Raw genomic sequence first — 107,015 nt, 5'->3', positions numbered from 1 at the left:
ACGTGAAGGACGCCCAGGACCTGCTCGGTGTTAGGCTTCCTGTCAGGGTCCAGTGTGTGGAGTGGTGAGCCAAGCCCCGATGGGACCGAGCACACAGGCTCCCTGCTGGCAGGGACTCAGTGCTGTCAGAGTTCCTGCCAGCTCAGCAAGTGGAGCCCCCAGGCTGTCTTGGAACTGGGGCTCAGCCAAGGTCTCCTTCACTTTGGCTGAGGGGCACGTGGCCTATAGGCAGGTGAGGACAACGCTGGCAGCAGAAGCAGTCCCAGCAGCTACCCTGCAAGAGCTAATTCAGGAAGAGCCCCACACGGGGGCCGTTTGCTGTGCTCTGGAGCCAGGCTCCACAGAGTGCCAGAGCCTGGTCACTGACCCGTGAGGGCAGTGCCCCTCTTAGTTACCCAGGAGGTGGGTGCGCAGCCCGCCCTGCACCTGTGCCCGCCTTCCCCCCTCCATCTCTCGCTCTCTCCCTGGGGCTCTAGCCGGCTGGGTCCTAGCTGAGATCTCCCTTCCTGTTCCTCTCTCTGGGCCGCCCCCCATCACACTTATTCTAAGTGTGTCTCAGTTCAGGGCTCAGTCTGTGGACCTTGGCAGCTCTCTGAGTCTCCTCTCTCACATCAGAGTCTACATCACCCCGGGGGATCCTTCTAGTGGCTGGCCAAATTACCTAGGTCGCTTAGCTGTGGCCCCACGTTTATCCTGGAGTCTTTAGATGAGCCCTGTTTGGAAGGGACAGCCTTTGCTGATCTCTGCTGATGGGTCTTCCCCGGGGGAGGGCGCTCTGCCCGCCCTCTTCAGAGCCTCCACCTCCGTGGCCAGTCAAGAAAGAATCGGCATCACCTGGTGCAGCAGTCCCGCATAGTCTTAGAACAGAGATGCCCAAAACTGAACATGCTTGAGAATTACCTGGATGGCTTGTTAAAACCAGGGTTTCAGGGCCCAGAGTTTCTGATTCAGTTGGTCTATGGGGGAGCTAAAAAATGTGCATTTCTAATAAGTTCCCAGGTGATGTTTATGCTGCTGGTCCAGGTACGTCACTGAGAACCCACTGCTCCATAAAATTCTCTGTTAGATTAGCTGCATGTTGGAATCATCTAAGCAGATTTAAAAATTACTATCTGGTTCATATCCTCGAAAATTCAGATTTCATTCATTTAGGGTAAGCCCTGAGTGTCTGGCTTTTTTTTTTTTCCAAGCCACCCAGGTGATTCTAATTGCAGCTGAGTTTGAGAACCACTGATCTGAATCCTTGCTACTCAAAAGTGCCAAGTGTGGACCATCAGCATCACGTGGAAACTTGTCAAAACCCAGAATCTGGGATCTCCTGAACCAGAATCTGCATTTTAGCAAGTCTTCAAATGGTTCCCAAGACCTCTGAGAGGCCCTGCTCCATCCAAGGGCCACACTTTGAAGAGCGAAGCTCTTGATGAATGACTCTCAAACCCCAGTAAGCATGGAATCACCCAGGGAAGTGTGTAAAAGCGCAGATCTCTAGGCTTCACTCCTCAGGTCCGTGTGGGCCTAAGACCACTGCATTTTTAGTCATCTCCCCTTGTCAGATGATTCAGATGCAGCTCTTAATTGCATCTTCCTTGGGTTTATCTTTCTTATGTATTGACTATGTGACCCGGAGCAAATACCTCGTGGGTGGTTCGGGTACCACTGCCTACCGAGTCGTCAACCACACTTCATCCTTCGTATTCATTCAGCAAACAAGTCACTGTACTTCTGCGAATGCAAACCCCGGAAGGGCAAACTGGATTATCGTGGAAACGACGGTAGAAGTGCAAAAGTGGATCCTGCACACGAGGTCGGCAAGTCTTCGCCGCTGGAGCGCAGAGCAGAGAGCGGGAGAGGACGGGGTAGCCCCCTCTGTCCCTTCTGCAGCGTACCCACAACACCGAGGAAGCGGGCTGCGGAGGACAGTGCCCCCACGGTAACCGCACAACTAGGCCGAGGCAGGACAGAACCGCCATGCCCCTGCCATGGGTATGCGAGGTGCCAGTGATTTGGGGCACTGGCCACTGCTTCCTTCCCTCCGTTCACCGTACAGAGACTCAGAGATATGCCCAACAGACACTTGCAGGAAGACGACGCAGCTGGGACACAAGGGATGCGGAAGGATGTGTCCAGGAGCCGACGCTGCCTGCTACGCCCCGTTTCACACGCCTCAGGGGCGGGTACCAACCCCCTCGCGGCGTTGCAGGATACGCTGGGGCGAATGGCAACGGCCAGGCCCAACGAGGGGAAGGGGGTGGGCCCTCTTGCCCAGCTCCTCCCCGGTGGCCCCAGGGCTGTTTTGAGTGGCAGACGACTCCAGCTCGGCCCCTGCTTGAAGGTACCTGTCTCTCTCTCATTAGGTGCTCGGCCTTTAACGCCCACGCTCCATGCCTTCCTCCGCTTTCCCCGCCCACTTCCAGAGCCAACCAATGGCTGCGGGGTAGAATATGCCCTCAGAACCAATTAAAAATGGCTCTAAACTTGACGGACGACTTCCCGCCCCTGATCAGCCTAGCTCCTCCCCCCGACCAATTAGTTTAGGAGAGGGGGGCGGGTGTATCCAATCAGCACGCCAATGGTCTCTTGATTGACGCACGGGCCCTCGCGCTGGCGTGTTGTGCCCTGAGGCGGGGAGGAGGAGGAGCGGGGAAGAAAACCAGAGCCAATCCTAGCAGTCTGCGCGGGAGGCCAATCGAACGCCGCGCCTTGGAGCGATTGCCCATTCGGCAAGAGGGGGCCGGCTGCATCCCTGCTAAGAGCCAATAGAGCGCGTCCGAGGGGCAAGAGCGACGTGCCGCAGGAGCAATCATAGGCCTCCGTTCGGGGCTCGGGGGCGGGTCGGCGCCAGAGACGAGAAGAGAGGAGGGAGGCCTCCTCCGCCGCCGCCATCTTGGACCGGCCCGGTCAGCTTCCGCGGAGCCATCGGCAGACGCCGCGGCCTCCCTTGAGCCCCGACCCCGTCGTCAGAACAACCCCGGGCCCACTTCCCCCCACCCCACTTCCGCTTCGCGCCGCTATCGCGATAGCGCCCGGGCCCGGGGCGCGAGAAAAAGGCGGCGGGCGCTCGCCTCCCCCGCCTGTCGCGATACGCTCCTCAGCGGCGGCGCCAGCTCCTGTGGTGAGAGCGTCAGGCTCGACTGGGCCGGACCCCTTCCCCTCCTCCCCCGGCGCCACCACCGCCCTCCCCGCCGCCTCCCGCCCCGGCGCCACCGCCGCCTGTCGCGACATGGCCGACCCCCCACGGGCCCCCGGCCCCGGCGCGGGCTCCCGACCGGGGCGGCCCCGGCGCCCGCCGGTGCTCGCGCCCCCTCCGCGCCCCGCGGCGGCGCCGGGCTCCTCCGCGGGGGTGCGGGTGCCCGGGGCCGCCCCCTCCGCGTCGGCCTCGGCCCCTCGCCGCGGGGACGGGCGCGCCCCGGCCGCGGGTGCCCGCCCCCCTCGGCCGCAGCCCCTCCTGGGCGAGGCGGCCGCCCTCACGTGGGGGTCGGGCCCCCCAACCCCGAGCCAGGCCCGCGGGCGGGGCGGGGGGCTCCGTTCCCGGGGCCCGGCCCCCTGCGCGCCCCCAAAGTTTCCCCTGCGGCGAGAAGTCTACGGGGGTCAGGGCTGTCCTGAGCGGTACCTGCTCAGGGCGGGCTGCGTGTCCGCCGCTGGTGCTGTGGCCTCGAGCCCCCGGCCTGTGGTGTCACTCCCACTTAGCCTCCTCGCGGCTTGGTGACACCTTCCAAAGCTCCTGCCTTCGCCGGGTTGCAGACGGTGTCCTGCCCCTGGCAGTGCAAGCACCCCTGATTCTAAGCAGTGCCAGCTTCTCCGAGCAGGGCTGTCCCCTCCCCCAGCATTGACGCCCCTGCTGTTTGGGGACTGCCCCCAGCGTGTCCCTTTGCTGCTGCTGCTGCTACGTCTGAGTCTTCTGTCCCCCGTTCACATAAGTCCTTCCAGAAGGCTGGGGTCCCGCCCCCCTTGGTGCTTGTGTTGGGTCCCCTGGCCGCGAGTGTGTGAACTTGATGGGATCCGGGGCTCGCCCTCCCCGCTCCCACACTCGGGGGAATAGCTTCCTAGATGTGAGGTTCCCGTGCTGTGACACGTGGGCTGTGCTGGCTGGGGTTGTGTTCTGTCCTGCGGGGGCTCCAGGGGCAGGAAACTCTCAGCGCTGCCCCCGCCCACCCCCCAGGGTCAAGGTTCCTGCCTCTCAGGTGTTGGTGCACTTGTCGTGGGGTCTGGCTGTGGGGGACCAAGGTTTCTGTTCTCGGCTGAGACGTGATTCCGTGTGGTGGGGGAGAGACCCCGCTGTGGGCAGCTTTCCACAGTGGGGTTCCCAGGCCCCCCCATCCTTGGTGTTGGGCAGATAAGTGCCTCCACCCCAGGGCCTAACACGTCCTTCCTCCACAGTGTCAGGTGCTCGGTGAGGATGGCCCTCCAGCATCACCTCCCAGTGGCCGAGCTCCTGGCTCACTGGGAAGCCTCTGCTTGGGGGCACATGACAGCCCCCAGGGTTAGGGATCCCCCCCCCCCCACATCCCCCGGTGTCAGCTCCCAGGACTAGGCCTTCCACCCCTCCTGTGTGGTCCCTGCCAGGCCTGTGTGTGACTGCATCCTCTTCCCTGAGGTCAGATCTCGGAGGCTCTCCTTCATCAGTTGTGTCCCTCATTTACATGGCTGCTGGCCCCCCTGGGCGTCTGGCACACTGCTCCTCGAGGGGATCTGCTCTCATGGACAGAGACTGGTTCCCAGGTTCCCCCGTCTTGTTGGGGACCCCTCGCCATGAGCATGCAGGCTCTTCGGTGCCTGAGCTGCCCCCTGTCTTGGCCACCTTTTGCTGCGGGGTCTTGCTGGGTCCCCCCAAGAGCAGTGGGGCTCCCAGCCCTTTAAGAATGGAACTTCTCCATGGTGGCACCTCCGCTTCAGGGCCCAGGCTTTCTTTCTCTCTGGTCCTTTGCTGGGGGATCGAAGGTGTCTTGAAGTGGGGTCTCTCTTTAGAGGGAGGGGCTCCTGCCCCCGTTGTATCCGCCCTGTCTAGGGGGTGCAGGTACCCTGGGCCCGTGGCGCCTCCCCCAGACCTGGTGTTGTCTTCTCTGGACCTCAGCTGTTCCCCGCTTGAGGATCTGAGACCTCACCTCCCCAGGCTGGGGCTCCTGTCCCCCTGGCACCTTGCTTCTGACTCCTGCAGGACTTCTTGCTGCCAGTCTGTTCCCCTTTTAGGGGTATCACCTACCCATTGAGCCAGGTGTCCCAGCCCCTCAGTGTGGAGTGCCTCGTGTAGGGATAGAAGGTAGGCGTTCCCTCCCTCTGGACCGGAGGCAGGGGTGCAAACTCCTGTGTTAACGTCCCTGTCCCTGATCCCAGGCGGGAAGAGGCATTTCTGTGTTGGGAGTCCTGGCTCTGTCCTGAGCTCCCAGATCAAAGGCTTTGAGTCCCCTCTGTGCAACTGTCTCCTCCGTCCTTTTTCTGGCTGCCTTGCCCTGGAGCTGGCATTTCTCTGTGTGGGGACTGGGCCCCACCTCAGTGTGGCAGCTGGGCCTGGGCCCGGGGTGTTGTTCTTCTCTTGGTGGGCCCTTCCAGGAGACTGATGCTCCCTCAGGTCTAAGGTGTCACAGCCCCCGCTGTCCACAGTGGGCCCCTGTGGACCATGCTGGTACCAGCTCAGGGCCTCTGGTTCCAGAGCGTGCTCTCTGGTACACCATCCCACCGGGAGCTACCAGCTGTGTGTGATTGAAACAGTTGAAATACAAATGAAAGATTCCACTTGTTCGGTGCACGAGCCACGTTCTCCGTGTCCAGTGGCATGGGCAGCACAGATCCACTGCAGGAAGTGCTGTTGGCCGGGAAGTACTGTTCCTGAGACAAGTCCTTCCCGGTGGGCAGGGACCCTCCTGGTATGGCCTCCCCGTGGTTTGAGGCTCAGTCCTGGGTTTAGTCCAGGCTGCTCTGGGGCCCCCTGCCCTGGGCCTGTAGAGTGGGAGCCCCCCTATCTCAGGGAGCCTTGCTTTTCAGTCAGGCCCCGTTTCTAGGGGGTGATCTCGGGCAGTGCAGGAGACCCCCTGGATCTCCGTTGGTCTTGGTGTCGGGCTCTCAGCTCTGGTTTCCCCCTGGGCCAGAGCTCCTGGTGACTCCTCTTTGAGCTCTGTCTTCCGCGTGTCGTGTACTTTGAGGGTGAAGATAGCCCTATCTCTAGGTACTGGGCACACGTCCTAGAGGTTTGTGTTTCCCGGTGTCTGCGTTACCAGCGCATCCAATATGTACTTGTGTGCGCAGATCGCTGCCTCACAGCGGAGGCCCCTCACCCTTGTCTCTGTGAGACCTCACTCATTTCCGGGCACTCTTGTGGTCTTCTGCTCCCATACGACTAAGTCTCGGCATTGGCGTTGGGTCAGGAGCATCGTCTCCTGCTCTGGAGTAAACTTGGTGCCGTGAGGCCCTCTTCTGCTTGGTCCCAGCCCTGTCACGATTGGGGGGGGGGGGGGGGGCGGGGAGGGTAGCTCTTCCTAATGGGGGGGAAGTAGTTCTTCCTAATGGCAGGCATTTCCCACCCCTGGTGCTTCCCCTCCATCCCTTACAGTTCATGCACAGACGGCATCAGGCTCTTCTTCCTCCTGCAGACTCTCTTCTGACCTGTCTGAGGGGTAGCTTCTCTGGTGTCAGGACTCTAGTCACCCGTGTGCCCTGTCCCGCTGTGGGAGGGTGGCCTCCAGGCCCCGTGCCTTCATCCCCAGCACTCAGCGATGTGCTGCTTGACTTTTTCCTGCCCTAAACCATCTTCTGGAGTGTCACCTGGGGAGAAGGTGTTCTGTGCTTCAGCAATTTTTCACTGCCTGGGTGAGAGTTACACCAAAAGTATGTCTGCTTCCTTGTTTCCACAAACTTCCAGAGTGTTCTGGTGGAACGTTTCTTCCAGAACGTTCATTCAGCCCCCCATGCTGGGCTGTTGAGGCTGCATAAGTGGAACTTGGCCTGGTCTCAGTCGTTACACTGTAAACGCGTCTTCCCTTTACCATCCCCCACGCCCTGCTGTTCCCAGTGTCGTTCATGTCTCTCTGATGGACCAGCCAGAGAATACCTGTGTTCCTTCCTTATCTCTCAGCAGCGTCCGACTCCAGGAGAGTATGAAGAGAGTGCGTCTGTAGGGCAGGGAAGATGGCGGACAAGCGCAAACTCCAAGGTACTGGGTTGACTGCCCACTGCCTGCGTGGCCACGTGCTCGCTGTCCTCACAGCTCCTTGGATGCCTGCTGCCTGGGCAGGATGCTAACAGCCTTCCTTCCTCCCCTGCCAGGTGAGATTGATCGCTGCCTCAAGAAGGTGTCCGAGGGCGTGGAGCAGTTCGAAGACATTTGGCAGAAGGTACAAATCTGGGTCTCCAGGGAGGAGAGCACGGGAAAAGGTTCTGGATCTCTAGGCATGGACCAGGGAGAGGGATTGTGGGTCCAGGTGCTGAGGACCTAAGAAGCAGCTCTGAGATGGCTTAGGGGGTGTCCCCCACAGTCCCCAGCCCTCAGAGACTGGAGCTTTGCCGCTGGAGTGGGCATGAGGACAGCAAGTCCCACACTGACACCTGTGTTCTCTTCATCCCTCAGCTCCACAATGCAGCCAACGCGAACCAGAAAGAGAAGTATGAGGCTGACCTAAAGAAGGAGATTAAGAAGCTTCAAGTGAGGGGACTGGGGACCTGGATTTCTGTGTCCTAAGGGCAGAGGGAACAGGGAGGAGGGGTGGCAGCCTCAGTAACCACGTCCTGAGGCAGTGTGACCATCGCGATTTTTCCCACCTGCAGCGGCTGAGGGACCAGATCAAGACATGGGTAGCGTCCAACGAGATCAAGGACAAGAGGCAGCTCATAGACAACCGCAAGCTCATCGAGACGGTAGGAGCCCAAAGCTGGGTACCTGAGGTGGGGGGGGGAGGTGGCTGGATTCCTGGCTCCCTAGGAGTCCTGGGAAGAGGAGGGTTTCTTGGAACCCCTGCCAACCATGCTCTCCACAGCAAATGGAACGGTTCAAAGTTGTGGAGCGAGAGACCAAGACCAAAGCCTACAGCAAGGAGGGCCTGGGCCTGGCACAGAAGGTGGACCCCGCCCAGAAGGAGAAAGAGGAGGTTGGCCAGTGGCTCACGGTGAGTCCGGGTGGAGAAGTGGCTGCAGGGCCCTGGTCACCGGGCAACTGTGGGGTCTCTGGCTGACCACCTGCCTTTCCACTCCCTCCCCCCATGCAGAATACCATCGACACCCTAAACATGCAGGTGGACCAGTTTGAGAGTGAAGTGGAGTCCCTGTCGGTGCAGACCCGCAAAAAGAAGGGTGACAAGGATGTGAGTGGGGGGACCCTGCGTCCAGAGGGCAGAGAGGGGCTGGCGAATTGGGGAGAGTGGCATGTGGAGGGGAGGCAGCCTCAGGGGTCCCGCCTCCGCAAACAGTGGTGCCATGAAAAGGAGGAGTGGTTTGAGGGAGCACGCGCTGGGTTCTGGGGTCGCAGACCAGGCAAGAGAGTGGATGGACATGCTGGGTGCCGAGGGCCGAGATGGTAGGGGGAGGCAAGGTGGGACGCGGGAGCCGCTCCTTTGGCCCGAGGAGAGCAGTCGAGGACAAAGCCAGATCTAGGGGCCCATATTCACAGACTCCAGATTGTGGGGTGTGGGTTCAGGGGGATGCAAACCATGTGTACTTGTTGGCACGTGAAGTACAGGGAACGGAGAGCTGGGTCCGGGGGTGGGGGGCAGTGGGAGGTGCACCAGATTTGGGTGTCTGGCACTGAGCTGTTTAGGAAGCTGGAGCTTAGGGGGGTGACACAGTAGGTCTTTGTGGAGGTGCTGGGGGATAGAGACCAGAAGCCTGAGGAGGAACTGAGCTGCCAACTCTGGATTCCCTTGGGTGTATGCATAGGGTGGGCAGGTGTGATGACAGACCGTTACAAAGGTGATCATGGTCGCATTCGGCAAGTCCCCCCTAATTGGGCATTGTTATTATCCTTAGAGCGAGATGGGGGGTGTGGGGTATGCTGCATTTGAGAGATCTGGGCTGTCAGGGCCGCATTGTAGGGAAGCACAGGCCTGCCTGGTCTTCTAGAGGTTTCCAGGGATGTTTGGGTGGGAGCTGGCGGTCCCTGCGCCTCTCATACGTCAGAGGGTGGGTGGACTTCACACTGCCTGTGTCAGGAGGGGCTGGAGCAGAGCCTCTGGGTCTCTCCGGGGGTCGGGGACTGAGGACAGGTTCTGTGGGGGCAGGAGGGGCCTGGGCAGGAGCCGTGCAGCCCCTGAGCCTGGCCCTGGGCTCGCCAGCAGAAGCAGGACCGGATCGAGGGCCTGAAGCGGCACATCGAGAAACATCGCTACCACGTGCGCATGCTGGAGACCATCCTGCGCATGCTGGACAATGACTCCATCCTCGTGGATGCCATCCGCAAGATCAAGGACGACGTCGAGTACTATGTTGACTCGTCCCAGGACCCCGACTTCGAGGAGAACGAGTTTCTCTATGACGACCTGGACCTCGAGGACATTCGTGAGGCCCGGGGCTGGCCCGTGGGCACAGGGCAGTGAGGGCCGGGTGGGGGGGCGTCCCAGCTTGTTAAGCACGCCCCCCCCTGCCCCCACAGCACAGGCGCTGGTCGCCACCTCCCCCCCCAGCCACAGTCACATGGAGGATGAGATCTTCAACCAGTCCAGCAGCACACCCACCTCCACCACCTCCAGCTCTCCCATCCCACCCAGCCCGGCCAACTGCACCACAGTGAGGACGCGGGAACACGGCGTGCGGGAGGGGGTGGGGTCCAGATGTCCTGGATCCAGGCCGTAGGGCCATAGAGTGTCAGTGGGGTCCCTGGCCAGCGGTGGAGGCCTGGAAGCAGGGCAGCTTAGGCAGGGATCCAGGGCTGGATTCCCTAAGGAGAGGGGCTCCTGGGTCTGGAAGAGGCTCCCAGGAGACTAGGACCCTGGGTTCCCCAGTGAGGTTAAGGGCACAGGTGCTGGAACGGCCCTGGGAGGGTTGGTTGGGGCCTAGAGGTGACACGGGTTTCCAAGGGCGCCTCCCCTCCTTCAGGAAAACTCTGAGGATGACAAGAAGAGGGGGCGCTCCACGGACAGTGAAGTCAGCCAGGTGGGTGTGACTCTGTCATTGGTTCTCAAGCCCTGAGGAGGGCCAGTGTGAATGTGGACTGAGGGGATGGCATGTGGCACCTGCCCTGTGCGTTAGAGGAGGATGTAGGTTTGTCTGGTGTGGGAAGGGGCAGGTGACACGGGTGAGTCAACACCAAAAGCTTGCAGGTGGCTAGAGGTGGTCCAGCTGGGTCAGGCAGAGGGACCCCCACCTTGTAGAGCCAACAGGCTGGAGAGGCGATAGGTCTGAAATCGAACAGGTTTCCGTGGGCCTCGTCACAAGCCTTGGCTGTGCTATTGACGGGATTTTTGTCCTCCCCGAGTGAGCCCCTCCCCACCCCCCCACCCCCCACCCTGCCAGCACAGGGCCAGAGCACACACTGTAGGAAGCACTGCTCTCATCAGGAGGCGGTCAGGCAGGAGCCTGGTGGCTTGTCACTGATGAGGCTTGTGTAGGACTCGGGGGACCAGGAGGGAGTTGGTCTCAAGACCCCTTGATGTGTGGCATGCGAGGTGCCAGGGCGGCCCACCTGAGGACAGGAGTGCTGGTTGGCCAGTAGCACTTGCCTGGCAAATAGCTTGGCTGCGGGGTGTGCCCTGGGCACTTCATTCCTCTACTTTCTGGGGTGGGGGTCAGCGGTGGCCCCTCAAGTTGCTTTTCTGACCCTTTGGGTGACATTCAGAATTACTGGCCAGTTCTAGGCTGTTTTTCCTCCTTCTCTTGGACTTGTAGTTGGGTCCAGCTGGTCCCATACCGAGTGCATTCGTTAGTTTCTCCCCTGTCATCAGACTTAGTCTGTCAGCGGGTTCGTCTCCCTGATGCGCAGGCTGTGGCAGCCCTGTGGGATGTTGTGCAGAGGCGTCCACACGGGGTGTGGGACGCTGGTGTGGGCTAGAATGCCAGTGTTCTCGGCATGAAGGTGGTGATTGCAGCCTGGAGCGTCAGGCCACAGGAGGGGACAGCTGGGGGCAGCAGGCCCAGCGAGGACCGTGGAGCCCAGCTTGGGGGAGGGCTGTGTGCGGGAGGCCTGGGGGACCTGCCAGCCCACTGGGTCCTGATCCTCTTCTCCCCCACCCACAGTCTCCAGCCAAAAATGGCTCCAAGCCCGTCCACAGCAGCCAGCACCCTCAATCCCCAGCTGTGCCGCCCAGCTACCCGTCTGGCCCCCCGCCCGCCGCCTCCGCCCTGAGCACCGCCCCTGGCAACAACGGGGCCTCCACGCCAGCAGCGCCCTCAAGTGCCCTGGGTCCCAAGGCCAGCCCAGCTCCCAGCCACAATTCAGGCACCCCCGCCCCCTATGCCCAGGCTGTGGCCCCACCGGCCCCCAGTGGGTCCAGCACCACTCAGCCCCGGCCCCCCAGCGTCCAGCCCGGTGGGGGAGGGGGCGGCGGAGGCAGCAGCAACAGCAGCGGAGGGGCAGGCACCGGCAAGCAGAACGGTGCCACCAGTAAGCAGGGGGGCTGTGGGGGGTGGGGTGGCCCGGGGGTGGCCCGTTGTCACTCCCCCTTCCTTCCTTCCTTCCCCCAGGTTACAGCTCGGTGGTGGCAGACAGCCCGGCCGAGGTGGCTCTCGGCAGCAGTGGGGGCAACAATGCCAGCAGCCAGGCCCTGGGCCCCCCGTCTGGCCCCCACAACCCCCCTCCCAGTACCACGTGAGTGTCTAGCTTCTATCCTTGCCCTGGCCTGCCGGGACCTCTTCCACCTACTTGGGTGCCGGTCCCCACGTCCCTCCAACATCAGTCCCCGGGCTGTGCCCTATGCAGCGTTCCAGGCACGCCTTGGGTATTTAGGATTGTTCCTGGAGTCCCCACACAATCCCTTCTCTGTGACCCACACCGGGCCTTCCCGACTCCCCTGAGGGAGCTGTGGCTCCAGTTCTCAGGCCAAACCTTTGCTGTGCGTCCCTGTCTCAGAAGATTGCCCCAGAAAGATTCTGATCTTCGAGGGACGCAGGCAAGACCTGCTCCCTGGGTCTGCTTGACTGCCAGGCTCTAGCCGGGCAGCCCCAAGTGGGGGGCATTCTGTTCCGTGGGTGGAACGCTCCCTGCCCACACCCCCCTCTTCCATGGACCACTGCACAAGACTGTGTGTTTGCTGATGAACCCTCAGCCACACGGCCTGTGTTAGGGCCCCCAAGAATCCAGGCTCCCCAGCTCTGTGGCTCTTAGAGGGGAACTGACCCCCAGGACTGGACGCCCTTATGGGTCCCCACCTTCTGGGCTTCCCCCCCCCCCTTTTTTTTTTTTTGACTCCCTCCCCTGACCATCAGTCTCTCCTATGCCCTGAGTCCTCTCCCCTTCTCCCCTTCCCAGGAAGGAACCCAGTGCGGCAGCCCCAACAGGGGCTGGGGGTGTGGCCCCAGGCTCAGGGAACAACACAGGGGGTCCCAGCCTCCTGGTGCCGCTTCCTGTGAACCCCCCCAGTTCTCCGACACCCAGCTTCAGCGAGGCCAAGGCAGCTGGCGCCCTGCTCAACGGACCCCCACAGTTCAGCACCGCCCCGGAGATCAAGGTGGGCCCCAAGCTTCTGTGTCCTGACGCCGTTGTCTTCCCTGTAGGTGTTCACTGTCCCCTTCCTGCAGGTCTCCCTACCCTGTCCCTCACTCTGTGTAGCTCTGGCTTTCTTTCCCCTTCGCCTGCTTGCTTTTTCTCCGGGTCTTTCCCTGCCCCCTGCACCTTCCCCTTTTCTCGGGGCTCTTCCACCGTCCTGCCCTCAGGGCCTGCCAACTCTCTCTTCTGCTCCTGGTTGTACTTGCGCTTGTGCTCTCTGGCTTCCCCCCAACCATCTCTGTCCCCAGTCCTCCCTCCTTCACACACCCCACCATCTAGCTCACTACCCTCCTTTACTGACATCCGCTCTGGGCCATGCTTCATGCTGGGTGAATGCACCCAGGTCCCACCTTCTGTGCCGGAAGCCTCATGTGACTGTAAGGGGGTGGGGGGGCAGAGGGTGCTGTGGCCCCACATAGGTGTCTCTGACTTGACCTGGGGAAGATACCCCAGCAAGGCCTCGGGGGGCACATCTCTAAGGGGGACAGATCTCCAGGGACCCAGAATGGGAAAGGTTAATGGAGGAAGGAGGGGTTCTCCTGTGCCAGAGTTCTAGGAGGGGCTGACATCAGCACAAAGGCTCCGCAGTAGTGGGGAAAGGAGGCTGGCTGCAAGGCTGTGGTGGCAGGGTGTCCATGGGGAGGGCAGTGGGGTCCTGAGCCCCTAGGTCTGAAATGGGAGCAAGGTACAGAAGTGACTTCCTGGGCTGGTGCATTTAATTAATCTCAGTTCCACAAAGAGTCTAAGTCCCACACTGCCTTGTGCACTTTCATCTGGAGAAACCCCCAACTACGAGGGGGCTCTGAAAGGCTTGGTATCCTACTGAAGCTCTTGGAATGGCTTGTGGCCCAGAGCAAGCACTCTCGCTTCAGACGTACTCTGGCTGGGAAATTCACGGAGTGAGCATCTTTTTGGAGAGAAGGGATCAGTAGCTTTTAGGGTGTTGAAAAAATACACTGGGTTCTGACGAGAGAAGGGACAAAAAGGATGTGGCTAGGAAGGTCCCTCTGGGGCTACTGAGAACAGGATGGAGGGAGGAGGGGGTGGGAGAGGACAGGGACATTCAGGGCCCGCACCCCAGGCCTGGTGACCGGGCAGTGGGGAGGAACAGGCGGACTGCGGGTCAGAACCTGCCCCAGTGTGGCATTGGGCCAGCCTCTTAACCAGCGAGTGAGGAGTGGAGTTTCCAGAGGCAGCAGGAGACTGACCCTGGTCCTACACTGGCCAGAGGCAGGGTGGGTGGGTACAGACCCCGCCCCTCAGCAGCGCCACTTGGGAGTGGGCACACTTGGAGAAGGGCGTGCTGCCGGGTGTCCCTGTGCACAGCAGAGGCCACACTCACTGGGCACTTCTGTTGGTGGATCCCCACCTCAGGGCTAGGGCCGGCGGGGGGCCTTTGCTCGGTGAGCGATCCTCCTGCAGAGTCGGCAAGTGGCGTACCAGCTCTCCCCTCTCCCCAGGCTCCTGAGCCTCTGAGCTCTCTCAAGTCCATGGCAGAGCGGGCAGCCATCAGCTCCGGCATCGAGGACCCTGTGCCAACACTGCACCTAACCGAGCGAGGTGAGGGTCTGGGCGAGGTAGGGGTGGTGTGGTGAGGAAGGGCAGGCCCCACACCGGCCTCACCCTGCCCTCCCCTCCCCTCCCCTCCCCTCCCCACAGACATCATCTTGAGCAGCACGTCCGCGCCTCCAGCCTCAGCCCAACCACCCCTCCAGCTGTCGGAAGTGAACATCCCACTGTCACTGGGGGTGTGTCCACTGGGGCCCGTACCCCTCACCAAGGAGCAGCTGTACCAGCAGGCCATGGAGGAGGCCGCCTGGCATCACATGCCCCACCCCTCAGACTCCGAGCGTATCCGGTGAGGGGCTGGCACCCAGCGCCGAGTGTGAGGGCGGCGGCCATGGTGGGGATCAGGTTCCCCGGTCCTGAGAGGTCAAGTAAAGCTTGCTGGTGGTCCTCCTCACTACTGGGCACCCAACTTGGGGCTGTCCACTGTGGGGGGCAGGGCTGAGGAGTTCACTGTTGGGGTGACCAGGTGCCCAAGAAGCTCCCATTCACCTGAGGTGGGGGGGGGGTCTGGGTTTGCACCCACCCCTGAGACGGCAGGGACTGCTGGGCCCTGCAACTAGTCCTCCTGCTCCTCCACAGGCAGTACCTCCCTCGGAACCCCTGCCCGACGCCCCCCTACCACCACCAGATGCCACCCCCACATTCGGACACCGTGGAGTTCTACCAGCGCCTGTCCACCGAGACCCTCTTCTTCATCTTCTACTATCTGGAGGTACAGCAGGGCCCCCGGGGCAGCCTCGGGCCCCCCGGCTTCGCCGCCACCGCCGCCGTCCCCCCTCGGGCTGGAGGGGTGAGGTGGGTGCCCCTCTGCGGCCCCTGGGACCGCACCCCCTCCCCATCCCTAAGTCCTGTCCCTCCCCGAGGCAAACCTGTCCCCGCTCCCACTGCAGCACAGATATGTCCGCCTTGGGGTGGGGGGCTAGGTTGGGCCACTGCAGGGGGGCCCCCAGTTCAGTCTCCCGGCCTCACACTGCTCCCTGGAGGCCACTTTGCATGACCCCAGGGAGTTGCCATAACCCCCCCTGCATCCCTCCTGGGGGACCTTTCCAGAATGCCTCCTCTCAGCTCTTCACGCATTAGTTTCTCTTCCTTCTCAAAGCCTCTCTGAAAGCCATTTCCTCCTCCTGACCAGCATTGGTATGTTCCGTGCCCCAGCCCATCCCCGTCCGCCCCATCCAGCCCAACTTCGGTCTTCGGCGGGGCCCGGGGTCAGCCCCGATGCTCTGTGCCCCTCGCCCCCACCGGCTTGGGGGCCCCCTGATCCCCGGCTGCACCCTTCCTCCCCCAGGGCACGAAGGCACAGTACCTGGCAGCCAAGGCCCTGAAGAAGCAGTCCTGGCGATTCCACACCAAGTACATGATGTGGTTCCAGAGGCACGAGGAGCCCAAGACCATCACTGATGAGTTTGAGCAGGTGAGGGCCCCTCCCTGTGCCCCACCCTGCCTGCGGGCCGGCCCCCCTCCCACACCCTCACCTGCAGCCAGCTCTGTCCCAGGGGCCCTCACCTCCACCTGGACCACTGTCCTCTTCATCCTGCCTGCCAGTGGCTCGTCACCCCTCAGGGCCCAGCCTAACCGTCTGCCCGGAGGGGAGCCTTTCCCAGCCCCAAGGTCCATGCCTCTGCCGGGCACCTGCTCAGGCACGGTGGCACGTGTGGCTTCTCCCACCTCCGAGCACAGGTCGCTTCACACAGGGCGCTCGACGGTCGGTCTCCTTCCCCTCCTGTCCCCCCACACCGGGCAGAGCGGGGGGCTCACTAGCAAACACGGATGGGGAAACCGTTTTATTTAATGACTTTCCTATGTTCTGATAACTGGAAACCCCCCACTTGCACACCACTGGGGCCAGACTACATGGCTCTAGCTAGGTGACCTTGGGCAAGTCATTTGAACCAGTCTCCATTTCCTTACGTGTAAAAATGGGGTTAACACACCCACGTTACACAGTTGTTACAAGGATTAAATGAGTTAATGACCTGTAAGTACCTAATGGCGCCTGCTCCCTAGTAAGTATCACTGGTGTACTTTGTTTCAAATAACTTAAAGGCCATGTTCCAGTGCTTTCTTCCAAATCTTTGCCTGATGCCAAGTATTGACAGGGTCCTTGTCCTCAGAACTCGGTTCCCCTCCCCCCCTCCCCCCCTCCCCCGGTTCTTTCAGGTTCTTTGAGCAGTTCAGACCTTCATTCAGAACCAGTCCCCTGCTTCCCCCCCCACCCCCAACTGCGTCTCTGACACTGACCAGACTTACTGTCCCATCCTGGTTTGGTCCCAAGTAACCTTCCAAGTACCTTTCAAGGCATCGATCCTTCAGCAATACCCACCCCAGCACTGTCACCAATAAAACGTCTGTCCCGACGGCGTGCCTGGATATGGACTCAGCCTGTTCCATTCTCTAGGACGGGGGAACGGTCGCAGGGTTTTGCGAAGACTAGAGGCTAGGCCAGACTTCGAGCACCAAGCACCAGCTCAGTGCTCAAGCTGCAGCCGTCGTGAGAAGTCCTAGTTCACTTTGTAAACGAGGCCAAGCCTCTAGCGCACGTCCTCTCTGTGCCTCCATTTCTTCTAAAGTGGGCAGGATGACCTTTCCTGCCCAAGAAGAGGTTGGTGAGGGTGGAGGGAGTCAGCTGGTGCATGCAGGGCCCTGGGCCCCGCGCCTGGCCCCTCCTTGGCCCTGAGATCTGTCCCCTAGGTCTGTCGGTCCAGCCCAGGTCCCCAGCCACCTCTGCGTCCACTCACTGACCACCTTCTCCCCTGGCCAGGGCACCTACATCTACTTTGACTACGAGAAGTGGGGCCAGCGGAAGAAGGAAGGCTTCACCTTTGAGTACCGCTACCTGGAGGACCGGGACCTCCAGTGACACCGGCCCCCCCCCTCCACCCTCCCCTCCCCCCCGCATGCTGATCCCCCTGCCCAGGTGAGGGCCTTGCCCTGGGAGACTGGGGGAGGCCCCAGGCCACGGGGCAGCCCTCATCCCCAGGAAGCAGCCCCACCCTGGGGGCCCGGGGGCGAGGGCTGCCCCCTCCTCCCCTCCCCAGTGAGGGACATTTTTTGGTAAACCTATTTTCATTTTGGAAAATATTTATGAATAAATAGTTTTATATGACGGCTGGCAGCTGCGGCCTCTCCTATCCCCCCAGGAGTCCGTAAGCGCTGGGGTCTTGTTGGCAGGGCGCCGGGCCCACTGGGGGTTGAACTGGGAGTTGTACCGCCCCCGCCGTTCGTCCATCTCCACAGGCTGTTCCTCCGGGGGGGCCGTGCCCCTCACTCGGGCCAGCAGGGCCTCTGCCCGAGCACGCTCTGTTGCTTCCCGCCGGAGACGTTCAGCTCGAAGCTGGTCCAGGGATGGGCGTCTGGGGGCACAGGAGTCTGGTTAAAAAGCTCATAGGCCCCAGAGTGCCGCCCCCCCGCCCCGCCAAGGAGGAGCTGCCACCTGGACCCCGTGCCTGCGGGCCAGAAGCTGGCTTCATGCAGTGCGTTAAGACCTCAGCCTCCCCCTGTGTGGGCTCCTACCACCCCCATCTTTAAGAGCAGCGCTCTCGCTCTGGAGGGGCACCCAGCAGCAATCAGCTGTGACGATGAGCACAGCTGGGGCCTCAGTTTCCCCTTCTGTAGAAGACAGGAGACTGTATGCCAGTTCTGCTCAGGGCTTTGTCCTCTTAGGGACACAAACCTGCTCTTAGTGACCCCGTAGTTCTCAAACTGGTCTCAAGGACCCCCGAGAGCTTTGTGTGCCTGTGGGTTTTATCTGTTACTATTTAGCATAGAAGGAGCAAAATCTTGAAAACGAGGCAACATCCCTCGATTTACCACAGCAGTGTCCGGAAGCCACTGCACACTCAAGACTGAAAGTTCGCTGCTCTGCAGACCCCCAGACACGGTGCCCAGGCCACCTCTCTGCCCAGCCAGCCCCCGACGCCGCCCGCCCAGCTTCCTTACGCTTCCGGCCGCTGCTTGTCCGGCCCCTCCTTTCCCTTTCTGCTGTGACCACCATCACCACTGTGCTGCCTCTTCTTCTTCAAGTGCTTCTGCATCTCCCGCAGAGGGTCCAGGCGCTGCTTGATCTTTTCATCTGGACCTGGGCCAGGTGGGGGCGCCCCCCGCCCTGGGGGGAGCTGGTACCAAGGCGGTTGAGTCTGGGCTTCTGCAGCACTCTGGCCCAGGTATGTGAGGATCCCCAGAGCTTTCTCCTGCCTCTCCTGAGAGGACAGAAAATAGGGAGGTGCGGATGTCAAGAATGGCTCTCGCAGGGAGGCCTACAGGGGATACCAGGACGCCCAAGCCTCCCGGGCGAGGCAGAACCAGTTTAGCCAACAGGTGCTGGAGAGAGGTCACGAGCCAGCTCTGCTATGTTCTAGGGACACAAAAGACCAGCACAGGTGAGCCTCCAGCCCTGGGCACAAGTGCAGGTTCAGTAACAAAAAGCACAGAAGGGAAGGACAGGTGGTGTTCCTGTAGGGTTCAAAGGCAGGCATCTTTGAGGATATAATTTGAAGACAAAGCAGCAAGCAAGGCGCAAAGGAGGGAGGCAAGTTCAGAGTTGGGTGGGAATCCCCGAGTAGGCAAGTGACAGGATCCGCTTTACGCCGACAAAGCTCCTGGACACTTCCCAAACCCCAACAGGGCCTGGACGCCAGGCCAATGGGTCTGCAACTAGCAGCCACTTCCAAGTGGCTGCAGGCTTAGAAGTGCTGTTTATTGCCATCTGAGTGCTAGGTTCCGGGACCCCTCTGGGTCCTCTTTATCAGCTCACTTAATCCCCCACCCTGTTAGTCACACGGGAGGACAGACGCCCCCCCCAGCCCCACCCATCACTCATGAGGTGGGAGCCCAACTTACTTTCTCCTGTCGCTTTTCTTCCTCGTACTCTTTGTTGCCTCTGGTCACCCCTTTCCCTTCCTCTAGCAGCTCCCGGAATAGGTCCACAGGGCCGGGAGTCGGGGCTCCTGCCTCTGCTGCTTCCAGCTCAGGTAGTGAGTTCTGACGCCTGGCTTTCTTCCGTAGGAATTCTGTGCGGGCCTGGGGAAGAGTCAGTCACAGGCACAACATTGAGAACCTCGATGTGATTCACATAGGTGTGACGCTGGACCACAGAAAACGCGGTCCTTAGTGCTGGGGGTCCAGAAGAGGCACCTGTCCCAGCCCGCGGAGGGCGTGGGGGAATGCGGGACACCTGGTTTGTAAGTTGCCTCCTTCCCCAACAGTCAACCAGCAGGGTTCCCAATCTCGGGTGGAGACAAACAGCCCAAAGTATGCCAACAGGCGATCTGGATTACAGGCAGGGCTCCATCCACCACGGCGTGCAATCTCTACCAATAGGTTAATTTTAAAAGCCCAGCCCATCTCGAGGTGCAGTCAGCTTTGAGGATCAGATTCACTAAAGAACAAAACTACGTATAAGCAGGAGGTTAGGAGTTACACGGAAAGCCCCTGGAGCGGGGAGGGCAGGGAGAGGGCTCGCCCCACAGCTTCAGAGACTGCAGGTCAAATGCTCTGCACCGGGCGAGCATACAGTAGACGCTCAACAGGGAGGTTGTGCAGGCAAACTAGTCCGAGTTTCCTTGAACTGCTCAGGGGTTCACTTTTCACAGGCCGCTACTCTGTACCAGGCACTCTTCAGCCTCGCGAAAGACACAAGTGGGGGACACCAAGACAAAGCGGAGGCCTAGGCGGGCCCCGCACGGTGGACACAGTCACAGGTGGACACGCGCCTCCAGCGGCGCCCAACCCCTCCTACCTCACGGGATGCACCGCGCCTGCGCGCCACCCCCACTTCCGGCCAATCCCAAAGCGCCTGCGCGATCGGCCCGGGACTCCCCTCCGGCCGCGCTCGGGGCTTACCTCCTGCTGAGCGAGCAGCACTCTCCGCTCACGCTCTTTCTCCTCCTCCCGGGCCTGAGCCTCGTCACGCCGCACACGGGCGACATTGTCTTTGTTCCGGACGTGCCAGCTCTTCTTGGGCAAGATATTCATGGCGTCGTAGCCGGTCACCCACTGGCAGGCCCGCCTCCAACCACTTCCTATTGGCGGGAGAGTGCCCCTCCCTATTGTTCCTGTTTTAGCTACGGATTGGGCCTGGGCTGGTTGCCACGCCCCCAAGTCCGTAAGGAGAGCTGACTAGCTGAGATGCCCGAATTTGGGTTGGTGTAGCCTAGCGACCGCCTCCTACCAGGGTTCTGAGCCAATCACGTGTCCCCGCGCTGAAGCTTACCGGACGCGGCCGCTAATTGGCCGGCTCGTCTGTCAAGTCTTGTCGAGGCCAATTCACTTGATTGGCTTGTGCTCGACTCCTCCCCCGCCCCCGCTGCAGGATGCGATTTACAAACAACTCTCTGCAAGCTGGGCGGGCCATCTTTATTGATAAAAGAGAGACGTTCACTGGAGTCCAAGGGTGGGGGAGCTTCAGAGTCCTGGGAATCCCCGAATCCCAAGGCTGTTAAGGGCATGGGTTTTCTCCACTTCCTCCATTTTACAGATGACGTGCCGGAGGCTTACAAAGGGTCTGGGGGGGCAGGTCTGGGTCAGAAAGTGGGACATCGTTCTGAGCAAGGGTAGGGGAGGTCAAAGAGCCCCGCTGGCCGAGCTCAGTGCCACAGCGCGTTGTGCCAGGAAGACCTTATTCTGCGCCTCCTACGTAAAGGGTAAAGGGAGGTAGAGGTGAGACGCCTCTCCCCACTGTTTCTTTCCATATCCAGGACCCATTCCCAGGAACCCGATCTGGCTCACCGTCTCTATCTGGCGTTTGAGCTCAGAGATGAGACGTCCATATGAGTTAGCCAAGACCAAGGTATACACCATCAGGATGCTGGAGGAGACAGCAATGGAAGCCACACCCGAAACGCTCTTAGACTATCTTCAATGCATGGCCCCTTAGAAACCAGAGACCTGGACCCCCAGCCTCCTCCTTCCTCAGACCCAGGAGTCCGGGACCCCAGCCGCCTCCTCCTCCCTCAGACCCACAAGTCCACGCCCCATCCTCTCCTCCTCAGACTCAGGAATTTGGGTCCCCAGCCCCTTCCTCTCTTAGAAACAGGCAGCGGGGGCCCCAGAATACACGAACTCAGACCTAGGAGTCTGGGCCCGCTCACCTGGAGATTAGTAGAAGAGGCACAGCAAAAGCCTGGGTCCCCAGGAAAAAGAGAAAGTTCTGGGTGATCCGAGGGAGACTGGAAATTGACTCAGGGATCTTGGCCCAGATGGACGACTGACCTCGGAAGGGGCCACACAGCTTAGAAGGTGGGATCCTGAAGAAGTCAGAGACAGTGCTCAAGGATGGTCAAGATTCAGAATCCTGGATGACAGCGAAGGGATGGAGGGAGGAAGAGGCAGGCGCCTCTCACACTTACAAGAAGATGCTATAAAGGACGGGAACAGCAGAGATGGTCAGACCCAGAAGAAGGACCAAGGGGAAAAAGAAGTTCACTGTGGAGGCCCGAAAGGTGCGGGAGGCCGGAGAGCAGGTGGAGAAAAGGGTGAACTGGGGGGAGAAGGGGGAAATCTGAGACACAAGAAGCTGAGCCCTAGCCTGTCCTTTCTCACCATCCAGGAGTCTGGGTCCCTGGTGCCCCCATAAGTCCCTAGACCTTTGCTGCTATCAGACCCAGGAGTCCGCGCCCTTCTTTCCTCGGACCGAAAAGACGCCCTAGACCCCTCCTCCCACATCCAGAAGTCTGTCCTCCAGACCCCTCCTCTCTCAGGATCTAGTGGTTGGGGACCCTCGCAACCCGCCTCCCCCAGGACTCAGAAGTCCATCACACTCCTCACCTTCTTGAAATAGAAAAGTAGCAGGAACTTGACCGTGTTGAGCATAGGTAGTAAAGGGCAGAAAAAACTCCCTACCCAGACCACCGTCTGCGCGTAGATGAGTCCCAGCACCTCGTCGGGCACCTGGAACTCCTGGGTTCCCACCGTGCGTCCCAGCGGCCCGGGACAGAGGCCACAGAGCAGCCTGAGGGGCGGGGCCGGGCCGAGTCAGAGGCGCCTCCACCGCCCCACCCACCAATCAGAAGGGAGCAAGTCTGAGGAGGGGAGGAGCTTTCAAAGTCCCGGAGGGGGTGTGCCCAGAGGCGGGGGCCCAGGGCGGGGTAGGGGCGGGGCCAGAAGGAACTAGGTGACAAGGGGGCGGGGTCTGCGTGTCTGGGCGGGATTGTGAAAGGGGCGGAGCTATCGCGAGGGGCGGGGCTCTCACTTCCGAGGAAACTGGATGAGCAGCATGACAGCCAGTCCAGTCAGCAGATCAAAGATCAGGAGTTTGTACATCTCCTGCCCCAGCCGCGTCTCCCAGCACTGAGGAAAGAAGTCACGTGTCAGAAAGACCTCAGGACCCAGGAAGCTAAGGGCCAAGCATCCAAGTCTCCAAATCGCAAGCCTATGAGATCCTTGCAATCCTTTCTCTGGGGATCCTCAGTTTTCTCGAACATCCCTACCCATGTCCTCAAGAGGAGGGGCGTTCTAGCACTTTAAACCTGGAGTCTGGACCCACCCAGCTCCTCCTCTCCTTCAGGGGGGCCCAGGGTTTGGGGCCCCTCTCTTTCCTTCTCACCGGTAGCTCTTTGTACTTGTAGCCACAGGTTTTGCACTCCTCAGCCTCAGCATTGCCCCCGCAAGTGATCTGATTCCAAAGAGAGAAGAGCAACACCAGCAGGGAGGCCAGGCGGAGAAACACGGTCCTGGCGGAGCCGATGGAGGGAAGGGAGAGGAAGGGGAATCAGCCCTGACTAGTGCTCACCATGTGCTGGGCCCCTCCTGTGCGGGACACACTCACCATTCTCCCCATTTCACAGATGAAGAAATTGAGGCTCTGTAAGAGTCAGGATCTGAATACAGAGCTCACTGGGCCCCATATCCTGGGGACTTCCGTGCCTTATGAACTACAGCCAGCGCCCTTCAGACCAGCCCTGCCATCATCCCCCCACCCACCCTGCAAAGGCTAGAACCTGAGCAGGATAAAAACAATCTGGCGGCTCCTAGTATAGCCTTCCAGCGGGGCGATGAGCTTGAACACAGGTGGCAGCAAGAAGTTGACCCCAGAGATGAAGATGGACGGAAGGTAATCCACCCCAAGCTTCACCAGTGGCATCTGCTGGACAAGGGGCATCTCCTGCGAGAGAAGGTGGACCAAGCAGAGAGGCTCTGGGGTTCTGGAGGAGCGCCCTCCCCCAGCCTCTTCTTCCTTCAGCGCCCCGAAGGCCGAGGTCCGAACATACACCCCCCTCTCCAAGATCGCAGGAACTCTAGACTTCAGGCCCTGCAACCTTGGAAAGGTGAGCCCAGGCCCGCAGGACTCCCCTCCCCCAGGACCCTCCGCACCTGCAGCTTCACAGTGGCCCCTGTAGCCCAGTAGACCCCGTAGAAGGCTGCTCCCAGGAGCGCAATCACCAGCAGATTGAGCAGAACCCGCACCGACCACACCTTGGCTTGCTGGCTCAGGGTCCGCACTGCTGCCTGGCGCCGTACCACGGCCTCCTCCAGCTCCACCTGAAGCCGAGAAAGACGGGCATTTGGGCTCAGTCCCCCCCAGGCCCGGCCGGTGGTCCAGAGCCCCTGCTCAACTTGAACTGATACAGCACCGTCCCTCTGAGGACTGCTGTAATCCTTGTCCCAGCCCCTCCATGGTCCTCTAGGTCACCATTTAGAGCTCCCGGCCCCGCCCCCCCAGAGGCCCACCCAGCACCACGGGCCACGCCCCCAGACTCCCACGCCCCGCCCCTCCGAGGCCCCGCCCCGCGCCCAGTTCCCGGTTGCTGGCCTGGATCTTACCCCGAGGAGCTTCAGGCCCCGCGGCCTTCCTGCTGCTGGCTTTTCCCTGTGCCCTTTGACCTCAGGCATTAATCTTGTGGCCTCTTCCCAGCCCCCTCCTTTCCCAAGGCTCGCCTCCTTAGAAGAAAGCTCCAGCCGGCATCTCTGCGAGCCGCATCCCTGGGCGAGGCCCCGCCCCCTCCGGTCCCTGTGCGGGTGTAGACCCCCACGCGCACCTGCAGCTCGTACAGGATGATGCGATGGCGCAGCCGCACGTGGACGTCCCCACGGAGCCCGAAGTCCCAGGCGCTGAACACGCGGTGGCTGTAGCTGGTCAGGGCCCCGGACTCAGCCAACAACGTCTGTTTCAGTCCTGACACGGAGCTAAGGGGGGGAAGGGCCAGGAGACAGGATGTGGAAGGTCAGCCCCCTCCTATGGGACAAACGGAAGACGAACCCTAGGGCCTCGGGCATCTGGCGAGCTGCTACCTAGCAGAGAAGGAGTCAGAGACCAAGAGAGAGATTCAGGGGCAGACTCGGGAACACAGACACCGGAGAGACAGAGAAAGACAGAAACCCAGTAGAGAGGGACAGAGCTCCAGAGAGAAGGGGACAGGACCCAGAGTGAGACAGAAAAAGACCCTGGGGAGAGACAGAAATTTAGAGGGGACAATGAGACCCCAAAGGGGACAGATTCAGAGGAAGGGGGACAAACAGTGAAACAAGGAAGAGGAAATCTAGAGAAAGGAGTCAGAGACTCAGAAGGACAGATGTCCAGAGAAGAGGGTTGGGGGAGAAAGACCCAGAGAAAGGAGGACAGAGACTCGGAGAAGTGGGGCAAAGACCCAGAGGGGGGACAGACACGCAGAGAAAAGCGGTCCAGGGGGCTCCGTCTCCACATTCACCGGCCTGGCGTGCGTGAGCCCCCAGCTCCCCTTCCATGGACACCTATGGAAGGACTGACACCTGGTCTCTGCCTCCACCCGTGCCCTTTTGAATCCATTCTGTTGTTGTGCCCGTGGAGCCCTCTTTTTATGCAGATGAGACATTACTGCCCTTTAAAACCTATCCGACAGCTTCTCCTTGTTCTGACGTTTAGGCCCCTTCATCGCACAGCCAGCCAGCGCGCACCTGACCCAGCCCCCACCTACTTGTTGAAGCTCAAATCCTGCCCCTCCCCCTCCACTCCCCCCCACCCCTGCCTTTCGAGTCTCAGAACACTCCAAACCTCTTCTCACCACAGGGCCTTTGCCCTTGCAGTTTCCAGTGCCCGGAATGCCCAGGTCTTAGCCGCTCACCTGGCCCACTCCTTCTCATCTTTCTGGGCTCTCTGCACGGGTCGCCTCCTCAGATAGTCCTTAACTGACCGCTCCATTTAACGAGGGTCCCCGCCCGTTCTCTATCACGGGGTGGTGGCGAACTACGGGGCCAGTTTTTGTAAATAAAGCTTTATTGGAACACGGCCACGTGCACTCACTTACTTACTGTCGACAGCTGCTTTAGCCGGACAACAGCGGAGTTTAATTCACACGGAGACTGTGTGGCCGGAAAAGATGAAAAGATTTCCTATCTGGCCTTTATCGAGAAAAAATTGCAGCTCCCTGTCCTATCACCTCGATCATAGCATCCCATCTGGTTTCTAGATGGGGCTCCCAAACTGAAATAGCTGATTGGCTTTTTAAAAATTTTTTAAGTATTTATTTTTGAAAGTGAGAGAGACAGAGTGTGAGCAGGAGAGGGGCAGAGAGAGAGGGAGACACAGAATCGGAAGCAGGCTCCAGGCTCTGAGCTGTCAGCACAGAGCCCGACACGGGGCTTGAACTTACCGTGAGATCGTGACCTGAGCCAAAGTCAGACGCTTAACCGACTGAACCACCCAGGTGCCCCTAGCTGATTTGCTTTTCAGCAGAAAATTGGCTTTTTATTTATCTCGCAGTTTACCTCCCCTCGTGAACTGTGAGCCGCACAAAGGTGGGGGACCTTCATCTGGTATCCCTGGGCCCTGGCACAGTGCCTGGAGTTTAGACGGCACTCCACTTTATTTTCTCCTCCCCTGGGAGAACCCCCAGGCTTGCCTGAATGCCAGCGAGTCCCACGTTTGCGTCTCCAGTGCAGACCGGACTCCAGAGCCCACATGTGACTGCCTAGTCATCATTCCCCTCGTGTGTCCAAAGCCATCTCAGAATCAGCCGGCCGAAACCACACCCCCCGCGGGTGCTGCCCTTTCCACAGCTCGCCCCGTCCGACCACAGCGCTGCCCCTTCCAGAGGCTCAACACCTGGAGTCATTCCTAACTTCCCACCTCCCCCCACCCCCCAACCCACCAGTGGTTGGGAATCCTCTGGGCCCTGCTCAACAGGCATGGAGAACCTCCCTCTTCTATGCTGAACAGGTGAAAGCAGTCCACGGTGTTGACACAAACCATGGTGGGGGGGGGTTGGGGGAGAAACGTGGGAGCTTGAAGAGATCTTCAGGGGCTTCTGGAGGCTGGTCAGGTTCCATTTCTTTTCTTTTTTTTTTCAAGTTAAAAAAACTTTTAATGTTTATTTTTGAGAGAAAGAGAGAGAGTGAGCAGGGGAGGGGCAGAGGGAGAAGGAGACACAGAATCCAAAACACGCTCCAGGCTCGAACCCGATGCGGGGCTCGAACCCACGAACCATGAGATTGTGACCTGAGCCAAAGCCGGACGCTCAACCGACTGAGCCACCCGGGCACCCCATGTTCCATTTCTTGATATTCATGGGAACATACCAAGCCCTACCCTCTGGTTTCTGCATGTTTCTGGATATGTGTGGTATTTTTAAAGTGGAAAATATAGAGGGGTGCCTGGGTGGCTCAGTCGTTTGATCCCCCGACTCTTTTTTTTTTTAATTTTTTTTTCAACGTTTATTTATTTTTGGGACAGAGAGAGACAGAGCATGAACGGGGGAGGGGCAGAGAGAGAGGGAGACACAGAATCGGAAACAGGCTCCAGGCTCTGAGCCATCAGCCCAGAGCCCGACGCGGGGCTCGAACTCCCGGACCGCGAGATCGTGACCTGAGCTGAAGTCGGACGCTTAACCGACTGCACCACCCAGACGCCCCAGATCCCCCGACTCTTGATTTTGGCTCAGGTCATGATCTCATGGTCCGTGGGTTCGAGCCCCACGTTTTCTGTGCTGACAGCTCAGAGCCCCCTTCAGATCCTTCGGCCCCCACCGTCTCTCTGCCTCTGGCCCACTGCGGCCTGCGCGCGCGCACTCTCTCTCAAGATAAATAAATAAAGACGTGATAACGTAAAGACGTGCAGGCGTCACCTGATGCCAGGGTGGGAATCACGTTGCAACACATAAATGTATCAAATCAGCACCTTGAACACCTTAAACTTACGCAGTGTGATTTAGGTCAATGATATCTCAAGAAAGCTGAGGGGGGAGGCTAGAAATTCAATAGGAGGGAAGGAGGGAAGGGAGGGAAGGAAGGAAGGAAGGAAGGAAGGAAGGAAGGAGAGAAAGAGATCCGAAATTGACCCCTGCCACCACCCCAGCCCGGAGCAAACCACCACTGTCTCTTGCCTGGATTATCGCCACAGCCCCGTCACTGTTGCACCTGCTGCTTGCGCATCCCCGACTCTCCTCCCTTCTCTCCTTCTTGCCCCCCCTTCTCCCTCCTCCGTCCACCACAGAGCCAGAGAGGAAGCCTTTTGAAACCTAAATCAGATCGGGGTGATCTGCTCAAGAGCCTGCAGTGAGTCCCCTGGCGCTTGGAGAGCAGCCACGTCGTTTACGGAGTGGGGCGCATCCCCCGTGGCTCTCCCCACCTCCCCGTGCACCCTCCGCCACGCATCCCTGCTCCTGCCTTGCTCTGGCTGTGCTCTCTGCCTGCAGTGCTCATTCCCCGGGTATTTCTCTGACCAGACCCCTCACCCCCTCAACGCCTTTATTTAAACATCTCGTCTCATCCAGGCATCCCTGGGGGACCCCTAAATGCAGCAGCCTGGCGCATTCTCACCGACGGCCCGCCTCACCTGCTGCATCTGTGTCCGGAGCCCCCGTCACCTTCTAACACACCGTGTCGTTGACTCATTTACGGCTTATTACTTATCACCTGTCTCCCCCTGGTAAACTGTCAGCTCCCTCAGGACAGGACTCTGTCTGGTTTCTGTTTGTGTCTAGAACCACGGCGGCCGACACGTAGTAGGTGCTTAATAAACAGCTGTTGCCGGAACGAGTGAATCACCCGTTTGTTTCCTACAAAGCATGCTCCCCTCCAGAAAAGATGTCGTTAAATTTGTGTGGTTAAGATCTTACCTTCCCGCTCTAGACTCTGAAGCCACGGGAAGGAGAAGCTTCCCAATTTGTCACTGGTCTTTAGCACGAATGAAACGTTTTTAAGTGTGATTTCAACTCCAACTGAGAGAAAAGGATCACGGAGGGAGACTCCGGATTCTTGGGGAGGGGTCTGCTAGCACCACGACTCCCTCCCCGGGGTCCCAGGTGTCACTGACCGGTGGAGGATGAGCACCAGGTGCAGAAGGCCAATGACAAAGACGGAGCACAGGTAGGCGACCGCTAGGTGTCGGCGGGGTGGGTAGAACCCATAGAAGAGAGGAGACCATTCTAGAAAACCCTGCCGAGGGAAAGGTCACCGTGGGGCTAGGCAATGGGGGGTGGGGCACCCAGGCTCGGGGGGGTGGTGGGGGGGTCTCCCAGGGACCCAGGCACTCACCACTCCTGAGAGCAAGCTGAAGAGGTGGGTGGGGAAGGTGACTAGGCCTTGGGGGTCGGGGTTGTAGAAGCCGCAGGGTGAGGAGGTGTCAGGGCCAGGGGGACCCGGGGGCGTCCCCTCCAGCCAGGTGGGCAGCAGTGTCATGCAGGCCTTCAGCACGGACGCCAGCACGTTGAGAAGCAGCAGGAAGCGGAGTAGCGAGAAGTAGGACTCGGTGCCGGCGCCAAACTGGCCTGCAGGGGGCGCCACAGAGGCGGGGGGCTGCTTTCTGAGTCTGCAGTCCTGGCCCTCCTCCCTCAGAACCGGGAGTCCTGGCCCCCAGCCCCCTCCTCCCTCAGACCCAGGAGTCCAGACCCCACAGCCCCTCCTCCCTCAGACCCAGGAGTCCAGACTCCCAGCGCCCTCCTCCATCAGTCCCAGGAATCAGGCCCCCAGCCCCCTCCTCCTTCAGACCCAGGAGTCCTGGCCCTCAGCGCCTCCTCCCTCAGACCCAGGATCCTGAACCCCAACCCCCTCCTCCCTCAGACCCAGGAGCCCAGGCCCCCAGCCCCTCCTCCCTCAGACCCAGGAGTCCTGGCCCCCAGCCCCCTCCTCCCTCAGACCCAGGAGCCCAGGCCCCCAGCCCCTCCTCCCTCAGACCCAGGAGTCCTGCCCCCAGCCCCCTCCTCCCTCAGACCCAGGAGTCCTGGTCCCCAGCCCCTCCTCCCTCAGACCCAGGAGTCCTGGCCTCCAGCCCCTCCTCCCTCAGACCCAGGAGTCCTGGCCCCCAGCCCCCTCCTCCATCAGACCCAGGAGTCCTGGCCCCCAGCCCCTCCTCCCTCAGACCCAGGAGTCCTGGCCCCCAGCCCCCTCCTCCCTCAGACCCAGGAGTCCAGACCCCACAGCCCCTCCTCCCTCAGACCCAGGAGTCCAGACTCCCAGCCCCCTCCTCCATCAGACCCAGGAGTCCTGGCCCCCAGCCCCTCCTCCCTCAGACCCAGGTTTCCAGACCCCTAGCCCCTCCTCCCTCGGAGACTAGACTCCCAGCCCCTCCTCCCTCAGACCCAGGAGTCCAGACTCCCAGCTCCCTCCTCCATCAGTCCCAGGAATCAGGCCCCCAGCCCCCTCCTCCTTCAGACCCAGGAGTCCTGGCCCTCAGCGCCTCCTCCCTCAGACCCAGGATCCTGAACCCCAGCCCCCTCCTCCCTCAGACCCAGGAGTCCTGGCCCCCAGCCCCCTCCTCCATCAGACCCAGGAGTCCTGGCCCCCAGCCCCTCCTCCCTCAGACCCAGGAGTCCTGCCCCCAGCCCCCTCCTCCCTCAGACCCAGGAGTCCAGACCCCACAGCCCCTCCTCCCTCAGACCCAGGAGTCCAGACTCCCAGCCCCCTCCTCCATCAGACCCAGGAGTCCTGGCCCCCAGCCCCTCCTCCCTCAGACCCGGGAGTCCAGACTCCCAGCCCCCTCCTCCCTCAGACCCAGGAGTCCAGACCCCACAGCCCCTCCTCCCTCAGACCCAGGAGTCCTGGCCCCCAGCCCCCTCCTCCATCAGACCCAGGAGTCCTGGCCCCCAGCCCCCTCCTCCCTCAGACCCAGAAGTCATGGTCCCCCAGAACCTCCTTCCTCAGACCTAGGAGTCCTGGCCCCCGCCACTCCTCCCTGAGATCCAGGAGTCCTGGCCCCCAGCCCCTGCCCCACACCCAGGGGTCCAGGCCCTTAGCCCCCTCCTTCCTCAGACCCAGAAGTCATGGTCCTCTAAGACCTCCTCCCTCAGACCCAGCAGTCCAGACCCCTCAGCCCCTCCTCCCTCAGACCCAGGAGTCCAGACCTCCGGCCCCTCCCCCCTCAGACCCAGGAGTCCAGATCCTCAGCCCCCTCCTCCCTCAGACCCAGGAGTCCTGGTCCCCAGCCCCTCCTCCCTCAGACCCAGGAGTCCTGGCCCCCAGCCCCCTCCTCCCTCAGACCCAGGAGTCCAGACCCCTCAGCCCCTCTTCCCTCAGACCCAGGAGTGGGCCTGCCCCAGCAGCCTCAGCCCTGCCGCACCCCCGATCCTTTTCAGCGTCCACGCCCAGGGCTGCAAGGTGTGCAGGCGTTCCTGGGTCTTCTCCTTGGACCGCCGAAGCCGTAGGGCCCACTGGGCCACCCTGGAACCCGATCCCTGGGCCACTTTGTCCCTGGCATGGCTCTGCCTGGTACAGAAACAGATTCAGAGACAGAAAATGAAGGGCCTGGCAGCCCCGAGTGGACACCCCCAAACGGCGAAGCACCCCGCCAGTGGGACCGGGCTGGGATGCTCTCCAGCGATAGGAGCAGACACGTAGGAAGCCAGGCGGAAATCAGAGGGTGCAGGGGTCTACTGGGAGTTTCAGAACAAGCACGCTCGCGCCGTGCTCTTTAGGGGTGCGCCCCCGGGAGGAAGGCAGGGAAGTGATCGTCACACAGGTCTGGGAGATCATCACACAGGACCTGTGTGGGGAGAGGGGGGTGACAGGGGCACGTGGGGGTGCTCCCCAGGGCGGAGTCTCCTGCCCCAGGTGCAGCCTGCCCGGGCGCTCGCCGTGGGAGTACTCCCGGGCTGCGCAGGGTGCCTCATGCACTTGTCTGGAGGCAGGTATCATAAAGGAAAAGTGAAAAGGAAAGGTTTGGTTGGGCGTTTGTCCCTGTTCCTGGCGCGGAGCGATAAAAACCCTTGGGAGACCAAGTGAAGAGATCCTGGTGTCGTCTGCAGCGGAAACGAGGTGACTTTTGGACTCCAGGTAAGGGCGGGGGGGGGGGGGGCTTGCCAGGGAAACCACCCGCAGGTGTGGAGGGGGAGGGGCTTGGAACCTGCAGCCCCACCCCCGACCTCCCGGGGGAGCAGCGGGGCTGGAGGCGGGGTTCGATGGCCCTTGGCCCAAGATTTAATCAAGCCCGCCCGCGTAGGGGAACCTCCATAAACACCCGAAAGGAAGGGGTTCAGAGAACAATTTCAGGACGCGGGGCCCCGTCCTCAGACGGCCCTGGCACTTGCTTCTGACGTCGTGCAGCTCGGGGCTAGGAATGCACGACGCTCTCGCGCCTTCCGAAAGTTCCAGCGCCGCACTTTGCTTTGAGGAAAGAGCCACATGGTCTGAGCTTTACGCCAAGCGGGCTTAGGAAAGGTTTCCTGGGAAGGCTGTACTCCGGACAGCGCCGGGAGCCCCTTGTTGGCCAGGCATCATCCCCCAGCCCGGCCAGCTCTGTGGCGGCAGGGAAAGGAGGAGCAGTGACAAGCGTCAGTAGGCAGGAGACAGACACAGAGACACACATCAAGCAGAGAGGAACACACAGAGAGAAAGAGCGAGAGCGGAGACAGAGAACGTGAGCCCGGAGGCTAGAGAAGGGAGTCCCAGGGTCGGGGAGGCAGGACTCCCCGGAGTCAGAGAAGCAGGGACACAGGCAGGGGGAGACGGAGGACACCGCGTAGACTCGGCCCACAGCTGGGTAGGAAGCGGGAGGTGAGCTTCACCTGTGGGCCCGGCGGGCCTGCATGGGCCAGGGGAGTTCCCTGGAGGGGATGGGTTCTCCCAGCTCCTTTTGGGCGCCTTCGGCCATGGCCTGGATGTTGCTCTCTCCATCTTCTTCCTCCTCCCCCGATGCCCCCCAGGGGAGAACCCCGGGTCCTCGGTACCGAAGGGTGGCGGCACTGGGGAGCTCATTCAGCACAGAGGAGAGCGAGGGGCCTGGGGCAGGGGAGCGGGGGCTGGGAGGGTGCAGGACTCGCAGCCCCCAGCCCCTCCTTCCTCAGACCCAGGAGTCCTGACTCCCCCCCAGCCTCTCCTCCCTCAGACCCAGGAGTCCTGACCTCCCCCCCCGCCCCTCCTCCCTCAGACCCAGGAGCCCTGAACCCCATCCCCTCCTCCCTCAGACCCAGGAATCCTGAACTCCACACCCTCCTCTCTCAGACCCTGGAGTCCAGGCCCCCAGGCCCTCCTCCCTCAGACCCAGGAGTCTTGAACCACAGGGCCTCCTCCCTCAGGCCTTGGAGTCTGGGCCCCCCAGCCCCTCCTCCCTCAGATCTGGGAGTGCAGGACCCAGGGCCCCTCTGCAAGCACCCAAATGTGGGCCCCCCAGGGCTGAGGAGCCCATTCTTCAACTTCCTTTTCTCTTATTCAGGAGTTTGCAATCCTCACCCCCCCCCTCCCCCCCGCTCCCCCGAGACTGGAATCTGGACCTCCAGACCCCTCCCCAGGACGCAGGAGTCCCACGCCCTGGTTCCCTTCCCCCACCCAGAAAGCCAGGAACCGAAACCATCCCCCTTCTGCCCTCTGGACCCTGGAGTCCAGGCTTCCATTCCCTGCCTCCCTCAGGACGCCCCCCCCCACTCCCCCCACCTGCTCTGGCCCCCCGGGGTGCCGGCCAGCCTCCGGAGGAGCCCCAGGCCTCCGGTTCCCACGTCGGGCCCGCTTCCATGGCCCCAGGTGCGACTGTTTCCGTCTCTAGCGGCCGGCTGGGCGGGGACTGCCCCAGGTAAGGAAGGGACCCCGGGCAGGTCCTCACCTGGCCACCAGGTGGCGGTGGTGGGAGGACGGCAAGCACTTCGGTGTCAGGGCGGCTGCTGGGAAACGTCCTAGGAACAAGCCCACGGACGCCAGCGTGGTCCCTGGAAGTGCGGCGTCACGAGCCCCACGCCCGTCGATCACCCACAGGCACACGTACGGTCGTTGCGAAACACTTTATTGGCGGAGGCTCACACATTCTGACCGTGTCTCAGGCCAGAGAATGACAGGAGGGTGACAGGTGCGCTGGGACCCTGAGGTGGCTCAGATGGAAGCTGCAAGAACCATGTCCGCAGGCCTGCTCCTCGATGCCTCAGTTTCCCCCTTATGAAACGGGAGGGTTATGTTCCCTTCCGGGTCTGAAATCCTGGTACAAATGGGACGAAAGCCCCAGGGAGGATGTTCCCCACTCCCAGAACCTGCCCCGAAGCTCCTACCCCACACCATGTGCCAGGAAAAGGACGTGTGCCCAAGAAGCCGTGTGCCTGGCGGCCCCTGCTGGCAGGGTCGGGGAGTGCGGCTCTCTCCGGAAGCTGGGGCAGGGACACCTGGGTGGTCGAGGGTTGTCCTGAGCCCTCGGGGCAGAGGGCAGAGGGCGGGGAAGCAGCGAGAGCTGCAGCCCGGCTCCGTCGGACGCAGGGTACGGAGCGGAGACGGGAATCCTCGCCAGGTTCCTGGCCGCTCCAGCAATCTTTCTGGGAAAGGAGACGGCGGCCGGGGTCACAGGATTCCCAAGCAAGAAGCTTGGTGGCCGCGCCAACTGGCAAAGGGTGCCGCGGCAGCCTATTCCTCCCGGAGCTTTTCTGGGGCCAGGCTGGCGGCCGAGGGCGCGGTCTTCCTCCGGCCCGGACCGCCCCCGCCCAAAGCCAGCCCCAGCAGCAGGGCGGCCAAGGCCAGGATGTGGACGCAGAAGTAGATGGAGGCCCAGTACCGGACGGTGTCTCCCAGGGACAGCAGCACGAAGCCCATACACATGTAGTCGTAGGCGCGCATCTTCAGGAACCAGTGCACCCAATCCCAGGCCTTCTGGCCCCCGGGACTGAGCCGCCCCCGCAGGGCCGACTCCAGTCGGCCCTCCGCCGCCAGGCACAGCGGGATGGTCAGGAAGCTTAGGTAGTAGCCAGGGTGGAGGCCGTGCCAGTAGGCGCTCAGCAACATGGTCCAGGCGCTCCTGGGGGAGGGGCTCGGATTCAGGACCCCGGCACCCAGACCCCCAGCCGCGCCTCCGTGAGACCCAGGACCACAGATCCCTGAGACCCAAGAGTCCTGACTCCCCAGGCCCCCCTCCCTCAGATCCAGGAGTCCAGACCCCCAGCCCCTCCTCCCTCAGACCCAGGACCACAGACCCCTGAGACCCAAGAGTCCTGACTCCCCAGCCCCCCCTCCCTCAGATCCAGGAGTCCAGACCCCCAGCCCCCTCCTCCCTCAGACCCAGAAGTCCAGACCCCCAGTCCCCTCCTCCCTCAGACCCAGGAGTCCAGACCCCCAGTCCCCTCCTCTGTCAGACCCAGGAGCCCAGGCCCCCAGCCCCTCCTCCCTCAGACCCAGGAGCCCAGACCCCCAGCCCTGCCTCCGTGAGACCCAGGAGTCCAGGCCCCCATTTCCTTCCTCCCTCAGACCCAGGAGCACAGACCCCTGAGACCCAAGAGTCCTGACTCCCCAGGCCCCCCTCCCTCAGATCCAGGAGTCCAGACCCCCAGCCCCTCCTCCCTCAGACCCAGGAGTCCAGACCCCCAGCCCCCTCCTCCCTCAGACCCAGGAGTCCAGGTCCCCAGTCCCTCCTCCCCCAGACCCAGGAGCCCAGACCCCCAGCCCCGCCTCCGTGAGACCCAGGAGTCCAGGCCCCCATCTCCTTCCTCCCTCAGACCCAGGACCACAGACCCCTGAGACCCAACAGTCCTGACTCCCCAGGCCCCCCTCCCTCAGATCCAGGAGTCCAGACCCCCAGTCCCCTCCTCCCTCAGACCCAGGAGCCCAGACCCCCAGCCCTGCCTCCGTGAGACCCAGGAGTCCAGGCCCCCATTTCCTTCCTCCCTCAGACCCAGGAGCACAGACCCCTGAGACCCAGGAGTCCTGACTCCTCAGGCCCTCCTCCCTCAGACCAAGGAGCCCAGAACCCCAGCCCCTCCTCCCTCAGACCAGGAGTCCTGACCCCCCCAGCCTCTCCTCCCTCAGACCCAGGAGTCCTGAACTCCACTCTCCTCCCTCAGGCCCAGGAATCAGGCCCCCGGCCCCCTCCTCCCTCAGACCCAGGAGTCCAGGCCCCCAGCCCCCTCCTCCCTCAGACTCAGGAATCACGATTCTCTTTTCAGGAACCCAGTTAATGCCCTCTTATCACAACTTCCCTCAAGACCCATGAACCTGAGCCCCTAGCCACTTCGTCTTGGGGATCTAAGAGTGGAATTCCTGATTCATGAAGACTCAGTCATCTCTAGCCATGGTCTCCTCTCTCTCTGGACCCCAAAATGCTATAAATTCAGGCTCCGGTCCCTCCTTCCTCAGAGACACAGAAATCACCACAGAGGACTCCGCCTGGAATGGAGATGTGGGTTCTTCCTTGTCTGTGGGCATCAGCCTTTCCCTGGGGCACATCAGGGTGCTTGAACCTAAGGACACAATAATGCTGCCCCCATCCTTGGAGGCATAGAGTCCGTAAAAAGGCTGAATTTTCACTCTTGCCCAAAAGGGAGACCTTTTCCCCTCTCTCTCTTCTTCAGCCACTTCCACGAAAAAAACATAGTGCTTCAGAAACTTTTCTCCATCCTTCGGATATAGATGGAGACGTTTGGAAAGGCTTGGAAAGAAGCCTTAAGAAAACACAGTCCACGAATGTTTTTCTGGAGGGTGGTGGTACCCAGTCTTTGAACTATAAATGTCATGGGAGTTGGAGCCCCTGTCTCCCCGCCACCGTGGGGGTTCATCCTAGGCACCTGGCATCACGCTACTGCCTGCTGGACACCTAGTTGCATTCTTCCTTCAGGTAGAGACGATCAGCACAGGTGGCTACCCCATTACCAACCGAACTCGGGCAGAACAGGAGACCGTGCATCACCGCAAACAGTCGTGGCTCCTCTTACTCGAGGACAGGTTATCGTTTCTCTCGGGAGCATGCTGTGCAGGGGACTGTGACAGGTGGCTCCGACGACAAGGCGAGCTTTCTTTTCGTTTTGGTAATCTCGTTAGCGGGTTACGTGGTGCACAGCCTGGCTCAATGCTAGCTCTTTAATAACAAAACCGTGTTCTTTCTTTTCTGCCAATGGTGGGGACAGAATTCCCGGGTCGGGAGCATTTCAAGAGACGTTCTCCGACAGGGAGAAACAGGGTGGAAGGGACGCACATAAACGGCCCACCAGGCACCTTGAACTCCACACAGGCACCTGAACTCTGAGCTGTGGTCCCTACCTGCTCTCCCCACCTGCACACTCTCCCAAGCACAGTCCGTGCTCCCCCTCAGCCTTTCCCCGCTTCCGTCCTCCCTGGAACCCACTCCAGCTGGCTCTCACTTCCACCCTCCAAACTGCTCCTGTCAAGGTTGCTGGAGACTCCCCCGCACCCTCCCGTCGCACCCAAGCCCGAGCCTTTGTTGTACTGAAGCTCCTGACATCACCCGACACAAATGATCCCTCTCTGCTTTCCTGCTGAGCTTTTCCTGAGCTCATCGGCTCTGTCTAGGCCGGCTCCTCCTCGTCCCTCGTCTACACCGGGGTTTCTCAATCTCAGCACTACTGACATTTGGGGCCAGATCATTCTGTGCTGGAGCGGGGGCCGTCCCGTGCCGCACAGGGTGTTGAAGAGCGTCTGGGGGCTGTAACCACTGGCTGCCAGTAGCATCTCCCAGTTATGGCACAAAGGGCTCCTAGGCGTTGCCGAATGCCCCCGGGGAGTGTGGCACAGTTGCCCCCAGCCGAGAACCTCTAACCGAAACACTGGAGCGCCCGCTGCTTTGACCTGCTGCTCAGCCCGAGTGTTAGGTACTGCTGCCTGAAGGCACCTGAGCGCCCACTTCTCACACCGTCTCCTCCTTCTGCGCCAGAGTCCCGTAACTGACCGCCTATCCAGTAACCCCAACCAAAACCTGACAGTCACCTGGGAGTCCGTGGGACTCCACCCAAGTTTCACTCCCTCACCCGAGCCACTCCGGAAACTTCCTCCTGCCCAGTCTTCCCATCTCAGTCACTCACAGCCATCACCTGGCATCACGCTTCACTTCCTCACGTTCTCATCCCCACATCCAGGCCGTGCCCAGTCCGGACACCCAGGTAGGTTTAGCTCCTAGCTCTGCAGCTGCGTCCTGACCTCATCTGGTGGCTCTGGGAAGGCGGAGTGACACTCGGCAGGTTACCTAACCTCTCTGAGCCTCAGTTCCCTCATCTTTAAAATGAGGGCGGGGAGCCTGGGTGGCTCAGTCGGTTAAGTGTCTGACTTCGGCTCAGGTCATCATCTCACAAGTTCGAGCCCTGCATCGGGCTCTGTGTGGACAGCTCGGAGCCCGGAGCCTGCTTTGGATTCTGTGTCTTCCTCTCTCTCTGCCCCTCCCCCACTCACACACACTCTCTCTCTCTCTCAAAACAAATAAACATTAAAAAAATTTTTTTTGAAACCAGGGTAGTAAGCTCTACGTCCTAAGGTTGTAAACATAACAATGTCTGGCACACTCGAGTTTCCACTCAAGAAGTATCGGATGAATAATGAATAAAAGCTACTATACGGTGACTACTCACCTGGCGGGCCTCACGTTAGGTATGTTCACATCGCTTAAACCTCTCATCAATCTCTGAAGTAAGTTAACAGCATCACCCCCATTTAAGAGTTGAGGAAACACAGGTCAACTAGCTACTTAAGGTTTCTCTGTGTCTGGCTGGGCCAGGATCCCAGAAAGTCTGGCCAGAGTCCACAGGATTCAGTACACTGCTTCTGTCCGAAGATGTTGACTTTACACAAGTAGAAACTGAGGCCCAGAGAAAGGGAACGATTTACCCCAGAGTAATGCAAATCAGGGGCTGGGAACGGGCTCAAGAAACTACAACTCCCATGACCCTCTGGGGCGGAGGCCCGGCCGGGAGCCCGCAAGCAGCCCCAGGCGCTACTGGGAGGTGTAGTTCCGTGTTTTCCCAGGGCAGGCGCGCTCACCTTAGCACATAGGAGCGAGCAGGTGCGCTCTTGTAGACGTACTGCGCCAGCCACCACTGCACCGTCATGTTCCAGTACCGCATGCCATCCCGCACCCGCACGCAGAAGTCAGTGCCGTAGCAGTCGATGTTGCGGATGGTCTCATAGTCGTACTCCAGGGAGGCCGCCTTCTCCGGACTGGGGGGGGTGGAGGATGAGGGTGGGGGACAGACATGCAGCTCAGCCAGGCCCCCTCCTGACGCTGGCTACTGTCCCAGCCCCGGATGCTAAGGAGGGGATCGCGGCCAGGCCAGAGCTCTGGCTGTCACATTTGCTAGGGCAACCGGAGAGGGTAGCCCAGAGGGAGCCTTTTCCCGGACGAAGACTGGGGGCGGGGGCACAACAGTTCACTGACAAGGGGTCCTCCTTCTCTTGGTCTCAGGGCTACAACAGCAACGAAAAGCCTTGAGGGGCTACAGTTGCTAAGCTACGAGTCCTCAGCAACCTGACCCTTCAGGGGTCTCAGATGCTAGGGGAGGGCAAACAAGCTCGCTGTATTCAGAGCAGCCGCCCAGTGTGGTCCTAAGTTGTCAAGACACTGTGGTTGCTAGGGAAGTAGCATCCCTAACAACGCGGTGGTCTATGATTGTTAGGGAGATGTTTGAGGCCCACGTGACACCTGATGGTCTCTGTTGCTAGGGAAAGGGTATTCCTTAGGAACAAGGCCTAGGATGTTTAGAAACACTTCCAGAAAGGGCCCCTCCTGGCCTTTATGATTATTCAGTTAAGTGTCATCTCCAGCACTACAGTGGCTCCTGGATCACTGGTGCCAACAGTCCCAGTGGCGGCGAACATCTTTCACCCACCCCAGGGTAGGTGGCTTCTGAGAATGGGAGGGGAGCCATCTATTACAAAAGCCCTTCAATTCCTGCTTGCCATTTTCTGGCGGACGCCCTCACTAGTAACCGGAGGTCTACGGATGGTTGCTAGGAACCGGGGATGGGGGAGGGGGGAAGTGGGGGGTGGGGTGGGGAGGTGGAGTCCAGTCCCAGTGGTTAGAAGCATCATTTCCCTAGCAACCTGAGAGCAACACTTCCTTAGCAACAAGATAACCCCTAGTTCCAGGCTAGCAATTCAAGAACGAGGAGGGGGGGTGGCACTAGGAACAAGGTCAGTCCACAGTTACTGGGGTACTTCCTCAGCAGTGGTAGGAAAGCCACCCGCGGTTGCTGGGAGCGGTGTCCTCTCTGCCAGAGGACAGCATGGTCAGGGACGCCATGTCCTCAGAAAGTGCAGGCTGTTCCGTGAGGACATCACATGGTTGGGGGCCTGTGCGCTGGCGTCTAGTAACCAAGGGCAGGTTAGGGGGTGCCATTTACATAGCAATGAAAAGCGAGTCTTGTAGCAGGAAGGGGCAGGTCCTGGTTGCTAGGGAAGCGCCCCCCTACCAAAGAGGGGCAGTCCAGTTGCTAGGTAACCATCTCCCTAGCGACAAAGGGTGGGCCCCATCACAGCCCAAAGATGGTATCCCAAGTAACCAGGAACAACCGGGTTATCGGGGTGACACTTCCATGGCAACAGAGGGGAGGCACGTGGTTGCTAAGATACCACCTTTTCCTAGCAACAGAGAGCAATTCACCATCCCACAAGGTGACAAGCGTTAGCAACAGGGGGCAGTGGCAGGTATGAAGAGTACTGCTCCCTAGGGCAGGGGTAGGTGGGCGGTGGTGGCCAAGGGGCGACATTCCACTGACAGCAGGGGGCGAAGCTGCACCCCCTGCTCCCCCGCTCTCCTCCCTGCTAGGGGCAGGGCCAGCCTGTGCTGACGGGGCCTGCCGGGTCTTGGGAAGCCTCCCTCCCGCCGCCTGACCTGCTGGGGGGTGGGCATTGGAGGGTGGGGCCGCCCCCGGCCCGGGCTTTGGCGGCCACGGGGTAGGCCCCGAAGCCGGCAGCAATGCAGCCGCACTCGGCGGCAATCCAGGCCACGTAGAAGCGCATGCGGAAGGCGAAGAAGACGGGGATCATGTAGAAGAGGCGGGCAGGCAGCGGGCGGGCGTAGAAGGCGTCCTCACGCACGGCCTCCAGCGGGAAGAGGTGTGAGGACAGCAGGAAGAGCAGGCCAAAGAGCGGGGCCGGCCAGGCTCGGCGCAGGAGGGGCCGCAGGCTGGGCACGGCCCCCGGGAAGGGCTGCTCCAGCCAGTCCAGGTACGTGCGGTAGCGGAAGAACGGGCCTGTGGCGGGAGGGAGGGGCAGCCGTCAGAGACTGGTCTGGAGGTGGGGGGGGGGGGCTGAGACTGGGCGCTGAGGAGTGGGGGAGGGGGTGGGGCTAGGTAACCGGGAACAAGAGGAGGGAGACTCTGAGAGAAAGGGACAAGAAACCAGCGAGTCTTAGACTCTTGATCTTGGGGGTCGTGGTTCAAGCCCCACGTGGGGCTTTGGGTGTAGAGATTACTTAAAAATAAAGTAGGGGCGCCTGGGTGGTTCAGTCCTGAAAGTGTTCGACTTCGGCTCAGGTCACGATCCCACAGTTTGTGAGTTCAAGCCCCTCTGTGCTGACAGCTCAGAGCCTGGAGCCTGCTTTGGATTCTGTGTCTCCCTTTCCCTCTGCCCCTCCTCCGCTTGCGGTCTCTTTCTCAAAAATAAATAAACATTAAAAATAAAAGAAAGAAAGAAAGCAAAGAAAGAACCCAGAGAGGGGGAGTTCAAGGGCTCAGAGAAAAAGATAAAGGACAGACCGCTAAGCAGCGAGGAACAAAGAGCTGGAGAGTGGGGGGTATGGAGACAAGTCCCCAAGAAACACAGGGGCAGACAGGCGGGACCCGAGGGGTGGGGGTGGGGGGTGACCTCTGCATGAAGGAGGAAGTAGGGCAGTGCAACTGGAGAGGAACAGAGTGGTTTGAGAAAAGGTCAGAGGGTTGCAGGCAGGGAGGACTCAGGGTTTTGTTCTAAGAGCCAGGAAACCGCTGAAGGCTCTTCCAACAGAGAGGTGCTGGGATGCCATTTACCCTGGCCCCTGAGCAGGGCGGGGGCTGCAGAGGGTCACCGGTGGAAAACAGGAGACAGTGGTAGCGCTGGAGATAAACTGGCGGCCTGGCCCAGGGAGGGAGCAGGTGCGGATTAACGGAAGTGACAGCCTTACGTGTCACAAAGAACAGAGAGAAGAGAGTAGGATTCCATTCATAAGTGACCAGCACCGGGATATCTATAGAGACAGAGAGTCAGTCAGTGGTTCCCAGGGATTGGGGGCAGATGCGGTTTGAGGGACGATGGCTACAGGGTCCAGAGTTTCCTTCGGGGCGATGCAATGTCTACAATGACATGGTGGTGATGGCCGCACAAGTCTGTAACTATGCTAACAACTACTGAGCTGCATGTAGCTTTAAGTGGGTGAACATATCAGTTCCGGTTCCATAAAGCTGTCATAAAAACCTCCTAGGGGCACCCGGGTGGCTCAGTCGGTTGAGCATCCGACTCTTCATTTCAGCGCAGGTCACAATCTCACTTTGTGAGTTTGAGCCCCGCATCAGGCTCTGCGCTGACTACTTGGGATTCTTTCTCTCTCTCTCTGCCTTTCCTCTGCTTGTGCTCTTTTTCTCTCTCAAAGTAAATAAATAAACTTAAAAAAAATCTTAGAAAAAAAGACAGAAAACCTCCTAGGACATCAACATTAATGGAAAATATTTTCGGACGCTAAAAATGGGAGCATAATGTGAATGTATTTGTTCCTTGGGTGATAGAAACATCAGGGTTGCATAGACCTTGCTCCTTTGTCTCCTGATTGCTCCCAAGAAGCCACAAGGAACCACTGAGGCCAAGAACAGTCTGTCTCTGCTCTGGAGGGCCAGCGGGAGAGTCTGATGTAGACCCAGGCAGAGATGCTCGCCCTCAAGAGGAGCACATGCTGGGGCACCTGCATGGCATCTGACTTTGGCTCAGGTCATGATCTCACAGTTTGTGAGTTTGAGCCCCACCTCGAGCTCTGTGCTGACAGCTCGGAGCCCGGAGCCTGCTTCAGATTCTGTGCCTCCCTCTCTCTCTGCCCCTCTCCCACTGGCACTCAGTCTCTCTCTCTCAAAAATAAATAAATATTTAAAAAAAAAAAAAAAAAAAAAGGAGATGTTGGAACAGAGGCAGGATCACAGAACAGGCACCAAAGTCCGGGTGGAGAATGGGGACAGGCAGTGGTGACGAGATGCAGGGAGGCAGGGCTGGGTACGCAGCCACACTCACCTGTCATGATTCCCACGTAGCAGTAGCTGTAGCTGAGCGTCTCCATCAGAGAGGGGACATCAGGCAGAAGCCCCAGGCTGGGCCCCTTGCTGAAGCCCGTGGCCATTTCCTTCCTCTGGGCCAAGTGCAGGTCCTGAACTTCACTGGCGAGACTCACCAGCTGGGAGGAAGGGGCACGGGTGGGGGACAGATCAGACCCCGGGCCTTCCTCACCCTCGCCTTCCTGCAGCCAAGGGAAGCCACCGGGAGGGAGCTGAGGTTCTAGTCCATGGGCGGCTCTCGGCATCCAGAGTCATGAGTCGCAGGGTGGCGGCTTCTGGCCACAGGTGCTCCCTAGCACTGCCTCCTGGGCCTTTCTGTCTCTTCGTTCCCCCTTCTGTGTTCTCCCGCGGGCCGTGGCTTCATACCACACACGCTCTCATGATCTCCAAGCTGTACCCTGTCTGGGCTCCTTCCTCCATCCCCAAAACCATTCAAAGTGCCTCTTGTCAGTAATACAAGCCTACCGCGTTCCTCAAACTCATGGCCTCGAGAGCGGAACACGTTACCGTTCCCCAGAGGTGGTGCTCTCCCCTCCGCAAATGCCACCATCAGGCAATTAACTGCTCAGGCGGGGAACCTTCCTTACTCCCCAAATCTACTGTAGGTCTCTGAGTCTGTAGCTTTTGGCCTCCGTTCTGCTGCCCAGCCCCCAGGCTAAACGTGACGGGCCTGCCCCTGCAGGCCTGTTCTCCACCTTCTCCACAGGCCCAAGGCTGACACGGCAGCCACAGGCCTCAGCCGGCCTTCCGGCTTCCCCCTGGGTTCTGCCAGAAGGGAGCCCCAGGACCAGAGGGGAGAAGGCAGGTGTGAGGGCTGGGCCATGTCCCTTGGTCCATCCTCTCAAGGCAGAGGGAGGACTCCACACAACACTCTCCTTTCTGTTCGACTACCGGCCCCGCTCTCGTCCCCAGGGTTGGTACCGGCTCCCCGTGGCTGGCCCAGGATCCTCACTGTCCCTTCTGGCTCCTCCGCCCCCCGCCCACCCACACTGTTGTCAAGAAGGACTCCTCAAAGTATCCCCAACGCGGCACTTGCTCCTGGGGCTCTGACTGGCCTACCGATGGCCTGGGTCAGGCCACCACTGCTGGTCAGCGGGACTCTGATCAAGGAGGCTGCCCTCATCCCTTCTTGCGCTCCCCGCGGCAACTCTGTGGGCATCCAGGGCGCAGTTCCAAACACGTCAATGTGGTCACCTTACCTCTTCTGGCGACAAACCCCAAAACCGCTTCCGGTGGATCCTGGGCCCCCTGGGAAGCCTAAACCCCTCACCTTGGCCCCACTCCCCTTCCCCTTCCGTCTCTCGATGAACACTCACTGTGGCTGGCGCCCAGTCACCGGGCTCAGCCTGCTCCCTTCCACGTGCTGTTCCTACAGGCCAAAAGGCTCTTCCTCCAACTCTCAGCCAACCAACTCCGGCCTGCCCTTGCATCCCGGGCCACCGAGAACACAAGATGCTCGGGAGACCTGGTTCGCTACCTCACGTGACTGTCCTGTGTCCTGTGTGACATGTCGCTGGAGCCCAGCACACAGGAACTCAGGACTTTTCGGTCTGGGGTGGGGCCTGGGAACCTGCTTTCACCCATCTCCCCAGGTGGTTTCGAGCCAGACACGGGTGTCCTGTTTTTGTGCCCTCAGAGAAGCGCCTTCTCTCCAAAGCTGTTTCCCCCTCCTTCGCTAAATGGCTTGCTACCAAGATGCACTCCTCGAGAACTGGTCTGTAAAGCACTTAGCTCAACCTTTGGCACACGGCAAAGACCAAATGACACCTGCACTACTTGGCCGCGGTTACCTACTTGGCGCGGGGAAAGGAGGGACTACTTCTTCCCCCCCCTCCCCCCCGGGGAACAGTTGAGAGGTGAAGTCCTGCCCCTGGGGGTGCTCCGAGATAAAAATCCCACCTCCCCTACTGCCCCCGAGAGTGGGTGTGGAGGAGGACGAGAAGATGGGCCGTTCCCTGGCACCAAGAGAGGGGTGGAGGGGCGTCTGACCTTCAGTGTCAGCAGCAGCTGGACGGCATTGGTGAAGGGCGTGGGAGTGGGCAGGCCCAGCAGGCTGAGTGCGCGGAAGAACAGGAGGTAGGAGAAGGTCCAGGCGAGGGCCAGGGCGTGGCAGGAGCTGGGGCAGAGCAGGAGGACGAGCGTGCTGGGTACAGGGACCTCGACTCCGCCTCCCCCAGATTCTAGCTACAAGCCCTCCCTCACCCCCCCCAACAGACAAGGGGGGGAAGGACGGGAGGAGCCAGACTGAACCAGTGCAAGAGGGGGCTCAGCCCCACAGAAATGCGCCACAACGGAGAAGAGAATGAGGAGGGGTTACGATAAGCTTTAGGGTGAAAACCCTTCAGGCCTCCATTTTTTCCGAGGGAGGCGAGAAACACGGAGAAAGAAAGGGAGACGTAGTACAAATATGAATGGTGGCAGGGCCGGCCCACCGGTCCCCGTTCTCCCGAATACATGATACGGATATGAAGAACCAGGACAAACACGCAGGGACAAGACCCAGAAAAAAGGGCCGGACAGGAAGAAACACAGACCAAACCACACGGAGAATCCAGAGATAAAAAGAGACACCCAGAGACAAAGGCAGAAAGGGAGATAGACCCAAAAAGGAAACAGGTTGCTTCCTCCCCCTCTGTTCTCCCTCCACACCGCCCCCCCCCCCCAATCCTCACCAGGGCTGCGCCTGAATGAGGGCCCAGGTCCCAAGGATGGTGATCAGAGAATGCAAAGTGTGGGGGCCACAGGTGAACAAGGTGAGCCCCAGGCCCACAGCTGCTGCCCCCCATCTCTTCAGCCCAGGTCCTGCGGGGAGAAGGGACAGCATAAGCCTGGACCCTTCCAGGGAGTCCCCTGCCAGGTGCCCCCCACCCCCCAATTTTCCACTAGGGAGGGAACCTGACTCACCAGCTTTCTTAAAGAGGAAGCCGATGGGGATGGAGATAAGAAGAACCACTAGATAAGTCCATTCTTCAGGCGACATGGTCTGGGGGAGGGGCAGAGGGTTTGTGAGAACCCAGGGATCCTGGCCATCAGCCCCTCACCCTTACAGGATTCAGGAACCCACCCCCTCTAGTCCCCAGTGTGGAGGATCGTGGAGCCCTACCCTCAGCCCCTCTCCTCTGAGAACAGAGGAATCCGGACCTCCAGGACCTTCCTCCTTCAAGGATGAAGCAATACACCCCCAGCCCCGCTTTTTGGAGAACCCAGGAATCCAGACCTCTCAGCCCCTCCTCCGAGGATTCAGGAATCCGGCCCCTCCCCCTGCGATCGCAGAAATCGAAGCTAATCCCCCAACCCCCATTGGGGACCCACGGATTCAGTCATCGCTCGGTGAGAACCCAGCAACAACCCTTGTCCCAGGCCTTTCCCTTGCAGAGCCCAGGATTCCAGAGCTCCCAGCCCCTTCCTCCTGGAAGGATCCAGGGACTCGGGCCCTCCCTCTCTGAGAACCCAGACTCCAGCCTCCACCTCCATCCAAGGTGCAGACGTTTCTTCCACCTAAAGCCTGGAGGGCGCCCCCCACCCCGTACGTCCCCACTCCCCCAGCGCAGGTCAGACCGGCTCCGGCAGAGCCACAGGCGGTTACACCACCCCCTGCTCGGCCGCGCTCCCGGCGCCGAGTCCGCCCCCGTCCGCCGGCCGGTCCGCAGCCCCCGCCTCACCCCAGGTCGCCCGTGCCCCCGCCCACCTGGGCCTGGCTCCGCGCCGCCCGCCGGGCGGGAGGCGGCCAAGCGGTCCGGGCCCACGGGCGCCCCGGCTGTGGCCACGCCTCCCCGGCCCAGCGCGCGCTGCTCTGTCGTGGTCCCGGGCCGGATGTGCTGCCCCGTCAGGCTGCGGGCCGGGCAGGGAAGCGGCCGGCAACCGGCACCCGACAGCTCCAGCCCGTGGCTGCACCTTTACGCCTCGGCAGCCGAGCCCAGTGCACGTAAAGAGGCGGGGCCCGGAGCTTCGGGCTCGGACGGGAGCCCGGGGAGAAGCCGGGGTCTCCGCTTCGGGTTCCTTCGGGCAGAATCGGCGGCAGTTTGGAGGCGGGGCCACAAGCTTCGGTCCCCGTTCGGAGGTCTCCGTTCGGATGTAGGCGGGGCCAAGAGCCTCGGCCGGATGTGGGCGGGGTCATATCGTTGGTTTCCTTCGAGCATAGTTGGGTACCAGTGACCCAGGTTAGGAGATAGGCGAAGTCTCGTTCTTTGAGAAGGAGGCGGGGCCACAGACTTAGGCAACACGAAGGAGGCAGCGATCTGGAACATTTCAAGGGGCGGAACGAACAGCATCCCGGCTGGAGGGGGCGGGGCCTGTGGATGACGTCACCAAAGGGCGGGGCCAGGGTAATAAGCCACACTTTCTCTAGTGGCGGAACCCTAGCGGCGGGGACGTTCCCCTCGCGAGGGCGGGGCCAAGGTGTTCCACTCTACGAGGAAGGCGGGGCTACGGCGCCGCTGGGGGCGGATCCTAGACTTCCCGCTTCGCTGAGGTGGCGGTGTGACGAAATTGACGCAGGGGGTCGGGATGCGGAGGGGTGGAGGAAGCAGCGCGTGGCGCGCTACGTAGGGGGTGGCTCCGCCGGGACTGCGAGTTGGTGTTTACGAGGTGACTAACTGGTTCTGTCAGAGGACGGTGCCGCATTCTGAGGGGAGCGCTCACGAGGGGGTGAGCCCGCCCGGACGGAGAACGGACCGTGGTGCCCAGGGGGAGGGGCTTCCGGCCGCGGGGTTCGCTCAGTGGGGCGGGTACTCCCCAACTGGGAGTGCTTGAGGCCGGAGGGGGCGGGGCCTGGCCGCGGGGTTGACGGGAGCCGAGGATGCCCGATCGCGGGACCGCTGCGTTCGGGAGGGGGCGGGGCTGCGAGTTCGGCCGCGTCGAGGCGGTCCGAATGCCCGAAATCTGGCGCCGGGCGGGGGCGGGCCTTCTGTCGTGGGCGTCCGACCCAGTGCGAGGGGGCCCGGAGGCCGCGCCTCGGGGCTTCGGAAGGGGGCGGGCCCGAGTTCCGAGCCACCCGAAGGGGGCGTGGCCCTGCACTAGCGGAGGCTTGTCTCGGAGCCAGAAGGCGAGATGGCCGGGACGCCGACCGCGGGGTCCTGGGGGCCCCAGCGATTCGGCGGAGGGCGGGGTCTTGTCTCGGCGGCCCCGGGGCCTGGCGGGATCGCTGAGGGGGCGGGGCTCGGCCTGGAGACTCAGCAGGTGGCAAAGGCTGCCTTGACGAGGCCCCACCCCCGGGGCTCAGGGGCGGGGCCCCGCTGAACCCCCGCCCCCTCACTCCCCACCCCTAAGCGGTGGGAGCGCTAAGTCGGTGACCTTTGTGTCCCCCTGGCTCCCGCAGGAGGATGCTGGTGGTGGAGGTGGCGAACGGCCGCTCCCTGGTATGGGGGGCCGAAGCGGTGCAGGCACTGCGGGAGCGTCTGGGAGTGGGGGGCCGCACGGTGGGCGCCCTGCCCCGCGGGCCCCGCCAGAACTCGCGCCTGGGCCTCCCGCTGCTGCTGATGCCCGAGGAGGCGCGGCTCCTGGCCGAGATCGGTGCCGTGACCCTGGTCAGCGCCCCGCGCCCGGATCCACGCCAACACAGCCTGGTAAGGGGCGGGCCGGGGGCGCGAACGCCCTGGACCTGCGGAAGTACAGGCAGGACACCTGGACTGCGCGGGTTCGGTCCCTAAGGTGGGAGGGATCAGGGCGTCCTCGATTCTGGAAGAATGTGGGTGCAGGAGATTGGCATCTCCGAGTTCGGGCTTTGAGGTTGGGAGGGGTCAGGGGGTCAGGATACCTGGCTTTCTAAAGCGGGATATACTTGGATCCTGGGATTCTCGCCGATTTACTTGTCAGGCTCTGGCATCCTTCAAACGCCAGCAAGAGCAAGACTTCCAGGAGCAAAGCGCCCTGGCAGCCGAGGCCCGTGAGACTCGTCGTCAGGAGCTCCTAGAGAAGATTGCGGAGGGCCAGGCTGCGAAGAAGCAGAGGCTGGAACAGGAATCAGGGAGCAGCGGGAGCCAGGAGGCCGGTGGGAGCCAGGAGCCGGGTGGGAACCAGGCTCCCCCGGAGAATGAGGCCAGTGCCAGCCAGGCTTCTGGAGAGCACGAGGAAGCAGGTGAGGCTGAGACTTGGAGTCCAGGGACCAGGGGAAGGGAGGGAGAGGTCTTTTGGGAATCCTGGCTGGAATCCCGGCCTGGGACTCCCTGGAGGATGAAAAGACGTCGTCCTTGAATTCACCCCGTTCTCTTGGATTCACCTCCCCCAGGTTCCTCTTCTCCCCAGCCAGGGCCTTCAGATGGGGTGGCCCCCTTGCCCAGGTCCGCCCTGCTGGTCCAGTTGGCCACTGCTAGGCCCCGACCCATCAAGGCTAGACCCCTGGATTGGCGCGTCCAGTCCAAAGACTGGCCCCATGCTGGCCGTCCTCTCCATGAACTTCGCTACAGCATCTACAGAGACCTGTGGGAGCGAGGCTTCTTCCTCAGTGCTGCTGGCAAGTTTGGGGGTGACTTCCTGGTCTATCCTGGTGAGTTTGGGTGGGGACCTCCAGTTGTGGCCCCTTTTTTCACAACCCCTCCACAGTCCGCATGTTTCCTTTTTCCTTTTCTCAGCGTCTGAAACCCGTGGAAGGACAGGAGACACTTGGGAACCCAAGCTCATTTGGAGGGCAGTTTAGTAAATTTCATTAAGCACTTACTTTGACCCCCAAATTTCACTTAGAGACACTTAGATATGTGCACAGAACATACAAGAAATCATCATCACAGGATCCTTTAAAGTAGTGAAATATTAGAAAACAAGCAGAATTAAAAAAAATTGTTTTTAATGTTCATTTTTGAGAGACTGTGAGCAAGCAGGGGCGGGGCAGAGAGGGAGACACGGAGTCTGAAGCAGGCTCCAGGCTCTGAGCTGTCAGTACAGAGCTCAACGTGGGGCTGGAACCCACGAACCTCGAGATCATGACCTGAGCTGAAGTTGGACGCGTAACCGACTGAGCCACCCAGGTGCCCCCAGAATGATTATGAATGGGTTAGCAGTTAAACACTGGTGCTAGTCGTCAGAGTAACGTAGGTCCATGTACATTTATGAAAAGATGACCAAAGGGGGAGAAAAAGAACCACTTGTCAAAAACGTGTATGGTAAAATACTCTATAGTTTATGTTACTGTGCAGTCTTATGCACGTTATTTAAGTAGCATTAAAAATTACGGCTCCAGTGAAAGAATGTGGACAGAACTTAAGATAAAACGGTGTGAGTAGATGAAGAGAATCCTATCAAACAAGTGGAAAAAGGTGTGAAAACACGGACTCCAGCCCAAGTACAGTGGTTTCCTCTGGGAGGGAATTTGCATCAGGTGTAGGAACACGAGCCTTTTGCTGTATCAGTTAATTTTTGAATTTGTAGTAAGAGTGCCTTTATTGTGTAACTGAAAGGTTAAGAAAAATAAGTCTGCAGGAAAATCAACCTCTTTGTTCCTCCTGAGAATGTAGAAAGATAGGAGCACCTGATAAGTAGTCAGGTCTTAGCTGTTCACTGGAGACCGACTGGGGTGTCTGAGGTGAGGCGAGGGCCTGCGTCTCTTCTGAGACTGAACACGTAACTAAGGGACTGGCTTAGGAACCCAGGACAGTGTGCCTGCCCTGTGCTCTGCAGATAACCACACTTTGATTACTTTGCTGCTGCTGCTGCTGCTGCTGCTGCTGCTGTGTGTGTGTGTGTGTGTGTGTGTGTGTGTGTGTGTGAGACTCCCGTATGTAAGAGATTATTTTGGTTTTGAAAATGAATAGTCAGTTTACTAATCATATGAATGCTAATATCCAGTTCTTTTTGAAGCTTCCAGTTCAATTTATAAATCTTTTCAGTCTAGCAGATTTTAAGGGGACTCTTAGTCTAAGTTTGATCCCACTTGCAAAAGGAGTTAAGTAATTTTCAATGTGATAAGCTGCATTTTAAATTTTAATATATTTTCCTTTTTAAGGAAGATGGTTTTCCTGGTTATAGAACCTGCCGCTAACTCAGATCTAAAAAACTACAAATGGGGTGCTTTTTAAGTTTATATGTTCTAATGCTGTTAATACACTTACAAAATTTCAGGTTAAAAAAAGTTTGACTCCACCAATAACTCGATCACACATTTGAAACTGAATCACAAGACTGGCCTGTTAGCTCTAGTGGATCAATATTTCTAAAACGATACATACTCAGTATATGAAATATACGTGGAATCCTTGTCCCCTGAAGATTAATAGTCAAGGTCTGGATCCCTTAAATATATTTAAACATTTATTTATCTTGAGAAAGACAGAGCGCGAGCAGATGAGGGGTAGAGAGAGACACACACAGAATCTGAAGCAGGCTCCAGGCTCTGAGCACAGAGCCTGATGTGGGGCTCAAACCCACGAACCGCGAGATTGTGACCTGAGGCGAAGTTGGACGTTTGCCCATCTGAGCCACCGAGGTGCCCCTTAAATATTTCTAACAGTAAATCCTCCTGAACTTTAAAGACAGTAAGCCTCTAAGAACAGTTTTGGGGTAACTTCTCAAGTCTTTGATGCTTCCTTCTCAGCAGGTGTCATACCAGCCAGAGAGATGCCTGGCTCCTGGCCGGGTTCTTGCTGGAGGCCCAGCTGCCAGCCTGGGCCTTGTTTTCCTGTTGCCATGACACTCCCCTGTCAGATGGGATGTCTCATAGCCTTGCTCTTGGAGACTTCCATTACCTACCACTTAATCTTCTGTGTCGTGCCCCACTGGTTCCTACTCTGCTCGATCACATTTATCTAATCCAGGGGCACACTGCAGCCCCCATCAAATGCGGCCCACCAGTTTTTAAAGAGAAAGTTACTGGGACGCAGGCCGATGCACTTATTTACGTATGGTCTGTGGCTTCTGCTGTGCTATAGGAGCGAGGTGTGTACCTGTAACATGACCCACAAAACAATATTTACTGTGTGGCCCTTTGCTGTATTAACTCCGTTATCCCATCTATTCATTACTCCGTCCCGTTGTAAATTCTTTTTTCTTCTAGTCTCTTGGAGTCACTTCTTCCTGGACATTGACGTGATGTCCTATGTGTTCCTCACGGCTTTCCCTGACTTTGTGATCCTGGTTCTTACGTCACGACAGTGACATATTCAGTTACTTGTTCGGTTTGTCGTTTAAGGACGATTATGCTGTTGGTGTGTGGCAGCTTCCTGCCCCTGTCCCACTGTATCATTGGCTTTTCCAAGTTGGTACACCGTTTCGATTTTAAAGGCTGTATGCTATCCAGTCTTACTGAGAGACCCTGAATTTAACAAGTCTGTGGCTTGGTTATTTCTGTTTCTTAGCGGTTGTAAATGATAACAGGGTGAAGAGCTTTATTCTGCATTTTAGGGGTGCTATCCTTGTAAGAAAAAAATTCCACGAGTGGAATTGCTGGGTCCAAGAATAGCTATTTTTAAATATTCATAGCGATTACGAAGATGGTTCCCATGTCCTACCTATGGACATTCCAGCATCTTCCGGCCCTCTGCCCCTGGAAATTGCCACATGTCTCTTCTCTCACCCAGGTGACCCACTTCGTTTCCACGCCCATTACATTGCTCAGTGCTGGGCTCCTGGGGACCCCATTCCACTCCAGGACCTGGTTTCTGCCGGCCGCCTGGGAACCAGCGTCAAAAAGACGCTGCTCCTGTGTTCTCCTCAGCCTGACGGTAAGGTGGTCTACACCTCCCTGCAGTGGGCCAGCCTGCAGTGAACTCCAGAGACCTAGGGGGACGTGGCTGCATCTGTGGAAAGAGCCTTTCTAGATGGTCCCATGCTCACATCTGCGCGGGAGGCCTCAACACCCTCCTCCCTCTCTCTGCGGTTAAGTTTTGAGTCCGGATTTATAAACACTACACCTTCTTACTTCCCTCCCTGTTTCAGAGCACTTATTGGCTGCAATGTTTTTGTAGTTACCTGTTTCCAAACTGTGAGCTTCTTGAGGGTGAAGACTGGGTTTGATTCATGTCTGTTTTCTACCGGGCACAGGTCCCAACAGGTCCCAGTAAACTTGTTGAATAAACATGGAGTCTGTGATTTCAATCCCGACGGCAATCCTGGGAAGCGTGGGCCTTTGCATTTGTGTAAGCCGGCGAGGGAAAGGCCTGAAGGAGGTCACACATCTAGGAGGTATCCAGCAGGCTGACATTTAAAACTTGGTCCTGCTGATTGCAGAGTCTGAACTCTGTCCACCGCACTGAACCTCCTTTTGAAAAGATTGTCACGGAACATTTCAGATGCATACAAAGGCATAAATGAAATAATGCCTATACACCTGCAGAAAAGAAGGACGTGAGTTCGCAATTTCATGACAGGAGTTAGGGGAGGGAAGGGGAGTGTCCAGAAGGGCACTTGAGGCTTGGGGAATGCTGGAGGTGGTCTTTTTCTTGACCTGGGTGGTGTTTATTCAGGTGTATAGAATTATTTTTAGAATTATTTTTACCCTACACCTATACTTTTTTTTTTAATTTAAAAAAAAAATTTTTTTAAATACTTATTTTTAAGAGAGACAAACAGATCGCGAGCCAGGGAGGGGCAGAGAGAGAGGGAGACACAGAATCCGAAACAGCTCCAGGTTCTGAGCTGTCAGTACAGAGCCCAAGGTGGGGTTCACACCCAGAAGCCATGAGATCATGGTCTGAGCTGAAGTTGGATGCTTAACCCACTGAGCCACTCAGGGACTCCCCCCTCTTTTTTTCCCCTAATTTTAACGTTTATTTATTATTGAGAAACAGAGACAGAGCATGAGCATGGGAGGGACAGAGAGAAGGGGAGACGTAGAATCTGAAGCAGGCTCCGAGTCGTCAGCACAGAGCCGGACATGGGGCTTGAACTCACAAACCGCGAGATCGTGACCTGAGTGGAAGCTGGACACTTAACCAACTGAGCCACCCAGGTGCCTGTTTTCTTCTAATTTTAGAGAGAGTGTGTGTGCAATTGTTGGGGGAGGAGAAGCAGAGAGAGACAGAGAATCCTAAGCAGGCTCCACACTCGGCGCAGAGCCTGACGTGGGGCTTGACTCCATGACCCTGGGACCATGAGTTGAGCCAAATTCAAGAGTCAGATGCCCAACTGACTAAGCCACCCAGGTGCTCCCAAATTCTTTTTTATTTTTTTTATTAAAAAAAATTTTGTTTTTAATCTTCATTTTTGAGAGAGACAGAGACAGAATGTAAGTGGGTTGGGGCAGAGAGAGAGGGAGGCACAGAATTTGAAGCAGGCTCCAGGCTCTGAGCTGTCAGCACAGAGCCTGACACGGGGCTTGAACTCACAGACCGTGAGATCATGACCTGAGCTGAAGTCGGTTACTCAGCCAACTGAGCCACCCCAGGTGCCCCTACGTATATTTTAAATGTATAGGTTTGTCAAATAGATTTCGTTACTGAAGTCTAGTCACATGGTTAATGATTCTGGGGCTGAAAGTCTGTTTCTCTAGTTTCTCAGTCTGTGCCCCCAGTTTCTTCTTTCTCTCCTACCCTTCACAGTAAACACATTTGCTAGAACCACAACTGCCAGTAATCTCAGATTAATTTAAACCAGGACACTAACCCCAGCCTGGTTAACGCTTTGTTCTTTGTGCCTCTTTGGTAACTGGCTTGTAAATATCTTCTCCAGGCTCTCTCTTCTCTCCAACAAAGTACTTAGTTGACTCAGTACTCAGTACCTATGTCTTCTCTCAAAAATTCCTCACTAAAAAACATGTGGATGCCTGGCTGGCCCATTCGGTAGACTCTTGATCTCAGGGTCGTGAGTTTGAGCCCCATGTTGGGCCTAGAGCTTGCTTAAACAAAATTTGTAAGGACATCCACATGCAAAAACCAAACAAAAAATCCAGATACGGACCTCATACCCTTTACAGACATTAACTCAAAATAGATCATAGACCTCAATATAAAATGCAGAGCTAGACCACTTGTGGGAGGTAATGAGAAAACGTAGATGACCGTGGGTGTGGCAGTGATATTCCAGACACAACACCAAAGGTGTGCCCGATGAAAGAATTGGTAAGCTGGACTTCATTACAATGAAAAACGGAGAAAGTCCTGTCCAAGACAGCTGATAAAGGACTGTCGTCCAAAATATTTTGTAGCTCTTAGAAGTCAACAATGAGAAACAATCTGCCCAAAAAACAAATCGATCGGAGGCCCTGACGGACACCTCGCTGAAGGCGTCCTGCAGCTGGCAAGCAAGCGCGTGAGAAGGTGCCCCACGCCCTGTGCCATCAGAGCCGTGCAGAGTCAAGCAACAATGAGACACCGCTATATGCCTGCGTGAAGGGTGGAAATCCAGAACAGCGACACCACCGAGTGCTGACGAGGCGTGGAGCGCCAGGACCTCTGGTTCACGGCTGGCTGGTAGGGAACAGGGTGGCACAGCCACTTGGGAGGATGGTGTGGAGAGTTTTCACAAAACTTGAGTGTACCCTCACCATCCGCAGTGGGTGCCACTGTCCCCAGCAGTGATGCTCCTTGGATTTACGTAGAGGAGTCCGACATTTATGACCCCACAAAACCTTCACGTGCATGTTTTTAGTGCGGCGTTATTCACAATTGCCGACACTCGGGCGCAACCAAGGTCCTTTGTAGATGAATGAAAAATACACTGTGGTCCCTCCAGATGATGGAATGCTATTCAGTGCTAAAGAGAGCCGAAATGTCAAGCCACAAAAATACATAGAGGATCCTTTTTTTTTTTTTTTAAGTTTATTTATTTTGGGAGAGGGAGAGAGAGACGGAAAGAGACCCAAAGCAGGCTCTGTGCTCTCAGCGAGCTCACAAACTGTGAGATCACGACCTGAGCTGAAATCAAGAGTCGGAGGCTTAAGTGACTGAGCCCCCCAAGGCGCTCCCATGGAGGACCCTTAAATGCACACTCCTAAGTGAGAGAAGCCAGCCTGAAAAGGCTGCATGCCATACGATTCCAACTGTATGACTTTGTGGAGAAGACAAAACGAGACTGAAAAGATGAGTGGCTGATGGGTTGGGGAGGAGGGATGAACAGGGGAAGCAAAGAGAAGTTTTAGGCCCGTGAAACTACTCTGTGAGACCAAAATGTTGGGTATATATCATTATCTGTCCAAACCCACAGAAGGCACAGCACCACGAGTGACCCCTGATGTTTACGGCCTCGGTGCTGATGACGTGTTGTGTGGGCTCATCGGTGGTAACAAATGTACCCTCTGGCAGGGGATGTTGAGGATGGGAGAGGCAGGCTGTGCATGAGTGGGGGCAGGGGGCACACTCCTCTGTACCTTTGCTTCGAACCTAAAACTGGTCTAAGAAAAACCTATAGGTGCTACCTTCCAAACACTGTAGACCCGATCTGACCACTTCACTCCACCTTCACGGTCAACACGTTGGCAAAGGCAACGACATTACGCACGTGGATGATTGTAGTGGCTTCCTGACTCCTCTCCCTGGACTCCACCCTTGCAACTCTGTCATGGGTTTTCTTTTCTTTTTTTTTTTTTTTTTTTTTTAACATTTATTTATTTTTGAGACAGAGAGAGACAGAGCATGAACGGGGGAGGGGCAGAGAGAGAGGGAGACACAGAATCGGAAGCAGGCTCCAGGCTCTGAGCCATCAGCCCAGAGCCCGACGTGGGGCTCAAACTCACGGACCGCGAGATCGTGACCTGAGCTGAAGTCAGATGCTCAACCGACTGAGCCACCCAAGCGCCCCTGTCATCGGTTTTCAACAGCATGGCTGGCGGCTGGTGTAATTGGGTAAATAGGTGGGTCTGATGTGTCCCTCCCCTTTAGAACTCTCCAGTAATTTCCATCGCAAAGTCAAAGCAAAAGCCCTACGGTGCACGTTCTCCGTCCCCATCCGTGCCCCCCTCCTTGCTTATGCTGCTCCCTCCACGCAGGCTCCCATGACTCTACCGGGAATGCTCTTCTTCTGGTAGCCACATGGTCTTGTCCGCCACTGCCCGCTGGCCTTTCCTTCCATGTCACCTTCTCAGGCCTTCCATGGTAACCTGACCCGAAAATTGAACACCCCTCCTGTATGCCCCTTCTTTCTTGATTTATTTGCCTCACCATGATCACTGGTGTGATTTATAATGAGAAATACACATTTGGTCTTCAGCCCCATTCCTGGCACAGTCCCCCTAAAACCCTTGCAGTTTCTTAAGAGCAACAAAGGTGTCTTGATATTTCTAACACAGCCCTTTCAACCACACCTGGGTTTATATTGATGAAGTGGCCTCCAGGGAAGAGAGAGTGGCTGAAAGTTGGGTTGCTCACAAACTGCCAGCGATTTAATTAATCGTGCCCATGTAATGAAGCCACCATAAAAATGCCAAAGGATGGGATCGGAGAGGTTCCGGGAGAGCGGCGTACCCGGAGGGTGCACGGAGGCCCCACGTCCTGTCCCCACACCTAGCCGACGCGTCTCCATTACATTACATTCTTCTGTAATGAAACAGTGATCGGGTAAGTAACATGTTCCTCTGAGTTCTGTGAGCCGCTCTAGCAAATTAATCAACTGGAGGAGGGGGTTGTGAGAAACGTCAATCATTGATGACGCATACATAGAGTTATTCATATATTTAACTTTTTTTAAGTTAACGTTTTTAAATTATTTATTTAACTTTATTTATTTTGAGAGAGAGAGAGAGAGAGAGAGAGAGAGAGAGCACACGTGCAAGCAGGGGACGGACAGAGAGAGAGGGAAAGGGAGAATTTCAAATCCCAAGCCGGCTTCTCACTGCCAGTGGGAAGCCCAATGTGCGGCCCGATCCCACGAACCACAAGGTCATGACCTGAGCCAAGAGTCAGACGCTGGACCTCTGAACCACCCAGGCACCCCCGTTATTCATACATTTAACAATTTAGTGACTATTAACTATAGTTGAGCCTCTCCTAAGACACTGATCACTAGGAAAGATGAGGCTTCTGCCCTCCTACAGCTTTTTCGTCTGGGAGCTACTCTTTAAACAAGAAAGTAAAAATGAACAAGGGAGCCTGAAAGACAGCAATACATGGTGAGGGTAACAACAATGATGCTGACAGTGCTTTCCTGCGCGGCCATTGCCCTCAGCAGTCTGTGTGGACTGTCTCATCAGTCCTCACCGCGACCCCATGAGGTAGGCCTCTCCAACACCCCCATTTCACAGGGGAGGAAGCTGAGGCAGGGAACGGTTGCAAAACTTGTCCAGGGGATTTTAGCGAGCAAGGGGTTGCAGGACTTCCATCCACGGGTCTGGCTAGAGAGGAGCCGCCTCTCCGCCTCTCAGAGGAGGGGGCACTGCCCGCTAGGAGCATAGGGCCGGACCGTCTCAGCTCCAGCCTTGGCCTGACCTCCTTTGTTGAGAGACTGCACGACAAACGGATGGCCAGACCATACACAAGATAGAATTCTGACCCACAGCCTGTGGCCACCTGCCCAGAAGGCCTGCCTGCAAGCTCTAGTAGCCGTGCAGGAAGCCAGACAATAACCCTGTAACAATTGCTCCAAAATGGCCAGGGCCTGAGGAGTGACCACCAGCTCCCCTAATCTGTGTCCCTGACTCTAATTTAGGACCGACAAGAGACAGGCAAATATGCTCCCATAGCCACTAAGGTAAGACAGCGACTTGCAGTGAGCCTGCCTCAGCTCCCCTGGTCCCACAGGCTCCGGGCAGGGGGCACCTGCTTTCCTCGGTCTGCACTTTGAGATTTCCCACTCCTCTGCCTGCCTTTGTGTTTTGGCCACAGTGGCCGTTGTTTCTTCTCCTTTGCCTGGTCTTCGCTGGTTTCCATATCGTGTAATCTTGGGCAAGCTTGGTGCCTCAGATCTGCCTCCGCACAACAGGTCTGATGACCGTATTAGTGACTCCTTGTCATGAGGGAGGGCAGCGTCCCTGGCGGGGCTCCTGAAGCAGTGCTGGAGACTACGTGAACACCTGTGGGGACTAAGTACGTGAATGTATGTGGGGACTAAATACGTCAACGCATGTGGGGACCAAGTACGTCAACGCATGTGGAGACTAAGTACGTCAATGCATGCATACTTCTAATGGTGATCAGTGCACCGCTGGCATGAATGGTGTTTCTACAGACGGGAAGGGGCTGGAGGAAAGACTGGCACTCTCCCTTCATGGCGCTCCACACAAGGCGCTCTGAGTTTTCTACAGACTGAAGGTTTGGGCAACCCTGCGTCAAGCAAATATACTGGTGCCATTTTCCCAACAGCATTTGCTCACTTCGTGTCTCTGGGTCACATTTTGGTAATTATCCCAGTACTTCAAGACTTATCATGATTATTATATTCGTGATGGTGATGGGTGAGCAGTGATCTTTGACGTTCCCATTGTCATTGGTTTGGGGCGCCACGAATCACACCCTAATAAGAGGGAAAACTTAATAAATGTTGTGTGTGTTCCAACTGCTCCACTGGCCGGCTATTCCCCATCTCTCTCCCTCTCCGTGGGCCTCCCTGTTCCCAAAGACACAACAGTGGTGAGATTGGGCCCATTAATACCCCTACAGTGGCTCCAAGTGTTCAAGTGAGAGGAGGAGTCATACGTCTCTCCCTTTAAATCAGAAGAAACGAGAAGTGCTTAAGCTCAATGGGGAAGGCAGGTCGAAGGCCAAGATGGCCAGAAGCTAGGCCTGTGGTGCCAGACATCCCCGCTGTAAACGCAAAGGAGAAATTCGTGAAGGATGTTGGAAGTGCTACTCCAGAGCAAGGCCCTGACTCCCTTCAATGCTGTGAATGCTGAGAGAGGCGGGGAGGCGGCAGAAGACCAGTCTGAAGCTGGCAGAGGTGCTTCAGGAGGCTGAAGGAAAGAAGGCATCTCCATAACATCAGGTGCAAGGTGAGGCAGCAAGTGCTGATGGAGAAGCTGCAACAGGTTCTCCAGAGCTCGCTGAGATCACTTGTGAAGGTGGTTACACCAAACAACAGATTTCCAGTGTAGACGAAACAGCCTCCTACTGGAAGAAGATGCCACATAGGACTCTCATCGCCAGACAGGGCAAGTCAAGGCCTGGCTTCAAAGCTTCAGAGGACAGCCCAACTCCTGTTAGGGGCTAACGCAGCTGCTGACTTTAAGTGGAAGTCAGAGCTCAGTGACCACTCTGAAAATCCCAGGGCCCTTAAGAATGTTGCTCCATAAACAGAGCAGCAAAGCCTGGATGACAGCACATCTCTTTACCACGGGGTTACTGAATATTTTAAGCCCACTGTGGAGACCTACCGCTCAGGGAAAAAAAAATCCTTTAAAATATGACTGTTCCCTGACAGTGTACCCGGTCACCCAAGAGCTCTGATGGGGATGCACAATGAGAGGAACGCTGTTTTCATGCCTGCAGACACAGCACGCATCCTGCCGCCCGTGGATCAAGGAGGAATTTCAACTTTCAAGTCTTAGCAATAAAGACATACATTTCGTAAGCATATAGCTGCCATAGACAGTGATTCGTCTGATGGATCTGGGCGAAGTCAGTTGAAAACCTTCTGGAAAAGACTCAGCATTCTAGATGCCACGAGGGACATTCGTGATTCATGGGAAGAGGTCAACATATCCACATCAATAGGAGTTTGGAAGAAGTTGATTACAACGTTGAGGGGTTCAAGACTTCGGTGGAGGACATAACTGCAGATGTGGTGGAAACAGCAAGAGAAGCTCAATTAGAAGTGGAGCCTGAAGAAGAGATTACATCGCTCTGCTCTCATGACAAAACTTTAATGGATGAGGACTCACTCCTGAAGGATGAGCAAAGAAAGCGGTTTCCTCAGATGGAACTGACTCCTGGAGAAGATGCTGTGAATACTGTAGAAATGACAACAAAGGATTTAGAACCTCACGCGAACTTAGTAAAGCAGCGGGATTTGAAAGAATGGACTCCCATTTAGGAAGAAGTCTACTGTGGGTAAAATGGTATGAAACCTGCTACAGAGAAACTGTGACAGGAAGAGTCAACTGTTGTGAAAAACTTCCCTGTTGTCATCTTGAAGAGATTGGCGCAGCCACCCTGTCTCCAGCAACCACCACCCTGACCAGTCAGCAGCCACCAACATGGAGGCAAGACCCTCCGTCAGCAGAAGGGTTATGACTCGCTATAAGTTCAGCTGATGGTTAACATTTGTTAGCAACAAAGCATTTTTATTTTTTTAATGTTTATTATTTTTGAGAGAGAGAGAGACAGACAGACAGAGCACGACTGGGGGAGGGGTAGAGAGAGAGGGAGAGACAGTATCCAAAGCAGGCTCCAGGCTCTGAGCTGTCAGCACGGAGCCTGATGTGGGGCTTGAACTCACGAACCGCGAGATCATGACCTGAGCCGAAGTCAGATGCTTAACCGACTGAGCCACCCAGGTGCCCCAGCAATAAAGTATTTTTAAATTAAGGTATGTACATTGGTTTTTTTAGACATAATGCACACCTGATAGGCTAGAGTCTATCATAAGCACAACTTTTTCATATCCACCAGGACCCCCGTGGCCTGTCCATGACCTGCCCAATCTTGCTGCTGGGAGTAGGCGTGTGTGTCAGGATGCTGTGTGACCCTTCTGCCGAGCCCAAATGGGCTTTGGGCTCATGTCAACACATCACCCACACAAGGCAGCTAGGCACCATTTAAAAAGCTGCTTCTGGTGTCCACCACACAGTTTTGTACAAGAAAAATAAAGTGAATTAAAGCTTCTTAAAAAAATAATAAAAAAATACAAAAATAAAAAGATGCCCCTGATCCCAATAGAAACTGTATGACTGACGAGAGACACGTGTGTGTACACAACTGGAAGTGTCCACGATGAGCTAGCTGTGGCCATTTCCACCCTTTGGTAAGTTTGCAACCCACTGTTGGGTGAGTGGTAGGCCTGTGGCCATGAAAAGGTCCAGAGGACACACCTAGGCTCTCACAATGACGCCTCTCTTCGGGGGTCATCAACAGCTGCGTGGCCTGGCTTGTGTTGGGGCGGTGTCAGGTTTTGGAGTAGTGTTGCTCTACAGCTACACTGATGGGACTCTGAAAAATGTCAGTGAGGGAAAATGCCCTTAGTGAGCAGGTATATGAGTAATAAGCAGGATGAAACAATAATACACTTTTTGTGGAAAGAGATCTGGCTAGATGTGATGTACACAGACTCCTGGATAGTAGCAAATGCCTCACCTCCATGGTCAGGGGACTGGAAGGAGCAGAATCAGGTAGGGAGGAGATAGGGATATCCAGGAAGGAGGCATGTGTATGCATAGATGTGTAGGGGTGGGCACAAAGCACTTGGGTCTTTGAATCAGATATAAATGTCCCCAAGAGAGCCCCCTGTACATATGGTCCTTAATGGCCAAGAGGGCAACGTGGCTTATTGGGCAGATGTCAGCCAGCCTCTGTTTTTCCTTTCCCAGTGTTTATGCAGGGGCCTATGGACAGGTGGCAGAAGACAGAGGGCACTTGGGAGTCTCATATTATGGTATGCCTTTCACCAAGAGTGACTGAACTACACACACTGCTCAACGTCCATCGCTTCAGCAGCGGAGACCGACACCAAGTCCTTAGTAGTGTTTCATTCCTATGGAAGCAAATCAGACAAGTGGTTGCAAGAGGATTTCATCCCCGGTGGAATGGACACTGATGGAGCCTAACTAGTGTGTGTGTGTGTGTGTGTGTGTGCACTGAGTTGTAAGATGTACCCCTTTAGGTGTGCAGTGTGTTCACCTTTGGCAAATGCAGAACTCATTTAAAAACCACCACCACAATCAATACTAAAACATTGCCATCACTCCTTAAAATTCCATGCTGAGTTTGTCGGTCAACCTGATGGAAGTAAACAGCAACCAGCTTTCCTTCTCTACGGGTTAGTCCTGCTCATTGTAGAACTTCACAGGAATGAAATCATAAACATGTGCTCTGTCACATCTGCACTCTTTTGTGCAATATGTTCTGAAAAACTCATCCATTTTATTGATATCTTTTAAATTTTCATTCCTCTAATAATTATAGATGTTGAGCATTTTTCATGTCTTCATTGTTATTTATATATCTTCTTTGAGAAATGTCTGTTCAAATTGTTTTGCTCATATGGGGGGGTTTGTTATTATTTGTAAAAGTCCTTATTTGTTCTATATATAATCCTTTATCAGACATGCACAGATACACACAGACTTTTCTTAGTCTTGGCTTGCTGTTTCCATTATCAATTCCGTCTTTTGAAGAGCATACGTCTTTAGTTTTATGCAGTCCAAGAATCTTTTTTGGTTATTGTTTGTGCTTTTTGTTCCTCACTAAGAAATTTTTGTCTAATCCAAAGTTGTAAAGATTTTTTAAAATGTTTTCTTTTTTTCATTCTGATAACTTTCTTTTTTTAATTGTATTTATTTATATATTTTTAAAATTTACATCCAAATTAGTTAGCATATAGTGAAACAATGATTTCAGTAGATTCCTTAATGCCCCTTGTCCATTTAGCCCACCCCCCCCCACACAACCCCTCCAGCAACCCTTAGTTTGTTCTCCATATTTATGAGTCTCCTCTGTTTTGTCCCCCTCCCTGTTTTTATATTATTTTTGTTTCCCTTCCCTTATGTTCATCTGTTTTGTTTCTTAAAGTCCTCATATGAGTGAACTCATATGATTTTTGTCTTTCTCTGACTAATTTCACTTAGCATAATACCCTCCAGTTCCATCCACATAGTTGCAAATGGCAAGATTTCATTCTTTTTGATTGCCGAGTAATACTCCACTGTATATATCTATATCTATATCTATATCTATATCTAATCTATATCTATATCTATATCTATATCTATATCTATATCTATCTATATCTATCTATCTATATATCACATCTTCTTTATCCATTCATCCATCGATGGACATTTGGGCTCTTTCCATACTTTGGCTATTGTTGATAGTGCTGCTATAAACATTGGGGTGACGTGTCCCTTCGAAACAGCACACCTGTATCCCGTGGATGAATACCTAGTAGTGCAATTGCTGGGTCGTAGGGTAGTTCTATTTTTAGTTTTTTGAGGAACCTCCATACTGTTTTCCACAGTAGCTGCACCAGCTTGCATTCCCAAAAATATTTTCTTTTAGATGCTTTATGGTTTTGACTTTTGCTATTAGGTCTTAGATCCACTTCATGTGAATTATTGTGTATGATGTGAGGTAAAGGTCTAGGTTCATTTTTTTTTTTCCAAAAAGGTATCTGGTTGTTCCAGCAACATTTGTTGAAGCTATTATCTTTTCCTCAATTTCCTCCTTTTTGTCCCTTTGTTAAAAGTCAACCAATCATACATGTTTACCTCTGGCATCTCTATTGTTTCTTTTTTCCACCTTCCTATCTCTATGCAAATACCACACCATCCATTACATTTGTTCCTTTCACAGAAAATCTTGGAGTAAGAAGATGTCCAATTTTATTCCTTTTCGGAATTGTTGTGCTATTATTGCTCTTTTTTTTTTTAAGTTTATTTGTTTTGAGAGAGAGAAAGAGTGCATGAATGGGGGAGGGGCAGAGAGAGGGAGAGAGAGAGAAACCCAAGCAGGCTCCAAACCGTCAGCACAAAGCCCGATGAGGGGCTTGATCCCACGACCCTGGGATCACAATATGAGCCAAAATCAAGTTGGACACTCAACCAACTGAGCCACCCAGGTGCCCCTATTATTGCTTTCATATTTCCACATACATGTTAGTATCAGCCTGTCAGCTGCTAAAACAGCTAGTTGGGATTTTTAAAAAATTATTTATTTAATTAAGTAATCCAACATGGGGTTGTAGTACATGACCCCGAGATCAAGAGTCATTTGCTCTTCCGACTGAGTCAGCCAGGTGCCCCAGCTAGTTGGGGTTTTGATTTGGCTTGCATATCAGTTTAGAGAGACCTGATATCTTGACTATGTTGAGTCTTTTTTTTTTAAATTTTAATTCCAGTTAGTTAACATACAGTGTAATATTAGTTTGTGTACAACATAGTGATTCAACAATTCCATACATCACCCAGTGCTCATCACAATAAATGCACTCTTTAATCCCCATCCCTTATTTAACCCGTCCCCCCCCCCACCTCCCCTCTGGTGACCATCAGTGTGTTCTCTATAGTTGAGTCTGTTTCTTGGTTTTCTTTTTTTTTCTCTTTGCTCTTTCATTTTGCTTCCTAAATTCCACATGAGTGAAATCAATTCTGACTTATTTTGCTTACCATTATACTCTGACTTATTTTGCTTAGCATTATACTCTTTAGTTCCATCTATGTCATTGCAAATGACAAGATTTCATTCTTTTTATGACAATGTTGAGTCTTTTGTTTGTTTATTTATATTTTGAGTAGGCTCCATACCCAACATGGGACTTGAACTCACAACCCCAAGATCAAGAGTTGTGTGCTCCACCAACTGAGCCAGCCAGGTACCCCCAATGTTGAGTCTTTCAATCAATAAATGTGGTATCTGTCTTTTTTTAGTTCTTTATTTTTTTAAAAAAATTTTTTTCAACTTTTTTTATTTATTTTTGGGACAGAGAGAGACAGAGCATGAACGGGGGAGGGGCAGAGAGAGAGGGAGACACAGAATCGGAAACAGGCTCCAGGCTCTGAGCCATCAGCCCAGAGCCCAACGCGGGGCTCAAACCCACGGACCGCGAGATCGTGACCTGGCTGAAGTCGGACGCTTAACCGACTGCGCCACCCAGACGCCCCAGTTCTTTAATTTCTTTTAGCCAAGTATTATAGTTTTCAGTCTTCATATCTTACACATCTATACTTATGCCTACATGTGTATGCTTTTTGGAGCTATTATAATATTTTAATTTTGATTTCCAATTGTTCCTTGTTGATTTACAGAATAAAATTCAATTGATATTCTTCCCCTTTAATCTGTATGCCTTTATTTCTTTCAGTTGTCTTACTGCTAGCCAGTTCTGAATAGAAGTTGTGAGACTATCAGTAATTTGTTTCACAGGGTAAAAGCATTCAGAATATTAGTTAAAGGCTTTTCATAGAACTTCTTCTTCTTTTTTTTTAAGTTTACTTATTTATTTTGAGAGAGAGTGAGTGGGTGCGAGCAGGGGAAGGGCAGAAAGAGAGGGAGAGAGAATCCCAAGCAGGCTCCGTGCTGTTAGTACAGAGCCTGATGTGGGGCTCAAACTCACAAACTGTGAGATCATGACCTGAGCCTAAACCAAGAGTTGGGCACTTAACCAACTGAGCCACCCAGGCATCCTGATTCTCTTCTTTAAAAAAAAAAAAAAAACAAAAAAACTTTTATTTACTTGTTTTGAAAGAGAAAGAGAGAGCACCAGCGGGGGAGCGACAGAGAGAGAGGAAGAGAAAGAATCCCAAGCAGGCCCCATGATGTCAGTGCAGAGCCCAATGTGGGGCTCTATCTCACTGTGAGATCAGGTCTGGGCCAAAATCAAGAGTTGGACGCTAACCAACTGAGCCACCCAGGTGCCCCCGTTGATGCTCTTTATCTGATTAAGGAAGTTCCCTCATAAGTGCATACAGCTGAGCGTTTTATTTATCAAATCTTTGTGCATGCATTTATCATGATGTTGTTGTTTTTGTTGTTAGTCTATTAATGCGATGGATTACCTTTATTGATTTTCAGATGTTCAACTAGCCTGTCATCTGAGAATACATCACACTTCGTTGTGATGCTAGGGTCCTTTTCATATACTGTTGGCTTTTATTTATCAATATTTTGGTGAGGGTTTTAGCACTTATGTTTTTGAGGACTCCTGTTCTGCAGCTTTATTTCCTTGTACTGTCTTTTTCTAATTTGAGTTTGGAATAATGCTTGCTCACAATATTGTTCAAAGTTTTCCTTTCTCTTCTACTTCCTGGAAGAGATTGTGTAGAATTGTATTTTCCCCCCAAATGTTTGGTGGTACATGCCAGTGAGAACATTGTGGCTGAGAGTTTTCCTTGTTGGAAAGTTGTTTTAACTACATATGCAATTTAATATTTTAAAGAATATTAAGGTTATCTCTTCTTGAACGAGTCTTGGTAGTTTCTGTCTTTCAGGAGTTGGTCCATTCAAGGACCTAGAGGTTGTTATGCCAAGTGAAATAAGTCAGACTGAGAGAGACAAATACCATATGACTCCACTCATAAGTAGAATCTAATAAACAAACAAACAAAAAGGAGAATTAGACCTACAAATACAGAGAACAAACTCATGGTTGCCAGAGGGAAGAAGGGTGGAGGAATGAGCAAAATGGGTGAAGGGGAGTGGGAGATACAGGATTCCAGTTGTGGAGTGAGTCACAGGAATAAAATGCACAGCACAAGGACTATGGCCAACGATACTGTAATAGCAATGTGATGGGACAGAGGGTAGCTATAATTTGGTGAACATAGCATAATGTATAAAGCTGTCAAATCACTAAGTTGTAAACCTAAAATTAATGTAACATTGTATGTCAACTATACTGAAAAAAAGAAAAGAGAGAGTTGAGCCATTCAAGTTGCCAAATTTTGGGGCACAGAGTTTGCAGTGTTCTCTTATATTCTATTAATGTCAGTGTGGTTTGTAGTGATGTCCTGTCATTCATTCCAGATTTTGGCAAGTTGTGTCTTCCATTTTTCATGATTAGCCTGGCCAGGCATTGTCAATTTATTGGTCTTTTTAAAGAATCAGCAGTGGGTTTCACTGGCTTTTGTTACTGTTTTTCTATTTTTGGTTTCACCAACTTCTGCCCTTTATCATGCTCACTTTGGGGTGAGTTGTTCTTTTCTTGTGTCTTAATATGGAAGCTTAGGTTAGTGACTAGAAACTACCCTTTTTAAAATATGAACACTCATTGCTCATACTTTCCTCTTAAACGCGTGTTAGCTGCATCCCACAACGTTTAGTATGCTGATTTCATTTTCATTCAGTTCAAAATATTTTCCAATTTTCCTTGAGCTCCTCTTTGCCCCATGAATTATTTAAAAGTGTGTTGTTTAATTTCCAAATAGCTGAAGATTTTCCAGATTATCTTTTTTTTATTTAAAATTTTTTTTTATTTTAGAGAGAGAGAGCATGAGTGGGGAAGAGGGGCAGAGAGAGAGAGAGAGAGACAGAGAGACAGAGAGAGAGAGAGGGAGAGAGAGAGAGAGAGAGAGAGAGAGGGAGAGAGAGAGAGAGAGAGAGAGAGAGAGTGAATCTCAAGCAGGCTCCACACTCAGCACTGAGCCCAACATGGGGCTCGATCCCACAACCCTGGGATCACACGGTGAGCTGAATCAAAGAGTCAGGAATTTGACCGACTGAGCCACTCTGGTGCCCTGAGATTATCTTTATAGTAATAGATTTTAACTTAAATTCCATTAGAGTCTGAAAAGAAGTGATGTAAGATATTGCTTCTTTTAAATCAGTTGAGCTTTGTTTTGTATCCAAGGATATGAACTATCTTGGCCAATACTCCATGTGCACTTGAAAGGACTGTGTATTGTGCTGTTGAGTGCTGTGTCAATTAGGTCAAGTTGGTTGATAGTGTAGCTAAGGTTTTCTATATCCTTGCTGATTTGCTCTTTGCTCTATCAATTACCAAGGGAATCCCTGACCATAACTGTTGAGTAACCATACTTACTGACAAGTAACTATTACTTACTTGTCCTCTCATTTCTGACAGTTTTTGCTTTCTGTGTTTGAAGCTCTGTGGTTTTGTGCATACATGATTAGGATTACTACGTCTTCTTGGTGAACTGACCTTTTTATCCCTGATAACTTTCTTGTTCCAAAGCCTACTTCACCTGGTATCTTTTACTGTACTGTCCTGGAGAGTATGGCCACTTTGGTGGATAGAAAGTTGCTGCTTCCTCCCAATTCCCTAAGACATCCATGCCCTAGTCCCTGAAACCTGTGAGGATGTTACCTTACAGGCCAAAGAGACTTTGGAAATGTGACTAAATAAAGTACCTGATTATCTGGACGACCCCAATGTATTCACAGGCTTTTTATTAGAGGGAGGCGAAAGGTCAGAGCCAATGGTGGGGGATGTGAGGACAGAATCAAGAGGCTGCAGTGATGGAAGGAAGGGGTCAGGAGCCACATGCTGCAGGCTGCCTCTGGAAGCTGAAAAGGCATGGGGACAGATTCTCACTGCAGAGCTACCAAAAGCAAGTGGCAATGTTGACGCCTTGGCATTAGCCCAGTGATTTTGTACCTGTGACCTGCAGAACTGTAAGACAAATCTTTGTTGTTGGAAGTCACTAAGTGTGTGGCTATTTGTTATAGCAATCATAGGAAACTAATAAATCTACTTAAGCTTAACTTCTGATTAATGTTTGCAAAATGTATTCTTTCTCCTTTTACCTCCTGTAGACTGCACATAGTTGGGTCATGGTGGTGTTAATCCAGTCCTACAGTCTCTGCCATTTAATTGTGCTTTCACCGTTTACATTTAATGTAATTATTGATAAGGTTGATTTTAGGTTTATCATTTTACTCTTTGCTTTCTGTCCCCCTCTTATTGTTTGTTCTTCAGTTTTCCCTCTCCTGCTTTCTTTTGGCTTTTTGGTATATTTTTAAGTATTCCACTTTTTAAATTAATTACTTTTTAAGGAGGCTCCACACCCAAGGTGGAGCCCAATGTGGGGCTTGAACTCAAGACCTGAGCTGAGATTGAGTCAGATGCTTAACCAACTGAGCCACCCAGGTGCCCCTAAGCATTCCATTTTACCTATTGGTAACTATAACTCTGTATCTCCATATGTTTTTTTTTTAATGAAATTTATTGACAAATTGGTTTCCATACAACACCCAGTGCTCATCCCAAAAGGTGCCCTCCTCAATACCCATTACCCACCCTCTCCTCCCTCCCACCCCCCATCAACCCTCAGTTTGTTCTCAGCTTTTAACAGTCTCTTATGCTTTGGCTCTCTCCCATTCTAACCTCTTTTTTTTTTTTTTTCCTTCCCCTCCCCCATGGGTTCCTGTTAAGTTTCTCAGGATCCACATAAGAGTGAAACCATATGGTATCTGTCTTTCTCTGTATGGCTTATTTCACTTAGCATCACACTTTCCAGTTCCATCCACGTTGCTACAAAAGGACATATTTCATTTTTTCTCATTGCCACGTAATATTCCATTGTGTATATAAACCACAATTTCTTTATCCATTCATCAGTTGGTGGACATTTAGGCTCTTACCATAATTTGGCTATTGTTGAGAGTGCTGCTATGAACATTGGGGTACAAGTGGCCCTATGCATCAGTGCTCCTGTATCCCTTGGATAAATTCCTAGCAGTGCTATTGCTGGGTCATAGGGTAGGTCTATTTTTAATTTTCTGAGGAACCTCCACACTGCTTTCCAGAGCGGCTGCACCAATTTGCATTCCCACCAACAGTGCAAGAGGGTTCCCGTTTCTCCACATCCTCTCCAGCATCTATAGTCTCCTGATTTGTTCATTTTGGCCACTCTGACTGGGGTGAGGTGATACCTGAGTGTGGTTTTGATTTGTATTTCCCTGATAAGGAGCGACGCTGAACATCTTTTCATGTGCCTGTTGGCCATCCGGATGTCTTCTTTAGAAAAGTGTCTATTCATGTTTTCTGCCCATTTCTTCACTGGGTTATTTGTTTTTCGGGTGTGGAGTTTGGTGAGCTCTTTATAGATTTTGGATACTAGCCCTTTGTCCGATATGTCATTTGCGAATATCTTTTCCCATTCCGTTGGTTGCCTTTTAGTTTTGTTGGTTGTTTCCTTTGCTGTGCAGAAGCTTTTTATCTTCATAAGGTCCCAGTAATTCACTTTTGCTTTTAATTCCCTTGCCTTTGGGGATGTGTCGAGTAAGAGATTGCTATGGCTGAGTCGGAGAGGTCTTTTCCTGCTTTCTCCTCTAAGGTTTTGATGGTTTCCTGTCTCACATTTAGGTCCTTTATCCATTTTGAGTTTATTTTTGTGAATGGTGTGAGAAAGTGGTCTAGTTTCAACCTTCTGCATGTTGCTGTCCAGTTCTCCCAGCACCATTTGTTAAAGAGACTGTCTTTTTTCCATTGGATGTTCTTTCCTGCTTTGTCAAAGATGAGTTGGCCGTACGTTTGTGGGTCTAGTTCTGGGGTTTCTATTCTATTCCATTGGTCTATGTGTCTGTTTTTGTGCCAATACCATGCTGTCTTGATGATGACAGCTTTGTAGTAGAGGCTAAAGTCTGGGATTGTGATGCCTCCTGCTTTGGTCTTCTTCTTCAAAATTCCTTTGGCTATTCGGGGCCTTTTGTGGTTCCATATGAATTTTAGGATTGCTTGTTCTAGTTTCGAGAAGAATGCTGGTGCAATTTTGATTGGGATTGCATTGAATGTGTAGATAGCTTTGGGTAGTATTGACATTTTGACAATATTTATTTTTCCAATCCATGAGCAGGGAATGTCTTTCCATTTCTTTAAATCTTCTTCAATTTCCTTCATAAGCTTTCTATAGTTTTCAGCATACAGATCCTTTACATCTTTGGTTAGATTTATTCCTAGGTATTTTATGCTTCTTGGTGCAATTGTGAATGGGATCAGTTTCTTTATTTGTCTTTCTGTTGCTTCATTGTTAGTGTATAAGAATGCAACTGATTTCTGTACATTGATTTTGTATCCTGCAACTTTGCTGAATTCATGTATCAGTTCTAGCAGACTTTTGGTGGAGTCTATTGGATTTTCCATGTATAATATCATGTCATCTGCAAAAAGCGAAAGCTTGACTTCATCTTTGCCAATTTTGATGCCTTTGATTTCCTTTTGTTGTCTGATTGCTGATGCTAGAACTTCCAGCACTATGTTAAACAGCAGCGGTGAGAGTGGGCATCCTTGTCGTGTTCCTGATCTCAGGGAAAAAGCTCTCAGTTTTTCCCCGTTGAGGATGATGTTAGCTGTGGGCTTTTCATAAATGGCTTTTATGATCTTTAAGTATGTTCCTTCTATCCCGACTTTCTCAAGGGTTTTTATTAAGAAAGGGTGCTGGATTTTGTCGAAGGCCTTTTCTGCATCGATTGACAGGATCATATGGTTCTTCTCTTTTTTTTTTTTTTTTTGTTAATGTGATGTATCACGTTGATTGATTTGCGAATGTTGAACCAGCCCTGCTGCCCAGGAATGAATCCCACTTGATCATGGTGAATAATTCTTTTTATATGCCGTTGAATTCGATTTGCTAGTACCTTATTGAGAATTTTTGCATCCATATTCATCAGGGATATTGGCCTGTAGTTCTCTTTTTTTACTGGGTCTCTGTCTGGTTTAGGAATCAAAGTAATACTGGCTTCATAGAATGAGTCTGGAAGTTTTCCTTCCCTTTCTATTTCTTGGAATAGCTTGAGAAGGATAGGTATTATCTCTGCTTTAAACGTCTGGTAGAACTCCCCTGGGAAGCCATCTGGTCCTGGACTCTTATTTGTTGGGAGATTTTTGATAACCGATTCAATTTCTTCACTGGTTATGGGTCTGTTCAAGCTTTCTATTTCCTCCTGATTGAGTTTTGGAAGAGTGTGGGTGTTCAGGAATTTGTCCATTTCTTCCAGGTTGTCCAATTTGTTGGCATATAATTTTTCATAGTATTCCCTGATAATTGTTTGTATCTCTGAGGGATTGGTTGTAATAATTCCATTTTCATTCATGATTTTATCTATTTGGGTCATCTCCCTTTTCTTTTTGAGAAGCCTGGCTAGAGGTTTGTCAATTTTGTTTATTTTTTCAAAAAACCAACTCTTGGTTTCGTTGATCTGCTCTACAGTTTTTTTAGTTTCTATATTGTTTATTTCTGCTCTGATCTTTATTATTTCTCTTCTTCTGCTGGGCTTAGGCTGCCTTTGCTGTTCTGCTTCTAGTTCCTTTAGGTGTGCTGTTAGATTTTGTATTTGGGATTTTTCTTGTTTCTTGAGATAGGCCTGGATTGCAATGTATTTTCCTCTCAGGACTGCCTTTGCTGCGTCCCAAAGCGTTTGGATTGTTGTATTTTCATTTTCGTTTGTTTCCATATATTTTTTAATTTCTTCTCTAATTGTCTGGTTGAACCACTCATTCGTTAGTAGGGTGTTCTTTAACCTCCATGTTTTTGGAGGTTTTCCAGACTTTTTTCTGTGGTTGATTTCAAGCTTCATAGCATTGTGGTCTGAAAGTAAGCATGGTATAATTTCAATTCTTGTAAACTTATGAAGGGCTGTTTTGTGACCCAGTATATGATCTATCTTGGAGAATGTTCCATGTGCACTCGAGAAGAAAGTATATTCTGTTGCTTTGGGATGCAGAGTTCTAAATATATCTGTCAAGTCCATCTGATCCAATGTCTCATTCAGGGCCCTTGTTTCTTTATTGACCGTGCGTCTAGATGATCTATCCATTTCTGTAAGTGGTGTATTAAAGTCCCCTGCAATTACCACATTCTTATCAATAAGGTTGCTTATGTTTATGAGTAATTGTTTTATATATTTGGGGGCTCCGGTATTCGGTGCATAGACATTTATAATTGTTAGCTCTTCCTGATGGATAGACCCTGTAACTATTATATAATGTCCTTCTTCATCTCTTGTTACAGCCTTTAATTTAAAGTCTAGTTTGTCTGATATAAGTATGGCTACTCCAGCTTTCTTTTGGCTTCCAGTTGCATGATAAATAGTTCTCCATCCCCTCACTCTCAATCTAAAGGTGTCCTCAGGTCTAAAATGAGTCTCTTGTAGACAGCAAATAGATGGGTCTTGTTTTTTTATCCATTCTGATACCCTATGTCTTTTGGTTGGCGCATTTAATCCATTTACATTCAGTGTTATTATAGAAAGATACGGGTTTAGAGTCATTGTGATGTCTGTATGTTTTATGCTTATAGTGATGTCTCTGGGACTTTGTCTCACAGGGTCCCCCTTAGGATCTCTTGTAGGGCTGGTTTAGTGGTGACAAATTCCTTCAGTTTTTGTTTGTTTGGGAAGACCTTTATCTCTCCTTCTATTCTAAATGACAGACTTGCTGGATAAAGGATTCTTGGCTGCATATTTTTTCTGTCTAGCACCCTGAAAATCTCGTGCCAATTCTTTCTGGCCTGCCAAGTTTCAAAAGAGAGATCAGTCACGAGTCTTATAGGTCTCCCTTTATATGTGAGGGCACGTTTACCCCTTGCTGCTTTCAGAATTTTCTCTTTATCCTTGTATTTTGCCAGTTTCACTGATATGTCGTGCAGAAGATCGATTCAAGTTACATCTGAAGGGAGTTCTCTGTGCCTCTTGGATTTCAATGCCTTTTTCCTTCCCCAGTTCAGGGAAGTTCTCAGCTATTATTTCTTCAAGTACCCCTTCAGCACCTTTCCCTCTCTCTTCCTCCTCTAGGATACCAATTATGCGTATATTATTTCTTTTTAGTGTATCACTTAATTCTCTAATTTTCCCCTCATACTCCTGGATTTTTTTATCTCTCTTTTTCTCAGCTTCCTCTTTTTCCATAACTTTATCTTCTAGTTCACCTATTCTCTCCTCTGCCTCTTCAAGCCGAGCTGTGGTGGTTTCCATTTTGTTATGCATTTCGTTTAAAGCGTTTTTCAGCTCCTCGTGACTGTTCCTTAGTCCCTTGATCTCTGTAGCAAGAGATTCTCTGCTGTCCTGTATACTGTTTTCAAGCCCAGCGATTAATTTTATGACTATTATTCTAAATTCACTTTCTGTTATGTTATTTAAGTCCTTTTTGATCAGCTCATTAGCTGTTGTTATTTCCTGGAGATTCTTCTGAGGGGAATTCTTCCGCTTGGTCATTTTGGATAGTCCCTGGCGTGGTGAGGACCTGCAGGGCACTTCCCCTGTGCTGTGGTGTATACCTGGAGTTGGTGGGCGGGGCCGCAGTCAGACCTGATGTCTGCCCCCAGCCCACCGCTGGGGCCACAGTCAGACTGGTGTGTGCCTTCTCTTCCCCTCTCCTAGGGGCGGGATTCACTGTGGGGTGGTGTGGCTCGTCTGGGCTACTTGCACCCTGCCAGGCTTGTGATGCTGGGGATCTGGCGTATTAGCTGGGGTGGGTAGGCAAGGTGCTCGGGGGCAGGAGGGGCAGGCTTAGATCGCTTCTCCTTAGGTGATCCACTTCAGGAGGGGCCCTGTGGCAGCGGGAGGGAGTCAGATCCGCTGCCGGAGGTTTGGCTCCGCAGAAGCGCAGAGTTGGGTGTTTGCGCGGAGCGAGCAAGTTCCCTGGCAGGAACCAGTTCCCTTTGGGATTTCGGCTGGGGGATGGGCGGGGGAGATGGCGCTGGCGAGCGCCTTTGTTCCCCACCAAACTGAGCTCTGTCGTCAGGGGGCTCAGCAGCTCTCCCTCCCTTTGTCCTCCAGCCTTCCCGCTTTCCGAGCAGAGCTGTTAACTTATGACCTCCCAGACGCTAAGTCGCGCTTGTTGTGGGAACACAGTCCGTCAGGCCCCTCCGCTTTTGCAAGCCAGACTCGGGGGCTCTGCTTGGCCGGCGAGCCGCCCCTCCGCCCCGGCTCCCTCCCGCCAGTCCGTGGAGCGCGCACCGCCTCGCCGCCCTTCCTACCCTCTTCCGTGGGCCTCTCGTCTGCGTTTGGCTCCGGCGACTCCGTTCTGCTAATCCTCTGGCGGTTTTCTGGGTTATTTAGGCAGGTGTAGATGGAATCTAAGTGATCAGCAGGACGTGCGGTGAGCCCAGCGTCCTCCTAAGCCGCCATCTTGCCGCTCCATATGTTGTTTTTAAAGTAGCTGTTGTAGGTATTATACACACCTAATTTCACAGACTCTACATAGAGTTAATATTTTACTTCTTTCAGAGAAACACAGAAGCCTTACAAGTGTCTAGGGCCTTCACCCTCACATGTTGTATGTGTTGTATGTATTACACCTACATATATTCAAAGCTTCCGAGACAACATTATTGGCTTTGCTTTCAACAGCCATACGTATGGTAATGAATGTAAGAGGAAAGAAGTATGTATTTGCCTAGTTATCTACCTTTTTTTCTCATCTCTTTTTCTTGAACTTCCCGGCTTCCTTCTAGAATTAATTCCTTCTGTCTGAAGAACTTACCATTTCTTGTGGAGCAGACCTGCTGGGCACAAACTCTTCCCATGTTCCTTCCTCTAAGAATGACTTTATTTTGCTCTCATTCCTTTAAAAAAAAATTTCGAGAGAGAGAGAGGGAGAGAGAGAGAATGAGTTGGGGAGGGCCATGTGGGAGAGAATCCCAAGTAGGACCTGCACTGCCAGTGCAGAGACCAACGTGGGGCTTGATCCCATAAACCATGAGATTTTGACCTGAGTCAAAATCAAGGGTCAGACAACTGACTGAGCCACCCAGGAATCCCATTCCTGAAGAATATATCCAGAATTCTAGGTTGGCTCTGTCTCTCAGAACTTTAAAATCTTCTGACTGTGATGGTTTCTGATATGAAATCTGTAATCATTCTAATTGTTTTCCCTCTTTATGTAAAATGGCATCTCTCTTTCTTTCTCTCTCTTTTTTTTTTTTTTGGTTTTGACTAGTTGAATTATGATTATGATGTGCATGGGCACGGTTCTTAAAGCTCATCCTATTTTGCATTTGCTGATCATCTTGGACATTGTACATGTCAATGTATGACTTTCAACAAATCTGTAAAATGGACAGTTAATTATTTCTTCAAACTTTTTTTCTTCATTAGTATCATTCTCCTTTTGCTGGAAGATTGACTATATACATTGACTCACAAATCGCTGAATCTGTGTTCAATTTTAATTTTTTACCTTTATTTTTTAAAGAAAAATCTTTTTTGACAGATTTTTATTTTGTTTATTTTGAGGAAGAGAACACGAGAAAGTGGGGGAGGGAAGAGACAGAGGGAGAGAGAGAGAATCCCAAGCAGGCTAAGCTAAGAGTGGGGTCTGATTTGGCTTCGTACCACAGCAGCAAGACCACCACCTGAGCCGATATCAAGAATCAGGCGCTTAACCCACTGAACCACCCAGGCACCCCACAAATTAAAAAAAAAAAAATTATTTTAGAGAGAGAGAGAGAGTGGCGCCTGGGTGGCTCAGTCGGCTGAGCGTCCGACTTCGGCTCAGGTCATGATCTCACGGTCCGTGAGTTCGAGCCCCGTTGTTGGGCTCTGTGCTGACAGCTCGGAGCCTGGAGCCTGGAGCCTGCTTCGGATTCTGCGTCTCTGTCTCTCTCTGCCCCTCCCCCACTCATGCTCTGTCTGTCTGTGTCTGTCTGTCTCTCTCTCTCTGTCAAAAACAAATAAACATTAGTGAGAGAGAGTGCAAGTGGGAGAGAGAGGCAGAAAGAGAGAGAAATTCCAAGTAGGCTTCACGCTCGGCACAGAGTCCGACTCAGGGCTTGATCCCATGACCCTAGTATCATGACCTGAGCTGAAATCAAGACTTGGACGCTCAATGGACTGAGCCACTCAGGCACCCCGCATTCATTTTTTATATCTTTTTTTCCTCTACTGTTCAGATTGCACTTCCCTTGTTCTGTCTTCAAGTTCACGGACCCCTGCCTCTGTCATCATCCTGCCACTAGACACAATGAATTATTTCAGTTACTTAATTTTTTTCTAAAATTTCCTCTTTCCCCCTTATAATTCCTATGCTGGGAGAAGTCTATTTTTTCCATTTATTGTACAAGTGTTTGCCCTTATTTCATGAAGCTTGATTATAAAACTGGCTTTTGACGGTTGGTCAGCTCAGGGTTGGTGTCTGTTGATTATTTTTTCCTTTGAGTGTTACTGAGACTTGCTTGTTTCTTTGAATTTTACATCAGGAGGCACTGGGTTCTGACAGAATCTTCTGGGCAAGGTGGATGTTTGTTTGAGCAGGTTATCACCCTGCTTGGGTACTGACAGTGTGGCATGCTTTCGAGGATGTAGCTCCCAGTCACAGTTCAGCTTTGACAGCCCGTGCTGCCCACTTTTCTGGTTTCACTTCCAAAATGACACCTGCTTACCGCCACTTCACCATTCTCTTGTTTCCTCCTAAAACGAAGGACAGATGTGTCTTGGGACCTGGTTATTCTGTTCTCCATGTCTCAGATCTTATCCTTTGGGTTTCTATTTTTATGATGTTCCGCTGCATTCTGGAATACCTCCTGAGTTCTGTTTCCCAGTTCCCCAATTTTCTGATCAGCTATCTTCTATCCGTTAGAGAATAGATCTTTTGAGTTCCTTCATTCAATTAATGAGTTTTGACCTATGAAATTTCCTTAGGGAGCACCTCTTTGTTTCCACTGAACAACTCTTCTTATATCACGCATGTCTCATCTTCCTCTGAGGACCTAAAGCATGCTTAGTTTTAAGTCTCCTTCCAGTTTTCAAGTTCTCTCCCTTGCCTTGGTTGGGAATTCCCTCAGTGACCAGGTCTGTGCTCTATTTTTCACGGCACAGTTGATTGTGTACACTCGGTCATTTTGCCACTGAGCTGACCCCTTCCTAGCAGTTATCACCCCCATTTTCCTGCATTGTGAAGGCCTCAACAAGTGACCAGCTTGCAACTGCTTCAGACTTATGATCTGGAGGTGTTCCAAACTCAGTGTTCTGCTTAGGGTTCCAGCAGGTGCGCGGATCACTCAAAACTGAGCTCATGCTACATGTGGGTGTACATTGGTACCTGCCCATCCTGTCGTGTCTGGGCATGACCTCTGATCAGTGAGTGGGGGTACTGCAGCCCCCATTCAGACAGGCAGCAGGCTCAGAGCTCCTGGCCTCACACCAGGAACCCGTATCTCCTTTGGGGCTTTGCCACCTATCACCGCGTGGACACAGCAAACCAGGTCCTGGGGCCCGTCCCTGAGATGCATCACCAAGCCCACTCAGCGTTGGTCTCTGCTTACGTCTAGGGATTCACGCTGCATTTCTGGCTCTGATTTGTTTTCACCGTGGCTACACATCTTACAAATCTTTATCTAGCATTTCGGTGTGTTTGGAGTGTGGCCTTCAAGTGGCCCCACGATATGAACTCTGACACTGCAGTCACCTGAATGCCGACAAGCCACACGTGAAATCGCCCCTGTGTGTCTCAGGCATCACAGCACTCCTGAGGGGAGATGCCCCTATCTCATCACCATGAGTAACAGAAGACTCAGGAAGGGGAAGTATGTGCTGAATACTGACAGTGTTTCAGCTTCAATTAAATCTCTGAATTGCCTCCAGCGCCTGCTCTTACCCAGTGCCTGCAAGAGGGACGCACAGTATGGGACGGAGAGGCTATCCCATGGAGGGGACGGGGCCCTGAGGCGGCAGAGAGGACTCAGATGTTCTGAAGGGAGGTGATGAAAAGAAGATGGTGATGACTTACAGGAAGAAGGAAGTCAGTGAAGGGAAGTGTTGGGGGTAAAGAAAATCCACAATACCAGGGCAGGAGGAAGGGCTGTGCTGCCTTGGGAGAAATGAGCATCTGTCTTCGATGACCTCCCGACACCCTCCTCTCCCTGGATCATCCTCCTGGGGCGGCCTCACTGGCTCCTCCAGGCACGAGACAGAAGGCGAAGAGCCTTCGCCACCGTGCTCTTGCGCTCACGTCCAGTCACCGGATACACGTCACCACACCCCTCGGCACCCTCTTAACAACGGCCAACCCATCGCAAGACTCAAGAAGCGTGTGTGCATCACCACGCCGGCCTCCCTCCTCCTCCTCCCACTGGGCCCCCCTTCCCCTGTTCCTCCCTCCCACCATCTCCAAGGGACCCTTCCAATCACCCTGCCTGGTCCGGTCCCGTGTGAGGCTCCAAACGCTCCCACCCTCTCCTTTACGAAGCTCTACATTGCACCATCTCATCTGCGAGGCTGTGACCAACTGGCCGGAGCTAAACCCACCAGCCCCACAAAGAAAACCCACCCTCCAAACCCAACACCTCCCCGAGTGCACACAAACTGAGCTAACTCAACGATTCTGTGCCTTCTGTCTGGCTGTCCCATCAGCCAGTCTGAACCTGGCCAGCTCCTCTCCCACCTGCCAGACTGGGAGGCCGCCCTGGCTCGTTTCACTCAACTCTAAATGTGTTTTGTGTCGTAGGTTCCTGTAAGGCTTCAATGAAAAAAACCCCATCAACAACTTAAAATGCTGATCAATACGGGATCTCACAGCCAGATGAGTGCTGGGGTTTCACTACTGATTATCAATACAACTAATTCTCAACAGAGCCCTCCCACATTTTATTTCCTACAGTGTCTTTTCCAAACAGAAACCCGTTCATACTGTCTGCTGGCTAAAATCTTCCCACTGCTTTAAAGATGAAATCTCTAAGGCTGGCGTGATTATCAGACTCCTGTGTGACAAGGCCCTGGCCTCCTCCTGATTGCTCTCAATTCTGAGAACAGCTCAAGATCTTTCTAGTTGAGGATGCCCTTCACTCCCATTTCTGCTACCCCTGGTTCCTGCCTTCTGTCCCTCCATACCCCAGAGGGACCACAGGTTGTATGACATCTACCTGTTATCGAATCTCATGGTTCCCTGTTTTTTCTTTTTTCTTTATTTAATGTTTATTTATTTTTGAGGGAGAGAGAAAGACAGAGCACAAGTGGGAGAGGGGCAGAGAGAGAGGGAGACACAAAATCCAAAGCAGGTTCCAGGCTCCAAGCTGTCAGCACAGAGCCCGACGAGGGGCTCAAACTCACGAACTGTGAGATACTGACCTGAGCCGAAGTTGGACGCCCAACTACTACTGAGTCACCCAAACACCCCCACCCCCAAATCTGTTTTCTTTTTAGTTCCAACCTGGAACAGTCCTGTAAGACCGAAAACAGAATTGTTTCTTTCCTACCTGAATATTTGTATTGTCTGTTGTCACTAATCAGAGCCCCATGAGTCCAGGGAAGGAAGGACTCTGTCAGCCTCATCAATGATTCTCCAATGCCTGGTGCCATGACTGGACATGGTAACTACTCAGTAAACACGGAATGATTGACAGACAGGGTGGTGGAAGGAAGGAAGAAAATTTGCATTTACGGAACTCAGGAAAGGGAAGTGTCTCACCCAGATCACACAGCCTCTGTAAGAGACACAGGCAAAACTGGAACTGAAATTTGGCCGGCTCCCAGGTCCGGCCCACCCTCCCCGACCTTGGCTTCTGGGACCAGAGTCACTCTCTGGACTCGGGCTTGGCGGGAAACAGGCAGAGCGGCAGGGCCGCGTGGGGTCTGGGGAGACTCACATCTGGTCTGAAAGGTCGCAGGGCCTCTGCTGTCGGGCGTCCTTCAGGGAGAGCAGAGCAAGGCCCCGGAGGGGGTGTTCCCCTTCCTGTAAGGCCTCTCGTGAGGAACCCATGATGGGGACCACAGAGCCTGGGCCATGTCACACCCTGTGCATGTGTCTGTCCTGTGGACTCTGAGGACTTTTAAGCTGTCTGCACCGCTGGGACCATGGGAGGCAACGTCAGGACCCAGACCCTCACCGCCCTTCTGTGTCTCGGTGAGCTTTCTGGACAAGAGGAGGGATGGGTGGCTCCCGCCCTGCCCCCAGGCCCTGGGCCCTGAGAGACCTCAGGACTTGGGAGGCATGTTGGGGGCAGGACTTCTGGGGGCCAGAGAGTGACCCCCGTGGTCATTGGACCTGACTGGGCCTGGAACAGCTACATGCGGGTGGGGGGACACTCTCACAGGGAACTCTCTTCCAGGGCTGTGTCGGGGTCCGTGGGACCAGGTACAGGCAAGTGAGTGCTCCCCAGACCTCCTGTTTCCACCCAACAACCCGCTGGGCAGCTGGGGGGCACAGAGGGTCTGGGCTGATGGTGACCAGTCCGGGAGGGGCCTTGGGGTGACAGGTGGGAAACAGGGGAGAAGGGCACCCTTGCAACTCCCCATCTGACTCCTTTCCAGGGTACCTTCCCAAACCCTCCATCAGGGCTGACCCCAGCCCCAATGTCACCAGGGGGACCCCTGTGACCATCTGGTGTCAGGCATCTCTGCAGGCTGATGTCTACTATCTGTATAAAGAGAGGGTTTCTGAACCCACGTCCATGGAGATCTCACAGGAGTCCAGCGACAAGGCCAGTCTCTCCCTTGGATTCATGAGTCCGCACAATGCAGGGCGATACCAGTGTCAATATCACAGCAGGAACGGCTGGTCACAGCGGAGTGACCTCCTGCCCCTGGTGGTGACAGGTAAGGCAGAAGCTGGCCCCTCCCCTGGGGCCCTTCCTCCAGGTGGAAGGGAACAGAGTGTGGCCTCAGGGGACTCTCGCTCACTGTCCACACTGGGGTACGTGGGGCGATGGCCCCTTTAACACTGCCCCTCCTTCTCCCTCAGGAGTGTACAACCCACCCTCCCTCTCAGCCATCCCAGGCCCTGTGGTGGCCTCAGGAGGGAACGTGTCCCTCTCCTGTAGCTCACCACATCCATGGCAAACCTTCCGTCTGCTGAAGGAGGGGGGAGCTGACGCGCCCCGACACCTGGAATTGAAGTTCCCTCGTGAGAAGAGGCAGGCACTGTTCCCTGTGGGCCCCGTGAGCACCTCCCATGGGGGGACCTACAGGTGCTACGTTTCTCCAGCTTCCTACCCGTATGCGTGGTCACTCCCCAGTGACCCTCTGCACCTTCAGGTCACAGGTGAGGGGCCCCTGCCCTGCCCCACCTACTTCCTGGGCCCAAATGACTGACCTAAGCCGAGTGCCCAGTGGGGCCTTGGGGGTGATAGAAAGTGGGTGGGGCACTGGCCTCCTGAAGTCAGACGACACACGGAAGCTATGGTGGAGGGGGGGTGCTCATGAGAGCCTCGCCTCAGGCCCTGGGGCCAACGTGGGGTGTGCATCCCCTGGTGCCTCTGTCCCCTCCCGTCCAGGCGCCTACAGGGAGCCCACCCTCTCAGCCCAGCCGGGCTCGCTGGTGCAGCCTGGAGACAACCTGACCCTCCAGTGTCACTCTGAGGCTGGATTTGACACATTCGCTCTGATGAAGGATGAGGGGCTCACACCTCCTGTGCGTTTAGATGGGCAGCCCAGCCCCAACTTCCCCCTCGGCCTTGTGAGCATCACCCACAGGGGCCGGTACAGATGCTACGGTGGACACAACCTCTCCTCCACGTGGTCAGCCCCCAGTGTCCCCTTGGACATCTTCATCACAGGTGAGAGACCCACTCCCCATATTTCTGTCTGCTCAGGGTGTCGGGGCCATGGTCACCGCTAGGGGTGATAGGGTCCAGGATAAGGAGCAGAGGCTGAGATGGAGTCTGGGAACAGGGACAGAGAAAGGGACAGTGAAGGCCAAGGAAACAAAGGACACCCATCAGAGAGACAAGAGGAACTGAGACGGGGCACACAGAGTCCCAGCAGAGAGGACAGTCATCACCCAGCTCAGGGTCAAGGGTGTGTGAAGGGGGAAGCAGATCTATACAGGTCATGAATTTTCCTCCCGCAGGCCTGTACAGGAAACCGTCCCTCTCGGCCCAGCCGGGGCCCTCAGTGTCCTGGGGAGAGAATGTGACCCTGCAGTGTCGCTCAGAAATCTGGCTCGACACCTTCTACCTGTCCAAGGAGGGGTCACCTGCTCCTCCCCAGCACATTCATCTGCAGGACACAACTGCACCTTATCAGGTCAACTTCAACATGAGTCCTGTGACCTCAGACCATGAGGGGACCTACAGGTGCTACGCCTCATCCAGCACCTCCCCCTACCTGTTGTCACACTCCAGTGACCCCCTGGAGCTGCTGGTCTCAGGTGAGGGGCCCCAGTCCTGTCCCCTGTGTGTCGTCGTGGTCAGGGACCTGTCAACGGAGAAATGCTAGGCTGGGACGGGAGTGAGGGGGTCACAGAAGGAGGGGAGCGGCAGACGGGAACCTCAGCTCTCAGAGGGATGGTCACAGCAACCCCCATCCCTGCCTCCTACCCTGCCTGCTGAGGTCCTGACAGAAAGGAGGGAGGTGAGGCCAGAGGCCGACCACCCCCATCCTCCTCCAGTCTCCAGTCGTAAGAGCTCCTCACCGAGAGACACCAACACGAGAGTGGGGGACTAGCAGAGGCGTGGATCCCTGGGGGGACCACGATCACCATCTCTGGCATGGCTCGTGTCAGGGGTGACCACGGGGCTCCGGGGGGCTCTGAGTCTGGGCCAGATGGCGGAGGGAAAGGTGGGCTCCCACCTGGGGGACCAGCACCCTGAAGTGGGGAGCATAGAACACCCCTCCTTACCTCTCTTTCCTGGTCCCCAGGAGGCTCTGAGGATGCACCAGTCACCCCATGGAGGGGTAAGTGGAGTCTCTGTTGGGAGATGTGGGTGGGAGGAGCTCAGTCTAGGCTTGCCTCAGTCTCTTCCTGAGATTATGGCCTGAGAAGCTCCTTCTCACCGAGACAAGTCCTCTGATTGCAAAGGGCAAGAAGGTGGCTGCACTGTGTGTGGGGTGCGGCAGGGTGGGGGGCGTGGGCACACACAGGAGGTGTCTGAGTTCACCCCCACAGACGGCAACGGGGGCTCAGCCCGAGAGTTGCTGTGCAGTCGGGGAGAGAGCAAGGCTTGGAAATCAGGTTCAGGCCCAGATCTGCTTCTCCCCCGCTGTGGGATCCTGGACAAGTCCGTCCCTTTCCGAGACCCATGGCTAACTGTCAGCACAACAGGCCCACTGAGAGATTCTGGTGAACGCCCTCAGCATGGCCCCTTTTAGAGCTCTGGAAGGGGAGAGCCCTCCCTCCTGCCCTTGTGGATGCGTGTCCACACACACACACACACACACACACACACACACACACACACGGCACATCCACACAGGCCCCCAAGGGGTGTTGGGCCTGTGCACAGTGGGAGACAGATCTGGGCTTGGGCAGGGCGCAGATTGGGTTTGGTGAACAGGTCTCCACTCTGGTGTTCTGCCAGTGGGGGAGGGGTAAGGGGACAGCATGGAAAAAACCCAAAATCCCATTAGGAAACCCACAGCCCGGGTTCCAGTCCCAGCCCTGCCGCCTCCACGCTGGGCCACCTGGGACACGTGATCAGCCTCCCTGTGCCTCACTTTCCTGTCTGGGGGGGGGGGGGGGGGGGGCGGCAGTCCCCTGCTGCGTGACCCTTGACAGGGTCAGAGGTGAATGCCCAGAGCCAAGCACGTGCCTGGCACACAGCAGGCACCCAGTTAAATGGCATCACTGGCTCCTTCACGGTGTGGCTCTGCCCAAGGTCCCAACCGGTACCTGTACGTCCTCATCGGGGCCGCGGGGGCCTTCGTCCTGCTGCTCTGCCTCCTCGTCGTCCTCCTCGTCCGTCGCCGGCGTCAGGGCAAAGGCAGGAAGCCGGGTGAGAAGGGACGGGGGTGACCAGCCCCAGGGGGTGGTGCCTCTCCTGTGGGTGGATGGAGAGTGGCTCAGGGCGCCAGCCAGAGGGAAACCAGACGCGGGAAAGGCCAGCGTAGAACTCCAGCATCGCCCAGTGAGAAAGTCTGGAGAGAGGAGTACATGTGAGCATACGTGTAAATATTTTAATTTTTTGCCTTCTCAAATTTATGAAATGCTTGAAAAAACATCCAAGTTTTGTTTTTTGTTTGGAACGTCTTTGTTTTGAATTCTGTACGGTGATGGGAGGGGATTATAATCTTTCCAGTTCTGAGATCCTCAGCTTAAGGCAGGCCCAGGGGAGGGTTCCACGGTGGGGTGCCGGAGGCTGATTTCCAACTCCCTGCAGCAGCAGCAGCCACAATCCCAGCGCCTGAGGATGAAGGCCTGCGTGGGAGGTAAGACCTCTCCGAGACCCCACTCTCACCAGCTGGTGGCCCCCTCACTGCCGCCTAACAGCCCTGTCTTCTCCCCAGCTCTGGTCCCGCTGCCACGGCCGCCCAGGATGAGAACTTGTGTAAGGGGAAGTGTGGGGCCACCCTGAGGAGGAGGCGGGCCCAGAGAATGTGGGTGGGCAGTGGAGGCCGTGGATTGGGAGAGGGTCCTGGGCTCGGGTGTGAGAGAGCATCTGATCACCTTGTGGCCTGGTAACATCACTGATCTTCTCTGGGCTCCTGCCATACAAGATCTCAAGGGATCTTGGCAAGAGATGGGACCGCCTTTTTCTGTCCCTACCAGATGCTGTCATGAAAGACACACAGGCTGAAGAGGACACACAGCTGGACAGCCAGGTGGGCTCCCTGTGGTGCTGACCAGGGCACCCCTGCCTCTCTGTTCATGTGACAAATCCAGCAGAGATACTCCACCTGGCAGCCCGCAGCCTCTCCCTTCTGGAAGCACGCCACTCTCTAGGCGGCTACAACCTCAGGGTCCTTGGTCTCTTCTGTCGAGCTGTTGGGGACACTCAGGTCAAGGGGGCAGGGTTGGAGTTTAGGGCTGCCTGTGCCCTGCACAAAGGGCTGAAATCCAGGCCCTGGGCCAGTAGAGGCCCAGAGGCGGCACCTCCTAAAACCTACACAAAGTGGTCCTGCAGCTTAGCTCAGTCCTCTTTCTGTTCAGTCTTTCCCCATCTGTCCCACCCACAGCCACGGCTGTTCACGCGATTCTCCCTGGCCAACGGGCTGAACCCCCTGTGGGGGCGTGGGGGCCTGTCCATCCACGTTGATGGCCACACTCAATTCCTACCTCCAGCCTTGCCCTCCCCCAGCACCAGATTCCAGGGGCCAACCATCCACGTACCAGCTGTGTCCAGGCAGTAGGCATTTTGGACCCCAACAGCCCTCCTCCCCCAGATACAAACTGAAGGAGGGCAAGGGGGGCTCAAGACCATCCCTCACGGTGTCTAACAGGGCCTTAGACCCCCCCGTGGGTGCATCCTCTCCTCCCCAGGCCTCAGGCTTTCTTCTGCTCCAGCCACATGCCTTTCCTCTCCTTCTGCTCCAGGCTGTAGTCTCTGAAGACTCCCAAGATGGGACTTATACCCAGATCAACAGATTGGTCTCTGAAGACCCTCAGGATGTGACCTATGCCCAGCTCAACTGCCTGACCCTCAGGCGGGTGACAAGTGGACCCGCTTCCTCCCAAGAAGAGCCTCCAGCAGAGCCCAGTGTGTATGCATCTCTGGCCATCCGCTAGCCCAAGCAGGACCCACACCCCACACTCCAGGGGTCTGCAGGGAGCCTGGAGGGAAAAGGAGCTGCCCACAGTGGGTACTACCTGATCCCACCCAGCCTGGAGGCAGGACAAGGACCCAACTACTGGGACCCTGTGGAAACTGCTTCCAGGAATTCCCATCACCATACAGCTGACCTTAGGGTTCCTGTAAAGTGACCCTGACTCCAAAGATTCCCATGCAAATGCCAAGACCACCAAGTGGTAACCCTGGTGGTGGGGGAAGGGCAGGGCCTACCAACCAGCACTAGGATATGACTACTCAGGACTTTCTGTAGGCTTCGTGGCAGCCAGGCAGCCTCCCAGGACCATCACTGCGAAGCTGGGTCTTAAATGTCCTTTCCCACAGGCCCCTAATTAGGACTCACCCACTTCCCAACCCCACCAAAATGAGCTTTGAAATCAGTCTGTTCACCTTCTCAAGGGCTTCCTACCAAAACCCAACTACAGTAGTTCGTCTCTACCAGTGACCCCACGTTCAGCTCTTTGCGCCCACCCCCAACATTTAACCCCTGACCCCCACTCACTACCTCTCTGCCAGGAAAGGACTCCACCCAACCCCAATGCAAACAGCTGGCTCCCAGCAGCAGACATGAGTGGGGTGTACTTCCCCTACCCCAACAAGGACCCCCAGCTGGTAGGCTCCCCAGGCCCCTCTAAGCAAGAGGCAATGCTCCAAGTGTGAACTTGCTAGGATGAGGAAGCCTGAGCTTTTTCCCACCACAGAAGCCTGTGTGTTCAGAGAAGGAAGGAGAACAGACCCATCAATAAACACCAGTTCCAAAGGGTTGATTCTGTTTTATTATCTGACTAGAAAACTAGGCAATCCATAGCCCAGCGGTGGGGCAGGTGGGCTCAATCCTCCTCCTCGTCATCTCCGGCTCCAGCCCCACCCTGGCCCTTCTTGGCATTCTTCCTCTTCACGCGACCAGGGCGGCCACCCCCGTATGGAGAGCGTAGGGAGAAGTCGATGTGCTTCTGGGAGTCCAGGCGGACAATGAAGGATGGGATGTTCACCACCTGCTTTCGGACCCTGGAGGGGGGATGGCAGGTGAGGGGAGGGGGGAAAGGATCCCAGCAGGATGAGACCCTACTCTCTGCTTCGACTCTGCAGCCGGCAGAGTGGGTGCTGCAGCCACACTGACCCCACAGCGCCTGTGCGATCAGGAGGGCGTCAGAGCATCGCAGGAGAGAGTTTTTCCTGTTCGCATCTTACAGAAATGGAAACATTCACAAGTAGACCCCACATGTGACCACTAAGTAAGAAGGCAACATGGCAGCAATTCCAGGATCTGATTTTTAAAACTCAACTGAGCTTCAGGTGTCGTACCTGAGATGCAGCATCACAGTCCTTCAAGCAGCCACCCGTCCAGGTTCTCTGGAACCCGACAGAGGGCAAACAGAGCACCCAGATACAGAACCCTTCTGCCCTGACAGCTGCCACCTGGAGCCAGCCAGACCCCTGCAGTCCCTGGCACTTGAGCATCAGACCACGGACTGAGGCGAGCTTACCAAATTAACGCCCACATTGTGCAAGAACGTGACGGTCACCAGGTGGGGGGCCCAACAGACAGCCGAACCCACGAACCCACTCAAGCCAGCTGGGCGCACCCAGAGCGGTTACCTGTCCAGCTGCCTGCACGCCTGCAGAAGCCTTCACAAGGTGTACGGCTCAGGCCGCAGTGACCCTTGCGCTGGGCTAGGGGGAGGATGAGGCTGTCCCCCAGCACCCCATGAGCTCTCTGCTTGGGTCAACCTGTACCCTCAAGGTACGTTCACACCCGTCACCTCCGAGGGCTGCACAGGAGGTAAGGACAGCAAACTCAGCGAGGGCAACCACCAGAGGAGAGGATGGGGTGGAAGAGAGACTCCGGGAGCCCAGAGGGAGTACCTGATATGGCGCTGACGGATCAGCACGCGGGCATGGTGGATGGATTTGGCCAAGCCCAGCTTGAAGACCTGGGTCTGCAGGCGCCTCTCCAAGAAATCCTCGATCTTGAGGCCCAGGATGTAATCCAGCTTCATCTTGCCCTCGTCCAGCACCCCAATGCGCACGAGGCGCCGCAGCAGAGCGTTACCTGGTAGGAGGGGAAGGAAGCACACATTCGGGCTTCCGGCTCACTTCAGACTTCTTGGGAGCTCCCTAGCATGGAGGTGGGATGTGAGTGGGAAGCAGGGCCCGTGACTGATGTAAGATCCAACACAGTGGCCACGGTGTGGCTCCTACAATCCTCACAACCACGCAATACCTACCTGTCTTACCAAGGAGGGCAGGTGACCACACCCACCTCTGTTCTCTGAAACAAGGAACAGAACCTTCCGTGAGCTGTCAGGAGAGTAACGAGACAATCCTGCCAGAGGACTTAACCACTCCCCACCGCCCCCAAAGACTAGGTGCTGCGGCTGCTAACCCATTATTCCCACAATGAAGCGCAGCGGTCAAGACCTAACCTGCTGGAGTCAAGAAACCGCTACTAGTCAGTCAAATCTGAGGCTCAACCGCCTTCCCTGACAACATAGGGCTGTCAGCACTTAGCCTCTAGGCCCTAGAAGCCTCAGACTGGGCACACGTTTAAGGAGTATGTCATATGCTCTACCATTCTATCTGTGGTTTCCTGCTGAGAAATTATGGTGTGTTCATGCCAACAATGGCATGAAGTCATGCCCTTCTGCCAGTAACCCCCAGGCGCAGGAGGCCTTGCAATTTGCCCATAGCCCCTGACCACTCCACAGCGGCCAGGACTTGGGATCCCGGAGGCAAACCCTGTCCCCAGAGTTCATACTCACACAGGCTCATAGCCTAACACCGTGACACCGGGGTAAAAGCCCAACTTTGCTTTTCCTTAAAAAGGGTTAGTTTCACTTCTCGTCAAGTGACCTTATCATTAATTACAGCAAGACAATTCAAGGAAGCTCTCTGTACTATCCCGGATTCTTGGCATCATGACCCCTTGCCCCTGGAAAACTGTAGTCTTTCTAGCACAGCTAATGGAGAAAGACGATCAAAATGGAGAAACACACTCTACCTTTCCCAACATCCCAAGTCCTAGTATGGCTTCGTTCTTCACTCTAACGAATACTCAACCTAAGATAGGATATTTTCCCATTTACAAAAACATCAACAGGGGTGCCTGGGTGGCTCAATTCGCTGAGCATCTGACTTTGGCTCAGGTCATAATCTCATGGCTCATGGATTTGAGTCCCACATTGGTCTCTGCTGTCAGTGCAGAGTCAGCTTCAGATCCTGTGCTCCCCCCACCATCAAAAAAACAAAAACAGGGGCGCCTGGGTGGCGCAGTCGGTTAAGCGTCCGACTTCAGCCAGGTCACGATCTCGCGGTCCGGGAGTTCGAGCCCCGCGTCAGGCTCTGGGCTGATGGCTCAGAGCCTGGAGCCTGTTTCCGATTCTGTGTCTTCCTCTCTCTCTGCCCCTCCCCCGTTCATGCTCTGTCTCTCTCTGTCCCAAAATTAAATAAACGTTGAAAAAAAAAAATTAAAAAAAAAACAAAAACAAAAACAAAAAAACCCCTAAAACATTAAAATAGAAAGGTATTCCATGCCTATGGTTTGGAAGTATTGTTACAATATCCATGATACCAGGGTGCCTGGGTGGCTCAATTGATTCAGCCTCTGACTCTTGATTTTGGCTTAGGTCATGATCTCACGATTTGTGGGACTGAGCCCTGCAGCCAGCTGCGTGCTGATAACAGAACCTGCTTGGGATTCTCTCCCTCTCTGCCCCTCCCCTGGCTTGTGCTCTCTCAGGATAAAGGGAAATGCAAATCAAAACGACAGTGATGTCACCTCACACCTGCCAAAAACAGTATCAAAGACAAAAAAACAGTCTGTGAAAATGTAAAGAAAGGGAACCCTCCCCTCGTGCACTGTTGGTGAGAATGTGTAGGGGCGCCTGGGTGACTCAGTTGGTTGGGCACCCGACTTTGGCTCAGGTCAGGATCTCGCAGTTCGTGAGTTCGAGCCCTGCGTTGGGCTCTGTGCTGACAGCTCAGAGCCTGAAGCCTGTTTCGGATTCTGTGTCTCCCTCTCTCTGCCCCTTCCCTGCTCATGCTCTGTCTCTCAAAAATGAACAAACGTTAAATTTAAAAGAGAATGTGAGATTAGTGCAGCCAGTCTGGAAAACAGGATGGAGTTTCCTCAGAAGTCAAAACCAGAACTATGATGACATAGCAATGTCACTTCTGGATATTTATTCAAAGAAAACGAATGCGCTAACTGGAAAAGGGAAGCTCCCCCCCACGCTTTCTGTAGCATTATTTGCAGTGGCCAAGACATGGAAACAACTTTAAGTGTTCACTGAATGACAGCTGAACGGGTAAAAGATGCGGCACCCACAAAGCGGGCGATTACTCAGCCATAAAAAAATGAAATCTTAGCACCTGCAACAGCACGGACAGACCCCAAGGTCCATGCCAAGTGGAGTCAATCAGAGACAAAGGCCATGATCTCACTTATACATGGAATCCACACAAAGCTACCATCAACAGAAATACCCCAAATTCGCAGACTCAGAGCACATTATGGTGGTTGCCGGAGTCACAGGGGCAGTGGGTGAATGTGGTCAAAAAGTACCACATTCCAGTTAGAATACTCACTGTATACGAGAAAGTTGTCAAGAGAGCACATCTTTAAGACTTTATTTCTAAAGTAATATCTGCACCTCACGTGAGGCTAGAATTCACAACCCTGAGTCAAGAGTTGCTGCACCAATGGAGTACATCTTAAAAGATCTCATTACAAGAAAACTTTTTTTAAGCTACAGATAGTGACAGAAACGAACTACATCACTTATTATGATTATTTCATGGTACACAGAAATATTGAATCATGCCACACATCTAAAAACCACATATAGTCTGTGAATTATACCTTGGTTAAAAAAAGACATTATTCAAATATTAATACAAAAAATGCCCCCACACAAAAACTAGTTTAGGATTATCTACCAGCTAGGATACTTTTTGCCTTTTTTGTCCTCATGCTAGAGAACAGAAACTTGACATCAATTTTAGAATCTTAGAAATTTCTACGTAAAATAAAACCACTATCATTAAAAGGCCTTTCCTCGTCCTAATGGCACGAAGCAAGCATTAAAATGCCTTAGTTTCTGATCTGAAAAATGGATGTTATACCTGTTTCTTTATAGCTGCCATGGGGATGGAGCCACAAACCGCTCCCAGCCAAGTGCTGGCTGCAACTAGTTTAAGAGTCAAAGCCTTTTTAATAAAAATCAGAACACTTTCTCACCCAGTCACTTGCCTTTAGTGGGGAAGGCTAGACCTCAGGCTGGACCAGTGACAAACACCTCCAGGGATAGGCAGAGAGCCTGCAGGCTCCTTCCTGTCCAGTCGGGCTAAACACCTTCGTTTACTAAATGCCTACAAACCTATGGGCTGCCTTCCCCAGTAAAGTCCACTTCTGCCACGGGAAACCACAAATACTCTGGGTTCACCTGCCCGGTCAGCCACAGGACTGCGTATCTGACCATGGGTTCGAGTAGCTTGATCTTCAGAAAGTCCCTCTGCCCTCAATTAACTGGCTGGCTCCACAAAGACTTTTAGATCAAGTCCCACCCAGGCATCCACAGGGTTGGGGATTCCGGAATTTTCATGATCACGTGATCTATCGGTGATGGTTAAACAAGCTCCAGAGCTTTCTCAACCTCTAATATGACTGACCGCCCAACCACAATGGTGAAGGCTCAAATGTAAAAGCAGTTTCCTGCTCAGCTATAGATTGGAAAAGAAATCAAAAATTTAGAAACAAGCAAAACATGATTCCCAGCCCCCCCCTATACACCAAGTGTCCCCGAGCTCAGGCCAAAAGCAGTATCAGGAGAGCTTCCAGGCGGCCCAACTTTAGGAGTTAACACAGAGCAAGTGACCTGTACACTTGTGACAGAAGCTTTCACAAGCCATCGTGGGATGGATACTGACTTCTTTCACATTCAGATACTGTTTCAACTGTTGGTCATGTTCTCTAAGCTTCCTGGAAACTCTTCTCAGTCCACCCCATCACTGAGTTTGTCTGGACCCACTATGAGAGGATCACCTGTAAAATGTATCATAAGCTACCCCTAGGAAGCTGTCCTGCAGATTAAGTAACAAATCTAAAAAACTCAGAAAAATAAAACTCCAGCTACTTTAACATTATTGCCATCTTACAACCCTGAAAAACAAGAAAATCATAAGGTGATTGAAATCAGCTGTTGCTCTGGAAAGGTGGTAAAGTTCCCAAATGATCTGCATTCCCTTCCCAAATCATCACCCTACAGGCTGCCTTCCCGTTCAGGCTTTTGGAAAACACCGCTGACCACCTTATAAAAGCAGGCAATGCTTGGGGAGCCCCGTGTCACACGCTTACAGAAAAGGGGGATTTGGCTCCAGACCCACTTTTCCCACGGATGACTTCCACTCAGGGCCAGAGGTGGGCTCCCCCCGCTCGGCCCAGACCTTTGACCAACGGACGAGCAGAGGCGGGAGGGAGGCCGGCGGCGCCCCGCACCCAGTGTCCCTCCCGTGGGCTCGCGCACACTCCCTCACCTTCAAACAGCCGCCGCGGGTCCTTCTCGTCCAGCGTCAGCAGCTCCCGGGCAGCCTTGCGGATCTTGGCCAGGGTGAACTTGACCCTCCACACCTCACGTTTGTTGCGGAGCCCATACTCGCCTGCGAAGAGAGGGGTCTGGCTGCTGGGCGAGCGAGCTCGGCGCCCCCGCCAAGTGCAAACGCAAGGCTGGACAACCCCGCCAGACCCCAAACCATGCCCACCTCCGGGGCGGGGGGGAGGCGGGACGCTCACGCGAGAACGCCCGCGGCAATGAGCACGTGCGCGGCCTCACCCACGCGCCGGGCCAAGCCCCACCTGGCCCGGAAACAGAAACCCGGGTCACACTACTCACCGATCAGCTTCAACTCTTGATCGAGGCGGGATTTCTCGAAGGGCCTCCGAGGGGTCACGTAGGTTTTGCGGCAAACCCAGCTCCGGGCCACCGGCATGTTGGCCGCGAATATCCGCGTGCGCCTGCGCGGGACGGAAACCCGAGCCTATGAGAGCCGCGCACGGCGCCTGCGCAGTCCCACAACGCCGCCGCAGGCTCGCGAGAACCGCCCGCGACGCCGCCAAAGCCGGCTCGCCCAGCGCCACCGCTCTGCAGTCCCGTCCAACCACCTCCGACCGCCTTAACATACTCATTTCATGTCGGAAGGTCCTTACGCCCCTGCAACCCACACCCTGACCAGAGAGCCGGGCAGCACACTCACCCTCACCGTAGCCTCCGAGAGCTGAGAAAGAGAAACTTCGCGGCCCGGCCTCGCTTTTATAGCAACGCCGCTGCCTGGTGACGTCAGCGCGCACGCCGCCAGCCTGCACCAATCAGAAGAGGTGGTGCCGAGCGGAAAAGTACTCGGAGAGGACAGGTAGGGCCGGGGCGGGGAGCTGAGTGTGCCGCCCGCGTCTGTCCTTGACTGGAGTCACGGCGTCCGCCCCCGGGGAAGTGAGGACCGTCCTGCGCCGCTGGGCGGTCACCTCACAGGACCCGCTAGCGAGCCTCTGAGTGGCGATGTCCACCTTCTCTGGGCTGCAGCCACCCCCGCTCTAGGATTATAGGCACACCCGGGGATATTGGAGAATTAATTCCAGACCACCAATAAGGGAATATGGCAATAAAGCAAATGGAATGAATTTTTTGGTTTTCTAGTGGGTATAAAAATCCTGTTTATACTATACTGTGGTCTGTTACGTGGGCAATAGCATTATGTCTTAAAAAAAAAAAAAAGTACATACCTTAATTTTAAAATGCTGGGGCTCCTGGGTGGCTGAGGTCGATTGAGCATGCCACTCTTTCTGGGTCAGGTCCTGTTCCCAGGATTGAGCCCCGCGTCAGACTCGCGCTGAGCACAGAGTCAGCCTCTGTCTCCTTCTCCCTTGTGCGCGCTCTCTTTCTAAAAATAAAATCTTAACGCAGGTTGCCCAAACCTTCAGTGTGTAAAAACGCGCCATGAAGCGACATGTCCTAAGATGAATCGTGCCTCTCCCAATTCTTTGGGACTCTGGGAATTAACCTAACACCTTAACTTATCCATATTTCTTTATTTTATTTTAAAATTTTATCTAAATCCAAGTTAGTTAACATATAGTGTAATAACAGTTTCAGGAGTAGAATTTAGTGATTCATCACTTACATAGAACACCCAGTGCTCGTCATTTATCTGCATTTCTTACAATCTTAGTAGAGGAACATCACTGTATGATGCATCCAGTAAACATCCCCATGCAGATGGTGGTCATCTGCTTTCGCTGCCTCAGAGTTTGAAATAATGTGCCTGTGGCCAGCGCTCTAAAAGGAGAGGACCCCGCAGTTTGACCCTCTGCCTTTGTACTTGGTGCCCCTAACCTGCTCTCCCCATTCTCTGGGCCCCCAAAGTGGACGTCTGAAATGCAATTGATTTTTATTTTTATTTTTAAAAGGTTATTTATTTAGTGAGAGAGCAAGCATGAGTGGGGGAAAGGGCAGAGAGAGAGAGAGAGAGAGAGAATCCCAAGCAGGCCCTGCACTCTGATGTGGAGTTTGAACCCATGAACCGTGAGATCATGACCTGAGCCGAAACTAAAGAGTCGGACGTTTAATCAACTGAGCCCCCCAGGGGCCCCCCAGAAATGCAGTTGATTTTTGGACATTGATGATATGTCCAGACACATTGCATAAATCCTTTTCAAATTAGAATCATGGATCTTTATATGATTTTGAATAGTCCATGCACACAATTTTGGGATCCATTAATAATCAATACAGCATTATTCTACACATTTAGTGCTTATCACTTTTTTTTTTTTTTGCTTTATTTAATTGGCTGGTTACTTATTGAATACAAGTGGCAGCACCGAACATGGTTGTCTGAGTCTCCTTCACAGCACAAAGGTTTCAAGCTTTTGCCTGTAAAAATTATCCCTATTATAAATTGGCGATCTGTTTTATCAAAAGCTTTGCATCTGTTGCTATTGTCTTGCTTTACTATTTCTTATTTTGATGTTTGAAGTGTATTGATTTTGGATATGAAACTCACCAGGCATTCCTGAAAAAAAAAGATACCTGCATTGTCATGACATGTTAACCTATTTTATAGATCGCTGAACCTTGTCTCTGGATATTTTGTTTAGGGACCTATACCTGAGTCCATGCGACGGAGCTCACCGTGATTTTCCCAGTTTGTAGTTTTCTTGCCTGGTTTTTGTGTTAATTTTTGTTTTTCTGGCCTGATAAAATGTGTCAGGGGAGCATTCCTTCTTTCTCTGTTTTCTGGGGAAGCCTGTGTAAGTTTGGTATGTGTATGTGTGCATGTGTGTTCACATGTGTGCTCACGTGTTTGTGGATGTAGGTGTGTCCATATGCCCACGTGTGCATACGTGTGTTCACAGGTTCTTGTGTGTGTATGTGTGTGTTCATGTGTGTAGGTGTTTCTGTGTCTGTGTGTGCTCAAGTGTGTGTTCACATGTTCACATGTATGTAGGTCTGTCCATGTGTCTATGTGTGCATTCACATATTTGTGTGTGTTCACGTGTTCACATGTGTGTAAGCCTGTCCATGTGTCTCTGCGTGCGTGTGTTCCTGTGTTTGTGCGTATATGTGTCCATGTGTTTACATGTGCGTTCACATATTTGTGTGTGTTCACGTGTTCACATGTATGTAGGCCTGTCCATGTGTCTGTGTACACATGTGTGTTCACGTGTTTGTGTTTATAGGTGTATGTTTGTGCCTGTGTGTCCACATGTGTGTTTGCATGTTCACATGTATGTAGCCGTGTCCATGCATGTGTGTGTGTATTTTTATGAGTACATCGGTGTTTGGAGGCATTCATCAGTGAAACTTTCCAGACTCAGTTCACTTTGTGGAAAAAACTTTAATTGTGTATTCAACATATTTTATACATACGGCATTTAGAGTTTCTATTTATCCCTATTCCATCATTTTGCATTTTTGAGAATTGTCCATTTCCTCTACATTTTCTAATGTATTAGCACAAAATCGTTAATAATATAATAATAAGTAATAAAAATAAACAATAATTCTGTTATGTATTTAAAGTCTATAGGATGTGATGCTGTGCTCATAATGTCCTCTTTGTCTGTCTGTCTGTCTCTCTCTCTCTCTCTGTCTTTCTTGGCATTGTGGCTAGGATTTATGAATATGTTTCATGTTTTCACGAATAAACGTTTTGGGCTTTATTGATTATGCTCTATTTTTTGTTTGTCTTCGTTAGTAGCTACTCTTATCGCTATAATTTCCTTCCTTCTACCTTCATTTGGAATAATTTGCTATTTTTTCTAAATTCTTGGTACAATCGTTTATGCCATTGACTTTTTAGGCTTTTTCTTTTCTAATACGTTCGTTCCTGGTTGCTAATTTTCCTGCGCCATAGGTCTGATGTGTAACATTTACATTATTCAGCGTAAGCATTCTCCCATTTCCATTTTGGTTTTCTCATTTCACTCACGGATTATCGAGAAGTCTGTTGCTTTTTTTCCAAAATGTAGGGGCTCTAGCTATCTTTGATGGCAGAATCCGGTCACTCCCAGAGGGTCCCAGGAGTTCTTACTGGTCTATGTTAGGAGTCCAAGCTGGCTGGGGCCATTAGGCGGCCTCTGTGGGCAGCTCCTGCGCCTCCTGGGGCCCCAGCGGTCCCCTCCCTGGAGTGTGGGCTGTGGGTCCTTCCTGGGCTAGCGGATGGCCAGAGCAGCATACACGCTGGGCTCTGCTGGAGGCTCCCCGGCTTGGGAGGAATGGGGTGCACTCGTCTCCCGTCTGAGCGTCAAGCGGTTCAGCTGGGCGTAGGTCACATCTGGGGTGGCGTCAGATGCGGCAGCCTGCAGTGGGCGGAGGGAGAGGGGAGGTGTGTGGTTGGGGTGGGGCGAGCCTGGGAGCCTGGAGAAGAGAGGACCCACCTGACTGTCCATCTGCCTGTCTTCCTCTGCTTGTTTGTCTTCTGTGTCCGGCAATCCCCCCCACAGGGGGGAAGGAGAAGTGGCCGGTCCCCGACTGAGTCTTGATCTTGAGTGGCTCACCTGGGCATACGTCGTTCCTTGGGGGTCTCCATCCTCCGCATCCTGCTGGAGACAGACAGTGAGGGGGAGATTCGTCTCCTTGATTCCACTCGACAGCCTCGGTGAGTTTTCCACACTGTTGCCAGAGCGATGCTTTCGAACTTTTAGGCAGCTTAGGTCAATCTCCTGGTGGACTCCTCAGGGACTTCCTGAGCCTTGGGGCATCTGGGTGCTTCCTACGGCTCTGAATCTGTTCCTGACACTGTTTCTTGCTCATTTGGCTCCAACCACATGGCCGTCACCCCCACCTTCCTGAAAACGCATGTTGCTGCCTAAGGACCTTGGCGCCAGCTACCCCCACCTCTTGCCTTATTTTCCCCAGCCACACTTTGCACTCTAGGACACTGCCCACTTCCTCGTATACGGTCTGTCGCCCACAAAGTGAGCTCGCCGAGCGTGGGTCAGGTTTGCTCACTGTCGTGCCTGCAGCACTAGGTGGGGCCTGGTAAACGGTGGGCTCTCCGTGCACATTTGCCGGGCAAATGAACGAATGGGGCCTAGAGACCTGCGGGTGATTCCTTTCTTCACGCACCCTCTTGAGACCTGGGCGAGCACCCCAACAACCGGAAGTCCGACGGCGGGTGAGGACCAGTCAAGGGGGGCATGTGGGAGGTCCCGCGAGGTCACGGCAAGAGGCCCCGGGGTGCCCAAGGAGGGAGAGGGCACCCGTGGGACACCGCCACGACCGGGTGGTGTGAGGACACAGGAGTGTCCGTTGGTTTACGTTTGGCACCAGGAGGGCCCTCGGGGTCTACATGGGAGCAGGGGTCTCACCCGCTGGTCCAGCTCCACCCCCTCCTCGGGCTGTGCGTCTTGTACGGAGGCATCTGCTGGGGCAGAAAGGGGGGCGTGTCTCTTGGCAAGGTCGCCTGGGCTCACACCCCACCCCGCGGTCCAGGGGCTCCAGTGGCGGGTGAGGGGCCGAGGCCACACGTGCAGGAATGCCGTCCTCAATCCCAGCCACCAGCCCCTCCCAGCCTCCACCCTCCGGGGCGGCCCCACTCCTCTCACAGAGGGTCTCCTCTTGGGTGGCGGCAGCTGGCCCGGAGCTGGGGAGGAGATGGGGTGTTAGGGGGCATAGACGGGCAGGCGGGTGGGGGCCCGGGGGTCTGCGGGCACGAGTTACCTGTCCTGCAGGCCTCTGTCCTGGGGCTCTGGGTCTGCGGCCCCTGCAGGAAGTTGGGAATCAGCCTCCCCCTGGGCTGGGAGGTTACGACCCCCACCACGTGATCCCAGAGGAAAGGAACCCTTCACACATATTGCCCGTGTTTCAACATCTCCCGAGACGGAAGAGAAGAAAACACCTTCAACTGGCACATGGGTGCCGACCTTCGGTGTTTTCTTTCTAGCCTCTCCGACGTGAGACTCTGCAGAAGTGTCTTTCCACGCTGGCCTTTCCCGCGTCTGGTTTCCCTCTGGCTGGCGCCCTGAGCCACTCTCCATCCACCCGCGGGAGAGGCACCACCCCCTGGGGCTGGTCACCCCCGTCCCTTCTCACCCGGCTTCCTGCCTTTGCCCTGACGCCGGCGACGGACGAGGAGGACGACGAGGAGGCAGAGCAGCAGGACGAAGGCCCCCGCGGCCCCGATGAGGACGTACAGGTACCGGTTGGGACCTTGGGCAGAGCCACACCGTGAAGGAGCCAGTGATGCCATTTAACTGGGCGCCTGCTGTGTGCCAGGCACGTGCTGGGCTCTGGGCATTCACCTCTGACCCTGTCAAGGGTCACGCAGCAGGGGACTGCCGCCCCCCCCCCCCCCCCCACAGACAGGAAAGTGAGGCACAGGGAGGCTGATCACGTGTCCCAGGTGGCCCAGCGTGGAGGCGGCAGGGCTGGGACTGGAACCCGGGCTGTGGGTTCCCTGCGCTCTCCTCATGCTGCCCCCCCAGGCCGGCACCAGCTTGGGGCTCTGGGCTCCTCATCTGCAGGCGGGTCTGTCCCAGCGTCTTCGTCTGGGGCCGAGGGTCCTTCCAGATTCCCCTCACTACCTGAAGGCCCCCAGCCATTGTCCCCCCGCCCCTCCCCCTCCAGGGTCATCCTCACCGCTGCAGAGGGCCAGGTCCCCATAGAATCCCGACCCGGAGGGGCTTCCCTGTGAGCCCTCCTCTCCCCCCGGAGGGGGCCGGAGCCACGGCCAGAACTGAGGGGAAATCTAATCTGGGCCACGACTCTCTCCTTTACACCTGGGGAAACTGAGGCCCAGGCAGGGGAGGGGCGTGTCCAAGCCAGTGTCTCCAGAGGTGCCTGAACTGACGGTGTAACCAACCCCTGCTCCCATGGACCCACCCGCCTCCTCCTGACAGAGACCTTCACTTGCCCGCAGAGGCTCCTGGGGTCAGGGAGGGTGGGGGGTGGGCAGAGGGGGCTGCCTCTTCCCCAGCTGGGCCCCCACCCTCTCCCTCTGCCATGACCACCCCAGCCCTCCTCCCCCTGGCCTCAGAGCCCCTGGAGCCTGGTGGCCGCCCTGGCATCTCTGAAACACGGGAAGGAAAGCCCTGGGCAGAAGCCACTGTGACTCACCAGCTGTTGAGCTGGGATCTGTGGCTGGGGGGCTGGACTCTCCAGAGGATCCTGGGGGGAAAGACAGTAGTAGAGGAGGGGGCTGGAGTTTCCCTTCAAGACCCTGTCTCTGCTTACAGTCTTCTCCCTCATGTGCCCTGCGGCCCCCAGGGCCCTCCTCCTCCACCTGGAGAATTGTGGTGACGGGGACAAGGAAAAGGGCAGGGAGGGAGGGGCGTGTTTCCCTCCTGTGCTCTGAGGGGCGGACCCCTCGGGTGACACTTCCCCTGAGCCCCTTCCATTCTGTCTCAGCCCAGGGCTCTCTTGGGCGCAGGGCCCTGAAGACAACATTGGGACACAGAGGGGACAGGGCTGGGGCCCCTCACCTGAGACCTGGAGCTCCAGGGGGTCACTGGGGTGTGACAACAGGTAGGGGAAGTTGCTGTATGAGCCGTAGCACCTGTAGGTCCCCCCCTGGGCTGAGGTCACAGGACTCATGGAGAATTTGGCCCGGTAATGCCCAGCTCGGTACTTTGATCTAAGACGCAGGGGAGGGTCGGCTGCCCCCTCCTTGGACAGAAGGAAAGTGTCCACAAAGCTCCAGGACTGACACAGCAGGGTCACGTTCTCTCCTGAGGACACCGTGGGTCCTGGCTGCACTGAGAGGGAGGGTGTGTAGGAGAGCTGTCCTAGAGAGAGGAAGGCAGGTGAGGGGCTGTCCATCCTTGCTCTGAACTGAGTCTGCCTGTCTGTCCTCTGAGTCTCTCCCCTTCCCTGTCCCGTCTGTCTCTCTGTCTCTCTTCCTCCCTGGGGACCCCACACCCCTGATCCCAGCCTCCACCACCTGGGACACCCCCAGCAGGGCCTGTGCAGAGTCGGGGGCCCTGACTGAACCCGTGTCCCCTCACCTGTGACCAGGATGTCCAGGGGTTCACTGGGGGCCGACCACTCGGAGGAGAGGTTGTGTCCACCATAGCATGTGTACCGGCCCCCGTGGGAGCCGCTCACTGGGCCCAGGGGGAAGTCGGCCCCCGAGAGCCCAGCCTGGGGCTGCAGGCTAAGGTGCTGGGGAAGGTCACGTGCCGCCTCCTTGTACAGAGCAAATCTGTCATAGCCGACGTCAGAGCGACACTGGAGGGTCAGCCTCTGTCCAGGGGTCACGACGGGGCTCTGCTGGGTCAGGAGGGAGGGCTTCCTGGACATACCTGGGAGACAACCAGTCGTGGATTGAGGAGCAGATTCTCCCCAAAACTCTCTTCTCCTGTCCTGACCCCCAGGTCTCAGTGTCTCTCACATTCTGTGTCTCTGACCTGTGAGTTCCCGTGTCCCCCTCACCCCACCCTCTGATCTGGGGCTCCCCTGGGAGCAGAGCCTCCATAACCTGTCTGGTGGTCAAAAGACGGATGCAGCAAAAATCAGCTTCCCTCACCTGAGACCAGGAGCTCCAGGGGGTCACTGGAGAGTGACCACATGTGGGGGGTGTTGCTGTAATAGCCATAGCATCTGAAGGTCCACCTGAGCCTGGGGGTCACAGGGCCCACAGGAAACAGGGCCTGGAACTGCCCACTGGTGTGTCGCTGGGAGCCAAGGGTCCAGGCAGGTCTGGGTTCTCCTTCCCTCATCAGGACGAACCTATGGAATCCCGTCCATGAGGTGCACTGGAGGGTCACCTTCCCTCCTGAGGTCGTGACGGGTCTGGGCAGGGCTGAGAGAGTGGGTTTGCTATGGAATCCTAGGAGAGGAGGAGGGGGCGTGTTAAATGGGGCTCAGATTCCACCCCCCACAACACCCCCAGGGCTGGATTGTGAGGGGAGACACGCTGGGAGGAGACCCCCTCCCTGAGGGCAGAGCCTGGGGCGGGGACCCTGAGGGGGCTCGCACCTGTCACCACCAGCTCCAGGGGGTCACTGCGCTCTGACAAGCCAGTGGGGCTTCGATAGGAACAGTGATACCGTCCTGCATGTCCATCTGTCATGTATGTGATGGAGAACTTGGCCTTGTTCCCAGGCTCTAGTGTGGGCTGTCTGTCCAGGTACACTGAGCCTTCCTCTTTATACACATGGAGCTTCTGGGCCTCCAGGGTCCCCTGACACCAGATGTTCACAGCGCTACCCCAAGGGACCACAGAGCCTGGCTCAGCCCAGATGGAGGGTGTGGGGAGGGTCCCTGGAAGGAAACAGAGGCTGTATCACAAGACCTTCCCCACCCTCAGTTCTTAGCTCAGCCCCAAACCCCCAGACGTCCCCTCTCCATCTGCCCAGAACTGCTGTCCTCCATTCCCAGCTGCCTGGTGGGTGACCCCCGTCCCCAGTGAGGAGGTGGGATGGGACACCTGGGGGCACACTCACCTGCCTGCGCTTGGGTCCTGGGTTCCACACTCAGACCTGGAAGAGAGAGTCCCTGTGAGAGGATGGCCCCGAGTCCTGAGCAATACCCCTCCTCCCGATGACCCTCCTGTGCCTGAGGTCTTTGACTGCCCAGGGCCTGGTTGTGGGGTGGGTCCCTCCCAGACTAGGGCATCCTCTCCCCTCCTGAGATCTCACCGAGGAGGAGCAGGGCCGTGAGGATGGGGGTCATGGCGTCTCTGCCTCTGGCCCCGGCTGTGCAGAGGGAGGGACCTTGGTGCTTGGAGGACAGACAGAAGCACAGGGTGTGGCCACTTGGGGGCTGGCCTGCCTGGTCATGGGGTTGTCACGTCAGCAGCCCCACAGGAAGGGGAACAGCCTGTTTCCAGGGGCCCAACTCTGGTGTCCATGATGGTGCAGCAAGTGGACCCAAGGCTTCCTGAGATGTCCCATCCGGGTGAGGAGATCAGGGCACATCCTTCCCTCCCAGAGCCTCCCTTACGGGTTCTCCTTCATTCTCAGCACATCCCCGGGGGTCCTCACCTCCCATGGGGTCCCCAGGCCCCGGAGATGCTGCAGGGGGTGTGGGTTCCGGCTCCTCTGTGGCCTCATGTCAGTGCAGACACAGCTGTGACATTTCTGCATGGCTCAGGTCAAGGTCACCAGGGTCATGCACACAGAGGAGAAATACAGGGAAACAGGGAAGGAAACAAAAACCCTCTCTTCACCTGGGGCCGGGGGCTTTCTTTCTGTCCCAGCCTTCAGGGTCTTCTCTATCTTCCTGTGTCATCGTCCACCCCCCATCCTGGGAACACAGCTGTGAGTCCCTCCCGCCTCCCCAGTGCCCCTCATTCCTGGGGCAAAGCTGTCTTAGCCATTCTGGGGTCCTGCCTGTAAACTTTAGGAGACATTTATTTGGGGTAGAGGTTACATTTTGAAGGAAAACATCTTCAGCAAAATATTCCCGGAGCATCCACTGTCAACATGGCCTTGGGTGGTAATGTTCTCTCTCTGAGCCTCAGTTTCCTCATCTGATGCATTTTGTCTTGAACTGCAAACCCCGGGGTGGTTGTGGGGATTTGGTGCCAGGTGCACAGGAGTGAAGAGTCACTGTGAGTTTCCAGACCAGGCAAGATGAGCCTGGGCTGGGTCCTGATGACGTGATGGGATCTGGGGGTCCGATGCTGCAGTCAGCTGTTTGGTTGATGCACCCACTGGAGACCTGGTCTGTTCTGAAACCCAATATTGCCACTCACAGTAATTCTGAAATACGCAGCCACGGACAAATGCAGAGAAACGGGAAATGAAATTTCCAAAAATGGAGTTGGAACCGCAGCAGGGAAGAGAGAACAGAGTTGAGTTCCCACTGGTGCCTGGGACCATGGAGGGATCATAGAGAGGGATTTTCCATCCTTGTGGACCCTAGAGGGACCCCAGTGTCTTTTCACAGGGGAAATATCTGGGCTCCAGGCAAAGGTTGGAAGCTGAGGCTCCCCTTCCCCATGTTTTTGGATGGAAGTCTGTAATACGTGCCCCTGGTCCAGATTGAGTAACCCCGCCCTGTGTGGGCTCAAACAGACGAAATCTTGTGCTGTTAGCTATGGGCATCTCTCCCATGTGCGTATGCATGTGTCTGAAACTGACTCTCATGTTTGGATCAAACAGTCTCAAGGTACTCTCAAGTTGGGAGAAGTGTGAAGGTTAATACAGAGAAACCCCACAAAAAAAGGATCTTGAAGCCAGAAGGGGGAGCTTGCTCGCTACACCTCGTGGTCAAGAATCACCAATCGCTGACCCCACAGAGGAATCATCAACAGTACAGGATCCTCAAATACAGGCCCCAACAGAGAATGCTGGGAGGAGGCAAGAGCAGGTGGAAGAAGCCTTCGCTCACACTGGAGAATTCCTTTCAACATTCCTGTCCTGAAATGAGTCTGCTTTTTGGAGTCCTGTGTAAACAGTGGTGGCATCATCCTACTTCCCTCATTCACAATGAGGTAAATACAAATGTTGATTTGTGTTTATTTTTTATCTGTATGGAATCATACTTTTACGTTGTAGAAGTTGTCCTTTATCAAAACATATTTCAGGAAAGGAGTGTGGGATGGAAGCTGTGCAGACTGTGTCTCAGCTGGCTCCCCCACCAGCAGGAAATCCCAAGGACGCATGTGCAGCCTGTGACTTCGCTTGTTCCCCCCACCAGCAGGAAATCACAAAGAGGCATGTGCAGTGTGTTGCATCGCGGCCAGCCAGCTTTGCAGGCCTCACGGCAGTGCATGCATTAAACAGCTAACTGTGCCGGCCGAGTTCAGCTTCACTGTGACGATGAGCTCAAGGAGGAAAATGGGGGAATATGGTGAGAAAACATGACTCTTCTCCTGGTCCCTGATTGTGGGTTTTCTCCCTGCCAAGAGCCCTCATCATGGATTTCCCTTTTCTTGCAACAGCGCCCACACATCTTGCTAGAAACGTAGCCCCCTGGTGCCCCTTGTTTCTGTTCTCAGGTATCCCCGCATTGCTCTGGTCCTGCCTTCAGCTTCGGGCTCAGTCGGTTGGGTTTGTGCTCTGAATATGAAGGGAAAACTGACCTTTGTGTAAAGATTCAACTATCAAAAAAAAAAAAAAAGATTCAACTATCATCTAGTGACTGTGTGACTTTGAGAAATATCATCCAGTCTCTGAACCTGAGTTTCCTCCTTGGGAGAGGTCTGTCATGAACCCTAGTGCTCAGAGCAGGTGTGGGGCCCGTGCTGTCATGTTCATGAGGTGGCTCAGTCATCACTAATTTCAGGCCAGATGAAGAGTCTTGGAAGAGGTGCATGAGAGGATGCGTTGTCTGACTCCACTGTCTAGGTAGACAATGGATGGGCTCACTCAAGAGCCCTGGTTCGTTCCTAACACCGAGAGATGCTATTTATCATATTTCTGAAAAATGTAGCCACAGCCAAGTGCAGAAGAGGAGAAAAGAAAGTTCCCAAATTGAGGAACCTCAACAGATAACAAGAGGTCAAAGCTGAGTGGCCACCGGTGTCTGGGACCAACAAGGGGTCATCAGTGTGGATGTTTCCCCTCTGTGTGGACATGAGAGGAACCCCAGGTCTTCACAGGCAAGGATGGGATCAGATCTCTGGTGAGTTTGGAGGCTGTGTTGCTCCCTTCTCCATTTTTGTGGTTGGGCACTGGGATATTTTTGCCAACAGAACCAGCCGTGGTCAGCACTGAGCCATGGCCCCATGTATGCAGAAGAGAATTCACTGTAGTGCAGGAAGACGTGGACCTCTGTGAGTGTGAGCCCTACACTGGACCCAACTATATGTGCAAGACACAACTATGCGTGGACACTAAGTTTGTGGGAGTGGATGTCACAGGGCAAAACAACTGCAGGCATGCCTGCCTAATCGTGAATGACTCCCAGTGCAGCTGTAGGAGGAAACCTTTGTGGAAGATAAGGTGTGTGGAAATTCAGCCCTCCCAACAGGAGTATACTACAAAGAGGAGTCCTGATAAGAAGAAACAGTGCTACAAAGTCAATCTTAATGCTCATTGAGAATTCTGTTAATATATCCACGGACGTACAGTGCCAGGAATATGTAGACTTATCTTAAATTAGGTATGTGTTTCATATCATAAAGATGATGGAGGAACTTGAATTTTAAAGAAAAATCTTTATTTTTGAGAGAGAGAGAACAGGAAAGAGTGGGGGATGGGCAGAGAGAGGGGGACAGAGAATCGGAAGTGGGCTGTGGGCTGACAGCAGTGAACCAAGTGCGGGGCTCAGATTCACAAACCACGAGCTCATGACCAGAGCCGAAGTGGAACGCTCAACCTATTGTGCCACCCAGGTGCCCCCGGAACTTGCATTTTTGAGAAAAGAATATGATTGATACTTGAAGAGGCAATGATAGAAATGAGTTAGAAATTTTAATGGTGAAGAATCCAGTTGAATGAATACGTTCTAAGCTTTCGTTCTGTCAAGGGGAAGACCTGCCTGAAGAGTTTGTCAGGAAGCTGGAACACAATATTGAGGAAACTTTCCAGACTGCGGAATAGGCCAGAAATGGAGATTTCAGGTACTTGGGAGTAGAATGAGGAGGGTCAAGGTCACATCTACTGTGTCAGGAAGAAAGGACGGAGAATGCTGTCTCCCAACTGCCCAAGAGGCAAGTAATTTGAGTATTTTCCAAAGATGAGGAAAGACCATTTAAATGGTAGTGGATGCACATTTAAAAATAAAACCCGTATGTTGACACTTCATAGTAAAATGAAGAAATCCAGGGTAAATTAGATTTTAAAAATCGTACATTGAATTGTACCTGTAAAAATGGTTAATGTTATTCTTTGTGAATTTCACCTCAGTTGAAAAATATGCAACAGAGGCTTGTTGCGTCTGCAGAAACGTCCTAAAATTACTTCCTGGGGAAAGTGCAAAGGCCACCTCCAGGCCACATTTCCCAAAGGTAAAAATGGGTGCCAGAAGCTACTGACAAATATCCCCAAGGAATGAAGTGTTGGTAGGGAATTGTATACTGAGCCAAATTACTACTGAGGCCAATAGTGAAAGCATCTGCAGAGACAACTTCGTAAATTCTGTGGAATCATGTCACCCCATCTGCCCTGTTAGGACTCGTGTCCCACATGTTAAAGTCACCAGGTCAGGGTGTGCCTTCAAGAGAGATGAGGAGGGTTGTGGGTTCTTTCCTTAACCACCAGATTGATTTCCCCTCCAAGCATGTGCAT

General features: G+C 54.6%; 9 protein-coding genes across 25 annotated transcripts; 3 read left to right on the top strand and 6 right to left on the bottom strand.

Annotated features, from left to right (window-relative positions):
* Positions 1–2,851: 2,851 nt before the first annotated feature.
* On the top strand, positions 2,852–17,294 carry CNOT3 (CCR4-NOT transcription complex subunit 3). Of its 8 annotated transcripts, none has more exons than XR_006300269.1 (18): positions 2,852–3,112; positions 7,067–7,144; positions 7,258–7,325; positions 7,559–7,633; positions 7,756–7,845; positions 7,965–8,093; positions 8,193–8,288; positions 9,258–9,477; positions 9,572–9,705; positions 10,015–10,071; positions 11,152–11,518; positions 11,599–11,722; positions 12,383–12,581; positions 14,080–14,179; positions 14,279–14,477; positions 14,768–14,983; positions 15,477–15,602; positions 16,349–17,294. XR_006300269.1 is itself a non-coding variant. In XM_043600119.1 (18 exons), the coding sequence occupies exons 2-18, from the start codon at positions 7,120–7,122 to the stop codon at positions 16,355–16,357; spliced, it is 2,154 nt and encodes a 717-aa protein (XP_043456054.1). In that variant the 5' UTR covers positions 2,852–3,112; positions 7,067–7,119; the 3' UTR covers positions 16,358–17,294. The 8 variants fall into 8 exon arrangements, 5 of the variants coding, with proteins under 5 accessions (XP_043456054.1, XP_043456053.1, XP_043456051.1 ...); XR_006300268.1 differs by having other exon boundaries at positions 9,255–9,477; XR_006300267.1 differs by having other exon boundaries at positions 9,255–9,477; positions 16,950–17,061.
* On the bottom strand, positions 17,252–22,058 carry LENG1 (leukocyte receptor cluster member 1). 3 transcript variants are annotated; one of them, XM_043600139.1, is made up of 5 exons: positions 21,953–22,058; positions 20,030–20,208; positions 19,028–19,207; positions 18,128–18,387; positions 17,252–17,541 (listed from the first exon to the last, which is right to left on the bottom strand). In XM_043600139.1, exons 2-5 carry the CDS (start codon positions 20,159–20,161, stop codon positions 17,271–17,273), a joined length of 843 nt encoding a protein of 280 aa, XP_043456074.1. In that variant the 5' UTR covers positions 20,162–20,208; positions 21,953–22,058; the 3' UTR covers positions 17,252–17,270. The 3 variants fall into 3 exon arrangements, with proteins under 3 accessions (XP_043456074.1, XP_043456075.1, XP_043456077.1); XM_043600140.1 differs by lacking the exon at positions 21,953–22,058 and adding an exon at positions 21,277–21,390; XM_043600142.1 differs by lacking the exon at positions 21,953–22,058 and adding an exon at positions 20,915–20,979.
* TMC4 (transmembrane channel like 4) lies at positions 20,522–33,082 on the bottom strand. Its single transcript, XM_043600120.1, has 15 exons — positions 32,963–33,082; positions 32,098–32,311; positions 30,654–30,799; positions 28,634–28,866; positions 28,413–28,534; positions 24,163–24,310; positions 23,498–23,665; positions 23,125–23,288; positions 22,731–22,857; positions 22,377–22,474; positions 21,953–22,136; positions 21,535–21,665; positions 21,277–21,432; positions 20,915–20,993; positions 20,522–20,818 (listed from the first exon to the last, which is right to left on the bottom strand). The coding sequence occupies exons 1-15, from the start codon at positions 33,039–33,041 to the stop codon at positions 20,750–20,752; spliced, it is 2,118 nt and encodes a 705-aa protein (XP_043456055.1). The 5' UTR covers positions 33,042–33,082; the 3' UTR covers positions 20,522–20,749.
* Positions 33,083–33,288: 206 nt separating this feature from the next.
* MBOAT7 (membrane bound O-acyltransferase domain containing 7) lies at positions 33,289–46,528 on the bottom strand. 5 transcript variants are annotated; one of them, XM_043600127.1, is made up of 8 exons: positions 46,196–46,528; positions 45,412–45,490; positions 45,180–45,309; positions 44,497–44,623; positions 42,467–42,626; positions 40,107–40,467; positions 38,258–38,434; positions 33,289–34,298 (listed from the first exon to the last, which is right to left on the bottom strand). In XM_043600127.1, exons 2-8 carry the CDS (start codon positions 45,485–45,487, stop codon positions 33,911–33,913), a joined length of 1,419 nt encoding a protein of 472 aa, XP_043456062.1. In that variant the 5' UTR covers positions 45,488–45,490; positions 46,196–46,528; the 3' UTR covers positions 33,289–33,910. The 5 variants fall into 5 exon arrangements, with proteins under 5 accessions (XP_043456062.1, XP_043456061.1, XP_043456064.1 ...); XM_043600126.1 differs by lacking the exon at positions 46,196–46,528 and adding an exon at positions 45,976–46,144; XM_043600129.1 differs by lacking the exon at positions 46,196–46,528 and adding an exon at positions 45,611–45,723.
* A 435-nt stretch (positions 46,529–46,963) lies between these two features.
* On the top strand, positions 46,964–52,510 carry TSEN34 (tRNA splicing endonuclease subunit 34). Of its 3 annotated transcripts, none has more exons than XM_043600135.1 (5): positions 46,964–47,094; positions 47,825–48,071; positions 48,322–48,583; positions 48,734–48,991; positions 52,014–52,510. In XM_043600135.1, the coding sequence occupies exons 2-5, from the start codon at positions 47,829–47,831 to the stop codon at positions 52,199–52,201; spliced, it is 951 nt and encodes a 316-aa protein (XP_043456070.1). In that variant the 5' UTR covers positions 46,964–47,094; positions 47,825–47,828; the 3' UTR covers positions 52,202–52,510. The 3 variants fall into 3 exon arrangements, with proteins under 3 accessions (XP_043456070.1, XP_043456072.1, XP_043456073.1); XM_043600137.1 differs by having other exon boundaries at positions 46,964–47,154; XM_043600138.1 differs by lacking the exon at positions 46,964–47,094 and adding an exon at positions 47,421–47,551.
* A 27,739-nt stretch (positions 52,511–80,249) lies between these two features.
* On the top strand, positions 80,250–87,109 carry LOC122494731 (leukocyte immunoglobulin-like receptor subfamily B member 2). 2 transcript variants are annotated; one of them, XM_043600121.1, is made up of 12 exons: positions 80,255–80,745; positions 80,951–80,986; positions 81,153–81,437; positions 81,583–81,882; positions 82,115–82,396; positions 82,690–82,989; positions 83,481–83,516; positions 84,437–84,553; positions 84,938–84,986; positions 85,065–85,105; positions 85,327–85,379; positions 86,092–87,109. In XM_043600121.1, the coding sequence occupies exons 1-12, from the start codon at positions 80,697–80,699 to the stop codon at positions 86,281–86,283; spliced, it is 1,740 nt and encodes a 579-aa protein (XP_043456056.1). In that variant the 5' UTR covers positions 80,255–80,696; the 3' UTR covers positions 86,284–87,109. The 2 variants fall into 2 exon arrangements, with proteins under 2 accessions (XP_043456057.1, XP_043456056.1); XM_043600122.1 differs by lacking the exon at positions 82,115–82,396 and having other exon boundaries at positions 80,250–80,745.
* RPS9 (ribosomal protein S9) lies at positions 87,098–93,721 on the bottom strand. The gene is made up of 5 exons (XM_043600145.1): positions 93,596–93,721; positions 93,235–93,356; positions 92,879–93,001; positions 88,211–88,397; positions 87,098–87,352 (listed from the first exon to the last, which is right to left on the bottom strand). The coding sequence occupies exons 2-5, from the start codon at positions 93,329–93,331 to the stop codon at positions 87,175–87,177; spliced, it is 585 nt and encodes a 194-aa protein (XP_043456080.1). The 5' UTR covers positions 93,332–93,356; positions 93,596–93,721; the 3' UTR covers positions 87,098–87,174.
* A 2,491-nt stretch (positions 93,722–96,212) lies between these two features.
* Positions 96,213–97,697, bottom strand: LOC122495222 (leukocyte immunoglobulin-like receptor subfamily B member 5). The gene is made up of 3 exons (XM_043600976.1): positions 97,682–97,697; positions 97,275–97,567; positions 96,213–97,196 (listed from the first exon to the last, which is right to left on the bottom strand). The coding sequence occupies exons 1-3, from the start codon at positions 97,695–97,697 to the stop codon at positions 97,050–97,052; spliced, it is 456 nt and encodes a 151-aa protein (XP_043456911.1). The 3' UTR covers positions 96,213–97,049.
* A 918-nt stretch (positions 97,698–98,615) lies between these two features.
* On the bottom strand, positions 98,616–102,646 carry LOC122494733 (leukocyte immunoglobulin-like receptor subfamily B member 3). Its single transcript, XM_043600125.1, has 8 exons — positions 102,477–102,646; positions 102,282–102,317; positions 101,815–102,099; positions 101,363–101,665; positions 100,842–101,138; positions 100,320–100,622; positions 99,955–100,005; positions 98,616–99,048 (listed from the first exon to the last, which is right to left on the bottom strand). Exons 1-8 carry the CDS (start codon positions 102,508–102,510, stop codon positions 98,912–98,914), a joined length of 1,446 nt encoding a protein of 481 aa, XP_043456060.1. The 5' UTR covers positions 102,511–102,646; the 3' UTR covers positions 98,616–98,911.
* Positions 102,647–107,015: the final 4,369 nt, after the last annotated feature.

This window comes from Prionailurus bengalensis, chromosome E2 (genome assembly GCF_016509475.1).
Source record: "Prionailurus bengalensis isolate Pbe53 chromosome E2, Fcat_Pben_1.1_paternal_pri, whole genome shotgun sequence".
NCBI classification, from domain to species: Eukaryota; Metazoa; Chordata; class Mammalia; order Carnivora; family Felidae; genus Prionailurus; species Prionailurus bengalensis.
Note: the sequence above shows the minus strand (reverse complement) of the source record. Positions and strands in the feature narration are given on the sequence as shown.

Excerpts from the sequence above, each read along its gene's own strand:
- TSEN34 (XM_043600135.1), top strand. The coding sequence starts at position 47,829 with ATGCTGGTGGTGGAGGTGGCGAACGGCCGCTCCCTGGTATGGGGGGCC. Across the intron at positions 48,584-48,733 it reads TGGAGAGCACGAGGAAGCAG|GTTCCTCTTCTCCCCAGCCA; the intron begins GTGAGGCTGAGA and ends CACCTCCCCCAG. Across the intron at positions 48,992-52,013 it reads TGACTTCCTGGTCTATCCTG|GTGACCCACTTCGTTTCCAC; the intron begins GTGAGTTTGGGT and ends TCTCTCACCCAG.
- LOC122495222 (XM_043600976.1), bottom strand. Across the intron at positions 97,197-97,274 it reads ACAGGCAGATGGACAGTCAG|GCTGCCGCATCTGACGCCAC; the intron begins GTGGGTCCTCTC and ends CGCCCACTGCAG.
- LOC122494733 (XM_043600125.1), bottom strand. The coding sequence starts at position 102,510 with ATGACCCCCATCCTCACGGCCCTGCTCCTCCTCG. Across the intron at positions 101,139-101,362 it reads CCTGGAGCTCCTGGTCTCAG|GTATGTCCAGGAAGCCCTCC; the intron begins GTGAGGGAAGCT and ends GTTGTCTCCCAG. Across the intron at positions 100,006-100,319 it reads CCTGGAGCTCCAGGTCTCAG|GATCCTCTGGAGAGTCCAGC; the intron begins GTGAGGGGCCCC and ends CTTTCCCCCCAG.
- LOC122494731 (XM_043600121.1), top strand. The coding sequence starts at position 80,697 with ATGGGAGGCAACGTCAGGACCCAGACCCTCACCGCCCTTCTGTGTCTC. Across the intron at positions 81,883-82,114 it reads TCTGCACCTTCAGGTCACAG|GCGCCTACAGGGAGCCCACC; the intron begins GTGAGGGGCCCC and ends CCTCCCGTCCAG. Across the intron at positions 85,380-86,091 it reads ACACACAGCTGGACAGCCAG|GCTGTAGTCTCTGAAGACTC; the intron begins GTGGGCTCCCTG and ends CTTCTGCTCCAG.
- MBOAT7 (XM_043600126.1), bottom strand. Across the intron at positions 45,310-45,411 it reads CTTCCTCTTTAAGAAAGCTG|GACCTGGGCTGAAGAGATGG; the intron begins GTGAGTCAGGTT and ends TTCTCCCCGCAG. Across the intron at positions 40,468-42,466 it reads CTACGTGGGAATCATGACAG|GCCCGTTCTTCCGCTACCGC; the intron begins GTGAGTGTGGCT and ends CTCCCGCCACAG.
- CNOT3 (XM_043600116.1), top strand. The coding sequence starts at position 7,120 with ATGGCGGACAAGCGCAAACTCCAAG. Across the intron at positions 9,706-10,014 it reads GCCCGGCCAACTGCACCACA|GAAAACTCTGAGGATGACAA; the intron begins GTGAGGACGCGG and ends CCCCTCCTTCAG. Across the intron at positions 15,603-16,949 it reads TCACTGATGAGTTTGAGCAG|GGCACCTACATCTACTTTGA; the intron begins GTGAGGGCCCCT and ends TCCCCTGGCCAG.
- RPS9 (XM_043600145.1), bottom strand. The coding sequence starts at position 93,331 with ATGCCGGTGGCCCGGAGCTGGGTTTGCCGCAAAACCTACGTGACCCCT. Across the intron at positions 88,398-92,878 it reads CCCGCGGCGGCTGTTTGAAG|GTAACGCTCTGCTGCGGCGC; the intron begins GTGAGGGAGTGT and ends CCCTCCTACCAG. Across the intron at positions 87,353-88,210 it reads ATCCGTCAGCGCCATATCAG|GGTCCGAAAGCAGGTGGTGA; the intron begins GTACTCCCTCTG and ends TCCCCCCTCCAG.
- TMC4 (XM_043600120.1), bottom strand. The coding sequence starts at position 33,041 with ATGGAAGCGGGCCCGACGTGGGAACCGGAGGCCTGGGGCTCCTCCGGA. Across the intron at positions 30,800-32,097 it reads CAGGCCCGCCGGGCCCACAG|GCAGAGCCATGCCAGGGACA; the intron begins GTGAAGCTCACC and ends TTTCTGTACCAG. Across the intron at positions 22,475-22,730 it reads ACAAGTACAAAGAGCTACCG|TGCTGGGAGACGCGGCTGGG; the intron begins GTGAGAAGGAAA and ends TTCTTTCCTCAG.
- LENG1 (XM_043600139.1), bottom strand. The coding sequence starts at position 20,161 with ATGAATATCTTGCCCAAGAAGAGCTGGCACGTCCGGAACAAAGACAAT. Across the intron at positions 19,208-20,029 it reads TGCTGCTCGCTCAGCAGGAG|GCCCGCACAGAATTCCTACG; the intron begins GTAAGCCCCGAG and ends ACTCTTCCCCAG. Across the intron at positions 18,388-19,027 it reads AAGAAAAGCGACAGGAGAAA|GAGAGGCAGGAGAAAGCTCT; the intron begins GTAAGTTGGGCT and ends CTGTCCTCTCAG.